The 144,179-nt window shown below is 33.0% G+C and overlaps 1 long non-coding RNA gene across 1 annotated transcript; it reads left to right on the top strand.

Annotated features, from left to right (window-relative positions):
* Window positions 1-47,886: 47,886 nt before the first annotated feature.
* Window positions 47,887-129,295, top strand: LOC141489658 (uncharacterized). The gene is made up of 4 exons (XR_012468963.1): window positions 47,887-48,031; window positions 68,858-69,224; window positions 76,250-76,307; window positions 129,080-129,295. It is a non-coding gene; the product is annotated as an uncharacterized LOC141489658 (long non-coding RNA).
* Window positions 129,296-144,179: the final 14,884 nt, after the last annotated feature.

The following is a 144,179-nucleotide window of genomic DNA, read 5'->3' as shown; positions in this document are numbered from 1 at the left end:
AAGGTTCTGTAGTCAGGATTATACAGCATCTGGTAGCATCTGCATTAAGGGCTCAAAGGAGTTGGAATATGATATTCCGGAAGTCCAAAGAGCTTGGTTTACAACTGAGAATCAACTACCCAGAATAACTGAACAGCCTCTTTCAGGGAAAAAGATGGATTTTCAATGAAACAAGGGACTTTCAAACTTTCCTATTGAAACAACCAAAACTGAACAGAATGTTTGATCTCCAAGTACAGGACTCTGGTGAACCATGGGGGGCGGGGTGGATGAGAAGGACTAACTATCAGGAACTTAATGATATTGAACTGTTTATATTCCTGCATGAGAAGATGATATTGATAAATCATATAAATTTTCTCATTTATATGAGCTGTTAGCAGGAGCATATATAGACAGGACACAGGAAGGAGCTGAATATAATGGCATAATATAGGAAAGAGATGGAGTCAATGAGTGATAAAAGAAAGTATTGGGAGTAAGGAAAGGAGATGAAGAAGCCAAGAAATTTCACATAAGAGTCAAGAAAAAGCTTTGTCAATGGAGTGGAAAGGGGGAAGGTAAGGGGGAATGAGTGAGGCTTCATTCTCATCAGAAATGGCTTAGAAAGGAAATAGCATACACACTTAACAGGTGAGGCATTCTATCGTACCCTAGAGAAAATGAGTTGGGCTGGGATAAGGTGGAATGGGGGAAGAGAAGGGGGGAATAGGTGATAGAAGAGAGGGAATATTGAGGGAGAGGGTACTCAGGTACAACACACTTTTGGACAGGGCCAGGATGAAAGGAGAGAGAAAATAGAATCAATTAGTGTGGGGAGGAATAGAGTGGAGGTACAGCTAGTAATAGCAACCCTGGGAAAAAATATTGAAGCAACGTCTCTGGTGAACTTATGATTAAAGAAAGCAACTCACCCCAGAAACTCTCTCTCTCTCTCTCTCTCTGTCTCTCTCCTTGAGGTTTCTCATCTTCTTGGGGGGAGGGGGGTTTATGTTACTCTTATAACAACATTATTGTAATAATAGTAATAATAAATTAAAATCCACTTCCAAAAATAACTTCCAAGAAATATGATCTTTAAGAGTAACTAGGTGGTGCAGTGGATAGAGCACCAGCACTGGAATCAGCTTGTACCTGAGTTCAAATCCAGACTCAGACACTAAATAATTGCCTAGTTGTATGACCTTGGGCAAGTCACTTCACCCCATTGCCTTTCAAAAACAAAAAACAAACCACAAAAAGGAATGTGACCTTTATTAGAAGTCCTAGTTGTGAAGATTGTGTCTCAGCTTTCTTTTTTCCTTCTAATTTTGGCAGGATTGATTTTATTATTTCAAAAACATCAAAATTTAATATCATCAAAATCACTCATTTTCAAGTTGATAACATACTCTGTTTCTTATTTGGTCATTAATTTTCCCCCTTTCAAAAATTTGATGTGAGTACTTCTTGGTGTCTCCCTTTATGTCTAAATCCTGTACCAATTTTGACTTATTTTGGTATAGGGGTGAGATGCAGGCCTATGCTTAGTTTTTACCATATTATTTTCCAGGTTTTCCAACAATTTCTGTCAAATAGTGAGTTCTTATCCAGAAGCTAATGTCTTTGTGTTTGTCAAACAGTAGATTACTGTATTTATTTCCTACTGTTTTTTTGAACCTATCCTAAACCAGTGATCCATTACTCTATTTATTAACTAGTACTAGGCAGTTTTGATGATTGCCACATTATAGTCTAGTTTTAAAACTGGTAGAGCTAAGTTATCTTCCTTTACAGTTTTTTATCAGTCCCCTTGCTATTCTTGATCTTTTGTTTCTCCAGATGAATTTTGTTATTTTTTTCTAGCTCAATAAATTAGTTATTTGGTAGTTTTATTGGTATGGTACTGAACTTAAGTTGGGGAGAATTGTCATTTTCATTATATTGTCTTGACTTAACCATAAGCATTTGATATTTTCCAGTTGTGTAGATCTAACCTTATTGCAGTTAGATGTGTTGTAATAATTGTGATGATAATGTTTCTGGATATGTCTTGGGAGGTAGATTCCCAAATTTTAATGTTGTCTATAGTTAATTTAAATGGATTTTATCTTCCTATCTCTTGGTCTTGGGCTTTGTTATTTATACATATATATATATATATATATATATATATATCTCAATGCTGGTGATTTATGTGGGTTTATTTTCTATCCTGCTATTTTGCTGAATTTGTTAATTGTTTCAAGGAGCATTTTAGATGAATTTTGGTTCTCTAAGTATACCTCATTGCTAATTCTGATTCCTTCAATTTTTTTTTACTAGTGTTAACATGTCTAATACTATCTTGAATAGTTATGGTGATAATGGATAGTCTTGTATCACTCTTGATTTTACTGGAAAATGCTCTGAGTTTATTCCCATTATTTACAATATTTTTGCTGGTTTTAAATAGATTCAATTTATTATTTTAAAGAAACTCCATTTATTCCAAAATTTTCTGGTATTTTTAATAGGAATAGAAGTTAATATTTTATCAAAGGCTTTTTCAGTATCTATTGCAATGATTATATGATTTCTGTAGGTTTTGCTGTTGATATGTTCAATTATGTTCAATGTTTTTCTAATACTGAACCATCCTTACCTACCTGATATATAATTACTATCTGAACATTGTATATCATCCTTAGAATAACTTGCTGTAGTCTCATTGCTAAAATTTTATTTAATATTTTTGCATCAATATTCATTAGAGAGATTGGTTTATAATTTTTCTTTGTCTATTTTAGTTCTTCCTGATTCAGGTATCAGAACCATGTTGATGTCATGAAAGGAGTTTGGCAGAATTCCTTTCTCTCCTATTTTTAAAATAGTTTATGTAGAATAGGAATTAATTGTTCCTTAAATGTTCGGTAGAATTCACTTAGGAATCCATCTGGACATGGAGACCTTTTTTTTTAGGGAATTTATTGATTTTTTCTTCAATTTCTTTTTCTGAAAAGGGGTTATTTAAGTAATTTATTTCCTCTATTGTTATTCTGGATAGTTAGAAGTTTTGTAAATATTCATCCATTTCATGCACGTTATCCAATGTAATGGCATACAGTTCAGCAAAGTGATCCTGAATTATTTCTTTAATTTCCTTCATATTGGTGGTGAATTCACCATTTTCTTTTTTGATGCAGATAATTTGGTTATCTTCTTTCCTTTTATCAGAATAATCAAAAAGTTGTCTGTTTCATTGACTTTTTCATAAAACCAACTGTTTTATTTATGAGTTCAATTGTTTTATCACTTTTAATTTTATTCATTTCTACCTTGATTTTCAGAATTTCTAATTTGGTATTTAATTGGTGATATTCAGTTTGTTCTTTTTCCTAGAGTTTTTAGCTGCATACCCAATTCACTGATTTCTTCTTTCTCTATTTTATTCATATAGGCATTTAGAGATATAAAGTTTCCCCTCAAAACTGCCTTGGTTGCAGCCTATAAATTTTGTTATGATGTCTCATTATCATCATTTTCTTGGATATAATTATTGATTGTTTCTGTTATTTGCTGTTTGATCTGCCCATTGTTTAAGATAGTTATTTAATTTCCAATTAGTTCTTGGTTTGTTCTTCCATGATACTTTATTGAATATAATTTTTATTGAATCATGGTCTGAGAAATGTATATTTATTATTAATGCCTTTCTGCATTTGATTAAAAGGTTTTTGTGTCCTAGTACATGGTAAATTGCAGTGATGGTGCCACGTACTGACAATAAATGTTATATTCTTTTCTCTCCCCTTTAAATTTTCTCCAGAGATCTATCATTTCCAAGTTTTCTAAGATTCCATTCACCTTAACTTCATTCTTTTTTATTTTGTATTTAGATTTATCTAGTTCTGAGAGAGGGAGATTGAGGCCTCCCATTATTAAAGTTTTGTTGTGTATGTCTCATTTTTAATACACTCAGCTTTTTCCCTAGAAATTTGAAAGTCTTACCATTAGGTGCATACATGTTTAGTAATGATATGGCTTCATTACCTGTGGTGCCCTTTAAGATGTACTTTCCTTCCTTATCTATTTTAATGAAATTTATTTTTCTTTTACTTTATCTGAGATTAGAATCGCTACCCCAGACTTTTGGGGAGGGGTTTGGTCTTTTCAAGGCAATGGGGTTAAGTGATTTGCCTGTGGTGACACAACTAGGTAATCATTAAGTTCCTGAGGCTGGATTTGAACTCAGGTGCTCCTGACTCCAAGGCCAATGCTCTACCCACTGTGCAACCTAGCTGCCCAAACCCCAGCATTTTTACTTCCTCTGAGGCATAATATATTTTGCTCCAATCTTTTACCTTTACCGTATTAGTATCTCTCTTTTTCAAGAGTGTTTCCTTTACACAACATATTGTAGGCTTGTGGTTTTTAATCCATTCTGCTGTCTTCTTCCATTTTATAGGACACTTCATCCCATTCACATTTACAGTAAAGATTATTATTTATGTATTTCTCTCTATCCATGCTATCTTTCTTAATTTACATTTTTCTCTTTTCTTTTATTCCACCTCACCAAAATTTTACTACCTGTCCACTTTGACTTTTCTTTCAAAAATTTAACTTTCAGTTTATTTTCACTTATACCTTCACCTTTGCTTTTATCAGTCCCTTCTTCCCTTATCTTTTCCTTTCCCAATCTCCCCCTTACCTGTAGGTTAGTAAGATTTTTAAATCGAAGTGAGAATGCATCTTCCTCCCTCTGGGCCAAATCTACTGAATAGAATTTCCTAAGCTTTCACATTCTCCCTTTTTTCTTTCTAATATTATAAATCTTTGTCCCTCCCTCTTCCCTTGGTTTTATTTATTGCTCTAATGCTACTAATCAAGTATCATCAGTTGCAGTTTGATTACCATGAGAAGTTGTTTGCTTGTTAATCAGAATTTACTCAAATTGTATCAAAGCATAACTATAATCATTGTTACCTTACCCCCCTTTCCAAGTATCTTTCAAGTACACACAATCTTCCTCAAGATCCAATGTATCATCCAAAGCCATATCATTTCTTGAACTATTTGTGCCCTCACCACCAGGCCTATTTTCTCTGACACATTTTCCCCCCTCCACATCTCCCTTCCAGAATCCAAGTACTTAACCCCTTGTTAAGTGAAGCATAGGTTAAGTCAAACCCTAATCTTATTAACTGCAAGAATGTTACAGATCTGTAAGTACTGGGAGGCTCAGGATGTTTTACCTGAGAACTTTACAAATGATTGAAAGCAACAGAGATTCTGGCTCTGGTCCTTGGAGTTTATGATGCTTAGAGGGCTCTAAGTACTGGGAGACTCTGAAGGTCTCATCTGAGAACTTTACAAATGATTGTAAGTTATAGATTCACTGACTCATGTTCTCAAATTTATGATGCCCTCATTAGATGAGGTTCTAAGCATAGTAGAATTAAAGTGGGTCAAAGGAAAATGAGATACTTAAATTAAAAGTTAACACTCCTGCTTTTCATTTGGCCTTTTTTTTCAAATAAAGTAATGTTATATTGGACCTCTTCATTGAAGACCCAATTATAACCATATCTTTTTGATTCATTCTCTTCAATTTTTTTCCTATGCTTTAATTATGCTAAGAGAAGTAAAGCTTTAAAGAATTAGCTGTGCTATATCTTCTCTTTTAGGATTGTATACAATTTTATGGTCTTGGCCAACATTTGTTTTGTTTTGTTTTTTCTTTCCCCTTTTCATTGACATTTTTTATGCACCTCTTGAGTCCTGTGTTTTTTAATTGAATTCTCTGTTCAGTTCTGTATTTTGTGTCAGGAAATTTTGAAAGTCCTCTGTTTCTTTGAACATTGATATTTTTCCCTGACAGTATATGATAAATTTTGCAGGTTAATACACTTTGGGTTGTAGTTCCAAGTCCTTTGCGCTCCAAAACATGCTATTCCAGTTCTTCTGATCCTTCAGTGTTGAGACTCATAGGCTCTGTGTGAGTCTAATTGTGTTTCCTTTGTATTTGTATTGTTTTCTTTTTGCCACATGCAATATTCTCTCCTTTATTTGAGCTCTTAGACTCCTTGGAGTTTTTATCCTTGGGTCTCTTTCTAGAGAGGTTTTAGGGATTCTTTCAATAATTATGTTGTGATCTTGTTCTATTAGATTTGCACAGTTTTCTTCCATAATTTCCTGCATGATGTTTTCAAGGTTCTTTTTTTGATCCATGCTTTCTAGTAGTCTGATGATTCATAGATTATCTCTTCTGGATCTATTTTCCAGATCATTTGTTTTCCCTTAAAGGTACTTTATATTTTGTTTAATTTTTTTCAGCCTTTTTATTTTGCTTGATGGAATCTTATAGTCTTGTAGATTCATTGTTTTCTATTTGTCCAATTCTAATTTTTATGGCTTAATTTTCTTCAATTAGCTTCTGTGTTTCCTTTTCCAATTGGTTATTTTTACTTTTAACAAAGTTGATTTCTTTGGTCAATTTTTCATAATTTTCCTGCATGACTATCATTTCTTTTTTCCATTTTTCTTCTTTCTCTCTTCTTTGGTTTTTAAATTCCTTTTTAAGCTCTTTGATAATCTTTTGTATTTTAGTTCAATGTATAGACTATTTTGATACTTCCTCTGTGAGTGGTATTTTCACTGCCTTCTTCTTCAGACATGGCATTGTCATCATCTTTGTCTTCAAAGTAGTTTTCTATAGTGATTTCTCCTTTAGCTTTTTTGCTCAACTTTGTTGTCTGCTCCTGGGGTATAGGCTGTGTAGATCCAAGTTTTTTTGTTGTTGTTTTTTCCTGGGGCTGTGGGTCTGATGCCTGACTTGTCATTGGCCAAATACTGCCTTTGCAGTCCAGGTCTTGCCTTTGCAGATTTTTTCCCTCCGTTATATCCATGTTTGGACTTAACATTGATTTGTTCCTGTCTTAGTCCTGTCTTTTGCCCTGGTATTCTCAGGGTTCAGACTTTGTTTTGGGTTTGGATCATCCCTACTGGCTTGCCATTTAGCTGCCAATACCTCTGCCATTATTAAGTTTTTGGGTCCTGGGTTGCATTATGGTTAAAAGCCTCTCGCTTCTTTTCCTGCTTTCCTGCCTCATGGACTTTACTTACCCTGTTCCCCCATAGAGACAGATCTTCACTGAAGATCCTCCACAATGTCTACAGTTGAAAACCACTTTTCTTTCTCTTGGTGGGATCTCTAGTGTGAATGTTAGAGTAGGGGCTTCATTTATCTTTGGTAGAGAAAAAATCTGGGAGGATGCAAGCTTCATACTGCCATCTTGGTTCCTAGGATTTTTCCTGAAGTTCTTGCTTAGCAAACTTCATATTGACCATTCCTCAGCCCTTTGCAAAACTGCTTCATCTCTCATAAAAATGATCATATTCAAGATAAGAATATTCATTAGAATTCTGGCAAGAGTTTTACAGCATTAACTAAGGGAGAAGTCTCCTGTGATTGTAACAGGGCAATCTATTTCATTTATCCTCAAAGAGGTAGACAATAGAGACATCTTGTAACTTCCAGGGGAATACCAACAACCTTGCAAATAGCATTTGACATTTTTATGATTAATTGACTCCTTGTCTTATAAATTTCAGTTGTATAGAAAAAACCATAAGTGCTTTACCAAACAAGTGGAGCCAAATGGCATTCTAAAGCTCTTCAGTTGGTACTTAAACTAAGGAGAGATTGGCTTTAACCAAGGAATACTGTCAGTGTCTTTTGCATTTGCTGATTTTGATTTGTTGAAAACATTAAGGAAGTGTTCAGCCCATCTCCAATGAGATGAGGTTCTATTGATTTGTCTTGAAAATTATTCTTTTTTGCAGATCTAATGCCACTTCTTATTAGGACATACAGAAAAGATTACTTGTATGATTTATTTACAATGATTTGAACTTGGACATGAAGATCATGTTTCTCTGGATGCTCCTTTTGTTAGAACTTCTCATATTGAAGTGTTTGGATAAGAACCTTATGTTCTTTTTTCCCTTTCTTCCTCTTTTGCTATGGATTGAAGGACATCTGGTTTTCCTAGCTATCAATATAATATATTTCAACAGTCATATATTCACATAAAAGAAAGGAATGGGGTAAGTTGTTATCTCAAGCCTGCCTACCCTTGGGTCTGCAATTGTGGCACTGGTACACCAGCATGCCTTTTATAAAGGGTATGAAAATATGTTAATGTATGGGAGGCTTTCTCTTTATTCATATTGCACTATACTTGTTTTAGCTTCAGTATGGAGATATTTAAGACATCCACAGGGTCATGATCCATAGACTTAGCGAGTCTTGCTTTATCTATGGAAATAGATGATGAGAAATGTGTCCTAGACTCTAATGTCTGTAGTTATACCCCTAAGTGTTTTTTTTTTAAATTCTAATGATCTAAGTCTTCTTAAATTTTTGATTTACTAAAGTACTGTACTTGGCTATTTGCAGTGTTTTCAAACTAAGTGCTTCTGTTTTGTGTTCTTAATTTTAAATTCTTGGTACAATAGAAGCTGCAAATGTGTGCCAATTTATCTATGAAAATGTAGTTTTGTATTCTGATGAAATCTAGATTAAAATGAACTTTAAAGTTATTTTATAAAAAAACAAAAAGAAAAGTATTCTTTTTTCTTTTCTTTTTGAAAATACCATTTTATTTTTCACAATTACATTTCAAGACAATTTCTTGCATCCATTTTACAATGGTTTTTAAATTGTTTCCCCTCTCTCCCCCTCTCACCTTCCCTCTTCTGAAAATGTTAGGTACTTTGATATAGTTAATTCATATGCTATAATAGAAACCATATTTCCATATTAGTCACGATTTTGAAAAAATAAACAAATCAAAAGGAAAAATGAAAAAAAGAATAAAGTTGAAAATGTTCAATCTGCATTCAGAGTCTAGAACTTCTTTATTTGGATGTGGTTAAGCTTTTCCTTTGTGATTCCTTTGTATGTTTCTTAGATCATGGAGCTGCTGAAATGATTTGAGTAATTACAAGGTGATCATCATCACATTGATACCTTCAGATTGTATGATTTTGCTGGTTTCACTCATTTCAGTTTTTTATCAGTTCACATGAGTGAGTTTTTCCAAGTTTTTCTTAAATCTGACTATTCATAATTATTTATTGCACAATAGTATTGCTTGGCATTCATATATCACAACTTGCTCATTTCCCAATTGATGAACATTCCCTCAGAATATTGCCACCATGAAAAGGACTGCTATAAATATTTTTGCTTGCCTCAATTGACAAATAGTCAAAGGATATGCAAAGGCAATTTACAGATGAGGAGATCAAGGCAATCCATAGTCATTTGAAAAATTGGTCTAAATCATTATTTATTAGAGAAATGCAAATTAAAGCTTCTCTGAGGTACCACCTCACACCTCTCAGACTGGCCAATATGACTAAAAAGGATAATGTTCATTGTTGGAAGGGTTGTGGGGAAATCTGGGACACTATTACATTGTTGGTGGAGCTGTGAATTCATCCAAACTTTCTGGAGAGCAATTTGGAACTATGCCCAAAGGGCAACAAAATGTGCATACCCTTTGATCCACCAATACCACTACTGGGTCTATACCCTGAAGAGATGATGAAAAAGGGTAAAAACATCACTTGTACAAAAATATTCATAGCAGCCCTATTTGTGGTGGCAAAGAATTGGAAATCAAGTAAATGTCCTTCAATTGGGGAATGGCTTAACAAACTGTGGTGTATATTGTTCTATTAGAAAATAGGAGGGATGGGAATTCAAGGATGGAAGGATTTGCATGAACTGATGCTGAGCGAGATGAGCAGAACCAGAAAAACACTGTACACCCTAACAACAACATGGGACTGATGATAAACCTTGATGGACTCACACATTCCATCAGTGCAACAATCAGGGACAATTTGGCACTGTCTGCAATGGAGAATACTAACTGTATCCAGAGAAAGAACTGTGGAGTTTGAACAAAGACCAATGACTATTACCTTTAATTTAGAAAAATACTGATATCTTACTGTTTGATCTTGATATGTCTTATACTTTATGTTTCTTCCTTAAAGACATGATTTCTATCTCATCACATTCAAGTTGGATCAATGTATATCATAGAAACAATATAAAGAATGGCAAATTGCCTTCTCTGGGGGAGTGGGGGAGGGAAGTAAGATTAGGGGGAAAATTATAAAACTCACAATAAATAAAGTTTTTAAGTACAAATAAATAAATAAATAAATGTTTTTGGACATGAAGGTCCTTTCTACATTTTTATGATATCTATGAGATACAAACCTAGTAATGGTATTGCTGAATCAAAGGGCATGTACAGTTTAGTTTTCCCTTTGGGCATAGTTCCTTGCTCTCCAGAATGGTTGTATCACTTCATAACTCCAACAACATTAGCATTAGTGTTGCAGTTTTCTCCACATCCTATACATCATTTATCCTTTTTCTTTTCTTTGAAATAGTAATCATTTTGATAGGGGTAAGATGGGACTTTATAATTATTTTAATGCTCATTTCTCTGATCAAAAGTGAGTTGGAGCATTTCTTCATATGCCTATAAATAACTTTTCTTTATCTAAAAACTACCTGTTCATATCCTTTGACCACTGCAAAATTATTTGTATTCTTATACATTTAATGCAATCTCTAGTTATTTGATAAATGGCTTATCAGTCACACTTTCTACAAAGATTATTTCCTAACTTTTTGCTTTCCTTCTGATCTTGATTACATTGATTTTGTTTGTAAAAAAAATTTTTTATTATAATATTGTCAATATCATCTGATCTTCTTTTCATGCTGTTCACTATACTTGTTTGGCTGTAAATTTTCCTTCTCCCAAAAGATCTGACAGGTAGACTATTCTTTCACTTTCTATTTTGCTTACTGTGTCATCCTTTAAGTCTAAATCTGTACCTTGGTATACAGTTTGAGATGCTGATCTATATCTAATTTGCTTTGTGTTGTTTTATGTTTTTTTCAATAGTTTTGATCAAATAGTGAGTTCTTATCCCAAATATTAGGCTCTTTGAGGTTATCAAACTTTAGGGTATTATTGTCATTGACTACTGTGTACCAATCTATTATTTGTTCCACCCCTCTATTTCTTAGCCAGTACCAGATAATGTTGCTGATTATTACTCTATAATTTGAGAATTAGTATTGCTAGGTCACTTATTTTTCATTATTTCCATAGGTATTTTTGATATTTTGTTCTTCCTTATGAATATTGTTGTTTTTCCCAGTTCTATAGAATGACTTTTTGATTGTTTTAGTTGCACAGCACTGAATAAATAAATTAGTTTGGCAGAATTGTCATTTTTATTATATTGGCTTAGCCTGCTCATGAGCAATTGATATTTTTCCATTTGGTTATATCTTATTTTATTTGTATGGAATGTGTTTTGCAATGTGTTTGTTTCCTGTGCTTTCTCGGTTTTTCTTAGAAGGTTGACTCCTAAGTACTTTTAAAATTTATTTTGCAATTATTTCAAATAATTTTACCTATAATTTCCTTTTTCTATCTCTTGTTGTTATATTTTGGTCATATAAACAAATGTAATAATTTATGTGGGATTATCTTATATTCTTCAACTTTGTTAAATGATTAACTATTTCAAGGAGGTGCTTCTTTAGGGTTCTCTAAGTATTCTGTCATACCATCTGCAAAGCATGATAACTTTATTTCTTCAAGAAGAAGAAAAAAAGAAACCGAACTGTTCTCTGTTTTTCAATTTCTTTTTTATTTTTCATTGCTGTATTTAACATTTGTATTAAGATATTAAATAATGAGGGTGATAACTTACATGCTTTAAAACAGTAATTTATCTTTGATCTCGGACATAAGGCATGAGATGTTGGACCATGCCTTGTTTCTGACATACAATTTTCTAGTTTTCCCAGAACTTTTTGTCAAATATTGATTTCTTAATCCAGAAATATTTAGGTTTATCAAATAGTAGATTATCGATTATTTACTACTATGTCTTATCTGATCTTATTGGGTAAATTTCTAGCTTGATCCCATTACCAATAATGCTTCCTGATGGTTTTATAAATATATTCCTTATTATTTTAAAAATCCAATGCTCATTAGTGCTTTTAAAAGGTATGGGAGCTCTTTTTTCTTAAAAGCTTTTTTTAGCACTGAAATAATTATGATTTCTATTGTTATTGATATAGTCAATTATATTAATCATTGTCCTAATAATTGAAAAAAAACCCCTGCATTCTTGTATAAATCCAAACCTGTTCATAATGTATGATCTTTGTGAAATGTTGCTATAATCACCTTGCTAGTATCATGTTCAAATTTCTTCATCAAAATTGATAAGGAAATTGCTCTATAACTTTCTTTCTTTTTTCTTTTTTTTGTTCTTAAAAGTTGAAATATCAGCATCTTATTTGGGTTATAAAAAGAATATATTAGGTCTTCTTCAGGTATTTTTTCCAATAGTTTATAAAGAATTGGAATAGGGTGGCTAGGTGGCACAGTGGATAAAGCACCGGCCCTGGAGTCAGGAGTACCTGGGTTCAAATCCGGTCTCAGACACTTAATAATTACCTATATGTGTGGCCTTGGGGAAGCCACTTAACCCCATTTGCCTTGCAAAAAAACAAAATCTAAAAAGAGAATTGGAATACATTTTCCTCTAACATTTTGGTAGTACTCACTCATGAATACAACTAATCCTGGGGATTTTTTTCCTAAGTGGGTCATTAAAGGCATAAAAAATTCACTTTCCAAGATAGGATCATTAGACATTCTATTTCTTATCTATTAATTTAGATAGCTTACATTTTTGTAAATATTAATTTATTTCACTCTGATTATCAGATTTTTGGCATGTAATATATATTAGCTATATAATGCATAAATATAATATCTGTAGTATATCTAATTATCCTCATTGGTGGTGATTTTACCAATTATATTTTCCATACTAGACATTTAGTTTTATTTTAATGAAATTAAGTCATGGTTTATCAATATTATTGAGTTTTTGTTTATTTTTCATAAAAAACATAAAAACAGTTCCTAAATTCATTTATTAATTTTTTCTTTATAACTTATAAATCTCCACTTTGATATTCCAGATTTCAAATTTGGTATTCAGTTAGGGATTTTAAGTTTGGTCTTTTTTTATTTATGTTAGTTTCATGTTCACTTTATTGTTATGCCCTTTTTCTAATTTGTTGGTATAAGAATTTAGACAAATAAATTTTCCTAGAATTACTACTTTGCTTGCATTATAAATTTTGGTATATTATTTCATTGCTGTGTATCTCTTCAAAGAAATAACTGATTGTTTCTATGATTTGCTCTCTGACCCACTTATACTTTAGGATAATATTATTTAGTTTCCAATTAATTTTTACTCTGTCCATTGTCCTTTAATGTATTTTATTTCATTTTTATATAAAAATAATGAATTTAATATTTGATTATGAGGTTTTTATGCCTAAATACTTGGTCAATTTTTGTGTGGTGGTGCCTTGTGCTGCTGAGGGTAAAAAAAGGTATATTCTTTTCAGTTCTCACTCAGTTTTCTCCAGATTTTTCTGAAATTAACCTGTTCAGCAATTTTATATGACTGTAGAAAGTATTAATTTCTTCAACCAAAAACTGTCTCCATATCCTTCAATCATTTATGTAGCAATTTGGGAATCACTTGTATTTCTTATTTAGGCTTTTGCAAGGCAATAGAGTTAAGTGGTTTGCCCAAGACCACACAGCTAAGTAATTATTAAGTGTCCGAGGCTGGATTTGAACTTAGGTACTTCTGTCTCCAGGGTTGATGTTCTATACATTACAACACCTAGTCACCCCACTTTTATTCTTATAAATTTGAACTAATTCTCTTTATATTTGAGAAATGAGATGTTTATCAGTATCACTGGCTAGAAAATTATTTCCCAATTTTCCGCTTTCCTTCTAATCTTGGTTTCATTGGATTTGCTTGTGTAAAACCTTCTTAATTTATTGTAATGAAAATTATCCAGGTCATATTTTCTAATGTTCTCTATCTCTTGTTTGACACCTCCCCAAAGCTCTGTTCCTTAACTCTCCCAATTGGCTTATGGTATCACCTTTTATGTTTAAATTGTGTACCTTTTTGACCTGATCTTGATATAAGGCATGGGATATTGGTCTATGCCTTGTTTCTAGCAAACAATTTTCCAATTTTCCCAGCACTTTTTGTCAAATAGTGATTTCTTATCCCAGAAATCTTTAGTTTTAGCAAACAGTAGATTAAAAATTATTTACTACAATGTCTTGTTTACATAATCTATTCCTCTTACCCCCCCACTCTATTTATTAGTTAGTACCAAAAAATTTTGATGATTGATGTTTTATAGTGTATTTTAGATCAATAATGACTAGACCAATATTTTTGCAAATTATTTCATTAATTTCCATCATAAATATTGGAACTTTTGTGCTTCTAGATAAATTTTGTTTCAGAATTAAGGAAAAACTGTCATTTTTTATTATTTAAACTCAGACTACCCATGAAAAAATTTACATTTTCCCATTGTTTAGATGAGATTTTATTTGTGTGAAAAGTAGTTTGTATTTTTTTTTTGCCCCTATAGTTCCTGAGTTTGTCTTGGTAGGCAGAATTCCAGACATTTTATATTGTTTACAGGCATTTTAAATGGAACAACCCATTTTATCTCTTACTACTGGACTTTGTTGGAAATATGTAAAAATGCTCAGAATTTTTATGGATTTATATTATACCCTCCAACTTGACTAAAATTTTAAAATCGTATCATGTTTTAAATTGATTCTCTAGCATTCTCTTGAACATCATATCATCTGAAAAAGTGATAATTTTGTTTCCTCATTGCCTCTATTAATTCTTTCAATTTCCTTTTCTTATTGTTTAATCTACCATAATTATAATATGCATCTTTGTTTCATCCCTGATCTTGAGAAAATTCCTAGCTTATCCTTATCCCATATACTGTTTGCAAATGCTTTTACTAGATACCACTTATCATTTTAAGGAAAACTCCATTAAATGCTAGGTTTTTTAATGTAGTGTTTAATAGGAATGGGTGCTGTATTTTGTCAAATGTTTTTCATCATTTATTGAGATAATCATTTGATGTTGTTTTTTTTTTTGTTATTGATTTGGTCCTAATATTTAACCATCTCTGCATACCTGGTATAAATCTTACCTAGCCACACAATATTATCCATGTGATAACTTGTTGCAATCTCTTTGCTAATATTTTATTTAAAAGTTTTGCATCAATATTCATTAGGGAAATTGGCCTAATATTCTTTCTCTGTTTTGCCTCTTTCTGTTTCAGATATCTGCACCTTCTTGGTTTTTGAGAAATAAAGAAGTTTATCTCATAAAAGGAATTTGTCAGAACTCTTTCATGTATTTTTTCAAATAACATATAGAAATACAATTAATTGTTCCTTAAATTTCTGGTGGAATTTACTTGTAAATCTATCTGGCCCAAGTGATTTTGTTTTTCTTTATGAGTTCATTGATGGTTTGCTCAAATTTTATTTCTAAAATTCATTTGTTTAAGCATAACATTCTTTTGTTTTTCTGGGTGACTTATGTTTTTGTAAAATTCATCCAATTCTCTTAGAATGACAGATTTAAATGTAATATTTATTGGAATATACTTGGACAAAAAACTCTAATATATTACTTTAATTTCTTCCTCGTTGTTGGAATCTTTTCATTTTTGATACTGGAAATTTAGTTTGCTTCCTTTTTTAAAATCAAAATAATTCAAAGTTTATATATTTTATTTTTTCAAAAAGTAATTTGTACTCTTATTTACTAGTTCAATAGCTTGTTTATTTTCAATTTAATTACTTCTTTAATATTTAGCATTTTTATTTTTGTATTCAATTGGGATATTTAAATTTATTCTTTTTCTAGGGCTTTTATTTGCCTTCCCTATTCATTGACCTTTTCTTTGTCTTATTCATATAAGCCTTAAGAGCTATAAAATTTTCCTTAAGAAATGCTTTGATTGCATCCAGTAAGTTTCAGTATGTTGTCTCATTATTGTCATTTTCTTGGATGAAGTAATTGACTGCTCCATGATTTGATGTTTGACCCTTTTATTCTTTAGGATTAAATTATTTATTCCAATTATTTTTAATCTATCATTCCATGACTTTTAATTATGCCTAGTTTTTATTCCATAATTATCTGAAAAGGATGCATTTAATATTTCTGATTTTCTGCATTTGATTTTGAGATTTGGGGGACTTAAAACATGGCCAATTATTATGAAGTTGCCAGTAACCACTCAGAAAAAAGCATATTGTCTTCTATTACCATTCAACTTTCTCCAGAGTTATATCATATTTAACTTTTCTTATTTACTTTATTTATTTGTGGTTATATTTATCTGGTTCTAAAAAGGATTTGAGGTCCTATATAAATTTATTGTTCTGTATCTTCCTGTAATTCACCTAATATTTCTTCTAAGAATTGGGATGCTCTATCACTTGGTGCATATTGATTTAGTTTTTATATTATTTACTTGTCCTTGGTTCCTTTTAGAAAGTTGTAGTTTCCTTCCTTATCCCTTTAAATGAGATAAATATTTGCTTTTATTTATCTGAGATAAGGATTACTATTTCTGTTTTTTCCCTTCAAATGAAGTGTAACATATTCTGCTATAGCTTTTGCCTTTATTTTACTTCAAATGTGTTTTGAGGTAAATATTAGAAAAATGATATAATATATATGCATCAACTTTTAAAATTGAAGACAATCAGCTTTGATATTCATTTAAACTCCATAGCTACTTTCCCAGATATGGATGTTGTGCTCCATCATAACTCTTTAAAAATTGTCCTTGATTATTGTACTGCTGAAATGAAAATGTCCATCATGGTTAAATATTTCTTCATGATGTTATAAGTGTGTATAATGTTGGTCTGGTTCTGCTAAGTTCACTCCACATCAATTCATGCAAGTCTTTCCAAGATTTTCTGAAATCCCATCCCTCAATCCCATTTCTTAAAGAACAATAGTGTTTCACAAAATATGAATACCACAATTTGTTCAGCCATTCTCCAACTGATGAGTATCCCCTAAAATTCTAATTATTTCCACTACAAAAATTGATCCTATAAATATTTTTGTACAATTAGGATTTACCCTTTTTTATCATCTTTTCAGGAGATAGAAAGATAGATAGATAGATAGATAGATAGACAGACAGACAGACAGATACTATAGTGATATTGCTGGATCAAAAGTATGAACAATTTTATTGCCCTTTGGGCATAATTCCAAATTGCTCTTTAATAAAGTTGAATCATTTCATAACTCCATTAACAATTTGTTAGTGTCGGGGCGGCCAGGTAGTGCAGTGGGGGCAGTTAGGTGGCGCAGTAGATAAAGCACTGGCCCTGGAGTCAGGAGTACCTAGGTTCAAGACACTTAATCCTATTTGCCTTGCAAAAACAAAAAAAAAAAACAAACAAAAAAAACCCAATTCATTAGTGTCTCAGTTTTCCCACATCCACTCCAACATTCATTATTTTCCTTTCTAGTCACTTTGACCAATCTTATACGTGTGAGATAGTATCACAGGATGTTTTAATTTACATTTCTCTAATCAATAATAATTTAGAGCAATTTATTATATGAATAAAGATAACTTTGACTTCTTCATATAAGAATTACCTTTCCATATCCTTTGAACATTTATCCATTGGGCAATGACTCAGTTCTCTGTATATTTTATAAGTGAATACTTTGTCAGAAAGACTAGCTGTAAAAGTAATTTCCCAATTTAATACATTCCTTTTAATCTTGGTTGTAGGAGTAGTGGCTTTGTTTGTGTTAAAACTTTTAATATAATGTAATCAAAATTATCCAGTTTGTTTTTTTTGTAAGGTTCTCTATCTCTTCTTTTGTTATAAACTGCTGTCCTTCCATATAACTGACAGGTTAACTATTTCCTCTTCTCCAAAATGGGTTATAATGTTAAATTTTACATCTGAATCCTGTATCCATTTCAACCTTATCTTGGTTTAGCATGTGAGATATTGATCTATGCCTAGTTTCTGCCATACTATCTTCCAGTTTTTCTTAGCAGTTATTATCAAAGAATGAGTTCTTATCCTAAAAGCTGGAATATTTAGGTTTATCAAACATCAGACTATTATAGTCATTTTTTCTTGTTTCTTTTGTAACTAATCTATTCCACTCTATTTCTTTGCCAGAAACAAAAATTTTGATGACTGATTCTTTATAATACAATTTAAGATTTGTATGTCTAGGCCATCTTACTTTGCAATTTTAAAATAACTCTCTTGATATTCTTTACCTTTTCTTCCTTCATATGAATTTAGTTACTGTTTTTTCTAGCTCATTAAAATAAATTTTTGGAAGTTTCATTGGTATGGCACTGAAAAAGTTATTTAAGTAGAATTATATTTTTTTCTTATATTAGTTGAGCCTATTCATGATCAACTAACATTTGCCCAGTTATTTAGATCTGATATTTTATTGTGAGAAGGGTTTTACAGCTGTCTTCACATAATTTTTTAAGACTACCTTGGAAGGTAGACTCCAAAATATTCTATGTTGTTTGTAATTATTTTAAATGAGATTTCTCTTTCTGTGTCTTGCTGCTGTATCCTCATAGCAATGTATAGAAATTCTGTGACTATATATGATCATAAAGAAGTGCTCCAAATCATTATTGACTAGAGAAATGCAAATTAAAATAACAATAATGTATTATCTCACACCTATTAGATTAGTCCAGATGATAAAAAGGGAAGATAATCAATGTTGGAGAAGTTGTGGGAGGACTAGGATATTCATGCATTACTAGGGGAGTTGTGATCAGTTCCAAACTTTCTAGAGACTAATATGGAACTATGCCCAAAGAGCAATAAAACTACCCAGCGATTCCAATTCTAGGACTATATACTGAAGAAATTTTTAAAATAAAATGGGAAAAGTCCTACATGTTCCAAAATATTCGTAGCAGCTCTTTATGAGGTGGCAAAGAATTGGAAATTGAGGGGATACCCATCAATTGGGGTATGGCTAAATAAGTTATGATATGTGAATACTATGGAATATTATTGTTCTAAAAGAAATCATAAATGGTCTGACTCTAGAGAAGCATGGAGTGACTTACGGGATCAGATGCTGAGCAAAAGGAGTAGAACCAAGATAGACCAATGTACACATAAACAACGTTATGAGCTGAACTACCTTGATGGAAACAACTCCATTTGACAGTCCAGAAACCTTGGACAACTGAATTTGACTGGTTATGGACTATATTATCCGGATCCAGGGGAAGAAAAACAAAACAAAACAAAACAAACATGCAGATTAAAAAGCAACTCTGTCAAATCTGATGAACACTGTGTAAAAAATATCTCTCTTTCCCTCAATCCTCATTACTCATGCCAAAAATTACTAATGTGTAAATATACTTAACAAAATATATATATGTTAAATGCTAACCTATTTCCTGCTGAGAGGTAGGGCTTGGGAAGGGAGGGTGGAGGGAAATTTTGTAACTTGGAAATATGCATGTACAAATGGATTAAAATAAATATTTTTTTTAAAAATTGCATATTTATTATTAGGAAAATTGTTTATAATTTCTTTCTCTGTTTTAACTCTTCCTAGTTTAGGTAGCAGGACAAAATTAGTGTCATAGAAGGAATTTGGCAGAATTCCTTGCTAACCTAAGTTTTTTTTCAAATTTTATATATTGTATTGGAATTTCCTTGAATGTTTGGTTAGAATTCACTTGTGCATCCATGTGACCCTGGAAATTTTTTCATAGGGAGTTCATTGATTTTCATAGGGAGTTCATTTTATTTTTCCAAAATGAGAATGTTTAAGTATTTAATTTCTTCTTTTAAACTGTGCAGTTTATACTTTTGAAAATATTCAGTTTTTCTTAGACTGTCAAATTTATTGGCATACAGAAGGGCAAAATAATTCCAAATTATTATTCTAATTTCCTCTTCTCTGTTAGTGAATTCACCTTTTTAATTTTTAATATTAGTAACTTCATTTTCTTCTTTTGTTTTTTAATCAAATTAACCAATGTTTATCTATTTTATTGAGTTCATTTTTCATTAAAATCATCTCTTGGTTTATTTATGAGTTTAATAGTTGTCTTGCTTTCAATTTTATTAATTTCATCTTTAATTTCCAGTATTCCCATTGTTATTTGATCAGGAATTTTAATCTTTTTTTCCTCTAAGTTTTTAATTGCATGCTCAGTTCATTAATCTCTTTATTATATTCAAGTACCACTTAGAGATAAATTTCATAAACTTTGATATATTCTCTTTTATTGACATTGTTTTGCATCAAATTATTAACTCTTTCTATGATTTGCTTTTTGATCCACTCATTATTTATTTTGTTAATACAATATTCTATTTATTTCTGGTTTTACACATTTCTACAAGTTCTGTTGTAAAGGTGAACATAATTCCTCCACACAAAGATAGAGAAACCTCAAGAAAAATTGAAAGAAAAAAAGTCTTCTTCATTAGCTCTACTGTTGGGGTGGTTGTAGTCTTTATCATAAGCTCATTAGAGAAGGTGCTTGAATATTTTTTCCACAGTTAAAATTGCTACCTATGTTTCCCTCCATCCTGTTCCTTCCCACCCCCATTTATTCTATTCTCTCTCTCCTTTTACCCTGTTCCTCTTCAAAAGTGTATTGTAACTGACTACCCTCTTCTATGTTCTTTCTTTTATTACAACACCTATACCCCTCCCCTCTCACTGTCCTATTTCTTCCATCCCTTTCCATTTCCCCTTCTTTTCCTATAATACAAGATAGATTTCTATATCCTAATTAAGTGTGTATGCTATTTCCTCTCTGAGTCACTTTCTTTTATTTTAGGTTTTTGCAAGGCAAATGGGGTTAAGTGGCTTGCCCAGGGCCACACAGCTAGGTAATTATTAAGTGTCTGAGACCAGATTTGAACCCAGGTACTCCTGACTCCAAGGTCGGTGCTTTATCCACTACGCCACCTAGCCACCCCTCTGAGTCACTTTCAATGAGAATGAAGGCTCACTCATCCCCCCCTTTCCTTTCTCCCTTCCACTTCATTTCAAAAACTTTTTCTTCACTCTTTTCTGTGAAATATCTTAACCAGTTCTAACTCTCCTTTTCCTTTCTCCAAGTACATTCCTTTTTTCTCCCATTACCTCCATCTTTATAATAAATTATACCTTCATATCAGCTCCCTCTTGTGCCTTATCTTGATATGCTCCTTTTAACTGCCCTAATAAATGTTCATATGAGTTATCAGTATCATGTTCCTATGCAAGAACACTGGCAGTTCAACATCATTAAAACCCTCCTAATCTACCTTTCCCATCCACCTTTTCTATACTTCACCTGAGTCCTGGACTTGAAGATCAAACTTTCTATTCAGCTCTGATCATTCCAGAAGGAAAGTCTGAAAGTCCCATATTTCATTAAATGTCCATCTTTACCCCTGAAAGAGTAAATACAATTCTGCTGTGTAGTTGATTCTTAGTCATAATCTAAGCACTTTTGCCTTTTGGAATATCATATTACATACTCTATAAGCCTTTAATGTAGATGCTACTAAATCCTATGTAATCCTGATTGCAACTCCATGATATTTGAAATTGTTTCTTTCTGGCTACTTGTAATAATTTCTCCTTGACTTGGAGTTCTGTAATTTTGTTATGATATTGCTGGAAGTTTTCATTTTGGGATCCCTTTCTGGAGGTGATCAATAGATTTCCTCAACTTCTATTTTACCTTCTGCTTCTAGGATATGAGGGCAGTTTTACAAAAAAATTATTTGAAAAATAAAGTCTTGCAGCTTTTTTTATCATGACATTTAGATAGTCCAATAATATTTAAATTATCTTTTCCAGATCTGTTTTCCAGGTCAGTTGTTTTTCCAATCAGATATTTCACATTTTCTTCTAGTTTTTTATTCTTTTGATTTTGTTTTATTGTTTCTTGATTTCTCATGAAGTCATCAGTTCGCCTTAATCCATTCTATAGTCAAAGGAATTATTTTCTTCACAGAGCTTTTTTTATCTCCTTTACCATCTGGCCAATTCTTCTTTTTAATACATTCTCTTTGTTGACCTTTTGGATGATTTTTCCCATTTGATCTAAACTGGTTTTTAAGATGCTATTTTCTTTAGTATATTTTTTGTATTTCCTTCAGCAAGCTGCTAATTTGGCTTTGAAGATTTTCCTGTATCACTTTTATTTTCCTTACCAATTTTCCTCTACCTCCATTCCTTGATTTTCAAAATCCTTTTGAGCTCTTTCTAAGTCTGAGACCAATTCCTTTGTTTCTTGGAGGCTTTGGATAAAGAAGCTTTGACTTTTTCATCTTCTGAATGTGTATTTTGATCCTCCAGGTAACCAAAGCAATTGTCTATGGTCAGATTCTTTTTCTTCTGTTGTTTGCTCATTTCTCCAGCCTTCAACGCTTTATTAAGGCATGACTCTGCTTCCAGGGTGGAGGATTAACTTTCCCAAACATTTGGGGATGGTTTTCAGCTATTTGTTAGGATATCCCTCCCCCCTACCCCGGAGACCTCAATTCCTTCAGGGTCTTATTAGAAACTCTTACTGCTCTCCAGGCCTGTTGTACTCTGGTCTATGGATGAACCAAAAATTGCTTCTGCCTTGAACTGTACAAAGGTCCCTGCTACGGCAGTATGGGGCCCTAGACTGCAACCTGGATCTGTGAATGGGCAAAGCAACAAAATCCTGCCCCAGGAATATCCTGAAGTCTTTTCTGACCAGTTTACTATCCTTAGACTCAGTTCTCTGAAAGCAGCTACTAGGTGAAATCCCTAGGCATTCTCTGACTGCTACTCTGACCTGGGCTCTGTGCTTGTGCTGGTGTATCACACTTTTACCCCTGACCTTCCAAGTTGTCCTTGGCAACCCCAGGGTGGGATACCTGGAAACTCCCCTGTTATCATGGATTCAGGAGCCTCGGGGACCAGGTATCCTGAAGATTGTTCCTGGATGACTAGAACATGTTCACTCCTGTGCAACCTTGGCTAACCTGTGGCCCTTTCCAACCTTCATGGAACATACCCTTCTCACAAATCTTCCAAGTTATCTTGGGCTGTGAAATTGTTGTCATTCAAGAATTTGGTTAGAGACAAAATTTAAAGGCATTTGGAGTGGTCTGGGGAAGAACTTCTGGGATTTCCAATCTTCACTCTGCCATCTTGGTTTCGACTCCCAATCCACTCATTCTTTTATAATTAGGTTATTTAGTTTCAAATTAGTTTGAGGTCTATCTCACTGTGATTCTTTATTGCACATGATTATTATTGCTTCATGATTTGAAAAGGATTTATTTACTATTTCTACCTTTCTTCTTTTTGTTATGAGTTTTTTATGCCCTAATATATGGTCAATTTTTGGTAGGTGCCATATGCCACAGAGCAAAGGTATACTCCTTTCTATCCCCATTTAACCTTCTCCAGAGGTCTATCATATCTTAAGTTTTTTAACATTCTATTCACCTCTTTAACTTCTTGTTTATTTTATTGTTAGAATTATCTAATTCTGATAGAGGGAGGTTAAATTCCCCCCTCCCCACCATAGAGATTTTGCTGTCTATGTCTTCCTGCAACATATTTAGCTTCTCCTCTAAGAATTGGAATGCTATACTGCTTGGTGCATACATGTTAAGTATTGAAATTATTACATTGTCTATGGTAACGTTTAGGAGGATATAGTTTCCTTTCTTATCCCTTTGAATGAGATTTAGTTTTGTAATTTCTTTGTCTGACATAAGGAATTACAATCCTCTTTTTTTCCACTTTAGCTAAAGCATAATATACCCTGTTCTTGGCTTTGACCTTTACTCTGTGATTATCTCTCTGATTCAAATGGATAAGCATCTTGTGGAATATGGTTTTGAATCCATTCTGCTCTCTGCTTCTGTTTTATGGAGGAGGTAATCTCATTCACATTCACAGTTATCATTATTAACGTTTTTACTACTCTCCATGCTACCTCCTCTCTGTATTTTTCTCCTCCTTTCAGCTATCCCTACTCCCCAGTGTTTTCCTACTTAGCATCTCCTTGTGCTCCCCCTTTTCATTCACCACTCTCCCTTTTCTTTCCCCTTTACATTTCCCCTTCTTTCATCCCTCACTTCTATCAGTTCTTCCTTCTCTCCCTCACCCCCTTTCCCCTCTTAATACTTGAAAGGTATGATAAATTTCTAAATCCAACTGAATGTGAATCTGATGAGAGTAAGATTCAAGTAGTTCACACCTCTACCCTTCATTTCTTCTAATGCAATAGGTCCCTTGCACCTCTACATGTATAATTTACCCTATTCTACCTTCACCCTTTTCCTGTTTCTTTACATGCACATATCCTTTCTAGTGTCCTATGTTTTTTAAATCATTCCATCAAAGTCATGGACACAATTTGAGTCTAAGTATAATCCTATCTAATAGAGTTACAATTCCCAATATAAATGAGAAGCTTCTTCCTAGGTAATGATGTAACCAATTTAATCTTATAGGTTAGCAGACTGTTTCTTCCCCCCATTCACCCCTTTGTATATCCTTTCTGTATCTCTTGAATTTCTTGTTTGAAGTTCAAAGTTTCTCTTCTACTCTGGTTTTTTCATATAGAAAGTTTGAAAGTTGCCTATTCCATCAAATGTCCATCTTTTCCCCCTGAAAGAGAAGGCCCAGTTGTTCCAAATAGTTGATTTTTGACTATAATCCAAGCTCCCTTCCTCTCCAGAATATTATATTCCAATGCCTTCAATCCTTTAATATTGATGCAGACAGTTCCTTTGTAATTCTGACAGAGATTCCTTGATATTTTAATTTGCTTCTTTGGCACTACTTGCAGGACTTTCTCTTTTCTGATAATACCGGAGTTTGGCCAGAATATTAGTGTTTTCACTTTGAGATCTCATTCAGGAAATAATCAATAGATTCTTTCAATGATTATTTTGTCCTTTGGTTCTAGGATTTCAGGGCTATTCTCCTTAATTAAATCCTAAAGAATGGAATGCAAGATTTTCAAGAATTCCTATGATTCTTAAATTGCTTCTCCTAGATCTATTTCCCATGTCAGTTGTATAACCAATGAGATATTTTACATTTTCTTCTATTTTTCCATTAAAATATTTTTAGTTTTTTTTTTTTTCCAAGGCAAAAGGGGTTAAGTGGCTTGCCCAAGGCCAAACAGCTAGGTAATTATTAGTGTTTGAGACACGATTTGAACCCAGGTACTCCTGACTCCAGGGCTGGTGCTTTATCCACTATGCCACCTAGCTGCCCCTTGTTAAAAAAATTTTTAACAGATTCTTGTTATCTCATGAAGTCATCCGCTTCCACTAGATTTGCATCTCCTCTTCCATTTGGTCAATTCTATTTTTAAAGGAATTATTATCTTTTCCCCCCATTTATACAATTGGGTTTTGAAGGAATTATTTTCTTTTTGGATTTCTCCAATTGTATTTTGAAAGGATTTTTCTTCTGTCATTTTTTTTGCTGTAAGATGTTAATTTTCTCTTGCATAGTGTTAATTTTCTCCTGCATTTCTTTTCCTAATTTTTCCATTTTATTTTTAAACTCCTTTCTGATCTCTTCTAAGAAGTCTTTCTGGATTGTAGATCAATTCATATTGTTCTCTGAACTTTCATATAGAGTACCCTTTCTATCCTCCTTTTCTGAGCCAATATCCTTATATCCAAGGTAACATTCAATAGATGGGGTTTGCACTGGCTTTTCATCTTTGGGGGATTTGTTAGCTTTCCTTAGGGTCTTGTTTTGGGGGTGAGGCTCATTGATAGATTTGTGTTGAGTACCTCGTTGACCTTGCTTATTGGAGTTAGGAACTCCTGGGGATTACTCAGTGGATTAACATGTAAGGAACTCCAGAAGCTTTCTCTGGATTATCAGGGGGAGATGTCATCTACCCACTCCCTATTCTTGGTGATGGATCTGACCCAGACCTTTAGGCCTAGAAAAGCCAACGTTTCTGTTTGCATAGTCAGGACTTGGCAAGTCCACCACCCATACCAGGATCTTTGGGAAAGGTGACACTACATGGGGATGTTTCAGTATTTGTACCAGGAACTGCCAGACCCTCCTATGGGAACTCTAGGGTCTTGAGGTTTGGGCTATCCAGATCAGTCACACTGGCTGAATGGGTACCCTGGGTAGCATGATTGGAGCTCTCCAAATCGACCCACTTTGTACACTGCAAAGACTTGAGTGCCCCCAACTGAGGTTCTCAGGTTAGTGCCCTGCTTCAACCTGTAGTTCCTGAGATGGATCTCTGATCTTTGCCCTGGGCACACCAAGATTCACCCAGTGACAGACCTTGCTGAAAGATGTTTCACTTTGTTTTGTTCCAAAATTTGTTGAGAAGTTTGATTCATTTTGGTTCTGAAGAAAAGCCAGGAATACTTAAAACAGTTCCTGGTTTCTCTCCATCATCTTGCCTAGAAGAGTTGATTTTATGTTATTTTTGAGGAAACTGGAGACTCTCAGGCACCTTCCTCATTTCTCTTTGTCATTTTGAATCTACTTCCTCCACTAGTCTTTATTGTATCTTTATTTTTTTCCCTCATCTTGCTTAGATAAATTCTGTAATAAGAAATTTTGGAAAGAGAAGTAATAATGAATTGATTTCTATGATTCACAAAATAACCTATCCATGCCATTTCTTTTTTTTTTAGGTTTTTGCAAGGCAAATGGGGTTAAGTGGCTTGCCCAAGGCCACACAGCTAGGTAGTTATTAAGTGTCTGAGACTGGATTTGAACCCAGGTACTCCTGACTCCAGGGCTGGTGCTTTATCCACTGCACCATCTAGCTGCCCCCATCCTTGCCATTTCACATTATCTAACTCACATTTTTCATATCAAATGTATTGAAGTTAGGACTCTTAATCGTGGGTCTGTAAGGTGGCTTCAGTAAACATTCCTCATTCTCTGAGGAGTACCTGATGAAACCACGTACTTTCAAAATTACAACAGTATAGCAGCTGCCATGGATGCCTGGGAGGCCTGAAAGACAGATGTCCAACTCAATAGATATAAGATCTAGGGACTTGCAAAAAAGGGGTAGTGCCAGATTGGCTGGAATGATGGAGCATAAGGGTAGATAGGGTTTTGTTGGCAACAAAGTCTAAAGATGACCATCAAATTGAGGATAACATGTTATGTTTCTTTTTCCTCTGAAATCACATAACACTTGGCAACAGTACATAGATAGTTCCTCTTTAATACCACTACTCAACAGCATTCCCAGATGAATTCATTATTAATATGCCTTTAATAATTCATGCTTTCTTGTCTAAAATCTGTTACATTTTTAGGCAATTACTCAACTGACATCATTAAAATATTTAGTCTAAAAGGGAAGGAAGTCAAATCAATTGTATCCAATGTATGGGATCAAGGACATGTATTATGTGTAAAATATCTACATAAAATATGCCACATATACATTAAGTAATATACTGAATTCATAATTGAATAAACATAAACTTTAAATTCATAACTGGATAAACATGAAGTTTAAAGAAATGCACAGGAGGCAATGGGAAATGAGACAACTTAACTGGAGAGCCATAAATAACCTACATGTTCTTATTTCACCATGCTTGATTAGATAGGTGTTAAGCATCATTAACCATTTGCCTTGTGGAATCTATACCAAACCCTTCATTAATTTTCTTTAAAAAGACCTTCGACCACGAAGTTGATCTTCATTTTCCTGTCCATTCTCTGTATTGGAGATGATGGACCAACAAGTAATAAATGAAATCAGGGAATGGATTGGGGGCAAGAAAATTGGTGCTTATAAAAGTTTTCTCAAAGTGATAAAAAATTGATTCATGGATTTCTTTCCAAACAGGTGTGATGGTAAAGGATAGTAAAGCATGGTCATAAGTCACCAAGTCATGGAAGAGAGAGATGGTTACCCTTTTATGTCCCAATATAACCAAAGCAATATCCAGGAAAGTTCTAGTAATAGTTTTCAAAATAAAGAAATATATTGAACTTAATTTTTATGTGAAAAATTGGAATCTACAAAGAAGAATCTGATTAGGCCTTTGATTTTGGATAACTAGGTTGTACAATGGATACTAGTAAGGCCTTGGAGTAAGGTAGATAGGAGTTCAAATATGACCTTAGACACTTGATTCTTATCAGATATGTTACCTTGGGCAAGTCACTTAACTCTGCTTTCCTAGCATCCAGGCCCACTTCCAGTTGTCCTGATTCTTATCTGGCCACTGGATCCAGATGACTCTAGAGAAGAAAGTGAGGACAGCAACCCCTCACTCAAAATTAATGTGAGTCTCATTATGATTGAAGTAAATTGCTTTCACCTTTTTTTATATAATTTCCTTAGGCCTTTCTTATGCAATACAATATTTTAGAATCATAGCATTTTATACTATGAGAAGTCATTATAGATTATCTGGTTAATTTTTCTAATTTTGTAGATGAGTAAAATGAACTAGGAGAAAAGACATTTTTCCTTTTTTCCTCTCTTCCTACCTTTCTCTCTTTGCTTTCTTTTTTCCTTCCTTCCTTCATTTTTATCCTACTTTTTTCTTTTGCTCCTATTTATCATCCTCCTCCTCCTTTTCATATTGCTCCTCCTTCTCTTTCTCTTCCTCATTTTCCTCCTCCTGCTCCTCCTTTTCCATATTCTTCTTTATTCCCCCTCTTCTTATTCATCTTTCTATCGTAGCTGCTATTTCTTCACCCTGAGTGGCCATGTTATTAATTGGATTGTTTATGCTGACAGTTCTTAGTTGACCATACCACATTACTTTGTCAATCATTATTCATATGATACTAATTACTTTCTAAAGATACCTATTAAAATTTTGACAAAGAAGCAGAAATTATTGCATATTATAAAGGTTGAGAGGAAGTAAAATAAAAAGAACAGAGTACAAGAGGAAAATAAGAGAAAGGGAAAAAAAGGATTTGAGGAGTCAAAGATAGTCAGAGAAGTATGTGCAAGATTTTTCCAGAGGGAATGTAGTATAAGTAATATACCTTAAAAGCCATTGTTTCCTAATGCTCCCCAAATTACAGTAATTCTTATGTTCTTGATGTAGGTTTCAAGCAAAAGACTTGGGAAGTGATTGAACAGACTTTTTCTTGCTGTGTTTTGAAGAAAAAATATGTAAGACTCCTTGAAATTACTCTTCATGATTGGATTTTGAAGCTCAATAAATTCAATCAACTAATTTAGGAAAAGGGAAAAACCAGGAAAGAAGGAAAAAAGAAGGAAGGAAGGAAGGAAGGAAGGAAGGAAGGAAGGAAGGAAGGAAGGAAGGAAGGAAGGAAAGAAGGGGAAGAAAAGGACAAACCAAAAAGTTCCCAGCCTTTTCCATAAATATCAAGGGAACTGGTGTAACTTGGATAATTGTTTCTATTAACCAAAAGGGGAAAAAATTTTAACCAAGTCTGATAATTTAATGATAGTTGCAGATAAGATAATATACAACTGTGCCATAAACTAATAACCTCTGTTTTTTCCTATGGAAACTAAGCCTGAATTCATGACTTTAAATGCTTTTTCCTTTTTTCATCAAGGAAGGAAAAAGAAGCAGCTCAGAGAAGAGAATGCTGTCTTTTAAGTGGTTCTTGTAGACCTGCTTGCAAGAAGGAAGAATAAGTATATAAATATGGAAGACTGAGTCCTGTTGTGTACAATGGACATATTTAAAGCCACATGATGCTTCTGATTCTATTACAACAGTACAAATGATCAATGTACTTTCAGTATCTAACATTCCAGTGCCAGATCAAAAGAAAGGTTATTAATTTTCTCAATTTTTCTCTGATATCTGTCAGAAGTACAAATTTTAATATTATATTATGGTTTAATTAAATATTCTTCCAAATATTTCTCAAACAATATATTAAATATATGTTCTCTGGCAATTCAAATTTTGGCCATCTAATGACAACTGGATTTGTTAGAGTAGAAGGGGAGAAACATGGCAATCTTACTAATAAATTAGCATTAATATCACATATTCATAGCCAAAAGATTGAACTTGAATGCCTTTTCCCAAATTCTTAATTTACCAATGATATTAGCACTAATTTCATTGCACAATGAAGTCTAGATTGAAACATTTATTAATAGGTCATTCTGAGAGATACATAGACTGGTTTTAATTCCTACTTCTGACATCTTCTATCTTTGTAATCATGGGCAAGTTGTTTGTCTCAGTGTTCCTTTTTTTCAAGTTTCCAAAGCTCTGCTCCTTCATATGTCATATCCTTTTAGTTTAATTTTAAGATTGAATCCTGGAAATTGGTTACGACTAATGTCACCCTCATATTCTTCAGGGTTTTCCATTCTGGGGATATCCTTTGAAAAGTATTTGTCTATACTATAAAGTAGCAGTAATCAAAACTGCCTGGTACTGGTTAGGAAAAGAGTAATGGATCAGTGGATTAGTATAGGTTTAAAAGAAACTGCAGTAAATGACTACAGCAATCTACTGTTAGTTAAACCTAAAGACATCAGCTTCAGGGATTAGGATTCCCTATTTGACAAAAATTGTTGGGGAAATTGAAAATATTTTGACAAAAACTGGGCAAAGACCCATATCTCATACCCTATAGCAAAATAAGATCAAAATGGGTATAGGATTTAGACATAAAGGTAACACCATAAATTAACAGACCAAGAAATTATCTATCAGATCTATGGAAAAAGGATAAATTTATGACTAAACAAGAATTAGAGTACATTATAAACTCAAAATTAATGATTTTGGCTATATAAAATGAAAAAAATTTTTCACTGTAGAATCAATGCTGCCAAAATTATATGGAGAGCAGAAAGTTGGGACACAATCTTCACAACTAGGAGTTCTGATCAAAGTCTCATTTCTAAAATGTATAGAGAATTGCACCAAATTTATAAGGTTACTAGTCATTCCCCAATTGATAAATGACCAAAGGATATGAATAGACAGTTTTCAAATGAAGAAATCAAAGCTAAATATAATTGTATGAAAAAATGTTCCAAATCACTATTGATTAGAGAAATGAAAATTAAAACAACAGTGAGGTATCACTTCACACCTCTCAGATTGGCCAAGATGAGAAAAAGGGAAAAGATCAATGCTGGAGAAGTTATGGAAAGATTGGGACATTGATGCATTGCTGGTGGAGTTGTGAAAGGATCCAACCATTCTAGAGAGCAATATGGAACTATGCCCAAAGAGCAATAAAACTGTTCACACCCTTTGACTGAGCAATTCCAATTCTAGGACTGTATCTTGAAGAAATTATAAAAAATTGGAAAAGTCCTACATGTTCTAAAATATTTGTAGCAGCTATTTATATAGTGGCAGAGAACTGAAATTGAGGGGATGCCCATCAATTAGGGAATGGCTAAACAAGTTATGGTACATGAATACTATGGAATATTATTATTCTATAAGAAACTATAAATGGTCATTATTTAGAGAAGCATGGAATGACTTACAGGATCTGAGGCTCAGCAAAGGGAGCAGAACCAAGAGAACGATGTACACATTAACAATAACATTGTGAGATGAACAATCTTGATGGAAGCCACTCTTCTCAGCAGTTCAGTGAGCGAGGACATTTGTGTTAGACTGGCTGTACACTATGTCATCCCCATCCAGAGGAAGAAAAACAAATCAAAAAACAAAGCCAAAAAAAAAAAATCCAACCCTTCAGAATCTGAAGAATACTTTTTTAAAAATTATATCTTTTCCTTAATCCTAATTTCTCATACCAAAAATGACTAATCTGTAAACATGTATACCAAAGATATGTATGTACAATGCTACAAAGCCAGTCTAACACAATTGTTCTAGTTCACTGAACTGCTGAGCAGAGCTGCTTCCATCAAGGTTGTTCAACTCACAATGTTATTGTTAATGTGTACATCCTTCTCTTGGCTCTGCTCCCTTTGCTAATCTGAAGAAAACTTTTTAAAAATTATATTTTATGTAGCTCTTTCCCTTAATCCTAGTTTCTCATACCAAAAAAAAGACTAATCTGTAAACATGTTTATCAACAATATGTATGTTAATATAATCCTAAAATTAAACTAAAAAGATATGACATATGAAAGAGCTTTGGAAACTTGAAAAATAAAAGGAACACTGAGACAAATAACTTGCCCATGATTACAAAGACAGAATATGTCAGAAGTAGTATCTCTCAGAATGACCTTTTAATAAATGTTTCAATCTTGACTTCATTGTGAAATGAAGTTAGTGCTAATATCATTGGAAAATTAAAAATTTGGGGAAAGGCATTAAAGTTAGCTTGTGGAGGAGGGTAGAAGGAACTTAAAAATATACATGTGCATATGGATGAAAAAATACATTTGCCATGATTCTTGGAACTTGTTGGGATATCTATTACTTGAATACTTTGGATAGTACACTAATTAATTGATAAAGTCTAGAGAGAAAAGTAAAAGAATAAATTAATTAAAGGAATGAATAAAGATTTAACTGGTCCTTAATCAATGAATCATTGACTCCTAGAAAAATTAAATCAAATTGAAGAATTTAAAAATTGACATAGGTTAAATCCTAATCTTTTCTATTCGAAGGTTGGTCACTGATCATGTAGATTCTTGTGTGTAGATACTCAACATCCTTTTTACAGTCACAGTTAAATTTTCTTTGGTATGCATAAAAACTGCTTCACAGATAAACTAACCTTCTAGATGATAATGGACATATATGTACCACAATGTGATCCTTATAATTCATTCAATCAGTGTAAACATAGATCTATAGACTTGCAGATCTGAAAGGAATATCAGGTATCATCCTTATTCTTCTCTATAATAGATTTCCAACTATGGATGTATATCCATGTTTAAAGATATCCAGTTAATTGGAACTCTCTACTTTTTGAAGTGGTCCTTTATATATTTGGACAGACCTAAACTGATTCAATCATTGTAAAGGGTAATTGTCAACCATTTCCAAAGGGCAATACAAATATAAATATATTAAATCTTCCAAATGAGGGGTAAATAAATGGTGGTAGGGAGAAAATTTAAGCTCAGATTTTTTAAAAATGTTACAATTGTTTTGAGATGTAATTAAGATAAAAAGTTCATAAACACATTTAAAGATAAATATAATTTGATGCCATTAATATTTGTTAAACAGTTTTATAAAGCTCTCTACTGTTGCTGGAGAAAATAAATGTATCTACTCTCTAGGCACTTTTACTCCATGCAAAGCATTGAATATGTATATTACAAAATCTGAATGTACTTAAGTACTTCAGAAATACTTCAGAAGATAAAATACAAAGAAGTGTGTTTCTCCCAATGAATCAAAGATGCTCCACTGAAGAGAAACAATGCATATCTTGTCTTGATGGAAGAAATTTATCCCAATGAATTTTCACCTGGAGAATTTCGACCCACTGCTCTAGGATGTTAAGATCTTTCTAGAATTCTAATATCATAAATTTCAAGGTAAAACAAAGTCAAATCAATGGACATATATTAAACATGTAACTGTGCTTGATATTGTGATAAGTACTAGGAATACAAGGGGGGGGGAGTCCCATCCCTCAAGAAAATATATGTTTAAGTGGAAGGACCTTCAAAATCAGCTAATCTGAACCTATTATTCTAAAGATGAGAAAAGAGGGGTTGTAATTAACCTTGTTAAGTGACTTGCAGAAGTCTACCCAGAGCAAGTAAGAAAGATTGAAATCAAACTCTGTTCCTTTGCCTCCAAAGGCATTCTATTTCCTCTATGGTATAACTGCCTTTTTTAAACCAATTATTGGGTTGCTCTTAGGATTGCATTCTTCTGAAAATTATAATCAAAGGATTATGGGGCTAACAATATAGATGTGAAAGGGATCTTAAATTCCATCTAGTCCAATCCCCTTATTTTATAGATGATTGAATTATTGTCCTGTGAAATTAAGCAACTAATCTGTCAACACATAGACCTTGGGATTCAAATCAAGCCATGGAATTTAAGTCAAAATTATGTGATTTCAATTCACAGTACTAAACTTCTTCCTTTTGAGAATCTGATTCTCTTATCAATTATATTTGTAATTTTTTCAAACTGAAAACTTCATAAACATGAATTTTCTAAAGCAAAAAACATCAACCAATGTTTAAAGTGACTGTTGAAAACTTCTGATCTCATGTACATTTTGGGGGTAAAAAAATAGAATTTCAAGAAGAAATTCCCCAAATAATATCAATATTAGTAGTAGAAAGCAGAAGAAGAGTTCATGGTAAAATTTACATCATCCCTTGATTACTCATTGGGCATGGCCTTACCTTTAGACTCCACCATGCCACCCCATTTTCTGTTTAGTCCAGTCACTTTTCATGGCACTAAATTTAGGAGCCCACAAAAGAAAATGGAATGAAGATAAAGTTATGGATGTAATATATACAGGAATCTATGTGTGTGGGATGCATACAGCATTACAACCTTTATTGACCTGGCAGAGACATCAGACACAGTTTCCATAATGTCCCAAAGGGACAATGAACACCAAATGAAACTTTCTTATCATCCACTCTGCCAACATCTCTATGATGACAATAAAGCACAGTGTCTTTGGATATAAACTCTGGCAGTCTTTTACTTTCTTCAATTACTACAAACTTAGTCTCCTGTCTGAGCCTTCAAAACAGATCCTTGACTTAAACACCCATAATTAAAAATTCTGGCCTCTTACTTTCTAGATAATTCAACTGAAGTGTCTTTCATCTTCCCTTCACTTTCATCACTGTCATTACGAAAACCTACTTTACCACCAAGATCTTCAGCTTGGAATAATAATAATCATATTATCAAAAGTGCCATAGCTTCCTTATCTTTCCTTTATCGCTTATAACTTTCATACATATGCTTTAATGATTAGAATAGATGGGCTCTCTCCTCCCAAGGCCAAGTGTCACTTTTATTCCTATATTCTATATTTGATTTTCCCCACTCATTTACTTCTTTTACATCTTTAATGTCTTCCTAATTACTTATTCTTTCCCTGAGGACAAAAAGAATACCCAAGACTCTCAGATTCATTCCTTTGGTAAACTAGTCTACTCATGAAGAGTGTGATACTCCAAAGAAACTCTCATATACCTTTCCTTAAATCTTATTCCAGAAGATGGAGCCAAGATGGTGTATTGAAGGTAGGTAATCCCACAAGCTCTCTCCCAGATCACTCTAAATGCCTTAAAATTATGACTGTAACCAAATTCTAGAGTTGTGGAATTCACAGAAAGGGTGAGTGAAACAATTGTCCAGTCCAACACAACATGAAATATCTGTGGGAAGGATCTTTTCCACCAGGGTTGGAAAGGGTCATGGAGTAGCCTGGATTTGTCACTCTGGATTGAACCAAGTCTAGCCTTCCAGGAACAGTCTGTGGGGTGTTTGGGTTCCTAGGGGCATGTGAGTTGTTGGTAACTAGGGTGGTTTCCAGACCTCTTGGCCAGCAATTGCCAAGGACAATTTCAAAGGTCCAAGGGAAAACTCTACCACACCAGAATGAGCATGGAATCCAGGCCAGAGCAGGACTCAGTGCAGCCTCAGCCTGGAAACCAGAAGTAGGCCTGGGGAGCACCCAGCAGCTCATTCTGGAGTGCTCAGCTTACAGATAGTAAGAGAATTTGGAGAGAATACAAAGGTATCCCTTGGGCAGGACTCTGTTCTTTTGCCCATATTCAGATCCAGGTCATTGTCTTGTGCCCCATACTTCTATGGCAGAGCAAGGGATCCTCTTCACATTACCAGGGCAGAAAGGAGTGCTTGTGGTCCTCCACAGACCACAGCACAGGCCAGGAGAGCAGTCAGTCTCTCATAAGAACTAGAAAGAATTGAGGTCTATGGAGGGGAAGTGTCCACAAAACCCTCAAATACTCTTCCTTCCCTCTTCACAATCCTCCCCTCTCCATGAGAAGACAAGAAATTTGATATATATATATTAGTTAGGTAAACATTTACATAATAATCATGTTGCAAGAGAAATCATAGACCACTCACAAGAAAAAATCTCAAGAAATGAAAAGTTTTAAAAGTATGTTTCAATCTATATTCAGATAGCATAAATTCTTTCTTTGGCAATGACAGCTATTTTTCATCATAAATGCTTCAGCCTTGTCTTGGAACATTATATTGCTGACAATAATTTAATAATTTACAATTAATCATTTTAACAATAATGCTATTATTGTGTACACAGTACATTTCACTTTGCATTGCTGACTCATGTAAGTTTTCCAGCTTATTCTGAGACCATTTTGCTCATCATTTCTCATAGTAAAATAGTATTCCTCTATAATTGGATACCACAGTTTGTTCAGTCATTTCTCAGATTATGGGCGTCCCCTCAATTTTCAATTCTTTGCCACAAAAATAATTTTTATAATTTTTTTTATTTTTATGTTGTTTTCTTCTTTGTTTTTACCTCTTGGAATGCAAACCTGGTAGGGATATTCCTAGGATCAAGGATACATTATTTTAAGTAAGCTTAAAAGATGACTGCCTAGAACCAAAATGTAATGTAGAAGTGGAAAAAATCCATTGGTCACCTCTTGAAAGAAATTCTAAAATGAAAACTCCCAGACACTTAATGGCTAATATACAGATCTTTGAGGTTAACAAAAATGCAAATGAAAAGAAAGTACTGAGGAGTTATAGTCAAAGTAACACAGTTTAACAATCAACAATTTTATAGGAGCAGATAGCTTGGAATACCATATTTCATAATGTAAAGAATATAGGTTTACTCTAATACAACAAAATTGAGTATAATCTTAAAAGAGGAAAAAATATAAGTTTAATGAAATAGAGAATCTACAAACATTTCTGATGCAAAGAAAAGAACTGTGGAAAAACACTGGCATTTAAACAAGGGACACATAAATAGATAAACATAGATGGACAATGATAAAAGAATAGATAAGGATAAACATTTTTATATATGTGGCTACTCTGAACTGCATCATTTTAAGGATTCACAAAGGTAGTACAATTAGACAACCCTGGTAGTGGTTCTATTAAATTCTTATGTTTTTAACTAGATAATGGAAAAATAGAGAAGAGAAAATCCTGGGGGAGGGAGAAAGCAAGGAAGAAAAGGAAAATTAGAGAAATTTATCTTCTATAACCAGCTTACAAAATAGACATCCATATATGAATATTGAGAGGATGAGAGTTGACACATTTAAACATCCTTCTCATATGAACATACTGATAAAAAATAAAGCATACATATGAAAGTTGAATATTGAAATATATTTTACACACATAAATAAGAAGGCAAAAATATGAAAGAAAATTTCAAAGGACATTAGATCAATGAAGTATTTATTTAAGGAAAACAATATTTATGAATATACAGAAATATTTACATTTCTTTTATTGTTTTAATTGAAGGGAATAATCTGATCTTTGTTTAACCTCCACAGTTCTTTTTCTGGATATAGATGATATTCTTCATCACAGATACCCTAAAATTGTCCCTGATTATTCCTGATTGAATGAGCAAGTGCATGAAGGTTGATCATCATTGCTGTGTTCCTGTTAGGGTGTATAATGTTCTTCTGGTTCTTCTCATCTTGCTCAGCATTAATTCATGCAAGTTTTATTCCAAACTTCTCAAGAAATCCCATCCATCCTGATTTCCAATAGAACAATAGTGTTCCATAACATACATATACCACAATTTGTTTAGCCATTTCGCATTTGAAGGATAGCCTTGATTTATAATTCTTTGCCACCACAAACAGAGGTGCCATGACTATTTTTGAAGAAGTGATATTTTTTATCCTTTTTTCATGATCTCTTCAGGGTATAGACTAATAGTAATATTCCTGGATCAAAGGGTAAGTAAATTTTTTAGTGCCTTTTAGCCATTATTCCAACTTGCTCTCCAGAAAGGTTGGATCAGTTCATAGCTCCAAAAGCAATGCATTAGTGTCCCAGATTTCCCACATACCTTCAACATTTATCATTGTCCTTGCTGGTTATATTAGCCAATCTGAGAGGTATGAGGTGGTACATCAGAGATGCCTTAATTTCCATTTCTCCAATCAGTAATGAATTAGAGCAATTTTTCATATGATTATAGATAGCTTTGATTTCCTCATCTGCAAATTGCCTTTGCATATCCTTTGACCATTTATCAATTGGGGAATGGCTTGTTTTTTTATAAATTTGACTCAGTTCCCTATATATATATATATATATATATATATATATATTTTAGAAATGCATCCTTTGTCAGAAACATAAATTATAAAAATTGTTTCCCAATATAATACATTTCTTTAGATCTTGGTTACAGTGGTTTTGTATGTACAAAAGCTTTTTAATTTCATGTAAGCAAAATTATCCAGTTTGTTTTTTTAATGATATTTTCTATCTCTTCCTTGGTCACAAACTGCTCCCCTTTCCATAATCTGACAGATAAACTATTCCTGCTTCTCTTAATTTGTTTATAATCTTGTTTTTTTATGTCTAAATCTTGTGCCTGTTTTGACCTTATCTTGTTATAGGGTATACGATCTTTCTCTAATCCAAGTTTCTGCCTTACAATCTTCCAATTTTCCCAATTGTTTTTATCCAAGAGCAAGTTGCTATCCAAGAAGCTAGACTTTGGGTTTATCAAATAGTAGATTACTATTATCATTTCCTATTTGCATTTAGTCTATTCCACTCATCCACTAATCTATCTCTTAGCCAGTACCAAGAAATTTTAATGACTGATTTTTTATAATATAATTTTAGATCTAGTAAGGGTAAGCTATTTTGTGTTGCACTTTTTCATTAAATCCCTTGATATTCTTGACACTTTTTCCTCCATATTAAATTGAGTTACAATTATGTCTAGCTCATTAAAGTAATTTTTTGAAGTTTGATTGTTATGGCACTAAATAAGTAGTTCAAATTCAGTACAATTGTCATTTTAATTATATTTACTCAATCTATCCATGAGCCATTGATATTTGCCCACTTATTTAAATCTGATTTTATTTGTTTGACAAGTGTTTTATAATTGTTTTCATAGAGTTTCTGAGTCTGCCTTGACTTGTAAACTCTCAAGTATTTTATGTTTTCTGTTGTTATTTTAAATGGGATTTCTCTTTCTAGCTCTTGCTGCTGTATCTTGCTAGTAAAATATAGAAATACTGAGGATTTGTGTGGATTTATTTTATATCCCATGACTTTGCTAAAGGTCTAATTCTTTCTAGTAGTTTTTTTAGAGTTCTTTAGGCATACCATCATGCCATCTGCAAAGAGTGAGAGTTTTATTTCTTCCTTCCCAATTCTATTTACTTTAATTACTTTTTTTCTTCTCTTATTGCTGAAGCTAACATTTAGTATAATATTGAACAGTAGTGGTGATAACAGGCATTTTTGTTTTACCCCTGATCTTTATGGGAATGCTTCTAGCTTATTCCCATTGCATATAATGCTTGTTGTTGGATTCAGACAGCTAATGCTTGTCATTCTATGGAACAATCCATTAATTTCTATGTTCTCTAGTGTTTTTAGTTGGAATGGGTACTATATGTTTGTCAAAGGCTTTTTTCAGTATCTTTGAGATAATCATATGATTTCTGTTAGGCTTGTTACTGATTTAGTCAATTGTACTGACAGTTTTCCTAATATCGAACCAACCATGCATCCTGGAATAAATCCTGCTTGGTCTTAATGTATTTTTCCTAGTGATAAATTTCTGTAATTGCTTTGCTAATATTTTATTTGAGATTTTTGCATCCATATTCATTAGGGAAATTGCTCTAGAATTTTCTTTCTCTGTTTTGACTCATACTGGTTTGGATAGCAGCACCATCTTGGTGTCAAAGAAATAATTAGGCAGAAAGAATCACTTACTGTTACAGAGTTTATATAGAATTGGATCCAATTGTTCCTTAAATGTTTAATAGAATTTTACCTGTGAATACATATGGCCTGGAGTTTTGTTTTTTTTTTCCTTAGGGAGTTCATTTTATTAAATTTAATAATTTTATTTATTTGCTTGTTATTTATTAATTTATTTGTTTGCTTATTAAATTTCTTTTTCTGAATTAGGGCTATTTAGGAATTTAATTTCCTCTCCATTTAACCTGGATAATTTATATTTTTGTAAATATTCATCATTTCACTTAGATTTAATTTCCTCCTCATTGGTAATGAGTTCACTTTTTTCATTTTTGATACTAGTAATTTAGTTTTCTTCTTCTTTATCTGATTAACCAAAGGTTTATCTATTTTATTTATAAAACCAACTCTTAGTTCTATTTAGTAGTTCAATAGCTTTCTTTCTTTCTATTTTATAAATTTCTCTGTTAATTTTTAGAATTTTTAATTTGGTATTTGAGTGTTTCTAAATTGTTCTTTCTCTATAGTTGCATGCTTAGTTCATTGATTTCCTCTTTTTCTGTTTTATTCATGAAAGCATTTAGAGGTATAATATATCCCCTAATCACTGCTCCCAAAAAGTTTTGTTATGTTGTCTTGTTAATGACATTGTTTAGGAAGAAATCATTAATTCTATCTATAATTGGTTGTTGGAAACATTCATTCTTTTTTTAGTGTTTGCAAGGCAATGGAGTTAAATGAATTGCCCACAATCATACAAGCTAGTTAATTATTGAGTGTCTGAGGCTGGATTTGAACTCAAGTCCTCCTAAGTTACAGCGCCAGTTCTCTATCCACTATGCCACCTAGTTGTGTCTTCCATTCACTCTTTAAAATGAGGTTATTTAATCTTCAATTAGTTTCAGATCCATCTCTCTATGGACTATTATTGCATGGGATTTTTATCACATTAGGGTCTGAAAAGGAAGCATTCAATATTTCTGCTTTTCTGCATTTATTTATGAGGTTTGTATGCCCTAGTACATGGACAATTTTGGGGGTGAAGCCATGCACAGCAGAAAAAAAAAAGATATATATTCCTTTCTGTTTATGCCAAATCCATTTTCTCCAAAGATTCATTATGTCTAGGTTTTCGAACATTCTATTTACCTCCTTAACTTCTTTCTTGTTTATGTTATGGTTAGATTTACTTAATTCTGAGGAAGGGAGCTTGAGGTCTCCCACCAGAAGAATTTTGCTGTCTGTAGCTTCCTGTAACTTATTTGGCTTCTCCTCTAAGAATTTGTATACTCTACCATTTGATGCATACATATTTAGTATTGAAATTGGCTTCATTGTCTATGGTACCTTTTAGGAGGATATTATTTCCTTATCTCTTTTAATGAGATCTATTTTTGTAGTTGCTGTGTTTCAGATAAAGATTGCTCTCCTTGGGGGCGGCTAGGTGGTGTAGTGGATAAAGCACAGGCCTTGGAGTCAGGAGTACCTGGGTTCAAATCCAGCCTCAGACACTTAATAATTACCTAGCTGTGTGGCCTTGGGCAAGCCACTTAACCCCATTTGCCTTGCAAAAAATCACACACGCAAAAAAACCTAAAAAAAAAAAGATTGCTCTCCTTGACTTTTTCACTTCAACTGAAGCATAATATATTCTGCTCCAACCTTTTACCTTTACTTTGTATGTATCTCTCTGCTTCAAATGAGCTTCTTATAAGCAGCATATTAATCCACTGTGTTATCACTTACTTTTCATGGGAGAGTCCATTCCATTCACATTCAAAGTAAAAATCACTATCTTTATTGCCTTCCATGCTATTGTCCTTGGTTTTATTTTTCCACTTTTTTCACCTTGTCCTTATTTCCCAGTGTTTTGCTTCTGAATACCATTTACTTCAGTGTGTTTGCCTCCTTATATCCAACTCTCCCCTGTTTTCCTCTTTTCCTTTACCTCTTCTTCCTTCCCTTCCTTCTCAGTTCCTTTTTTCCTCCCTCCTTCCCCTTTCCCCCTCATTTGAAAATTGTGATGTTTCTAAGTTGATTGTGTGTGTGTGTGTGTGTGTGTGTGTGTGTGTGTGTGTGCAAATCTGATGAGAGTAAGATTCAGGTGTTTCTTATTTCCTCCTTTCTTACACTCATTGCAATAGGTTCTTTAAATGTCTTCATTTGTTGTAATTTATCCCTTTCAGTTTCATCAATTCTCCCTACTCTTTACTGTACCCCCTTTTTGAGGAGATATTATTTTTAAATCATTCTATATACCTTATATCCCCCACTCATGGGCAACTCATGAGTATCCATTACTTGTGGTTAAGTATATTCTCTCTAATAGAGTTGTAATTCTCAAGAGTTATGAGAAATTTCCTCCCATGTGGGGATGTAGCCAGATTCATTTTATTGGATAGCAGTTTTTTTCTTTACTCTTATTTTACCTTTCCATGTATTTCTTGAGTCTCATGTTTGAAGTTCAAATTTTCTATTTAACTCTGGGTTTTATATCATGAAAAGTTGAATCTCCTAGTTCATTAAACGTCCATCTTTTTTCTCTGGAAGAGAAGGCTTGGTTTTGCCAGATAGTGAATTCTTGGCTGCATTCCAAACTCCTTTGCCCTTCAAAATATCATATTCCAGGTCCTTCAATCTCTTGATGTTGATGCAGCCAGGGCCTCTGCTATCCTTACTGTGGCTTCTTGGTATTTAAATTGTTTCTTTCTGGGTGCTTGCAGGATTTTCTCTTTTATTTGATTGTTCTAGAGTTTGGCCACAATATTTCTTTTATATATTTTGATTTGGGGATCCCTTTCAGGAGGGGATTGTTGTATTCTTTCAATAATTATTTTGCCCTGTAGTTCCATGCTTTCAGGGCAATTCTCCTCCACCATATCCTGGAATATGGACTTCAGGCTTTTTATCTCCTCAATGTTTTCAGGAAGCCCAATGATTTTTTAATTGTCTCTTGGATCTATTCGACAGGTCAGTTGTTTTGTGAGTGAGGTATTTAACATTTATCTTCTATTTTTTGAGGCTCTTTTGCTTTGTTTAACAGACTCTTGTTATTTCATGAAGTCATTAGCTTCCACAGGTTCCAGTCATTTTTTAGAGAAGAATTTTCTTCATTTATCTTTTGAAAGTACTTTTCCAATTGGCCAATTATCTTTTGGAAGGAGTTTTCTATTTGCCTAAATATGATTTTGAGAGAGTCATTTTCTTTTTGCATGTATCCAATTGATTTTTCATTTTCTTCTTAGAAGAGAAGTTTCTCTTGCAAAGTGTTAATTTTCTCTTTTGTTTCTTTTCCCAATTTTTCTAATTGATTTTTAAATTACTTCCTAATCTCTTCTACAAAGTCTTTCTGGGCTGTAGATCAATTCATATTCTCCTCTGAAGTTCTATTTCTCTCTGACTTAGGATCCTTAGCTTCAAGATATCATTCAGTGCACCACTGCTTTCCACTGGCCTTTCTTTATTTTCCTTAGGATGTTGTGTTGGGATAGGGGCTAGTTCACAGACTTTTGGTCTTTGAGGCTTTGCTCATTAGGCTTTGCAATTTCAAGTAGGCCAGCCATTAGGGGATGGTAGATGCTTTGTCTGGAGTGTCTGTGACCTTGATTAGTGGCCCACTCCCTAGGTCTGGGAGTTGGGGGCCAGGGTTGTCCAGCATGATCTGGGTTATCCTCAAATGATGTGAGCTGGACCTTCAATCAGCACCGGGGGAGATCTGCCAGCCCTCACATGCACCTTGAGGGTAACAGGCTGTAACTGTGTTCTGGGAAGAGTCACTCTCTCCCACAGAAATGGTGTGGGGGAGGGGACTCAGCTAGAGAATGGGGATTTCAAATGAAACATGGGGTATCATGGCCCTGGTCTTCCAGAGCCACTGAACTGACTGTATTGATGTCCAGTTGCTATGTTGGCGCTCTCCCACCCCACACAGCAAATGCTTCTGCAGTGGATCTCTCCCTGTTGGCCACACACATAGCAAAGTCTTCTGGTGCTGTTCTCAGATTAATTCTGGGCCTAATCCCACTGCCCCTGTGCTGACTCTCTGCCCATGGCTTACCCATGTTCCCCTCAGATAGACCTTCTTGGTAGATGTTCTTCTCTGTTCTGCTCTGGGTTCTGTGGATCCAAATTCTGTTAAGAGACTTGGTTCATGTTAGTTCAAGGGGAAAGCCAGGAGAGTTTAAGATAGTGCCTGTCTTCTCTCCACCATCTTGTCCAGAAGTAATACTTTTCTTTGTGAGATAGCAAAGAATGACAATTACAGGGGATGGTCCTAAATGGATGAAAAGATCATGGCATAAAAATGTAAAAATATTCTAAATATAGTTCACTACTTTTGTGTTCTATTATCAGGGGAAAAATGACTAATCATGATTTCAGAAGACTAATGATGAAATATACAAACATATCTCCCAGTAGAGAGGTGAAGAAATCAGAATGCAGAATGAAAAATGTTTTTTTTGGGGGGGTGCATGGCCAATGTGTGAATTTATTTTGATCAACTCTATATGTTTGTAATGGATTTTCCCCCCCTTGGTTTCTCTTTTAATGTAATGGGAGAATGTAGAAAGGTAAAAATATTGATTTTAACTGATTATTTTTTGAGAAACTGAAAAATAGTCATCAGTGAAGGAGAATCAAGAAATAATGGTGTCACACAAAACTCATTGCTGAGATCATTTCAGAAAGTGGTCAACAAAGTTTATATAGCAAAGAAATCAAGGAGGTTAAGAAATAAGTAAAGATTAATTAATGTGGCAATTAGGAAATTACTGCTTCTTTGGAGAGGAAAATTTCATTTCATTGTGGAACTTCAGTTTCAGATTAAAATGAGAAAAATTAGGCCATAAAGAACAATTAGAGTAAATATATATAATATATGTATTAATAAATATATATTTAATATGAGTTTGACTCAGAAAGGAAGAGGAAAGAAATGATCATAGTTTAGGAAATAGTAAGTTCTGGTGAAGAATAGGAGAGATGAAGATTGCATAGTAAGGTAGAGACTCATTAGAGAGAGAGAGCTCTCCAGAACTGCCCTCCAAACAACTTAAAATAATTCTTAAAATAGCATTCTGAAATAGCAGGCCCCTAAAACAAGTGGGGGAGAGAGAGAGAGAGAGAGAGAGAGAGAGAGAGAGAGAGAGAGAGAGATCAGAATGGTAGTAATTGACCATAGTAATCCAATGTTTGACACAAAAACTCACTATTTAAAAAGAAATTTCTGGGAAAACTTGAAATCAGATTGTTAGATACAAGGGTACAGAACAATATCTCACACCATATACCAATATAAGGTCAAAATAGGTGCATGATTTAGACATAAAAGGTGATATCATAGACAAATTAGGGAACATGTAATCTCTTGCATTACAGATTTATAAGACAAAAGAAAATGACAGGAGAAACAGAGCATTGTAACAAACAAAATGTATAATTCTGTTTACATTATATTAAAAAAAAAACTTCTACAACATCTAAACCAATATAACCAAGTTCAGAATAAAAGTTGAAAACCTGAAGTGGAATTTATAGCAAGTTTCCCTTGATTAAGTTTTCATTTCTTAAAAATATTGAGAATTGAGTCAGATTTGTAAGAATCCAAATCATTTCCAGATGAAGAAATCAAAGCTATCCTTGAGTCATTTGAAAAGAAACAAAACACAAAATCACTATTAGAGAAATTGTATTAGAGACCTGTAAATTAAAATAAATTTGAAGTACTGCCTCATCAGTTTGGAAAAAAGGAAAGTGACTTATATTGGAGGAGATATGGGAAATCAGGTCACAGATGAACTATGGAGGAGTTGTAAACTGATACATTCATTCTGGAGTATACTTTGTAATGATGCCCAAAGGCCATTAAATGTGCAATTACCTCTTGACCCAGCAATATCCCTACTGGGTCAATATCACAAAGAGAAATATAAAAAGAAAAGGACTTATAATCAGAAAAAATATTTATAGCAGTTGTTTTTGTAATGGCAAAGAACTGGAAATTGAGGAGATGCTCATCAATTGAGTATCTATTAAAAGTTGTATATGATTGTGAGGAAATACTATTATGCTATAAAAAATGATCCAAGATAGTTCTGAAGGACTTATGAATAAAAATTCTATCTGCTTCTAGAGAAAGGACTGATGAAGTCTGAATGGAGATTGAAGTATACTTTTTTAAAACACAAGTTTTTGAGTTTTTATTTATCTATTTTCATCCATATACACATGAATATTTTTAAGTTACAAAATTTCCTTCCACCCTCAATTCCCACCCCTCTCCTCTCAGCAGGGAATAGTCAGGATAGCATTTTACATACATATTTTGATAAACATATTTACAAATTGGTAATTTTGGGCATGAGGAATTAGGATTAAGGGAAAGAGATACATAAGAGATAGTTTTTATAAAGTGTTCATCAGATTTGGAAGGGTTGCTTTTTTCTCAGTGTGCTTTGTTTTGTTTTGTTTTTCCTCCTCTGGATGGGGATAATATAGTCCATAGTCAAATACAGTTGTCCTAGCTCTCTGGTCTGATGATAGGGAGGGATTTTTGTGTCTTTTCTATTCCAAACAGACTAATATTGAAATATATTTTACATGACCAAAAATACATAATTTTTTTCAAATTACTTGCCTTCTAAAAGAGGAATGAATTTGAAACTAGAAATTTGAAAAATATGTTAACATTTTTAACATATATTTTACTTAGAAAAATATATACATATAAATAAACATACATATTGTGGGGAAAAAATGAAAATTTTTTAAAGGAAGTAGTGGAATTTGATCAAGACTCAGTTTATGATATTTTTGAACCATTAAAAAGAAATACATTATTATATTTCACTGTTGCAATATGTTAATAAATGGATTATTTTTATTTTTCTATTAAATTAATTTATTTAATTTCACATTATTGTAAAAGTGAACACAATCTCCCCTCAGCCAAGGAAAGATGGAGAAAACTTAAGAAAAAATAAAGTGAGATCAAACACAGTCTATGTTCAGATACCATCAGCTGTCTCTGATATATACCACAATCTTTATCTCAAGTCCATTAAAGAAGCTGCTTCAATATTTTCCCCTCATAATTGCTTCCTAGCAGTATTTTACTTCCATGCTATTCCTCCCCTCCCTCATTTATTCTATTCTCTATCTACTTTCACCCTGTCCCTCCTCAAAAGTGTGCTGTATCTGACTACCTTCTCCCTTGATCTTGCCTCTCTTCTATCACCTACAGCTCCCCCCCTTCCCCCATTCCCTTTCTCTAATCCTTTTCCTCTCCTTTTTTCCTCTATGGTAAAATAGATTTCCATACCCTATTGAGTATATATGTTATTTCCTCTCTGAGTCAATTTCATGAGAATGAAGACTCACTCAGTATCCCTCACCTTCCCCTTTCCAATCCATTGCTTTGGATACAGAAAATTTGACCTTTTCTTCTGAGAGTGTAGTTTAATCCTCCACAGGACTGAAGTAATTGTCTGTAGTCAGGTGTTTTTTTTGTTTTGTTTTGTGTTTTTTCTCTCAATTGCTTATTTCCCCAGTATATGACTTGACTTTCAGGTGGGACTCTGCTTTCCACCTTTGTTAAGGTGGGACTCTGCTTCTAGGGTGGAAGAAACACTGTCCCAAACTCTTGAGGGTTTTAGCAGCTGTTTTCAGGATTACTGACCAGAGACCTCAATTCCTCCAAGGTCTTATGGAGGGTTATGGCCTCTCTCCAGGCCTGTTCTCTGGTCTGTGGATGACTAGAGACATTCCTGACTGTCCTAGAACAATGAAGAGAGTCCACTTATGGCAGGAAAGTTCCTTTTCCTGAAATTCATGCCCCAGACTGCTACCTGGTTCTGAGTATGAGAAGAACAACAGAATCCTGCCTCAAGGATAACCAATAGACCTCTGCAATCTCTGTGACCCTTCCCCCCCCAATCCTCTTAGGTTGAGAACTCTGCAAGCAGCTCCCTGGTGACAGACTGGGTCTGTGCTGAAGCCTGCACTGGTCTGTGCTTCACTCTCACTCTGATGAGGAAGTTTTCCAGCTAACCTTCTCAATTGTCCTTATGAATCTTTGGGCTGAGAAGTCTGGAAAGTGACATTGCTGCCAAGGAACTAGGCATCCCCAGGAAACCCAGGTACCCCCAATAATCTGTTCCTGGATTGCTGTAGCCAATTTTCCCTGAAATAACTAGCAATAACTTGTAATCTCTTTGCTAAAATTTTATTTAAGATCTTTGAATCAATGTTCATTAGGGAAATTGGTCAATTTTTTCTTTGTTCTAATTTTCTTTGTCAGTTTTGGTTTTTCCTTATTTAGGCATCAGTGCCATATTGGTGTCATAAAAGGAATTGGATAGAATTTCTTTTCCTTTATTAAAATAGTTTATGTAGAATTGGAATTATTGTTCCTTAATTTTGTAAATTTACTTATAAATCCAGCTGGAACTGGAAACTTTTTCTTGGGGATTGTTTTGAATTTTTTTTCTTGATTTTTTTCCTAAAATGCAGTTATAAAACTTATTCCAGAGTTATTAAAATGCTTTTTACTAAGACATCTTAATAAATGGCAAACCTCTCTCTTAAGGGGAGAGGGGGTGAGGGATCGTGGAAATGTTAGGTCTTCTATGCAGTTTGAAAGACTTCATTCCTGCCCCCTCATTCCAAACATTGTCTGAGATTACAAATTTTATTGTTACATTCATCCCCATATATTTTTCCCTTCCCTGCTCATTATACTAATAAGCAAGAATAGCTGCCTTCTTGACCATGTGCAAAGGAGAAGGACACAGACCCTAGGTTAATTTAGAACTAGGTGGGGCAGACCTGGCATAATCTCAGGTTTTTGATAAGGTGAGGCTGTCTTTTGTCTTAACTGACACACCTGCCTATAGGCAACAATACAGGCAGACCCCAGTTTTGTAATGGAAACTAACAATTCTTTCACATTCTTGTGGAACCCAATCACCCCCATAGTCCTCACAATTTAAGTATTTTATTTCCTCTTCTGTTAATCTAGGTAGTTTTTTCTTTTTATAAATACTCAGCCATTTCACTCAGGTTTTCAAATGTATTGGGATACATTTAGGTAAAATAACTCTGAATTATCTCTTTAATTTCTTCCTAACTGGTGGTTATTCACCCTTTTCATTTTTGATACTTCTAATTTGGTTTCTTCCTTCTTTTTTTTTTAAATCAGATTAACCAAAAGTTTATCAATTTTATTGTTTATTTCTATAAACTCTTAGTTATGTTTATTAGGTCAATGTTGTCTTGCCTCCAAATTTATTAATTTAGCCTTTGATTTTCAGAATTTCTAAGTTACTATTTTATTGGGGATATTTAATTTGTTCTTTCCTAGCTTTTTTAGTTGGACATCCAATTCATTGATCTCTTTATCTATTTTATTCTTCTAAGTATTTAGAGAAATAAAACTTCCCCTGAAAACTGGTTTAGTTGCCTCCCACAAATTTTGGTATGATGACTCATTGTTATCATTTTCTTTGATGAAATTATCAATTATTTCTATAATTTGTTGTTTGAGCCATTAGTTCTTTAAAACTAAATCACTTAGTTTCCAATTAATTATTAGCTTATCTTTCTGCAACAATTAATACTGATAATTTTATTACATCATGATCTGCATTTATTATTTCTGCCATTTTGCATTTGATTGTTAGGTTTTTATGCCCTAATAGATGGTCAGTTTTGTAGAAGTGCCATATACTGCAGAGGAAAAAGTATATTATTTTCCTTGCCCATTCAATTTTCTACAGAGGTCTATCATATCTAAGTTTTCTAAGACTTTATTCACCTTCTTAACTTCCTTCTTGTTAAGATTGATCTAGTTTTGAGAGAGGGAGACTGAGGTCTCCCATTATTATAGTTTTGCTATCTATATCTCCTTATAATTCATTCAGTTTCTTCTCTAAGAATTTACATACCATACCATTAGGTGCATATATGTTTAATAATGACATAACTTCATTGCCTATGGTATGTTTTAAGAAGATGTAGTTTCAGGGTGGCTAGGTGGCACAATGGATAGAGCACTAGCCCTGGAGTCAGGAGGACCTGAGTTCAAATCCAGCCTCAGACACTTAATAATTACCTAGCTGTGTGGCCTTGGGCAAGCCACTTAACCCCCTTGTCTTGCAAAAACTAAAAAAAAAAAAAAGAATTGAATCAAGAAGATATAGTTTCTTCTTTATCACTTTAATGAGGTCTAATTTTTTCCCTTTGTTTTGTCTGAAATCAGGATCCCTACTCCTGATTCTTTTTCACTTCTGAAGCAACATAATTTATTTTGCTCTAGGCTTTTGTCTATCCCCTGGGTGTATCTCTCTGTTTCAAATGCATTTTTTGTAAACAAAATATTGTAGAATTCTGATTTTTAATCCATTCTACAATCTGCTTCTTTTTTATGAGAAGTCATTCCATTTACATTAACAGTTAAGATTACTAACCCTATATGTATTTCCCTCCATGCTGTGTTTCCCTGTTTATACCTTTCCCTTTTCTTTCATCTTATTCCTCCTCACTAATGTTTTGCTCCTTTTCCCTTTTAAGTTTTCTGTTAAATTTTAACTGTGAATTTACTATCACCTGTACTGGCAACTACCCTTTTATCAATCCCTCCTTCCCTTTTCTTTCCCTCCCCCTCACCATTTCCCTGTAGCATAGGATATTTTAAACTCAGTTAGAGATGTGTTTTTTCTCTCTGGGTTAAATCTATTAAGTAGGATTTACTTATTTTTCACACCTTCTCTCCTTTCCTCTACTATAATAGATCTTTGTGCCTCTTCCCCTGGTGTTATTTACCAGCTAATGCCTAGTCTTCTTCTATAGTGATGCTTTTATATGTTTATTGTTTTTACCCTGTCTTGTGCTTCCATCTTTTTTGTTAAAATATGCTTCTTTTATCTAACCTGATAGAAATGCTATCCTCAAAGATTTATTGCTTGATGAGCATTTTGCCTCACAGTGACTTCTTCTGTCTCATTAGAAATATGCTTCTCAAAAGTCATGAATTGCATCTAACTTTATTACTTTACCTTCTTTACAAGTACCCTCCATTTACACACAATCCTCATGAGCCATAGCATCATGCAAAACCAAATCATTTCATAAACTATTTATTCTCCTCCCCCCCCAAGCACACTCCCTCCAATTGAAGCTAAGCAAAATTTTTACATGATATTCTCATTTCCAGTCCCTCTACGTATATTCTTTGCTTCCATCTCTATAGTGTTCCAAATTTCACCATACAGCCTTCTCCAACCAAAGTATAGGGTACATTCTCTCCACTGTCCCTTTAGAACCTCAAGCATGGTACTTAAACCTTGTTAACTAAAGTATGGATTAAGATAAGAGCACTTTATCCTTAATCCTTCTAAGTGGGTTCCCAATCTCTGCCTCTATGATACTACCAAGTTCTTATTATCTAGTAATTTAAAGTCACTTCTGATTTAGTTAAGTATAGAGTTTCTAAGAACTCTGGTATGGAGGTCTCTCTTAGGAACTTTACAATTGATTATAAGATATAGGAGACACTGGCACAGAACCTTCCAACATTGGTTACCCTTCATAGAGAAAGCTGAAGGCTTTCAATATTCTCTATGAACAATGTAGAATTAAAGTAGCTCAAAGGAAATGTGAGACACATAAGTTTAGAATAAACACCCCAACTTTTCATGTGGATTATTTATGCTCAACATGTGGTAGAGCATTCTGAACTTGTTTTAGTCTGATCACTCACAATTGGAAGTATTGTAATTTGTTTCAAACATAGTGATGCCATTTTGGTCTTCCATAGAAGGACAAGAACCAGCCATACCCACATTCTCTAAGTATAATCTCTTCAACTATCGTCAACCCTTTCTCTATTCTAAGAGAAATATAATTCTTAAGAATTACAGGTATTATCTTACATTGTAGGGTTGTATACAATTTAATATTCTTGACTTTATTTTGTTCTCTTTCCATTGACTTTTTTATGTATCTCTTCAGTATTGTTTTTTTAATGGAATTCTCTGTTCAGTTCTGCTCTTTTTTTAATAAGGAATTTTGGAAGTCCTCTATTTCATTGAATATTCATCTTTTGCCCTGACAGAATATGCTGAATTTTGAAAAATAGTAAATTTTTTATTGTAATCCAAGGTTATTTGCCCCCTGAAAATACTGTACTCCATACCCTTTGCTCCTTTAATGTTGAAATTGATAAATCCTGTGTAATTTTGATTATCCTTCCTCTGTATTTAAATTGCTTCTTTTTGACTGTTTGTAGTGTTTCTTCCTTTATTTGAGAATTCTGGAATTTGACTATGATAGTTCTTGGAGTTTTTTTTTTTTAACAAGAGTTTGATTATTGAAAAGTTTCTTTGTGAGTCCTTTATTTATCCAATAAATCATTAAATTATTTATTTCTTAGTATTTATTTCCAGATATGCTGAGATTAGTATTCAAACTTATTAAAGGGAGGGACCATCTTGTTTTATAGACTGATACGTCCAGCATTTAAAGCAGGGTTTGGCACATACTAATTCCTTCATAAATATTTTTTCCATTCACACAAGAATTAGTGAATGATACTCTTATTTCTGTGCTATGAAACCAGAGTTTTCTTGGGATATATTTTGCCTCTCAAACTACTCAAATTAGCTAATCTTGGAATATAACAACATCTGATTTTCAAATCACTGAACCTCTCTCTTTTTTTAATTTGACAATATATATGATCTTTTTTCATAATTTTTAAAGATTTTATTTGCATTTTTAGTTTTACAATTTTTCTCCCAATCTTACTCCCCCACCCCGGAAAGCAATCTGTCAGTCTTTATTTTGTTTCCATGTTGTACATTGATCCAAATCGAGTGTTATGAGGGAGAAATCATATCCTTAAGGAAGAAACAAAAAGTATAAGAGGTAACAAGATCAGACAATAAGATATCTTTTTGTCTAAATTAAAGGGAATGGTATTTAAAATTTGTTCAAATTCCACAGCTCTTTATCTGGATACAGATTGTATTCTCCATTGCAGACAGCCCCAAATATTCCCTGGTTGTTGGACTGATGGAACTAGCAAGTCCATCAACGTTGAACACCACACCCAAGTTGCTGGTAGTGTGAACAGTGTTTTTATGGTTCTGCTCATCTCACTCTGCAAATCCCTCCAGGCTTCCCTGAATTCCCATCCCTCCTTGTTTCTCATAGAACAATAGTGTTCCATGACATACATATACCACAATTTGCTAAGCCATTCCCCAATTGAAGGACATTTACTTGATTTCAAATTCTTTGCCACCACAAACAGGGCTGCTATGAATATTTTTGTACAAGTGATGTTTTTACCCCTTTTCATCATCTCTACAGGGTATAGACCCAGTAGTGGTATTGCTGGATCAAAAGGTATGCTCACTTTTGTTGTTCTTTGGGCGTAGTTCCAAATTTCTCTCCAGAAAGGTTGGATGAGTTCACAGCTCCACCAACAGTGTAATAGTGTCCCAGATTTCCCACACCCCTTTCAACAATGATCATTATCCTCTCTAGTCATATTGGACAGTCTGAGAGGTGTGAGGTGGTACCTGAGAGAAGCTTTGATTTGTATTTCTCTAACAATTAATGATTTAGAGCAAATTTTCATATGGCCATGGATTACTTTGATCTCCTCATCTGTAAATTGCCTTTGCATATCCTTTGACCATTTGTCTATTGGGGAATGATTTTTTTAAATATGACTCAGTTCTCTGTATATTTTAGAAATGAATCCTTTGTCAGAATCATTAGTTGTAAAGATTTTTTCCCAATTTACAACATTTCTTTTGATCTTGGTTACAGTGGTATTATTTGTGCCAAAGTTTTTTAATTTAATGTAATCAAAATCATCTAGTTTGTGTTTAGTGATGTTCTCCAGCTCTTCCTTAGTCATAAACTGTTCCCCTTTCCATAGATCTGACAGGTAAACTAGTCTTTGATCTTCTAATTTGCTTATAGTATTTTTTTTTATGTCTACATCCTATAACCATTTGGATTTTATCTTGGTAAAGTGTGTTAGGTGTTGCTCTGGTCTAAGTTTCTTCCATACTAACTTCCAATTTTCCTAGCAGTTTTTTATCAAAGAAAGAGTTTTTATCCCAATAGCTGGATTCTTTGGGTTTATCAAACAGCAGATTACTATAATTGTCTCCTGCTTTTGCACCTAGTCTATTCCACTGGTCAACCCAGTCTATTTTGTAGCCAATACCAAACCATTTTGATGTCTGATGTTTTATAATATAATTTTAGATCAGGTAGGGTTAAGCCCCCTTCTTTTGCACTTTTTTTTCATTAAATTCCTTGAAATTCTTGACTTTTTATTTTTCTGTATGAATTTACTTACAACTTTTTCTAACTCATTCAAGTAATTTTTTTGAATTTTGATTGGTAGGGCACTAAACAGGTAGTTTAATTTTGGTAGAATTGTCATTTTTATTATATTAGCTCTACCTATCCATGAGCAGTTGATATTTGCCCAGTTTTTAAAATCTGATTTAATTTGTATGAGAAGTTTTTTATAATCATTTTCAAAAAGTTTCTGAGTCTGTCTTGGCAAATAGACTCCCAGGTATTTTATATTGTCTAATGTTACTTTGAATGGGAATTGCTCTTTCTAGCTCTTCCCGCTGTAGCTTGCTAGTCATATATAGAAAAATTGAGGATTTATGAGGGTTTATTTTATATCCTGCACCTTTGCTAAAATTACTAATTGTTTCCAGTAGTTTTTTAGATGATTTCTGGAGATTCTCTAGGTATACCATCATGTCATCTGCAAAGAGTGAGAGTTTTGTCTCTTCCTTCCCAATTCTAATTGCTTAAATACCTTTTTCTTCTCTAATTGCTGAAGCTAAAATTTCTACTACGATACTGAAAAGTAGTGGTGATAATGGGCAACCGTGTTTCACCCCTGAACTTATTGGGAATGCCTCTAGCCTCTCCCCATTGAATATAATTCTTTTTTATAGTTTCACATAGGCAATGCTAATTATTCTAAGGAACAGTCCATTTATTCCTACACTGTCTACTGTTTTTAGTAGGAATGGATACTGTATTTTGTCAAGAGCTTTTTCAGCATTTATTGATATGATCATATAATTTCTGATAGGCTTGTTGTTTATATAATTGAGTATACTAACAGTTTCCTAATACTGAACCAACCCTGCATTCCTGGAATAAATCCTACTCAATCATAATGTATTATCCCAGTGATAACTTGATGTAATCATTTTGCTAAGATTTTATTTTAAGATTTTTGCATCTATATTCATTAGGAAGATAGGTCTAAAATTTTCTTTCTCTATTTTACCTCTTCCTTGTTTAGGTATCAGCATCATATTGATTTCATAGAAAGAGTTAGGCAGAGTTCCATTTTTCCCTATTTTTCCAAAGATTTTATATAGAATTGGAAACAATTGTTCCTTAAAAGTTTGGTAGAATTCACTTGTGAATCCATCAGGCCCTGGAGATTTTTTTCTTAGGAAGTTCAATTATGGCTTGTTGAATTTCTTTTTCTGCTATACGGTTGTTTAGGTATTTAATCTCCTCTTTATTTAACCTGGGCAACTTATATTTTTGAAAATATTCATCCATTTCACTTAGATTATCAAATTTATTGGCATAGAGTTGGGCAAAATAATTTTGAATTATTACTTTAAATTCCTCCTCATTGGTGGAGAGTTCATCTTTTTCATTCATGATACTAGCAATTTGGTATTCTTCTTTCTTTTTTTTAATCAAATTGACCAAAATTTTATCAATTTTATTGGTTTTTTCATAAAACCAACTTTTGGTTTTATTTTATTAATTTAATAGTTTTTTTGATTTTGCTTTTATTAATTTCTCCTTTAATTTTTAGAATTTTATAATTTGGTATTTAATTGGGGATTTTTGATTTGTTCTTTCACTAAATTTTTTAGTTGCATGTTTAGTTCATTGATTTCCTCTTTCTCTAATTTATTCATGTAAGCATTTAAAGATATATAATATATCCCCTGACAACCACTTTGAGTGAATCCCATAGGTTTTGGTATGTTCTTTCATTATTGTCATTATCTAGGATAAAATGATTAATTCTTTCTATAAATTTTTTAGTTCACTCATTCTTTAAAATGAGGTTATTCAGTTTCCTATTGGTTCTGGGTCTATATCTCCTTGTCCCAATATTGCATATGACTTTTATTGCATTGTGATCTGAGAAAGATGTATGTACTATTTCTGCCTTTCCCCAGTTGATTATTAAGTTTTTATTCCTAGCACATGGTCAATTTTTGTAAAAGTTCCATGTACTGCAGAGAAAAAGGTATATTCCTTTCAATCCCCATTCTATTTCCTCCATAAGTCTACCATATCTAGTTTTTCTAAGAATATATTTACCTCCTTAACTTCTTTCTTGTTTATGATTTGATTTATCTAGATCTGAGAATGGGAGTTTGAGATCTCCCACTAGTAAAGTTTTGCTGTCTATGTCTTCCTGTAGTTTTTTTTCAGTTTCTCCTCTAAGAATTTGGTTGTTATCCCATTGGGTGTACATATATTCAGTATTGAAATAACTTTATTGTCCATGGTACCTTTTAGGAGGAGAAAGTTTCCTTCCTTATCTCTTAATGCTATCTATTTTTGCTGCTGCTTTGTCTGAGATAAGGATAGCTACCCCTTCTTTTTCACTTCAGCTGAAGCAAATTATATTTTGCTCCAACCATTTACTTTTACTCTATATGTATCGCTCTGCTTCAAATGAGTTTCTTGTAAGCAGCATATTATAGGATTCTTGTTTTTAATCTACTCTGGTATTTGCTTATGTTTTAAGGGAGAGTTCATCCCATTCACATTCTAACTTATGATTACTTATTCTTTATTGCTCTCCATGCTATCTTCCCTCTGTTTGTATTTTCCTCCCTCCGTCCTTTATCCATATTCCCTAATATTTTGTTTCTGAATATCACCCCCTCCACTTTCTTTCCCCTTTCCTTTTTTCCCTTTTCACTTCCCTTCATTTTGATAGTTCTTCTTTTTCCCCACTCCCTCTCCCTTTCTCCATCCCCCTCCCTTTTTAGTACTTGAAAGTTTAGATATTTTTTAAGTAAACTAATTATATGTATGTTGACTTTAAGCCATGTCTGATGAGAAGAGGATTCAGGTGTTTTTCATCTCCTCCCTTCTTCCTCTCTATTACCATAGGTATTTTGTACCTCTTAGTGTAATGGGATTTACCCCGTTCAATCCCCTCCTTCCTTCTGTCTCCTTCCTGTCCCCCTTTTTAAGAAGGTAGTGTTTTTTAGATCATTCTATCTGAGTTATAGAAAATTCTGAGTATCTGTCACTTCTAGCTAAGTACATTCTATTTAATAGAGTTAAAATTCTTGAGAATTATTAGGCTATTTCTCCCAAGTGGGGTTAAAGCCAGTTACATTCCATCTGATAGAAATCTCATGGACAGGTCATGAATGTCCATCACTTCTAGTTAGGTATAGTCTCTCTGTTAGAGTTACAATTCTCAAGATTTATGAGAATCTTTTTCCCTATGCCAGAATACAGCCAGTTTCAACTTATTGTATAGCAGCTTTTTTTTCTTTTACTGCCCCCCCTTTTTTTTACCTTTTTATGTGTCTCTTGAACCTCCCGTTTGATGTCCAAAATTTTCTACTTAGCTCTGGTCTTTTCATCAGGAATTTTTGGAATTGTTCCATTTCATTAAATGTCTATCTTCTTCCCTGGAAGAGAAGTCTAAGCTTTGTGGGATACCGAATTCTTGACTGCATTCCAAGCTCCCTTGCTCTTCAAAATATCTCGTTCCAGGCCCTTCCATCCCTTAATGTTGATGCAGCCAGGTCGTGTGTAATCCTTACTTTGACTCCTTGATATTTAAATTGTTTCTTTCTAGCTGCTTGCAGGATTTTCTCATTTATCTGATAGTTCTCAAATTTGGCCACATTTCTTGCTGTTTTCATTTTAGGATCTTTTTCTGGAGGGGATCAATGTATTCTTTCAATAACTACTTTGCCCTCTGGTTCGATGATATCAGGGCAATTTTCCATCACTAGATCCTGTAATATTATGTCCAGGCTTTTGTTCTCTTCAATGTTTTCAGGAAGGTTCATTAATTCTCAGGTTGCCCCTCCTCAACCTATTCTCAAGGTCAGTGGTTTTGCTGATGAGGCATTTTACATTTTTCTTGTATTTTATAATTTTGAGATTTTGTTTAACTGGCTCTTGCTGTCTCATGAAATCATTACTTTCTGCAGACTCCATTCTTTTTTTTTAGGGAGGGGTTTTCTTCATTAACCTTTTGCAACTCTTTTTCCAATTGATCAATCAATTCTACTTTTGAAAGAGCTTCCTTTTGACCAATTGAGGTTTTGAGAGAATTATTTTCTTTTTGCATTTGCCCAATTGAGGATCTGAGAGAATTATTCTCATTTTCTATTTGACCATTTGATGGTGTATGAGATTTACTCTCATTTTGTATTTGTGCAATTCAGCATCTGAGAGATTTATTCTCATTTTGTGTTTGTCCAATTGTATTTTTAAGGGTTTGTTTTCTGGTTGCAAGGTATTAATTGTCTCTCCCAAATTTCCCTGTTGATTTTTTAAACTCCTTCCTTATTTCTTCAAGGAAGACTTTCTGTGCTGAAGACCAGATAATTTTCTACTAAGAGTTTCTAAGGTCTCTCTGAGTTAGGGTCTTTTCCTTCCAAAAATTTTTCTATGGATCCACCTTTCTGCTGACCCTTCTTCATTTTGCTAAGACCTTGAGTTGGGGAGGGGCTGGTTCGCAGGGGCTTGGGATGGCTAGATGCTTTGCTCACTGAGTGCAATTTCTCTGTCTGGCCAGTAGGAGGTGCTTGTTGCTTTTTCTGTAGTGTCTGTGACCTTGACTGTGGTCTTCTCCCTTTGCCTGAAGGTTGCCATTGAAGCTATTGTATCCTTTTGCCTTCAATCAATGGTGGACTTTACCCTGGGGTGAGGTCATTCTTCTCCCTATTATCAGCTGGGCTGTTTCTTCTGCTCACACACCTGTGCATGAGGCAGAAGTAGTCTGGTATTGTTTGTCTAGGAAGAGGCCTCAGCAGCAATGGAAGTGTGAACTCAGAGTTCCTCAGACCAGAGGAGCCCAGGGATGATATCTACAGCTCTACTGCACTGGAACTCTCCCCCCAGCCCTGTTGGCAAACTCCAGAGGGTCAGCTCCAACACCAGAGCCTCGGCTCCCTAGTTCACTCAAGCCCCCATGGTCTAGCCCCACCTCTGATCCAGCAGGTCCATCTCTCAGTCCCTTAGACTCCCCAGCTCCAATTCACCCACTTATCTGGCTGATCTGGGGTTAATCTGACCTCTGCGCCCAGACTAACCTGCCCCGATTTGCCCAAGGCTGCTGTGAGAGACAAATCCTGAGATAGACGTTCTTTCTTCTGGCTTTTCTTTCTGGATTTTGTGGGTTGGATTTCTGTTAAGAGGTTTGTTTCATAATATAGATAGGGAAAAATCAGGTGACTTTAGAATTGTGCCTGTCTTTTCTCTGCAGTCTTGGCCAGAAGTCACTGAACCTCTTCTTCAGCCTCAAGATCCAGGTGATTTTTAATCTCCTCACCATTGATAAACAGTTGATCAAATTATCCTCTATTTTGGAGCAATATTTCCATTATCACAAGACACATAAACAGGAAAATTAGGTCTCCCTCTCTCATTGCTTCCAAATTTTCAAACTAAAATTCCAGGTAGTCCTAAATGAATATTACTGCCTGAATATCATAAACTCCAGCTTGCTATTTTCTATTACTATATTCCCAGACCTTGAAGATGACCATCCCATATATCTCCTTGTTACTTCAGTAACCTGCAATTCACAGAATCATTATATTAGAGCTAACAGCAGCCTTAAAGGTCAACTACCTTAAGATTCAAAAGATGTAATTGGCAGATCTGTTGACCTCACTGAGGTCCTCTAATTCATTATGAAATTTTCCTAACAATGTTGCTGTTAGCTAGGAAATATATGAGGCCAATATGGAATACAAAAGGCCTTCTTGGATATAAACTTGGCTCTCTACTTGACCTTCTGAAAACACTAGACCATCCATGTCTGCTAAGTAGTCCTTTTCTGATCTCCATATTATGTCTTTTTGAATAATTTCATTCATTTAACTCTTCATAATCCCATTTGTGGTTTTTCTTGGCAAGGATATTGGAAAGGTTTGCCATTTCCTTCTCCAAGTCATTTTACTGATGAGTAACTGAAGCAAACAGGGTCTAAGAACTTTCCCAGCTGGTAAGTATCTTAGCCTAAGTTTAAGATTCAGGTCCTCCTGACTGTCATTCTTTGCACTAAACCATTTAGCTGCTCCTTCTCCAATAGAAGAAAGAAGAAAGAAGAAGAAGAAGAAGAAGAAGAAGAAGAAGAAGAAGAAGAAGACGAAGACGAAGAAGTAGAAGATGAAAGAAAGAAAGAAAGAAAGAAAGAGAAGAAAGAAAGAAAGAAAGAGAAGAAAGAGAAGAAGAAAGAGGAAGCAACATGGTATAGGGTGAAGGATATTGTCTTTAGAATTGGAGGACTTGGGGCTGCTAGGTTGCTCAGTGGATACAGCACCAGCCCTGGAATCAGGAGTACCTGAATTCAAATCCGGCCCCAGACACTTAATAATTACCTAGCTGTGTGGCCTTGGACAAGCCACTTAACCCCATTGCCTTGCCAAAAAACAAAAGGGATCTGAAGACTTGAGTTCAGTTCCCCACTCTGTTGTTTATTTCTGGTGTCAACTTGTATAACTAATATAACCTCTCTAGGCTTTATTTTATTGATTTATTAAATGGAAGCAGATAGACTGATATACCACCTGAAATAGCCTTCTAATTTATAAGTCTAAGAATTAAAGTCAAGAACTCTTAACTTGGAGTACATAGATAAATCAGTGAATTGGTTTTTAAAAGGGTTATGACTGAGATTTAAAAAAATCTTATTTTCACCTAACACTGATTTTCTTTGTAATCCTATACATTTAAAAACATTAATTTGAGATCAAGGTCTTTAAACTACAGTAGAACACCAAAAGAATCTATGATATGTAAAAGGATTTAAAACTCCTCAAGTAGATATCTTCCTCCTCACAGCTCTCTTCTGTCCTATACGGGAAAGTAGAAGCTTTAGTGTTTCTTGAGAAGTCATTGAAACCCCAAGTTACCCCTGATGTTTTAGTATCTTTAGAATATGATAGAGAAAAGATAATAGTGATTTATTTGTTTGCAAGTATAATATAAGGAATATATTTATATCTATCTATAGGTATAAGCATGTATATGTATAGCTATATATATAGAAAGTATGTATATGTATACATTTATGTGCATATGGTCACGTGTGTATATTATATATGTGTGTAAGTGTGCATATCAGAGAGATAGAATAGAAAACCATTCCACCTCATTTCAGTATTCACCATGATATATGAGGTGAAGTTCTCTTTTGTGAACTTCAGATAAGTAATATCTAATGTTGAATTAATCTTACTGTGGTCAAATTCCTATTTCAGGTGAATTAATACCCATCTCTCACCTTCAATTATAATGCAAGGACAGAAGAACAAAGAAGGTAAAGGAGATGGAGAAAAAAACACTACAAATTTTTACTTTCTTGAGGGTCTTCCCAAAAAAACACACCCCACCATTAGAATACACAAACTAGTCACGAAAACAAAGATTTTATGTTAACTAGCAATCAGCAGTTCTGCCCTTTCCTAAGTACTGAAGACCCCTTGGATCATTTTCACCTACCATAATGAAATCAATATATCTAACAACATATAAAATTATTTCCCCCCTTTCTCTGTACATGCTAAAATTTCTTAAGGTTATGTAGTTTTGAACTGTGACTGTTCTTTTGATATATGTATTTCACACCCTCTTTAATAATATACAATGATGGTGATATCTAAAATGTGTATTTGCTTATAAGTTTGGGAAACAACCTTAAATAATTTTATTTGGGCTTTTTGAAAATCTTGTAAGACTTTATCCTAAATTTACAGGCGAAAAAAAAATTCCCTGTATTTCAGAATATTTAAGTGAATTATCAATGAAAATTGATTATTCTTCTAAAAGGAAGGAAGTGAACTCCCTGCAATGATAATATTTCCACTTGCTTCTAGATTATGGAGAAAACTAAATTATTACTAAGACAGAAACTTGTGAATAGATATGGAAAGTGAATTGACATGGAAAACTTTCAGAAGGAAATGAGACAAGGATTCTGAAACTCAAGATAATAAGAACCTAGGAAATGCCCTGTGAATGAGTTGGCATTCTGGATGCCATTAGTAAATTATTGTCTGTATAAGTATTAATCAATACAGTGTAGAAGAGAACAGAAAAAATGTGTATATATATTGCAAAGATGAGATTTATTAGGTAGGGTGAATCCTGTTCAATGGATCATGGAATTATAGACTTAAAAATGGAAGGCAAAGATTAATTGTTCAAATTATTTCCTTTAAATCATGAGGTAACTAAGGCCCATACAGGAGCCTTGTCTAGGATTACATAAATAATTGTATCATGTGGAATTTGAACCTTGATCATCTAAATTCAAATCTAGGACTTTTTTTTTTTCCTAAACAAATGAAAGGGAAGGAAATTACATACATTTTGTATTTATCTTTCTGTAGGAATATGAATAAAATAATTTTATTTTCTCCTGGAAATTGGTCAGAAAGCTCATAATTTGCTCCTGTATTTAATTGGTGACATAAAAAAATTCATTAATTTCTCAGCAAGTATTTGTGCCATTTTCTCTGCTTCCTTTTATGAGAGCTAACTCTTAAGTGCAAAAAAGTCTGCTTTTCCTATTTGATCTAGCTTCAGCATCCATCAGGTTCAAGGGAATCAGGGGTTCAATGTGCATCAGTAAAATGCAATTTCATATTCTTTTTTTCTATTTGATTGTGTTTCTGGGACTCACAATAATCTAAACCCAGAAGCTCATTAGAGAATACTGATCCTTATCAGTAGATCTAGTGATGATGACAACAACAGAGGTAGTCAAAGGAGCTATTTGATTTCTTATAAGGTCAGAAAGCATTTCATATCAGCCTCCTGGTACTTGATCCTTTGATGTGTAGATCTGATTACTCACCAGTTTCATATCATTCCCCAAGCAGACAGCTGCCTAATATTATTCATAGTTTGGAAAAGGCTCAAAGATCTTTCCAAAAGATGAATTAATTGTCAAAAGAGAAGAATGTCAAAATGGATCCTTCTACCCCTAGTCCTGTTCAGTGGGACATGGATAGGTACTTGGCTTTCAGGCTAAGACAACTTGCCTGCCCCTTGATTATTACAAATATGAGAACTCTTTGTTTGCCTTACATGAAGCAATCTCATCTCCACTATTTCATCTTTCAGCAACATCATCAGCCATGAAGATGTTTAATTTTATCTTTACTCTTCTTTTTTCTGGCCTTCCCTCTATCAGGTAAAAATAGATTTTTTTAATATTTACTACAGGAATGATAAAAAAGGTTGCACTTGAAAAATGAGGCAATTGGATGAAGAGCCAAGAAGACCTGAGTGTTGGTCCAGAACCTTTCACTTCCATGATCTTTGAACCAATTGTTTAGTATTGCTATATCTTAGTTTCCACATCTGTAAGATGATGATAATTATTATTATCCTTTCTATTTAATAGGTTTATTAAAAGGAAATAATTAAGTGATAAGGGTAAGGCAACTTAAAACGCATAGTGTTATAAAATATCTAGTTATAATAATCATTACTAATAATTCTCTTACTCTGGGAGAATGTCAGCTCATTGCAGAAATTATTTTTATTTAATCTTAAGAAATTGTTTTATTGATTAGTTAAACATTGACATGGCTTATCATTTTATTATAAATATGTTAAACATGTTTATAATATGCAACCACAGTTATAAAATGACTAGTGCTTTTTATTTTGCTTCATAGTTTTTACATCTGCTGATGTGTAGGAATGAGGGTTCAAAACGTTGAATCTTTAATAGATGCCTTGCCTATAAACCAGTTCTGCTCAGAGCACTAACCAATAGATACCAACTTTAGGTCAGTGTTCATTTTTTCTACCTTAATATAGATGAGAGTTAATCAAATAGGTTCAGGGAATTCTTTTCGAGGCACAAAGAATATATGCCTCACTTACCCTGGATCAAAGGAACTTACACTGTACAAGATCATGATACATAATAGCTCACTATCTAGAACTTGTAAATGCTTTACTCTAAAACAAATTTCCTATTACTATAAGACACTCAAGAAACTTTCAGCTCACTAAAGAACTCAGAGTAAAGAAAGAGAAGGATACATATGAAATCCATAGTAAGGAATAGACAGGGGGTCCTTGCTGTTTCTTGTGATCAAATGTTTTCCTACCCTAATGCCTAGATAGGTGGAGTTACTCCACCTACATTTTAAACAACTTTTGGAGGTTTCAACTGTGTGTGTCTATTCACCTATGTATTAAACCAAGTTTTATGAATGCTTTATGAAATAGCAGTATAGTATATCAAATAACAATTTACTTGCAGCATCAATATTCTACCTTTTTCCTTAAGGTACAAGGACATTTGATGGAACTTGTTTTTCATACAAATGTTCCCATGGTACCATCTCTGTAATGGCTTTAGTATTTATAGTTTAGATGAGCACAGGTGGGATACAAGCCAAAGACAGTTGGCAGTTGGTAACTTAGCACATAGACAATATTCTTTGTTGAAGAGAATACCACCATTTCCAAATGGCATACAAATAAAATGGTTCCTTGGAAAGCGCAAATGTCTTTTACAGGAGAACACTGGGTTTAAATACTGGGTCAACCATTCACTTGAGTAAATTTGGATTAGTAATTTAATTTCACTGCACCTTATATGTCTTATCTGTAAAATGAGGTTAAATATGATTTGTAACAGCTACCTTAAATGGGTTATTGTGAGGAAATAACTGTGCAAACTTGGAAAATATCTTTACATGAGTGTTGTGATAATAATGATGAGGCATATTTCTTTCTCTTAGTGAGTTTACATTCTACTGGGATAGAAATATATATTTATATATAAAGGAAAAATCAAAAATTATGTGTGGAGAGGGAGAACATTAAAAATTGAAGGATCAGAAAGGTTTTCCTGAAGAGGTTGAACTATGAAAAAAAAATTGATGATTCTAAGAAATTAAAAGCAGAAAGGAATGTATTCAGGACATTAATTTGTACAAGACAAGGTATTAATTTGTGAAAAAGAAACAGAAGTAAAGGTTAGCAAATCAAGATTAAGGAGTCAAAAGTAGCCCAGTTTTTTCCCAGAATAAAGAGTATATGAAGAGGAATAATGTACTCTGAATTCATAGTCTAGAATCATATTAAAGGAGTTTAGGTACTAATATGAAGAGTATCTATTTTATTCTAAAGGCATTAGGGGGCCAATGAGAATATTTGAACAGAGAAGTGACATTTAGGAAAATTAATTTTTAAGTTGTGCAGGGAAAAAGCATTGGAGATGGACAAGAAATAAGATATTTATAAGAAGATCTTTATTGTTTTTTAGGTTTTTGCAAGGCAAATGGGGTTAAGTGGCTTGCCCAAAGCCACACAGCTAGGTAATTATTAAATGTCTGAGGCCAGATTTGAACGCAGGGACTCCTGACTCCAGGGCCAGTGCTCTATCCACTGCATCACCTAGCCACTCCAAGAAGCTCTTTTAATAGTTGAAAGAGAAGGAATTAGACTCTTACCTTTGATAGTAGCCATATGAGAAATAAATGGGACAAATTTGAGACATAATGTACAGGTATAATAGACCAAATTTAGCATCTGATTGATTATTAGAGCTAAGGGAGAATAAAAAAATTGAATAACATGTTGAAGTTGTAGACCTTGTGACTTATGGGATAGAGGGATCTTTAACAGAAATTTGGAAATTAGGGGGCAGCTAGGTGATGCAGTGGATAGAGCACGGGCCCTGAAGTCAGGAGTCCCTGCGTTCAAATCTGGCCTCAGACACTTAATAATTACCTAGCTGTGTGGCCTTGGGCAAGCCACTTAACCCCATTTGCCTTGCAAAAAAAAAAAAACTAAAAAAAAAGAAATTTGGAAATTAGGGAGAGGAGTAGATTTAATTGGAGAAAACAAATTGCTTTAGAATTATTGACTTTGAGATTCTCAATTAATATACAGGGTCATGTGATTTGATATAAAACTGAAGTTCATAAGAGAGATCAGAGGTAATTACTGACTGTTCAGTCTTATTCAATTATAGCAATATCCTCATTTCCTCTCAGGACCCAAATAAAGTATTTCAGAGTCTCTTAATTTCTGTAGCACTGCAAGACATCCAAAAAACTAGGATAACGTTATTTAAAAAATAAAGATCTGGTATGCCATTCTGTCATCATTCTTACATACTTATTTTCTCAATAAATTTCAAAAAAATTGAATTCACTTATTTTCTGCCATAGTAGCTAGGAATTTGAACTGATAGTGCAGAATATTTAAATTTAAATTGTCCCCTAGGTACTTACAACCAATGTGACCCTGAGCTAGTCCCTTAGTTGCTCTGATCCTCCATTTCTTTTTCTATCAAATGGAATGATAGCACTTTCCTCAAAGGTTTGAGGTGAGGAATAAATAAAACAATTTTAAGTTATTTGCAAACTTCAAAATGTTATATAAATATTACTTATCATTATCACCAGCACCACCACAACAACCATTACCACCATCCTTGTCCCCATTCTTTCAATTGACCTTTTCATATCCTTTCAAAATATGGTTAAATATTTTATATACCATCTAATATATACAATCTATTCCAATGATGAACAGTCCATAGAAAGCTTTTGGTACTCCATTTGAGTCTAATTCTATTGACTCAGTTTCACATCTCACTTGATATTTCCTTGTAATCCAGAAATCTTATCCCTTTGTTTGCCTTTCTAATTAGGTCACATACCATTTTTTGAGATAATAAATTCAAGTCCAACTGATGATTTAATTTCTCATGAATACCTCTCTTAGATTTCCTAGAAGACCAGATTCTCCTAATTGAAAAGGGGAGCAAAACTAGTTAAAATTATTAAGATTTTAGCAGCAATTATCTATACTGCTATAGCAACGCCATGGTGATTGTTAAGTGTTAACTGTTGTTAAATAGTTCACAATAGAGTTTTATCTAATCTCTCTTCCTCTATCAATGGTGTTCAAATTCAAAATCTCTTAGCCAGAGTATTGCATGTAGCACTCTAGACCAATATAAGTTTGAATTTTTTTAAATACTATCTCCATTGGATTGAAGTGGCATTTGTGAGGAGAGTGTATAATCTATGAGATACAACAATAACTGTCAAGATTTCAAAAGAATGACTAGAAAGAATAGAATGTTGACAGCAACCCAAGCAACATATTTATATACAATGATAACAATATTAGCAAAGAACATTATATATATTATATCTATAATATATATATGTATATAGTGATTCATTTGATTTTCACTATCCACATTTTAAAGGTGAAGAAACTAGGGCTGAGAGAGATTAAATGACTTGTCCAAGGGTACACAGTTGTTGAGTGTTCAAGAGAGGATTTAAACTCCTCTGAGTTTAGATGATTCTAAGTCATTTTCCTGATATCAAGTTCAGAATTAACCATTTCACAGCATAGATACCTATCCAAATATTATATATGATATATATATATATATAATTGTGCACATATATGATAAAGAAAATAAATTCTTCTGTATGTACATATATGATAAAGAAAGTAAATTTTGAGCAAGGAGAAAGAATGGAGTAACTATGGGTATTCCATCAAAAATACAATTTGAACTAAAAAAATTGAATCATTTCTATCATTTTTAAAGTAAATTTGTGAGTTGTGATGGAAATAAGGAGGAATCAAGGGACAGAGGTCAACAATTAAGATGCATAGGGTTTCATATCTTGGCTTTAGTTTATAAATAATGAGGAGATCCATGAAAGGGCAGAAACTGTGGTGATAATAAATATGGCATTCTAATAATAGGAATAAAGTTGATTTAGTCATAAATAAAAACAAGGATGAATTTCATTGAGTAAACCTTGTTTGAAGATATTTTGTTCCTTTTAAAAATTCATTTGAAAACTGATAAAAAGGCTATAGGAGTAGCATGTAACAATTGCTTAACTATATGAGTAGAAGTTACAATGCACATAATTTTACTTGTTGAGTAAGTTTCTGTTTAGAAATACATATAAATACACATAGTCCTGCACATTTACATATACACTTATGGAAACATAGGGAAAATTGAAGAAGAATGGAATTTTCTTTCCTTATGAGTTTGAAAAAATCAGATCCTTCATGATTGAAGCAAGTTTAATAGACTAGCAATGATCTGTGATTTATTTTCACATAGATTAATAAAGAACTCCATATTTTGATACAGACTTGTATAGGCACATTTGCTTATTTTAGGTCATAAGTGCACAAAGAATTGAAAGACATAGTATACCTACATGTTATAATTTAATTAAAAAGGGGCTTAACTTAAGATTAAGCTCTAGGAAAAGTAAAAGAAAATAACCTCTATAAGATACACATTCACACTACTCATTGTGGCAATGATATTTTTTAAAATATGTAAATATTTACATACTTTTATATGTAAACCTACATATTTATATACATGTAAATATAGTTATATTTAAACATACCCATAAATATATTTATTTGTATGTAATGTATAAATATACATATTTTACAAATGTACATGTAAATATGTGAATATTTTACACATATATATAAAACAGTATGTGTTCATTTTATGTGTGACATATGTTTCTAAAATGCATAGATTTTACTCCTCGTTTCAACAATGATAAGTAAACTAAATATCTATAAGTGGTCAGTAATCAAAATTTCTTTTTTTTTCTTTAAAGCCAGATGCAGCTTGGATGATAGTGTTCTGGATACCTCTACCTGCTGGAAAGTCCTTGGCCATTGTAGAGTAATGCGTCAAGAAGATGAAATGCAAGTTGGCTCATGCCCTGCCCCTAAAAAGATGTGCTGCATATGTCAACCAATAACTGGAGATGATTGAAAGAAGAATTCTCTTGACAAAGGACAAACATGATCACTGGCTTCCTGCAGACAAGAAGTTGTTGGAGCCCTCTCAAGTAGAAGCCCAGAAATAAAGATGAAAATAATACCTAAATTGCCATCTGATTGCATATTTCTTCATAATTATGTAAAAGATAAGAGTCAAATATCTTCATAACTTTACCATACTTGGCCATTTTATGTCAGGTGGGTATGTAAAGGGAAACAAGTCAGATTTTTTTCAGTTTACTTATCTTTTTCTCCATCAGTACTCAGAATTGCATTTGTCCTCAGGTTCAGGTTATATTTTGTTGTTATACCACTTTGTGCATATATGTTTAATAATGATATTACTTCTTTGCATGTGGCGCCTCTTTTTTTTGTTTGTTTTTTGTTTTTAAGGCAAATGGTGTTAAGTGGCTTGCCCAAGGCCACACAGCTAGGTAATTATTAAGTGTCTGAGACCAGATTTGAACCCAGGTACTCCTGACTCCAAGGCTGGTGCTTTATCCACTACGACGGACACCTAGCCACCCCCATGTGGTGCCTCTTAAGAAGTTATTGTTTCCTTCCTTAGGCCTTTTAACTAGGTCTCGTTTTACTTTTACTTTGTCTGATATCAGGTTTGCTACTCCTGCTTTCTTTTACTTCAGCTGAAGCATAATATATTTTGCTCTAGACTTTTACCTTTATTCTGTATGTTTCTCACTACTTCAAATGTGAGTCTTGAAAATAAATTATTGTAGGATTCTGCTTTCTAATCCTTTCTGATATCTTCTTCCTTTTTATGGGAAAATTCATCCCATTCACATTTATAGTTATGATTACCAATTCTATATTTCCTTCCATGGTCTCTTTTCCCATTTAAACTTTCTATTTCTTTCTCCCCACCCCCTTATCCTTCTTCACCAATGTGTTGCTCTCTGTCTCTTTTAACTTTTCAATTTTCAATTTAATTTTATTTTAACTTACTTTTTCTTCCTTTTTATCATTCCCTTCTTCCCTTTTCTTTCTGTTTTCACCCCTACATCTCTATAAGGTTGGACATATTTTTAAACTCAGTTGGAAATGCATGTTATTCCCAATTTGAGTCAAAATCTTTTGAGAGTAGATTTATTCATTATTCACACAAACCCCCTTTTTCCCACTATTATAGGTTTTTGTGCCTTTTCATGTGTTGTTACTTATTCTCTAATGCTTAGTCTTGTCCTAGTATAATCCTTTTCAAATCTTTATTGTTTAACCCTGTCTTTACCTATAATCCCTCAGTCAATTTATGCTCCTTTTATTTGGCCAGATAGAAGTTCATTTCTCAAGGGCTGACGCATTAATTGATAAGCATCATATCTCATAGAAGAACTATCCCCTCTTCTGTACCATTAAAAATATACTTCTTAACAGTCATAATTAACATCAAATTATTATCAGTTTATATCATACTCCTCACTTTTCAAATACACTCTATGGACATGTAGTCCTCATGAGCTAAAGTATCATGTAATCCAAAATAATTTCTGGAAGCATTTATTCCACACCCCGTCCAAATACATTCCCTAGAATTGTAGCAAAAGTTGCAAGTAAAACAATATTGATTAATGATATACTGATGACCATTCCCTCTAAGTACACACTCTCTCTCTCTCTCTCTCTCTCTCTCTCTCTCCCTCTCCAACTATAGCACTACAATCCTCATTAACTAAAGTACTGGCTACACTCTCTTCTCCATTTATCCCTAGAATACTACAACTTTTGTTAGCTAAAGTATGGAATAAGACAATGTCACTTCATGATCTATTTATGTCCAGCCCTTCTAAGTACACATTCTTCCTATGTTTCTATTGTACTATAATCCTGGTTAACTAAAGGATATACTAAAGTAAGATCACTTCATCATTTAATTATGTACAGACTTTCTAAGTACTCTCCCCTCCCACCCCCATTGCCAATAAAAAATACCACACTCATTATCAACACTACTTCATGACTCATTTATGCCCATATAATCTAAATACAATGCCAAGCCTCAAAATAAAAAAAAAAAATTCCTGGCATTTTTTTTTGATCAAAGCTTTTGGGTAGAACAGTAATTTGTAAATTATCTCTCCTGAATCTGTTTTCCAGGACATTTGATTTTCCTAATAGGTACTTGACATTTTCATCTATTTTTTTCATCCTTTTTTTTAATTGGTTGCAGTCTTGGTGTCCCATATAGTCATTAGTTTTCATTTGGCCAAATTTGATTTTTACAGTTTTAGCTTCTTCAATTAACTTTTGTGTTTCCTTTTGGTTAATTTTATTTTGTGGTGATTTGCATTCTTTTTTCCAGTTGGTCATTTTTACTTTTTTTTTTTTTTTAGTTTTTGCAAGGCAATGCGGTTAAGTGGCTAGCCCAAGGCCACACAGCTAGGTAATTATTAAGTGTCTGAGGTCGGATTTGAATTCAGGCACTCCCGACTCCAGGGCCAGTGCTCTATCCACTGAACCACCTAGCTGCCGCAGTCATTTTTACTTTTGAAGGAGTTGATTTCTTCAAGTCAATTTTTCATAATTCTTCTACATGGCTCTCATTTATTTCCCCAAATTTCATTTTATCTTCTTTGGTTTTTAAAATCCTTTTTGAATTCTTCCATGAGGTTTTGGATTTGACGCCAATTCATAAACTTATTTACGACAATACACATTACATATTACTTCTTTTGAGATGGCATATTTATCATTTTTCTCTGAATAGTAGGTATCTATGATTAGTGCTCTTCCTATACAACCCTACCCCCCATTTTGATAGTTGAGCTCTGATCCTGGATTACAAGAAGTATAATCACAAGAATTTTGTCCTGTGGCAAGGATTTAATCCCTGACTGATCATTTGTCAATGTATTTTCTATGCACCCCAGGTACTGCTTACACAGAGGTTTGTTTCTACCCTTTGAGTCCATGCTTTGCCTAAGCAATGGTTTGTTCCTAATCCAGTTCTTTCTGCTGCCCTAGCATTCCCAAGACTCAGATTTTATCTTCTGATCTGGTTTTGGGACCCTCCCTGCTTGCCTGGTATCCCTGACTTGCTGAGCTGGGACCTGAGCTATGCTGTGCCTAAAGGCCTGGTTTCTTTCCTGCTCTCCTGCTTGTGCTCAGTTATATTTCCCCTTTACCCCCCCCCCAAAATACACCTATACTAAAGATACTCTATGATATTATAAGTTGAGAACTTTTTTCTTTCTTTTTTTTTGATGGGATCTGTAGCTTTAAGTCTGTCTAGAGGTTTCATTTAGTGTTATATTGGTAAAAGCTCCTGGTGCAAGCTAGCTTTGCGTTATCATCTTGGCTCTACCCACAGAACATTCAATTGGAAAATATCTAGAAAAATAAACAAAGTATATTAAAAAAAGAAAAATAATATGTGCTTGAGGGTCAGTATGTACTAAAGAAAAAAGGCAGACCATGGTGTGCCTTATAAGAGGAACAACAAAAAATTGGTTTAATTCAAAAGTACATTGTATTAAGCTCAAATGATATAAAATCAGACTTCAAAAGAGAGTTTGTAATCAGAGCCTGAAGGATTCAATTCCAAACACAAGAATTTTTCATTTCATTCTAGAGGCAAAAAGGACATTTTACATCTTCTTGATCATAGGAATAACTTCATAAGAACTGCATTTTAGGAAATCCAAAACTATGAGGAATATGAATTTGCAAAGGAAAAGACAATTGAGGGAAAGAATTATGGGGTTATTATCATTATATAGGTGAAATATAATGAAAGCCTTTAAGGGCATTTTGGTGATGTGTTCAGAGAGAATTGAAAAGATGTTGGGAAAGTATCATTCAAAAATGACACAGATTAGATAATGAGAAAAGAAAGTTAAAATTCAAGGACAATCAGAAGTTTTCAACTTGGATGGTATGGCCCTTGAAAGAAACAAAAGAAAATTAATGGAGAATTTTAAAGAGAAATATATAATTGTGTTTAGCAAATTGTGAGTGTGATTTGTCTACTTTGGGAGTTCACTGTCAAACATAGAGAGATTAATATTAATAAGGAGCAAAATAATCAATTATTAAATGTCTATTATGTACCTGGCAGTTTGGTAAGCACTTTGCAAATATGAGCTCATTCTTCCAACAAATCTGGAGATTTATATTATCCCACTCCTATTATTATTATTATTATTATTATTATTATTACTCCTATTTTATAGGTAAGAAAATGGAAGCAAACATATGTTAAGTGAAGTGTCAAGTTTTAGAGCTTGTAATTGTTTGAAATCACTGAATTCAGGTCTTCCTTTTCTTGGTCCATAAGTTTAATCATTAGACCATTTAAGTGTGACAGACATTAGCAGTGAATTTATAGAAGATAGCTTTAAAGGACAGGTTTCAAAGGGTTAAGAAGTAGATGTGATAAAATATAGCTCATTTCAATACTTTAAAAACTGTCTTTTAAGACCTGTATCTTCAAAGGAGGAGAGACACAGAATGCAGGATTAACAGGCTTTGTTATTATTTATATTATATACAATTTATATGAATTTTAAATTTGTTTTATTTTTAATTTATGGAAGAAAAGTATTTATATAATATAATATAACTAATATAATTAAATAATATAGTATAATATTATATAGTACGGTACAGTACAGTACGGTACAATACGATACGATACGATATGATACGATACGATACGTACGATACGATACGATACGATACGATACGATACGATACGATACGATACGATACGATACGATACGTACGATACGATACGATACGATACGATACGATACTATACTATACTATACTATACTATACTATACTATAATATAATATAATATAGTATGATTGCATATGAAACTGCAAATCTACTATGTATAACTTGATATTTTCAAAATTTCATTTATTTTCATCAATATGCACATGAATATTTTTAAGTTACAAAATTTCCTTCTACTCTCCCTTCCTAACCCCTCCCCTCAATGGTGAACAGTCAGGTTAACAGTGTTCATGCATATTTTGATGCACTTTTACAGATTAGTAATTTTTAGTATGAAGGATTAGGATTAAGGGAAAGAGATGCATAAGAGATAATTTTTATAAAGTGTTCATTAGATTCTGAAGAATTGGTTTTTGGTTGCTGCTTCCCTCAAGGTTGTTCATCTCACAGTGTTGTTTTAGATGTGTATATTGTTTTCTTGGTTCTACTAACATCGCTAAGCATCAGCTCCTGTAAGTCATTCCATGCTTCTCTAGAGTTCAACCATTGAACAACAATAGTATTCCATATTGGAACTTAACTATTGTTGCTCAATTGGAATTTAACTATTGTTGTTCAATTATGTTCAGTGAAATAAACAACAATAGTATTCCATAGTATTCATGTTCCATAACTTGTTTAGCCATTCCCCAATTGATGGGCATCCCCTCAATTTCTAATTCTTTGTCACTACAAAAAGAACTGCTATAAATATTTGGGAACATTTAGAATTTTTCCCTTTTTTCTGCAATTTCTTCTGAACAGTTTTATCGCTCTTTGAGCATAGTTCCATATTGCTCTCCAGAAATGTTGGATCCATTCACAACTCCACAAGTAATGTATCATTGGCCCAATCTTCAAACAACCTCTTCAAAACTGATCATTTTCCCCTTTTTCTCATCTTGACCAATCTGATAGGTATGAGATGATAGTGATACCTTATTGCTGTTTTAATTTGCATTTATCTAATTAATAATGATTTGTAGCATTTTTTCTTTTTTTATATAAAAGATTTTATTTTGACTTTTACGATTTTCCCCCTAAACTCAATTCTCCCCCCCCCCCACAGAAGGCAGTCTGTTAGTCTGTACTTTGTTTCCATGGTATACATTGTTCTAAGCTGAATGTGATGAGAGAGAAATCATATCATTAAGGAAGAAAAATAAAATATAAGAAATAGCAAAATTACATAAGATGGCAGTTTTTTTTTTAAATTAAAGTTAATAGTCTTTGATCTTTGTTCAAACTCCACAATTCTTTCTCTTGATACAGATTGCATTCTCCATCACAGATACCCCAATATTGTGCCTGATTGTTGCACAGATAGAATGAGCAAATCTATTAAGTTTGGTCATCATCCCCATCTTGCTATTAGGCTATATAATTTTCTTCTGGTTCTGCTAATCATGCTCAGCATCAGTTCATACAAATCCTTCCAGGCTTCCCTGAATTCCCATCCATCCTTGCTTTCTAATCAAATAATAGTTTTCCATGACATACATATACCACAATTTATTAAGCCATTCCCCAATTGATGGACATATACTTGATTTCCAATTCTTTGCCACGACAAGCAGGGCTGCTATGAATATTTTTGAACAAATGATATTTACCCTTTTTTCTTAGTCTTGTCAGGATATAGACCCAGTATTGGTACTGCTTGATACAGCGATATGCACATTTTGTTGCCCCTTGGACAAAATTCCACATTGGAGCATTTTTCCACATGATTATATATATATATATAGCTATGATTTCTTCATTTGAAAACTGTCTGTTCATATCCTTTGACCATTCATTACTTGGGAAATGACTTGTGATCTCCTAAATTTGATGCAATTCTCTATATAATTTACAAATGAGACCTTTTTCAGAACTCCTTGTGAAGATTATTTCCCAACTTTCTTCTTTCTTCGTATTTTTAAATAGTTTATGTGGAATATGGATTAATTTTTCCTTAAATGTTTGGTAGAATTCACTTGTAAATCCATCTGGACATGGAGACATTTTCTTAGGGAGTTGATTGATGATTTCTTTTTCCTAAAATGGGGTTAGTTAAGTAATTTATTTCCTCTTCTGTTAATCTGTTCAGTTTGTATTTTTTTAAATATTCATCCATTTCATTCAGATTATCCAATTTTTTGTTATACCATTTTGAAAGAAGCTCAGAATTATCTCTTTAATTTCCTCCTTTTGGGTGGTTAGTTCACCCTTTTCATTTTTGATAATGGTAATTTGGTTATCATCTTTCCTTTTTTTATTCAGTTTGACTAAATGTTTGTCTATTTTATTGACTTTTTCATAACACCAACCCTTAGTTTTATTTCTAAGATCAATGGTTTTCTTTCTTTCAATTTTATTAAATCTCTACCTTGGTGTCCTGAATTTCTAATTTGATATTTAATCAGTGATGTCTAATTTTTTTTCTATCTCTTTTAGTTGCATACCCAATTCATTGATCTCCTCTTTCTCTATTTTATTCATACAGGCATTTAGAGAATAAAATTTCCCCTCAAAACTACTTTGGCTGCATCCCACAAACTTTGGTATGTTGTTTCACTATTGTCATTTTCTTGGATATAATTATTAATTTCTTCTATTATTAGTTGTTTGATCCATCCAATATTTAAGAAAAAGATTTAATTTTCAATTAGTTCTTGGTTTATCTTTCCATGACTCTTTATTATGTGAAATTTTTATTGTGTCATGGTCTGAGAAGTGTGTGTATTTATTATTTATGCCTTTCTGAATTTGATTTTAAGATTTTTGTGCCCTAGTACATGGTTAGTTTTTGTGGTGGTGCCATGTCCTCCTGAGAAAAAAGGTATACTCTTTTCTATTCCCATTAGCTTTTCTCCAGAGGTCTATCATAGCTAAATTTTCCAAGATTTCATTCATTTTCTTAACTTCCTTCTTGTTTATTTTATTGTTAGATTTATCTAGTTCTTAGAGAGGGAGGTTGAGGTCCCCCATTATTAAAGTTTTCCAGTCTATGTCTCCTTGTAATTTGCTTAACTTTTCCTCTAGGATTTTGGATGCTATGCCATTAGGTACATACATGTTTAATAATGCTACAGCTTCATTACCTGTGGTGCTTTGAAGAATATGTGGTTTCCATCCTTATCCCTTTTAATGAGACCTATATTTGCTTTTGCTTTATCTGAGATTAGGATGGTTATTCCTGATTTTTTTTAACTTCAGCTGAAACATAGTATATTTTGCTCTATCCTTTTACCTTTACCCTGTGAGTATTTATCTGTATTTCTTGTAATGTATTTCATGGAAACAATTTATTGTAAGATTCTGTTTTTTAATCCATTCTCCCATGTGCTTCCATTTAATGGGACAGTTCATCCCATTCATGTTTACATATAAGATTACTAATTCTGTATTTTCCTCCATACTATCTTTCCCTTTTGAATTTTTACCTTTTTTTCCCCACTTATTCCTCCTCATCAAAGATTTCACCATTTCCCATTTATCTTTTCTTTTAAAATTTTACTTTCAGCTTATTTTCACTTATACCTTCACCTTCTTTTTTATCAGTCCCTGCTTCCCTTACCTTTCTCTTCCCCTTCCCCTGCCCTCCCCACTCCCCTCTAGAGAAGGATAGATTTTTAAACCCAAGTGGGAATGTATCTTGTTCTCTGGGCCAATTCTATTGAATAGAATTTACTCCCTTCTTTCCCACTAAAATTATAAATCTTATGCCTCTTCACCTGGTACTATTAATCAAGTATCATTAATCATAGCTTAATCAAATTATTAATCAATTGATAAATTGATTATTTGATAAACTCAAAGTGTTAACAAAGTACCATCACAGACTGATTGCCTGATTGCTTGTCTGGATCCAGGTAACCATGATGGTGTGGTGCTGGTTGATGGTTTGATAAGCAGCATTGCTTCAAAGTCATTAAGTACCTTCCCTTCTTCTGTTTCATTGGAAGTCACTGCTAAAGAGTCCTGAATTACATCAACTTATAATCATTTTTTCTTTGCCCCTTTTTCAAGTACTCTCCATAGACACACAATTCTCATGAGTCAAAGTATCATCCAAATTCTAATAATTTCATAAACTATTTGTACCCTTCCTCCCAAACTTATTTTTTCTCACACTTTACCCCCCTCCCCACTGAGGATAATTTTACTCTTGTTAAATGAAGTACAGATTAACTGAAACCCTGATTTAATTAACTATAAGAATCTTAAAGGGATCTAAATACTGAGAGACTCTGAAGCTCTCACTTGAGAACTTCACAAATGATATTGTAAAGTATGGTACATATTGACTCAGGACTGTACAGTTTATGATACTCTCTTCCAAGAAAATGCTAAGCTTGATCAGCACAGCAGAATTAAAGTGAATCAAAGGATACTGAGACACTTAAGTTTAGAGTTAACACTCTTGTTTTTCATGAATTTTTGTCTCATAGTGTTGTCAACTTTGACATCTTTAGTAGCAATATAAGACCCAACTATACCCATATCCTCTAACTCCAATCTCTTTAATTATATTTGACTCTTTACTTATCCTAAGAGAAGTAAAATTTCCAAAATTTAGAAGTGTATCTTCCCTTTTAGGGTTTTATACAATTTGATGGTCTTGACTAACATTTTTTTTTGTTTTGTTTTGTTTTTTCCTTCCCCTTTTCATTCACCTTTTTAATGAACCTTGAGTTATGCATTTGGCAATTAAATTCTTTGTTCAATTCTGGTCTTTGAGTCAAGAAAGTTGGTAAATCCTCTATTTTGCTGAACACCCATCTTTTCCCCTGACAATATATGCTGAATTTTGTAAGGAAGTAAATTCTTGGCTGTAATCCCAAGTCCTTTGCCCTCCAATTTTATGGTATTCCAGGTCCTCTAGAGCTTCAGTGTTTAGGCTGTTTGGTTGTGTTGAAGTCTGTGTTTTCTTTATATTTAAATTGTTTCTTTTTTCTGTTTGCAGCATTTTCTACTTTATTTGAGAGTTCTGGAATTTGATGAAAATAGCCCTTGGAGTTTTTATCCTGGGGTCTCTTTCTAGAGGCATTCTGTGTATTCTGTGAATGGTTACAGTGTCTTCTTGTTCTGGCACATTTGGACAGTTTTCCCTGTTAATTTCCTGCATGTTGTTTTCCAGGTTCTTTTCTTTTGATCTAGGCTTTCTAGTTGGCCAATGATTTGTGGATTATCACTCTAGATCTATTTTCCAGGTCATTCATTTTCCTATAAAGGTACTTTATGTTTTCTTCAGTTTTTTCAACCTTTTAAATTCTTTGATGGAATCTTGTAGTCTCATAGATTCATTGGTTTCTATTTGTTCAATTTTAATATTTGGGATTTTATTTTTTTCAATTACATTTTTTGTTTCTTTTTAAAGGTTTGAATTCTCTGGTCAATTTTCCATAATTTTCCTGCATGAATTTCTATTCTTTTTTTGCCATTTTTCTTCTTTCTCTCTTCTTTGGACATTAAATTCTTTTTTATGCTCTTCTATGAACTTGGATTTGAATCCAGTTCATAACTATTTTGAGTCTTCCCCGTGAGTGATTTTTCACTGTTTTCTTATTCAGATCTAGCATAGTTATCATCTTTATTTGCAAAGTAATTTTCCATAGGGATTTCTCTTTTGGATTTTTTGCTCACCATTGTTGTTTTAGCTCTGGTCCTGGGTTATAGAGTGTATAGATCCAAACTTTTCTTTTGTTTATTTTGTTTTTACTGGGACAGGAGTCTGATTTCTGGCTTATCATGGCCAAGATATTGTCTATGCAGCCCAGATATTGCCCTTGCACAGGTTTATTTCCTCCTTTGTGTTCAGGTCCTGACTTAGCAGTGTTTTGTTCCCAACCCAGTCCTGTCTTTTACCATGATGTTCCCAGGGTTCAGACTTTTTGGGGGTTGGAATCCTTCCAGTTGGTTTGCTATCAAGCTACTGCAACTTCTGCTGTTGTCAAACTGTCAATACACTGTGTCTAAAAGCCTTCCACTGGCTTTCCTGCTTTTCTGCCTCTTGGACTCTACTTCCCCTTTTCCTCCAGAGACAGACCTTCACTGAAGATCTTCCATGATGTCTACTATTGGAAACTTCTTTGGATCTTCTCTTTCTTTTTGTGGGATTTGAGCTGAAATGTCAATTCAGGGTCTTCATTTATCTTTGATAGGGAAAAAGTTCCAGGAGCAGGACAGCTTCCCAGCACCATCTTTGCTCTGCCCAGAAAGTTAAAAAGACCATTCTCTTGTTGAACAAAGCCACATAGTAGCTTTTCAGATCTCACCTTCTGATAGTAGAATGTATAAAAACCTAGTTTCAAGATTCCATTTTGGGGGAATGGTTCTTTACACAGTCGCCTCCTCCCCATGCAAACTTGCATAGTCAATGAACTGAAAGAAATATTATTAAATATGCATGACAAAAAATGTGTATGACAGCCTAATTACTAAATGTGTAAGACAAAAAATGTGTATGGCAGCCTAATATTGTTTTGCTCTTTCTTGAGGCCAAACTCTGGAGGGTCACACATGTTTAATTTAATTTTTATTTTTAAAGTCAAACTCATGGAGGTTCTTAGGTTCAAACAAGGAAGAATTAAATGTGGCATTAAAAGTAGAGTTGAGATTGTTATTTAGTTTTGTTTGAGTTTTTATAACTATAGATTTTCTTGCCAAAGATGGTGGAGTGGTTTACCAATTCTCTTTCCAGCTTTATGAAGGCAGGGGTTATGTGCCTTAATATGGGTTACAGAGCTAATGTTTCTCAGATCAGATTTGAATTTTGTTTTTTCAGATTCCAGGCCCAATGCTTTATTAATTGTGCTATCTAGCTTCCCCAAACTATTTGGGCCTAGAAAACATTACTTTATTGCAGTTTCATTCCATGAAGTTTTTTTTTTTCATTTAATAGTATATGAAAGAGAAGAGAAGATTTTGGCTCTAATATAAGACTGAGAAAACATAAGTAATTGATGGAACATGGGGGAAGAGCTTTTAAGGTCAGGGGTTCAATTTTGATGTTGAACTTATTAAAAATTGGACCAAGATTTTTAAGGAAAAAATAATACCAGGAAAAAAATACCAGATGGAGGTATTAGAAAAGCAGAGAGAGGAGCAGCTAGATGGCACAGTAGATAGAGCACCGGCCCTGGAGTCAGGAGTACCTGAGTTCAAATCCGGCCTCAGACACTTAATAATTACATAGCTGTATGGCCTTGGGCAAGCCACTTAACCCCACTTCCTTGAAAAATCTAAAAAAAAGCAGAGAGAGACATAATGGATGGAAATCATAGTTAGACTGTATGATGAAGCTGATAGGAATAGCTGTAGATTCAAGAATAAGGGGATGAGATGCAAGAGAAGACTTTAAAAGTTCTGTGTGATGACATCAAACAATTTTTGGAGATGGTAGGATAAAACCTCTAACCATCCCTAGGTGTAAGAGAGGTAGAATAAATACCTTGGGGAAGCCTTCAAGGCTAATGAAGGTACTGGATAATTTGAGGGGACCTTAGTGTGCCTACTAACATGCTTTTGTTTGCAGGGAGGTATTGTTTATAAAATGAAGAATGAGCTCCAGATACTGAACATTTTAGGAAAGAATGGGAAAATCAGATCTGGTTGCTAACTCTCAGTAGGATATAGAAAGGATGATATTGATAGAAAATCGAAAAGGGAAGAGATGTTGCTGAGTGATGACAAGAGTATCAGAAAGTGAAATCATGAAGAAAGGTGAACACCAACCCTTACTTTTATTTCTATTTATTAATGAGCCATGAGAAGATATATCAAATTCTGGAGAAAATGCCCTGGAATTCAAGTTCTGAAGAGATAGATTTCCCTGAGAATAAGGAGATCCAAAAATATGAGAGAAATGGATTTAATTATTTTAAGTGCAACTTCTGACCAAGGGTACAATGTCAGAGCTTATAAATTGAGATAAGAATACAGGAATAGGGCTCAGAAGCATATGGATTGAAGAAGACTGGAAATAAGAAAAAGAAGTGTTCATTTGGGTATTGTATTTTGAATTACAAGAATACAGAGAAGATAAGAAAAAAATGCTTTTTACATATGTTTTTGCTATTATTGCTTTTTGTCCTTCATTTTTTTTTTGCAAGACAATTAGGGTTAAATGGCTTGCCCAAGGCCACACAGCTAGGTAATTATTAAGTGTCTGAGACTGGATTTGAACCCAGGTACTCCTTACTCCAAGGCCGGTGCTTTATCCACTATGCCACCTAGCCACCCCTGTCCTTCATTTTCTAAGAAGACCATGGCACCAGGAAGGTGATGACATGGCATACCCATGAATTGGATTTGAGTGAGGGGAGTGGTACTATGTACTGTGCTCAGTGACCAGCTTCAATTTTTTCCTCCAGAGCCAACTAGGTCTAGTGACCAGATATAATCAGTGACTGGAAACAGGCTGGATATGAGACAATCAAGTTTATGTGACTTGCCCAAGGTCAAGAAAATTGCAAGTGTCTGAGGCTGGATTTGAACTCCCATCCTCCTGACTTGAAAGCCAGTGTTCTATCCACTGTACCACTAGTTCCACTTTCTTGCTAGATTGTAAGTAATAAATGATCATAACTGAACAATGATTGCTCAATCATGAGTTCCAGTTAGGATGTTTATTTGATGTCCCCCCAGTTGTGAGTATGGATAGGAATTTTAAAACTCTGTAATTGAGACTCTCAGGATTGCCAGATAGAAAGGAATCTCATATATAAACTCTTGATAGATGTGTGCAGGGCTAAAGCATGCTTGATAGTGAACAAAGGCAGCTCTTTCTCAGGTAAGAACTCAGATGCTGGTACAGCATTTAGGTGGTGCAGTGGATACAGCACTGACCTTGGATTCAGAAGGACGGGAGTTTGAATTCAGTCTCAGACAATTGCCACTTGCTAGCTGTGTAATCTTTGGAAAGTCACTTAGTGCTGATTGCCCTGCATCCATGGGTGTCTCCATTTGTCCTGATTTATATCTGACCACTGGATCCAGATGACTCTGGAGGAGAAAGTGAGGCTGGTGAATTAACACAGCCCTGCCTCACTCAAATCCAATTCATATCCTTGTTATTGAATCACCTCTCTGATGTTGTGGTCTTCTTTGAAAATGAAGAACAAGCATTATTCTTAGAAAATGGTTGAGGTTTTGCTGATAAGTTGTTTTAGAGCATAAGAAAACATGCATGACACATGTAACCTCAGTAAAATCTCAAGTACTCAATCTTCCTCAATCAAGGTATTTTCACTAGAGTTCATGCATTCATGAGTTTGGCTGATTCTCCTGTCTCTTGACTTTAAGACAGGTTATTTGAAGATTAACTTTTTTTTCTATTTTAAAAAACTATTTTTTGGTTTTGCAAATAAGTGGAGTTAAATGACTTACCCAAGGTCATACAGTTAAATAAGTATTAAGTGTCTGAGACTGAATTTGAACTCCTGACCCCAGGGTTGAATTCAGATCCTCCTTACTCCAGACTCTATAACTGCACCGCTAGCTGCCCCTGGAGATTAACTTTTGAAAAAAAAAAGAACAGATATTTCTAAAAACCTCAGCGTTCAAGGAGGATACTGGTTTTAACTAGGAGTTTTTTCCTCACTGATTGGAGTGCTTTCTCTGAGAAATTCTACATCTTAAATATTATATTGACATCTGTCCATTCTCAGTTCACTGCCTTGTAGTTTGACTCTGTTATCTTTAGTTTTCTAGAATAGCATAATATAGACATATGGAGGGGGGAGGGGGGGATAGGGTTATAAGGAGGGTGGATTGGTGGAATTGATTGCACAGCTCTTAAAACTTTTTCTAGGACTATGTTAAGGAAATAACAGACAATGTTGGAATTATCTTTTGAAAAATGTGTAATTACACAGACCACTTACCTAAAGAATTTGGATGAAGGATCAAATTGAATGTTTGCATAAAGCCTCATGAGACATGATACTGTGGAGGTTCCCTGGGATAAGACAACTTCACATCTTTTCCTCCCCACTCTCCTCTCCTTTCCTTCAACTCCTACTTTGCTACCATTATTAAACTATTTTTTCTGATAAGGTGAAAAAGCAACTCTAAGTAATTTATTAGGCAAGAGGGCTAAGTCTCAAACTATACTGTCTTTAAACTTCTGATTGAATTGGCAAAACTCCCTGGTCACTTAAGGGCATAAAAGGTCAGGCCATGTCTGTTGGGGTCCTTCAGACTAGGACACCTGAGCACAGGTGAGTCACTACACTCTGCCCAGTTTGGGAGTGAGATATTACTATCTATCAGAACTAAGTTCATTAGTATCCTTATTGAAAACCCTTGTTATGCGATGACTAAATCAAAGTCCATTTCTTAATAGTTAAATAATGAAAAATGTAAGAGTGCTTCAAATCAATGTTTTTTTTTCATTTTTAATTATATGTTAAAGAGATTCATTAATATGAAGTGATTCAAGATAAATTTCTTGTAAATATTGATACTTCCTAAGAAATATCAAAAGTCCAACCATTCTGTGACTGAACGCAGATGTGAATATCACTGATAATACATTTAGATTTTTTCTAGTCATATAGTGAATCCAAGAAAAAAATTTCTGATATAGATTTAGTTTTAGTTTTACAATATAACCCTTGGGTTAATAGGACCTTTAGCTATCTCCTGACATACAGCACATACAACAATAATAGCCTTAGAAGACTATACCATTTTGATCTGGTGTGTTGTTCAAATTGTGGGTGCTAAAAAGCTGAAAGATTGTCAGGAAATTGGCCATCCTGACAGTCACTCATCTAGACTCAAAAAATTTTGAGGAAAACAGGTTATTCCTCTCATTGACTAAGCGAGATGAAACAAATCATGGGTTACCAAGAAAACATACATGTTCTTGGTAGTGGTCTATGGCATGCTATCCTTTCTTCCTCCTTTCCTTTTCCCATTCATGATTACTTAGTCTTTTGTAGATACTTGCACTAAATTTTTTTAATTCTATTTTGTATTTGTTTGCAAAACAAGTAGTCAGCAAGCCTCACTGTATTGCTATTAAAAAAAAAGAATTCCTCTAATAGCTATGCATTATGCAGAGATTATCTTTCCATTGTTGATTAGGTATATATTTATTGATATTTAATTGAGTAGTTTGATATCATTTTAGTTGATTTTATAATGATTATGAAAATGGAATATACCATTGTTTTTCAATTTGTCTCTAATAATTGACATTTTTCATTGATTCATTTAAAATGAATTTTTATTGAAAATGTTCAATTTAACCATTTTTTGTACTTCAGCATGAAATGAGTTTTTTTTTAAAGTAGATGCTGTTGGATGATTATTAAAAACTCATCAGCTTTCTTGTATTATTTCCTAAGTTATGATATGTTTTTAATATATGTTTAATATGCAACAAAATTAAGTTATCTTCATCAATCTTGTATGCAAGGTCAATTGTTTTGATTCCTACAAATTTTTATCTTTTAAATTATCTAATATTAATAGTTAACAGTTATGTGTCTTTCCATTTCCTTATTTTCTTTGGGGAAGAAATGAACTATTTTTTTTCTTTTCTAATCTTTTTATTCCAAATATTCTGTTCCCTCTTTATCTCCTAATTTTTGTCTTTTTGGAAGAGATTCTATATTATTGGTATTTTTCCATACTCTGCAATTTTTTTTGGCACTTTTTAAATTCTTAATTAAGAATTATAAATTTTAAATACCTAAATTAATTGATTGCACAATTTATTTTTAAATGATTTTTATTTCTATTTGGAATCAATCTTTTTTTTTATATTCTCTTTTCATGATTCCTGTGCCATATTCAGGATTTTTTCCTTTAGTCAGGTTGTATTATTTCACATTCCTTATTATAAGTTTTGTTTAACATTTATTTTGTCTTATAGCTTCTACTCAATTTTAGTAATTTTTAGATAGGATAAGAACTTACAGCATACTGGATAGGAATAGAAAGAAAAATCCCTGTTTCTTAGCTGTATATGGTAGCCTCACAAAAACTGACCATTTATTAGGATATAAAAACTGCACAGAGAAATGCAAAAAGAAGAAATATTAAATTCACTTTTTTAAGACCTTTTGCAATATATATATATATATATATATATATATATATATATATCATAAAGGACTATGGAAACATAGATAAAAATTTTAGAATTAAACAATCTAATGCTAAAAGTTATTGAATTATTGAATCAATAAACTATAAACAATAAATATTACAATATGACCACATACTTGAATTTGCAGGTTGTCACCAACATAGTACTTAATGGGAAAATTCATACCTCTAAATGTTTCCTTTTTTTTACATCAATTGACTTTATTTTATGTTTTGTGTAACCATTAGCTTCTATTTGCCCCATTCTATTTTTCAAATAATTATTTTCTTCAGTCAGTTTTTTGTACCTTGGCTCAGTTTGTTCAGTTCTGTTTTTTAAGGAAGTATTTTCATCCATCTAGCTTTGTATCTATTCAATTTTGACAGTTTTTTGCATGGGTCAAGGAAGAGAAGACCTTCAGAAATGTTTTCTACCTCTTTTTGCATATGTTTAAATATTTTATGGTCTTACTTTATTCAATATCTTTGTGCCTCTTCCAGTTATTTATTTTTTAAGGTAATTATGGTTAAGAGGTTCATACACCTAGGGAAGCTGAATTTGAACTCAAATACTCCTGACTCCAGAACTATTGCATCATCCGCTGTACCACATAGTTGCCCCTTTTCACTGTTTGTTAAAAATTTTGTTTGAAATTCTCTTCTTTCTTTTCTTAGTATTTTTCTACTTCTCATTTAGTTTTAAATTTTTTAATTTTTTTCATAAGTTCTTGTTGGTTTAGGCTTTATTTGTAACTTTATTGACATTAACTTCTTCTAAATTTGTGTCTTGATATATCATATCAACCTGGTAGCTTTTTATGATTCAGGTCCCCTTTTGTTTTGCTATTTATTCATTTTTCCTGTTTCTTCATTTTGAACTTTTTTTGTTACAGTTGGGTTCTGCTCAACTTTGGCACTGTGCTGTGTTTTAGCCGCATTTTTTTCAGCTGCTGTTTTCAGATGGAGATCTGGGAATTTAAAAGTTTCTGGTGCTTCCAAGGTGGTATCATCTGGAAGAGGTATGATAAGTGTGATCCTGTTGTGTTCTGGTAACATTTTGATTCAGCAAATACACTTGATTTCTGTGTGTATATATATATATATATATATATTCCTTTCTTCTCTGGAATCACAATGGAGAAATGAGTATGGGAAATAGCATGCTGCCAGACTTCTGTCCAAGATGGCAGAGAGAAGACAGACACAGTTTGAAAATATCCTGATCTTCCGCCATATATGATATAAAAAAACCCTCTTAACAGAAATATGATCAACAAAAACCAGAAAGAAAAGCCAGGGGAAAGACCATTTACCTCAGGATTTGTCTATGGAATCCCGAATGAGTCAGGTTACAGAGGACTAGCTCTGCCTGGAGCACTGGATTGGTGAGAGCCTGGGAGCCTAGATTAGCCACAGATTAGCCTGATTAGCTGTGGGGCTGGAGCCCAGGAGCCTGAGGGCCCAAGAACCAGACTAGGTTGATCAGCAGCAAGGCTACAGCCTGGCTGACCACAGGGGCTTGGGTCAACTAGCAAGCACATGCATTGGTGTTGGCTCTGACCTTCCAGAGCTTGCTGGTAGGGCTACAGGGAGAGTTCTGGTGTGGGAGATCTGCTGACATCATCCCTGGGCTCCTCTGGTCAGGAGGAATTCAGAATCCATGGCTCCATTTCAACTGAAGCCTCTTTCCAAAACAAACACAATTACAGACTACCTCTGCCGCAGGCTAAGGCCAACTAGCAGAACCACCTCAACAGACAGTAGGGAGAGTGATGACCTCACGGCAGGGTATAGCCCACTATTGATCAAAGACAAAAGTATTTAACAGCTTCAATCACTCCCTCCAGGCCAAGGGAGAGGGTCTCAATCTAGTTCACAGTCACTCCAGAGAAAGCAACCAGCACCCCCTACTGGCCATCTGGAGACATTACACTCAGTGAGTAAAGACACTAGGGAACCCAACACCAAACCTCTGTGAACCAACCCCTCCCCAACTCAAGGTCTTAGTAAAATGAAGAAAGGCCAGTGAAAAGGGGGGGCATAGAAAACTTCTTGGAAGGAAAAGACCCTAATTCAGAGAGACCTATAACCTCTAAGAATATTATCTGGTCTCCAGCACAGAAAGATTTCCTTGAAGAAATAAGAAAGGCATTTAAAAACAAATTGGAAAATTTGGGAAAAGAAACACAAGAGAAGATTAACACCTTGCAACAATCAAACAAATCACTGGAAAATACAACTGAACAATGAAAAAATGAGACTAATTCTCTCAGATCCTCAATTGGATGATGCAAAAAGAAAATAATTTTCTGAAAAACCTCAATTGGTCAAATGGAAAACTCTTTCAAAAATAGAACTGACCAATTGGAGCAGAAATTGCAAAAGGTAAATGAAGAAAATTCTTCTCTAGAAAAAGCATGGAGTCTGTAGAAACTAATGATGTCATGAGACAGAAAAAGCCTGTTAAACAAAATTAAAAAATAGACAAAAATAGAAGAATATATAAATTCCTCATTCAGCAAAACCAATGACATTGAGAATAGATCAAGGAAGGACAACGTGAGAATTACAGGTCTTCCTGAAAACATTGAAGAGAAAAAAAAACCTTAATATTGCAGTATTTAGTGATGGAAAATTGCCCTGATATCATGCAATCAGAAGGCAAAGTAGTTATTGAAAGAATACATTGCTCACCTCTAGAAAGAGATCCTAAAATGAAAACACCAAGGAATGCTCTGGACAAAATGCAGAAATATCAGATAAAAGAGAAATTCCTACAAGCAGCCAGAAAGAACTGCATCAATGTTAAGGGATCGAAGGGCCTGGAATGAGATATTCCACAGAGCAACAGAGCTTGTAATGCAATGAAAAATCTACTATCTGGCAAAAATGATGCCTTCTCTTTAAGGTAGAAAAGATGAAAATTTAACAAAATTAAAGACTTCCAATAATTCCTGAAGGAAAAACTGGAGCTAAATAGAAAACTCAGACATCAAACAGAAGGTTCACATGAAAAGGTAAAAAAAAAAACCTACTATACAATAAGATGAAACTGTATCCCAGCATGGGAAAAAGAGTCTCATAACTCTTAAGAATTACAACTCTAGGGAGTTGCTAGGTGGCACAGTGGATAGAGCACCGGCCCTGGAGTCAGGAATACCTGGGTTCAAATCTGACCTCAGACACTTAATAATTACCTAGTTGTGTGGCCTTGGGCAAGCCACTTAACCCCATTGCCTTGTAAAAAAAAGAATTGTAACTCAATCAGAGAGAATATACTTAGTCAGAAATGATGGGTATTTGTGACTTATCCATGAGACTGCTCCCCAATGGCATGAAACTGTCTATAACCCTAATTGGGAAAAAGACTCTAATAACTCTCAAGAATTTAACTCTATTAAAGAGAATATATTTAGCCAGAAGTGATGGTTACTCAGGATTTTGTATGACACACGTAGAATGTTTTAAAAACACTTCCTCCTTAAAAAAGGAGACAGGAGACAGGAGGAATGAAGGGACGTAATAGGGTAAATCTTATTACATTAAAAGTTACAAAAGTCCTATGGTAATAGAGGGGAAGAAGGGAGGAGATGAGAAACACCTGAATCTTCCTCTCATCAGACTTTGCTTAAAGTTAAATCACACACACACACACACACAAACACAGAGTTAACTTAAAAAACAATTTACCTTTCAAGTATTAAAAGGGGAAAAGGGGAGGAAGGACAGAGATAGTAAGGGGAAGAAAATGGAAACTAACAGAAGGAGGGAAAGGGAAAAGGGAAAAAAAGGGAAAGGGGAAAGAAAGAGGAGGTGGTGGATATAGGAGGGCAAACACACTGCAGGGGGTGGTATTCAGAAATAAAATACTGGGAAATAAGGATGAAGGGGAAAAAGAGGGAAAATACAAACAGAGGGAAGATGGCATGGGGGGCAATAAAGAGTTAGAAATTATAGCTTTGAATGTGAATGGGAGGAACTCTCCCTTAAAATATATATGAATCGCAGAACGGTTTAAAAACTAGAATCCTACAATAAGCTGCTTACAAGAAACTCATTTGAAGCAGAGAGATACATGTAAAGGTAAAAGGTTGGAGCAAAATATATTTTGCTTCAGCTGAAGTCAAAAAACAGGGGTAGCAATCCTTATCTCAGACAAAGGACCTGCAAACATAGATAGCATTAAAAGAACTAAAGATGGAAACTATATCCTCCTAAAAGGTACCATAGAAAATAAAATGATTTAAATACAGTATATGTATGTTAGAAAATAAAATAATTTAAATACAGTATATGTATGTACCCAATAGGATAGCATCCAAATTCTTAGAGAAGAGGCTGAAAGAACTACAGGAAGACATAGACAGCAAAATCTCCTGCTCTCAGATTTAAATAAATCAATTCATAATATAAACAAGAATGAAGTTAAGGAGGTAAAAAGATTGTCAGAAACCCTAGATGTGTTATACATATGGTAGAAAATGAATGGGGATACAAAGGAACATACCTTTTTCTCTGCAGTACATGAAGCATACAGAAAAATTGATCATGTACTAGAGAATAAAAAACCTAATAATAAATTGCAGAAAGACAGAAATAGAGAATACATCTTTCTCAGTTCACAATGCAATAAAAATCATATGCAATATTGGGCCAGGGAGATATAGACCCAGAACCAATTGGAAAAAGAATAATCTCATCTTAAAGAATGAATGGATCAAACAGCAAATTATAGAAAGAATTAATTATTTTATCCTAAATAATGACAATAATGTAACAACATACCAAAACCTATGGGATTCACTCAAAATGACTGTCAGGCGATATATTATATCTTTAAATGCTTACATGAATAAATTAGAGAAAGTGGGAATCAATGAACTAAATATGCAACTAAAATAATTAAAGAAAGAAAAAATTAAAAAGCCCCAACTAAATAGCAAATTAGAAATTCTAAGTAATTAGTGAAATCAAAAGCAAAAATAAATTACTGAACTAATAAATAAAACCAAGAGTTGGTTTTATGAAAAAAACAATAAAATTGATAAACCTCTGGTCAATTTCATTAAAAAAAGAAAGAAGAAAATGAACTTGCTAGTATCATAAATGAAAAAGGTGAACTCACCACCAAAGAGGAGGAAATTAAAGTAATAATGTGGAATTATTTTGCCCAACTATATGCCAAAAACTTGGACAATCTAAGTGAAATGGACAAATATTTACAAATATATATGTTGCCCAGGTTAAATGAAGAGGAATTTAAATACCTAGACAACCCTAACTCAGAAAAAGAAATTCAACAGGCCATCTTTGAAGTCCCTAAGGAAAAATATCCAGGGTGTGAGGGATTCACAAGTGAATTCTATCAAACATTTAAGGAACGGTTGGTTGCAGTTCTATATAAACTTTTTGGAAAAATAGGGGAAGACAGAACTCTGCCTAACTCTTTTTATGAAACCAATATGGTGCTGATACCTAAACCAGGAAGAGTTAAAACAGAGAAAGAAAATTATAGACCTATCTCCCTGATGAATATAGATGCAAAAATCTTAAATAAAATCTTAGCAAAACGATTACAACAAGTTATCACTAGGATAATACATTATGATCAAGCAGGATTTATTGCAGGAATGCAGGATTGGTTCAATATTAGGAAAACTGCTAGTATACTCAATTATATAAACAACAAACCTATCAGATATTATATGATCATATCAATGGATGCTGAAAAAGCATTTTGACAAAATATTAGAGAGTGTAAGAATAAATGTACTATTCCTTAGAATAATTAGCAGTATCTAGCTGAAACCATCAACAAACATTATATCCAATGGGGAGAGGCTAGAGGCATTCCCAAAAAGATCAGGGGGTGAAACAGTGATACCCATTATCACCACAACTATTCAATATCGTATTAGAAATGCTAGCTTCAAAATAATAGAAGAAAAAGAAATTGAAGGAATTGGAATTGAGAAGGAAGAAAGAAAACTCTCACTCTTTGCAGATGACATGATGGTATACCTAGAGAATCCCATGAAATCATCCAAAAAACTACTCAAAACAATAAGCAATTTTAGCAAACTTACAGGATATAAAATAAACACTCATAAATCCTCAGCTTTTCTATATATGATTAGCACGATACAGCAGGAAGAGCTAAAAAGAGCAATTCCATTCAAAAGTAAACTTGGACAATAAAAATACCTGGGAGTCTATTTTCCAAGTCTATTTGCAAAGTCAAATTTAAAGAAAGGAAGACTCAGAATCATTTTGAAGACAATTATAAAACACTTCTCACACAATTTTTATCAGTTTTAAAGAACTAGGCAAACATCACCTGCTCATGGACAGGTTGACCTAATATAATAAAAATGACAATTCTACCAAAACTAAACTGCCTGCTTAGTGCCCTACCAATCAAAATTCTAAAATATTACTTTAATCAATTAGAAAAAGTTGTAAGTAAATTCAAAAGGTGGCTTAGCCATACCTAATCTAAAATTATATTATAAAGCATCAGTCATCAAAACTGTCTGGTATTGGCTTAGAAACATAGTAGTGGACCAGTGGAATAGATGAGGTGCAACAGCAGGAAATGATTATAGTAATCCACTGTTTGATAAACCCAAAGAGTCTAACTGTTGGGATAAAAACTCTCTCTTCGATAAAAATTGCTGGGAAAATTGGATGTTAGTATGGAAGAAACCTAGATTAGACCAACACCTCACATCCTATACCAAAATAAGTTCCAAGTGGATACAGGATTTAAACATAAAAACTAATATTATAAGCAAACTAGAAGATCAAAGAGTAGTTTACCTGTCATATCTATGGAAAAGGAAACAGTTTATGTCCAAGGAAGAGTTTGAGAACATCATTAAAACAAACTAGATGATTTTGATTACATTAAATTCAAAAGCTTTTGCACAGGAAAAAAACACTGTAACTAAGATCAAAAGAAATGTAGTAAACTGGGAAACAATCTTTACAACTAATGTTTCTGACAAAGGATTCATTTCTAAAATATACAGAGAACTGAGTCAAATTTTAAAAAGTCATTCACCAATTGACAGGCAGTCAAAGGATATGCAAAGGCAATTTACAGATGAGGAGATCAAAACAATCCATAGTCACATGAAAAATTGCTCTAAATCATTACTTATTAGAGAAATCCAAATTAAAGTTTCTCTGAGATACCACCTCACACCTCTCAGACTGGACAATATGACCAGAAAGGAAAATGATCATTGTTGGAAGGATTGTGGGGAATCTGGGACACTATTACATTGTTGGTGGGACTATGAACTCATCCAACTTTTCTGGAGAGCAATTTGGAACTGTGCCCAAAGGGCAACAAGATGTGCATACACTTTGATCCATCAATAACACTATTGGGTCTACCCTGAAGAGCTGATGAAAAAGAAAAAAAACATCATTTTTACAAAAATATTCATAGCAGCCCTGTTTGTGGTGGAAAAGAATTGGAAATTAAATAAATGTCATTCAATTGGGGAATGGCTTAGTAAACTGTGGTATGTGTATGTCATGGAACACTATTGTTCTATTAGTAACCAGGAGTGATGGGAATTCAGGGAAGCCTGGAGGGATTTGATTGAAGCAATGCTGAGTGAGATGAGCAGAAACAGCAAAACATTGTACACCCTAACAGCAACATGGGAGCGATGATCAACCATGTTGCACTAGCTCATTCCAACAGTGCAACAATGAGGGACAATTTTGGGCTGTCTGCAATGGAGAATACCATCAGTATCCAGAGAAAGAACTGTGGAGTTTAAACAAAAAGCAGTAACTTTTACATTTAATTTAGAATAAAAACTGCTATCTTATTATCTGATCTTGCTGTCTCTTATAATTTATGTTTCTTCCTTAAGGATATGATTTCTCACTCATCACATTCAATTTGGATCAATATATATATATATATATATATATATATATATATATATATATATATACCATGAAAACAATGTAAAGACTGGCAAATACCTTTCTTTGGGGGGGGGGGTTGGGGAAAAATTATAAAACTCAAATAAAATTTTTATAATTAAAACAAAACTGTTTTTTTATCCATTCTTAGCACAGGAATCCTTTGTTATCTCTTTCTGATCAGTTTTCCGATTTCCTTAGTGTTTCTGGACAGAGAGTTACCCAAACTGTTGCTATTGTTATATCTACCAACAGGGCTCACAACCAATGCTGCCACAATGTGTGCTCCAGACTATTTCCCAACATAGTGTAATAGACCTCCTTCGAATCTTCTAAATTCTCTTGGACTGGAAAATGCCTCATCAAGACCTTTAAGGACCTTTGTCACTATAAAATTTGACTTGATCAAAGGTGTTTAAGAGGGGAATGTTGAGAGAACTCATCTATTATACTTCTTCCACTCACCCATGTTAGTTCTGAAACCATATAAGAAATTTCAGATCTCTGAAGTCCTTGTTCATCTTCATTAAACTGGGTAGGGTATATTTGTTGCAGTTGTTTTCAGCTAAATAAATCATTACCTCTTGTTTATAATATATTTAGGCACTATTGTCTATTTCCTAGAATTTTATATTGTTTTTGCCTCTAAAGGCTTCATAATATGTAAATTTCCTAGGCTGTGTTTGGAGGGGAGAAATATGTATTAATCCCATTGCTTGCCTGTCATTCTCAGATTTAGGCTTTCAAAATGCTCCCATTCACAGGGTCATGAAAATTTGATTGGAGAATAAGTAAAAGTTCAATAAGCCAGTATATCTATCTTGTGATAGATTGGGAATGGCTTTAAATGTAAAACATTGATCAAAAAGCTAAAAAGGGTCCAAGAGGCCTGTTTAACCAACTAGACTGTTTAACCAACATAATATCTATTTTACCTATTTGGGAAAAAAGCATCATAGAGGAAAAAGAAATCTACCCAAATCCCTAACATGAATGAAGGAATGAGGGCAGTATTCAAACCCAGGTTACCTGATTTGCAATCTAGTGCTATTTCCATTATATGTTCTCAATTCATTTATTGTAGAAGAATATGTAAACCAATACCAAAGTGAGAGAAACAAAATCCATATTCCAATTTATCCCCTAATTCTAAACATAAGATTAGGTTAGTGAGTAGTCCCTGTTCTATTTCCATCTAAATTTTTAGGAATATAAAGATGAATAAATTAAAAAGTAATTATCAACACCATCAGCATCAGCATCAGTAACAATGGTAGTAATGGTGGCAGCTGAACAAGAGCAGGAACAGCAGCAATAGCAGAGGTAGTAATAACATTTATAGGGGACAAGGAAAAAAGATTTCCTAGGCAACTACTATGAGTCGTGAACTGAGCCAAATACTTTGAAAATATTATTCCACATTTAATAAAAATTCTAGGAAATGATGTATTAATTACATTTAAAAGTTAAAGAAACAGAAGACTACAGGGAAGATATAAAGATTTTTTTTTTGCAAGGCAAATGGTGTTGAGTGGCTTGCCCAAGGCCACACAGGTAGGTTAAGTGTCTGAGACCGGATTTGAACCTAGGTACTCCTGCCTCCAAGGCCAGTGTTTTATCCACTATACCACCTAGCCACCCCTAGATATAAAGATTCTAAAGCTATATTCTACTGACTGAGCTAAACAGGTTCCTATGCTGGTCTTGTAGGCAATTAGATGGTACAGTGGGTATAGCTCTGGCCTTAAAGTCAGGAGGACCTGAGTTCAAATCCCAACCGGACACTTCCTAGCTGTGCAACCTTGGGCAAATCACTTAACTCTGATTGCCTCACATACAGGGCCATCTCCAGTCATCCTGATCAATATCTGGCCTTTGAACCCAGATGACTCCAGAGAAGAAAGTGAGGCTGGTACCCCTCATAACACTACTTCACTCAAATCCAATGTACATGCCTAGCCTTGTATCACCTCCCTGATGTTATGATCTTCAAGAACAAAGGATAAAAATCATCATTCTAAACTCATACAATTAGTTAATGTTTTAAAATTGGACATATGCCTACCTAAATTAGTCTATAGCTCACTTTCATGTATCTGGGCTTTTATTAGCTGTAGTTGTAGGCAGTCCTTAGACAAGGATGAGCATATTTTAGATGAAAACAGTATATAAAACAGAAAGACCTGAGTCTTTATGCAGCAATCATTTTTTTTCACTTATAATTATAATCAGACATCAAGAAACAATCAGGGCCTGGACTCGAACCAAATGCCTTTGATCCATACTCCCATGCTTATTTTCTAGGAAGTTCCTGAGTCATCTTTAGCTTATCTCAATAAACTTCAGGGCAAAATTAGAGGCTATGAATTGACTCTAGGGGTCATAGGCCCTATTCTCAAAACTTGCATTTCCAATTATACCCACTCCAGGCTCAAGCTGATCTTAAGAATTCAACACCTGACTAGTCATACTCTAAATGAGTTTGTACTGTTCCAGATTGCTCAACTTAAGAGTCAGTAATATTATGGCTCTCTCCACATTTTAAGTTTGATGTCAGAACCTCAAATTCTGTGGCAGGGCTTCTGAACGGAACATGTTATTTTCAACAGTCTGGTCAATGAAGCAAGATGCTTTGATATTCCTTTTAATAACACCAAAAATTATTTCTTTATTTGGGAGTCTTTCATTATTAGATACTCACTATTTTGTCAGTTAAAAATCACTTTTTTATCACCTTCATTTTGAAATCTCAAATGCCTTTAGTAATAGATTGATAGAAAGCTAAAGAAAGGAAGATATAGTTCTATCCATAATTTCTATCCACTATTTCTACTTCTACTACTGCTAGTTAACATTTAAATTAGAGTTTTTTTAAGTTTTTAAAACATTTCATAAAAACATATATCTATTATAATATAAATATTATATATCTATATATTATATTTTATTAACTTTAGAGTTTCAATAGCCTTGAAGATCATGTAACCAAATGCCCTAATGTTATTGATATAAAATAAAAAACAGTATTCAAAAGATTTATCCAAAGATACAACAGCAGACTTGGGTTCTAAAAATTCAGGGCCTTTTGCTTGACTTCAAGCCCCCTCTTATTCAAGTGCACATTAGACAAACTATTAGCCCAGAGCACAAAAGTTCAGGAAACTATGTCTAATCCTTTCTCTGCAGTGAGTCACTCATTGTTCCTCACTGTTAAAATGAGGGAAATTTTGATGAATACTTTCTCCCACTTTGCCCCAACTGAAAATTGATGTTTTTGTTTAATTTAGTTTAATTTTTGTTTTATTCAGTTTTGTTTAATTTTGTTTAATTCAGTTTAATAATTATGGAAATTCTAAATTCTAAATATTTTCTCAGTGAGATTAAGATGCATTTATAAAATTTACCAGTGTCAAGAGGGCTTCTAAAATTTTATAATACAATCATCAATGTAAGTGAAACTTAATTTATGAATTTTGTCAATTTAAGAAAAATTAGAACATTTGAAGTTGCGCTTTATTAAAAAAATAAACATTTATAAAGTTAATGCTAGAGGTCAGTACTGTGCTGAGTATCCCTACCTTCAAGGAGATTTATGGAAAAGGTAATATGTACATGCAAGAGGTAGAAGGAACAAGAATTTACAAAATCCTAAGAAAACACTGTGCTAAATTCTTTACTAATATTTTTTACTTGAACTAAACAAACCTTTTAGCGTGTATTCTTTTCTTATCCATTTATTCCAGTTTAGAAAGTATAGGAAGTCAAAGATTGCAATTTTCCCAGTGTCACATAGTTATTGAGGTCAGCTTTGATCAGATCTTCCTGACCAGATCAAGTTCCCTATCTACTGTGTCAACTGGATGACAAATACATAGATAGATAGATAGATAGATAGATAGATAGATAGATAGATACAGATATAGATAGTTATCAGATGAATAAATATGTACATATATACATTTGTATCTATGCATATATACATTCATACATAAATATACATAGTTAAGTGGCATAGTGCCAAGACTGAAGTTAGAAAAACTAATCTTCTTATGTGCAAAATTGGCCTCAGATATTTCTTAGCTGCATGATACTGGGCAAGTCATTTGACTCTTTCTGCCTAAATTCTCATCAGTAAAATAAACTGGAGAAGGAAATGGCAAAACATTCCAGTATCATTGCTAAGAAAACACCAAATGGGATTAAGAATAGTCATATTATATATATGCATAAACATGTATTATATAATATCATATTTAGTGTGATGCATATATATGTGTGTGCATTTAGGTGTTTACTTTATTAAATGGTATCCAAACACAGAATATTTTTTTTGTTATAGGCACAAAATTTTACAACACCTAACTTGACAAACTTAAATGTTGTATGATGTACAGGGTTTTTTAAATTTTTCCCATGTATTATAACAACCTTTGACAATATTGTAAAATCTAAGGACCCTTGTTGGGGAAAAAATTTTAAATGTTTAAAATAAATTACATATAATAAACAGAGAAATCCATTATATAGACACATTAACATGTTGTTATTGTTGTTGATTTAAGTGCAAAATTTCCAGGATAAAAAACCCTTATGCAATATATAGTGGAGTTATGATTACTTTTGGATCAAAATATATTGCTTCAAGTTCTGCTTTTGCCACATACTTGTTATGTGAATATAGCAATTCATAATCTGTTAGTATTTTAAGGAATACTGTAAGACTGAAAGTTTTAAATAATTTGCCAACATACATTTTTGAAGGACACTTTCACATCTCTATATGGTGGAAATTAAAAAGTTGAAATCTACTGCTGCTGCTACTACTACAACTACTACTACTACTACTACTGCTACTGCTACTACTACTACTACCACTACCACTACGACTACAATACAATTAGCATTTATTAAGCACCTCTATGGTACTATAATGAAGTACTATAATGAAAGATAAAACAACAATAACCCCAAAACAATCCTGTCTTTAAGGAAGTTATGGTCTGAAAAAAGGGAGACAATATTCAAACATCTACCAATAAGCAAGGTATATATATATATATATATATATATATATATATATATATATATATATATATATATATATAGAGAGAGAGAGAGAGAGAGAGAGATCTATAGATAGATATAGATATAGATAGATAGGAAAAATTGGGAAAAAATTAGAAGTACAGTGTAACATTAAAAACGTTTATGAAAGGCTTCACGCAGAAGGTGAAATTTTTGCTGGGAGGGACCTGAATGAAATTAGGGAAACCATAATGGAAAGAAGAGCAACAGAATTCTGGGCATTGACAGTGAAGATAGATGAAATTATGAAACAGAGTGTCATCTTCAAGGTCCATTACAGAGGCTAGCGTTGATGGACTGAAGACTTATTCTAACGGTTTTTATGTATTAGGACTAGGGGGAGTTTCAAGGAAGAATATTGAAACCCTGTGAAAGGGAGAACTTCCTAATAATGAAAACTAACCGAAATAAAAAAAAAGAAAGAAAGAAAACAGAAACAGAAAAAGACTCTTTTAGGAGTCTCCTTTAGGAGTTTCCACTCAATAGAGGAGTTTCAGCCGATAATAGAGGCTCCCTTATGAATGTTTTTGTAGAGTCAATTTCAGTTACAGGATTAGATTACCACTATGATTGTTTCATTCAGTCAAAAAGCATTTATTAAACACCATTATATACCCAAAACTGTGAAGACAAAGGAATGTTTAAAAAATAAAAACCCATACACAATCACACCAGCTCCCACTCTTTCATAAATACATATAAATTATGAATAACTATTTATGTATCTGTATAAATGTCATATATATATATATATATATATAAAACAATCCAGGAGGGAAGGTACTAAGATTAAGAAAGACTGGGTTAGGCTTGTTGGAAAAAAAGAAATCTGTCCAGCAACCATACAAAGCAGATACTATAGTATACTACACTATGCTGTTGGCTTTTGTACAATTTATTTTTTCATCTATAAGATGCTTTCCCAGTTAGAATGCAGTCATTTTGAAGTCATTGGAACATGTTTGCCATTCTTAAATCCCCTGAACATATACTCCATATATGTTTGTTTGGGACAGATGAGTGATGTACTGGATAGAGCACCAACCTGGAGTCATGTGGCATTGAGTTCAAATCTGACCTCAGACACTTGACACTTACTAGCTATATAATCTTGGCAAATCACTTAACCCTGATTGACCTATTCAGGACCATCTCCAGTCATCTTGAATCATACCTGGCAATCAGAGCAGATGGTTCTGGAGGAGACAGTGAGGCTTGTGCCTTTACACAGCATCCTCTTGTTCAAATCCAATTCACTTGTTTATCTATCACCTCCCTGTTATCATGGTCTTCTCTGATAATGCAAGACAAAAAACATAATCATCATCATATGTTTGTTTTTAAGGAGATAATGCATTTTAGAATACATTTAGGTAGAGTGGAACAATATAGAGAGCTCTAATTATAGAACAGATTCAAGAAACATTGTTCCCCTTTGGTTCTGTGATTTATTTATGTCTTTTTAATTGTTTTGATACCAAGAAAAAGGGGCCGAAATATAAATTTCTCAGCCCCTGGGATTCATTGTGTCTTCATCCATATTGTACTTCTTTATACAACAAAACTCCATCCTGGACATTTTCTATATATACACTCAATTCACCTAACAACTTACATGAATTTAATTATCATCTATATGCAGGTAACTCACAGATTCCCAATTCCAATCTTTGACTTTCTTCTGTCTCATGTAAACATTAGATATTAGCTCCTATTAAATATTTCTAAAGGGAAGCCCTATACAAATATAAAAGTCAGAACTTCTAGCTTTTCCCTAAAACCCATTCTTCTTCTGAATGTGACCTATGAAAACTTTCAATTGAAACTCCATTTTCTAGATTTAGAAGTTCTGAGTTACTCTTTTCTATTTTTTCTAAATCATGATGTTAAAACTTTTTGTCTTGTTCTTCTGAGAGACCTCAGGTTGTCTCTATTAGATGTTGATTTTTCATATCCAAGTATGCTTTGCATGCTTAGTGAAAATATTGCCTTTTCAAATAATTACTGTTTGCTTTTCTTCTTTTAAATTGTCTTCACTTCGTATCTGCATTCTCAGTCCATTGTTCTCTCTTTCGTTTCTTTGGCCAGAATTACCATTACAGTTTCCAGGATATTTTTTATCCTGCTCATTTTTGTTGTAAAAAACATACATTTTTCTTTAAAATATCCCATTTCTCTCTTAAATCACCTAGAATAATCTTCTGTGGTTCCATGTTCTCCTTAAATTAATAATGCCTTTGTTCATGTGTTGGGTGGTTTTTATTTGTTTTGCAGTATTTATTCATACTCATTTACTCTATCTTGAGCTAAATTTCTTTCTGATATTAATGCTTCCCCTTTTGATTTATCTGCTTATTTTCAAGGATGTTAAAGGATATTTTTACATGAAATATCTGTTAATTTCAGTTCCCACCCCTTTATTTTCCCCCTCTTGTATCAAATTCCTGCCTTCTGATGATGGTTTAGTTGAGGTTTCAATTTTTGGTTTACTCTATATCACTTCAGTCTCCTATCATTCTTATCAGTTCAAGGTCCATCAGAACAAGATTCTCCACCAAGCTGATTTTTTTTTGGTGTGGGGAGAGAGAACAGAATTGGTTTCAATTGGATGTAAAGCTCTTTTCATGAGGTTAAGTGAAAGGCTGCACACACAGGATGACATAAACACAGTGATCTGTTTCTGTGTCTTCTTTCCCCTCCTTCTGTTTCTGACTTATACTCAATTCCTTATTGTTCTCCTGGGATCTCTCTTCCCCTCCAATCCTTCCTCCACATAACTGCCCAAGTGATTTTTTTCCTCCAAAAACATGGGTATTCTTATGACACACCTCTTTTGATAAACAATGATTTAGTTAAATCTTGGAAAGCATGTTAACTGTTCTATCTGTCATATGAAAATTTGACAACCTGGCACATTTACTATCTTTGCAGTCATTATTTACCTATAAACACTCCACATTTCAGTGAAAATTTTTGATGTTGCTCAAATCTCCTTTGACACTGTCATCATTTTAATGCAAGCCTTCATCATCTAGAGTCCTGGATGGTCTATTGTAGTAGACTATTCATGTGTATGACTATTTCAAGGCTCTCTCCATTCCAATCAATCCTCAATCACTAAAATTATTTTCTTATAAGCACAGGTCCCTTGATTTAAAACCCCTGCTCAGTAAAATCCAGGGACACCCTCTGTCAACTACAGGATCAAATACAAAATGCTCCATTATCCATTCAAAGTCCTTTGTAACCTATATCCTAGTCATCTTAAACCTTACTTTCCAACACGTACACTTCATGACACTGTAACACTGATACCCTGTGTGGTCCATCAAAAAATAGTTCTCTATTGATTATTGATGTTTTCTTTATCTGTCTTCCATAGCTGAAAGTCTTTCCCTTTTCAAATCTATCTATTCATATATTTGGTTTCTTGGAAGTTCTAATTAAAATTCCATCTTTTGCTAAAAGCCTTTTCAAAACCCACTTAATTCTACTGTCTTTCTTTCCTCTGCTAATTAATTTTCCACCTTCTGAATAAATCCCTTCCTTACAGAATTCTTGAACTTCTTTTTCTCACTCCCCCCCCCATTATTTTATATTTATTTTGTCTCTAGCTTACAAATACTTTGACATGTATATACTTTCTCCTTTGGCAAAAGATAAATCCTTAACAGTAGGGATATCTTTTTATCCATGGTTCCTAACACAGTATCAAGCACATTATAATTCCTTAATAAGTGATTGCTGATTGATTATTTGATGGAATCCTCAGTGATCCATAGTCTCTTGCAAAACTGTGAAACTGAAAAGCATATTATGTTGGGAATGATTTTGGTCTGTCACATTGTCTGATTAAGGGGGTAGCAAATTTTATTTTCTGCCCCAGGCATTGCTGAACAGAATGTGAGTCAATTTTTGATATAAGTGACTGGCTCAATTCATAACACTACAGGGTAGAGATAAAAAAGTTTGTACTTTTGCCTTCCTCGTATAAAGAATTTCAATCTGCTCTCTGGGCTGGCTGACTTTCTTGGACAACACTTTCAGTCATGAAGATAATTTTGTTTCTATTTGTTTTAGTTTTGTTTTTGGCCCCAGTTCCACTAGGTAAAACAACAATTATAATGGGTATATTGGTGATGTGAAACATGAGAAGGGTAGAGAGACAAACCATGAGGATGTTTTCAGATTATAAATTCTGGGAAAAAAAGAAATTATGTAGCAGTAAAGTGGCTTTAGTATGCTTCTCTAGGAGTAAGAAAAGGAGTCAAAGGGTTGAGATTTTGCAAAGGATTAAATTATAAGGCATTTGGGGGTATTGTGGAAAAGAAATTCATGAGCTCTATTTAATGAATTAGTGGTATAGAATGCTAGTCAACTGAATTTAGGAAATACATTAAGAAACATGATTTAAAGTAGATTACACAAAAAACCCAAAGAAGTTTGGATATAAGAAAGCATATTAGTTGGTCACTGGTATTGATATTGACCTAAGTGGGTCATTCAATCCATTTTGCAAAATATGGTTTTCAAAATGTACTTGAAAGCCCTGATATTGTCCATACTTATAACATTTTCTAATTTAAAGATTGGTTACTTCATAAGCACCCACTTAAGATTGCATACAAGGATGTTGACTAGTACTGTACCTTCAAACCTTCTCATGTAGAGATTATGAATCATTCCTTTGAAAATTTAGTTCTCTTTGCTGTGAAAGAACTTCCCTAGAAGCAAGGAATCTAAAAGTCAGTCCATAGATCACAGATCGCAGAATGAGAGCCAGCCAGAATGAGAAAGAATCTGAAAATACATTTAGTCTAACTCTCAAAGATTAAGTATCACCTCTACATATTCTATAACTACATATTTAATAATTATTCAGGGTTTGACAAAAGAAATTTAGTTAGAGGTAAAAACTCTTGAGGCACTTTTTTCCAAAAGTTGGTGTGATGTGTAGTCCAAAAACTGTCCACAAGATGTAACTTTGAAGAACCCCACTAAAAGGTCTAAATGGGATGCATAAGATTTCCAGAGGAAGCAAACTATAGTCAAAAGAGAATTGAATCTGGGGTCTGAAGACCTAGAATTATTCTGTTTCTTCTACTGACTTCCTGTGTAGCTTTGGGTAAATCATTTTTTTTTCACTCCCTAAGACTCAGTTATCTTTTTTTAACCTATAAAATTGAGTACATATATCTACAGAAATTTGGACAACTATATCACTTTTGCTGGTCACTGAAATTGAGATTGGTCTAAATTAAAATTGTTACAAAAATGGAATGAGGGGCGGCTAGGTGGTGCAGTGGATAAAGCACCAGCCCTGGAGTCAGGAGTACCTGGGTTCAAATCTTGTCTCAGACACTTAATAATTACCTAGCTGTGTGGCTTTGGGCAAGCCACTTAGCCCCATTTGCCTTGCAAAAACCTAAAAAAATGGAAGGAGATAATGTGGGGTATGGTAAAATGCTATTTAAATATTATTTATGCAGTATTATTTTAGACCTATTAGAGTTGAAGCAAAATTGTTATTGATATGTACATGTATACACACCTTTACACACACACACACACACACACATACACAAAATTAAAAAAAATCTTTAAAAAATCCTGTGATTCTCTGATCAAGAGGACTGCAGGCTTAAAGTTGGTTTCTTATCCTCTTCCTCAGGACAGTTAGTTTAGGTGTTGCAAAATAAGACTGAACTACAAAGCAAGATTATATGTAGGAATTGTTCATTAATTAGGTCCCAGGATTGTTTTTATTGGAGAATATAAAAATAAAAGTAGGTAGAGAGACAGAGATTAGAGTGTCCAGTTTTAGTTTAGACATATCCATAGGGGACAATGACCTAAGTACTTGGATATCTTTATGGTCCCATAATTAAACTTCCTTCTTTTCAAAAGACAAAAAAAAATGTATTTTTCAATACTAAAAATGCATAAACAGAAACAAAAATAAGTTTGGTTCTTATATGAACACTACCAGGATCTTTTTTAATGCAAAGAAATAAAGAGCACTCTTTATTTAGTATACAAAAAAGTTACTTTTGCTTATCTTAACCTTCTTTTACATGTTTCCCTCATGTCACTAATTCTTGAAATCTACTTCACATAAAGGCCTTCTTGACATTTCAGAAACCCAAGAGAATTTGTATGTGTGTGTTGTTATATCTGAAAGCTACAGAATTTGAAACATCAGTTTGTGCATAATTATGAATATTTATACAATGAGATCCATATTATCTAGAGATATATTATTTATTTCCCAATGCCATTAGGGGGGAAAATAGCCAAGTTATCATTCTTTCTCAAATTATGCTATTCTTTTCCTGATGCAGATGCTTGACAGCTGTCATCTCTTGTTATTTGTAAATTCCAATTAAGCTGACACTCATCCTGCATGTAGGATAGAATAATTTGAAGATGCACTGCAAGTTGCTGAGATAATTTTTCCCATTAGCATCAAAGACAATAAATAACTTCTTTCTAGATGTTATAAATAGGCATTCACTGCTTATGTGCATGCTGGAGCATTGCAGTAACATGAACCACTGTGGTGTGATTCATCATGACTTCTGGTCAAGAGGACTTAGTTATCAGAAATAATGAAGGGACTTTGTTACAATTTATTCTTACATATATTGTGATCTTACTTGCATTAAGTCTTTAATAGAATAAAGTCTTACAATTTCTTTCTGAGGAAAAAAATAGTATTATACCCGGCTCCACATGTAAAATGAATTATCCTCAACAGGGACCCAGTTTCTCGGAAACAGACCCTGAAGACCAGTACTTTAAATAGGCATTCTGGCACTTGGGGATGGTAGATTCTTAGAAAGAAAAGATTACTTTGTTGGTTCACTTTGAATCCTCATCTTCCTTCCTACTACTGACTCATAGTGGCTAGATTTCATATGATAGAGTTACAAGAACAAGATAAAGATCTAATATCTAATATCTTCTTTACTCAAGATAAAAATTACACCTTAATATCAATCTATAAATATTTGTTAAGCAGCTATGTATTATGCTAAGCACTGGGAGTTAATAATTCATCCTTGACATGAGTATTTGAAACTTTACTGTCATTTCTTTTAATATGCAGATGCTCTGAGAAGCAGTAACACATGATGCCTGAGACTATCTTTGCAGGAATACTTTCTCAGCTCAAGTTACTCTCTGATGAAAGAGGGGCAATAAGATGAAAATTCCAATAGTAGGTGATGATTTCTAGAAGAGCAGAAGAACAACCTAATATGATACTCTTGTCATGAGGATTCAAGACATGATACTGGTTAGTAGTCAGAGTTCATCTCTGGGCACACATACTGATTACAAATTCTCAAAGTCATACTACTTATTGTAGAATACAAAGTATTATAGTACAAAGAGCACATGTGAACTGGAAATCAGTCATTGTGGGTTTGAGTCCTGACTTTAACATTACATAAATGTAAAATTTTCATAATTTTGCTTTTCTCTCTGTCATTTTCATTCCTCATGTATATAAAATGAAATAATTAAACTAGAAGTTCTCTAAGATACATTATTACCCCTTTTTTAATTTATTTTTATTAAAGATATTATTTGAGTTTTACAATTCCCCCCCCCCCAATCTTACTTCCCTCCCCTACCCCACCCCCCGCCCATGGAAAGCAATCTGTCAGTCTTTACTTCGTTTCCATGTTGTACCTTGATCCAAATTGGGTGTGATGAGAGAGAAATCATATCCTTAAAGAAGAAACAAGAAGTCTAAGAGGTAACAAGATCATACAATATGATATCTGTTTTTTCTAAATTAAAGGGAATAGTCCTTGAACTTTGTTCAAACTCCACAGCTCCTTACCTGGATACAGATGGCAATCTCCTTTGCAGACAGCCCAAAATTGTTCCCGATTGTTGCACTGATGGAATAAGCGAATCCTTCAAGGTTGATCATCACCCCCATGTTGCTGTTAGGATTTATAGTGTTTTTATGGTTCTGCTCATCTCACTCAGCATCAGTTCATGCAAATCCCTCCAGGCTTCCCTGAAATCCTATCCCTCCTGGTTTCTAATAGAGCAATAGTGTTCCATGACATACATATACCACAGTTTGCTAAGCCATTCCCCAATTGAAGGACATTTACTTGATTTCCAATTCTTTGCCACCACAAACAGGGCTGCTATAAATATTTTTGTACAAGTAATGTTTTTACCCTTTTTCATCATTTCTTCAGGATATATAACTAGTAGTGGTATTTCTGGGTCAAAGGGTATGCAGATTTTTGCTGCCCTTTGGGCTTAGTTCCAAATAGCTCTCTAAAAGGGTTGGTTGAGTTCACAGATCCACCAACAGTGTAATAGTGTCCCAGATTTCCCACAACCCTTCCAACAATGGTCATTATCCTTTCTGGTCATATTGGCCAATCTGAGAGGTGTGAGGTGGAACCTCAGAGAAGCTTTAATTTGCATTTCTCTAATAATTAATGATTTAGAGAATTTTTTCATATGGCTATGGATTGTTTTGATCTCCTCCTCTGTAAATTGCCTTTGCATATCCTTTGACCATTTGTCAATTGGGGAATGGCTTTTTGTTTTAACAATATGACTCAGTTCTCTGTATATTTTAGAAATGAGTCCTTTGTCAGAATCATTAGTTGTAAAGGTTGTTTCCCAATTTACTACATTTCTTTTTATCTTGGTTACAGTGGTTTTATCTGTGCAAAAGCTTTTTAATTTAATGTAATCAAAATCATCTAATTGGGTTCTGGTGATGGTCTCCAACTCTTCCTTAGTCATAAACTACTTCCCTTTCCATAGATCTGACAGGTAAACTAGTTCTTGATCTTCTAACTTTCTTATAGCATTGTCTATTATATCTCAATCCTGTAACCATTTGGATCTTATCTTGGTAAAGAGTGTTAGGTGTTGGTCTAATCTAAGTTTCTTCCATAATAACTTCCAATTATCCCAGCAATTTTTATCAAAGAGGGAGTTTGTATCCCAATGGCTGGACTCTTTGGGTTTATCAAACAGAAGATTACTATAATCATCTCCTGCTTTTACACCTAGTATGTTCCACTGGTCCACCACTCTATTTCTTAGCCAATACCAAACAGTTTTGATGACTGATGCTTTATAATATAATTTTAGACCAGGTAGGGCTAAACCACCTTTTTTTCACTTTTTTTCATTAAATTCCTGGAAATTCTTGACTTTTTATTTTTCTGTATGAATTTACTTAAAATTTTTTCTAACTCAAAGTAATTTTTTGGAATTTTGATTAGTAGGGCACTAAACAGATAGTTTAGTTTTGGTAGAATTGTCATTTTTATTATATTATCTCTACCTATCCATGAGCAGTTGATATTTGCCCAGTTATTTAAATCTGATTTAATTTGTGTGAGAAGTATTTTATAATTGTTTTCAAAAAGATTCTGAGTCTTGTCTTGGCAAATAGACTCCCAAGTATTTTATATTGTCTGAGCTTACTTCCTGCTGTATCTTGCTAGACATATATAGAAAAGTTGAGGATTTATGAGGGTTTATTTTATAACCTGCAATATTGATAAAATTGCTAATTGTTTCCAGTGGTGTTTTGGTTGGTTTCTTGGGATTCTCTAAGTAGACCATCATGTGATCTGCAAAAAGTGATAGTTTTGTCTCTTCCTTCCCAATTCTAATTCCTTCAATTTCTTTTTCTTCTCTAATTGCTGATGCTAACATTTCTAATACAATATTGAATAGTAGTGGTGATAATGGGCACCCTTGTTTCAACCCTGATCTTATTGGGAATGCCTCTAGCCTCTTCCCATTGAATATAATGCTTGTTGATGGTTTCAGGTAGATACTGCTAATTATCCCATGCTGGGATATAGCCAGTTTCAACTTACTGGATAGCAGGGTTTTTTTTTTCCCTTTTACCTCCCTACCCCCTTTTTCCCCCTACCATTTCATGTGTCTCTTGATCCTCCTGTTTGATGTCCATATTTTCTGTTTAGCTCTGGTCTTTTCATCAGGAATTTTTGGAATTCTTCCATTTCCTTAAATGTCCATGTTTTTCCCTGGAAGATAAGTCTCAGCTTTGCAGGAAAGTAGATTCTTGTCTGCATTCCAAGCTCCCTTGCTCTTCCAAATAGCTCCTTCCAGGCCCTTTGATCCCTTAATGTTGATGCAGCCAGATCCTGCAAGATCCTTACTGTGGCTCTTTGATATGTAAATTGTTTCTTTCTGGCTGCTTGCAGGATTTTCTTTTATCTGATAGTTCTGGAACTGGGCCACAACATTCCTTGGTGTTTTCATTTTAGGATCTTTTTCTGGAGGGGATCAATATATTCTTTCAATAACTACTTTGCCTTCTGGTTCCATGGTATCAAAGCAGTTTTGCATCACTAGATCCTGTAATATGAAGTCCAGGCTTTTTTTCTCTTCAATGTTCTCAGGAAGTCCTATAATTCTCAGGTTGCCCCTCCTCGATCTATTCTTGAGGTCAGTGGTTTTGTTGATGGGGTATTTTACATTTTCTTCTATTTTTTTCTATTTTTTGACTTTGTTTAACTGGATCTTGCTGTCTCATCGAGTCATTAGTTTCTGCAGACTCCATTTTTGCGGGAGGAGAGGAGTTTTCTTCATTAACCTTTTGCAAATCCTTTTCCAATTGGTCAATTCTACTTTTGAAGGAACTTTTCCATTTGAGCAGTTGAGGTTTTGAAAGAATTATTTTCTTTTTGCATTTGCCCAATTGAGGATCTGAGAGAATTATTCTCATTTTGTATTTGTCCAATTGATGTTGTGAGAGATTTGTTCTCATTTTGTATTTGTCCAATTCAGGATTTGAGGGACTTATTTTCCTTTTGTATTTTTCCAATTGTACTTTCTAAGGATTTTTTCTCTTGTTGCAAGGTATTAATTGTTTCTCCCAAATTTTCCAGTTGAGTTTTAAGCTCCTTCCTTATTTCTTCAAGGAAGTCTTACTGTGCTAAAGACCAGATCATATTCTCCTCAGAGGTTCTAGGTCTTTCTAAGTTAGCGTCTTTCCCTTCTAAGGATTTTTCTATGGATCCACCTTTCTTCTGACCCTTCTTCATTTTGCTAAGACCTTGAGTTGGGGAGGGGCTGGTTCACAGAGACTTGAGATCTCTAGAGGCTTTACTCACTGAGTGCAATTTTCTGGCTGGCCAGTAGGAGGTGTTGGTTGCTTTCTCTGGAGTGACTATGATCTTGATCAAGGCCTTCTCCTTTGCTTGAAGAGAGGAGTTGGAGCTATTGAATTCTTTCGCCTTCAATCAATGGTGCTCCTTACCCTGGCCTGAAGTCATTCCTCAGCTGTGCTGGTTCTTCTGCTTACACACCTGTGCCTGAGGCAGAATTAGTCTGCAAATGCTTGCTCTGGGAAGAGGCCTCAGCAGCAATGGAGGCATGGACTCTGAGTTCCTCAGACCAGAGGAGCCCAGGGATGGTGCCTGCAGCTCTCCTGCACTGGAACTCTCCCCCCCCAGCCCTGTCCGCAAGCTCCAAAGCGACAGTACCAACACCAGTGCCTCTGCTCCCTAGTTGACTCAAGCCCCTGCCATCTATCCCCACTGCTGATCCAGCAGGTCCGGTTCTCAGCCACTCAAACTCCTGGCTCCAATTCAGCTGCTAATCTGGCTGATCCGGGGCTGATCCTCCCTCTGAGCCCAGACTCACCAGCCTGAATTTGGCCAAAGCTGCTTCCAAAGACAAATCCTGAGGTAGATGTTCTTTCTCCTGGCTTTTCTGTCTGGGTTTTGTGGGTCCGATTTCTGTTAAGAGGTTTATTTCATATGATAGATGGGGAAAGATCAGGAGACTTTAGAACTGTGCCTGTCTTCTCTCTGCCATGTTGGCCAGATGTCTCTTGATAAATTTTTACTCTTACAGTGTTGGAATAAATATTAAAGAACACATAATTATAAAAGGAAGGTATGAATTGTTTTAATAACCCCATCAAATATTTGAGATGTGATTTAATTGCCTCTCAGTCTTATGTTAGAAGAGAATGTGCACTTAAATTTCTGTTGTTTTTCAAATATATTTTTCTGATCATCATATATATATAAAACCCTGTTCATTATTCCAGCTAATAAAAAATATGAAGTAGTATATTGCTATTAGTAATTCTGAGCAGTATCCCCAAAACATCATGAATCAGGAGAATTCTTCTAGGCCAAGCTATTAAAAAGTTGACATGTATGCAGAAGGGCAGAAGAATATATGATTCTTCCAACTGGTAAAAATACAGTATGGTTCATATATATGTACCACTGATACATTAAAGTTCTTCATCAGTGTCAGCTTGGCAAAGGAAAAACAATGTACATCACTGTTTCCCCATAGACCCCTTGGTTTATTCTAGGTACACAATATAACCTGATTTCACTTGTGTTTTTAAGGGGGAAGAAAAAAATGTTATTTTCTTGGTTGTCCCACTAGCGGAAATGGCTCCAATATTAAGTATTCCTAAAACTTGACATTCTTATTTGCAGGACTGTAAAATGTAAGTTAGGAAGTCAAATAGTCCAATCTATTTTAAAGATGAATAAAATATGAGGAATTAAGAGGTTAAATTACTTGTCTAAGTTCACACACAACACATGTAATAGAATCAGAATCTGAACTTGTGTCTTCAGACTACAAATCCAATGACGTTTTTACTGCAATGTCTTATTCCAACCGGAACCCTACATCAAAAACCATCATCACAGGTCTTAATAGCCATGAGTAGAACATTTGAGATTGATTGTTTCCATATTAGTATTGTCTGGGAGTCAAGAAGTCACTGTTTAATTTTCAGATCATTAGCAAATCAAGGGTATGTGATTCCAGAAAAAAAAAATTTTGCAAGTCAGTCTTAAAGATTTAATAATATATATATATATTAGTTTTATTTGCTTCCAAATCATTCAGTGTAAATGACAAAGAATTTCTAGTAATAACTAATTAAAAATTATATATATATATATATATTTAAACATTTTTCTTGTTTCTTCTTATTTATAAAACAAAAACAAACAAGAAAAAAACTTTGTTGCTGATGTTCTCCTTAATTACTATGTACAGAATCTTCCATATTGTGCTCAAAAATCCTAGGACAAGATCTCCCACCATTATTTTTTAGCAACTTCTGTACTATCTTCGGGGCAACTCTTATGCTAACCACTCTACCATCAGTCCACCCTTCACCAACTACCTCTGTCCTTAGAGTACTTGAGCAATATATCTGACCAAATTCTATCTGCTCCCATCATTCCCAGTAAGAATAATTTTGAATTATAGAATTTAGACATAATAGGCAAATAGAAATAGTTCTGAGGTACTATCGTCTGTCTTCTCTATACTCTTGTCTTACCTAACTAATATTAGTATGTAATGTAGAATTAATGAACATTAGATAAGACCAAAAGAGCAGTACCTTTTGCTCCCTTTATTAGAATGAACTTCCAGATTTAAATTCTTAAGGCTTTGGTTAGATGAATATCAGAAATCTCCTGTTCAAAATTCATACTTTCTCTAAAAAATTAAAAGAATAAAGGAGGAATTTGTCTGAGTTTTTCATTGAGTTCATTCATTGGGATGTTCAAGATCAAAATAAAAAATTATGTCATTGATTTAATCTATATGTCCAACAACAGCATTAGGCTAGTGTGGGAGAGGATTGCAGAGGAAATGTAAAAGAATAGGCTTTGGGCGGCCATAGACCAAATCAAGGAAACCAAGAATTAAGAGCTAAAGGTGATTCAACAGCATATGTAATAGAATGTTACATCAGCTATGACTGAATTGATAAGAGGCAAAGTATCCTGAACAAGGAAGGTAATTAATTATCCCACTAGACTCTGCCCCAATCAAAGTGCAGCCAAAAGAGTGGGTTTGATTAAGGGTGCCACATTTCAAAGAAGAATTCAATTTATATCTTTAATCTCCTTATGATACAAATGTAACAATGGGAGTCTGGGGCTAAAAGGTATGATCTAAACACTATTTTCTTTTTCAGAGCACAATATCAAATTTAAGAATTTTGAAGGTGATTCCTGTTTCTACCAACGATGTATTAGTGACTGTGTTTCTTTGAATTTTCAGCAATAATGAACTTCATTTTTGTCATTTTTGCAAATTTACTGTCTGTAAATTCTGTAAATACTGTCATGGTTTTTTAAAATGTTTATTTATTATTAGTGATTTAGACCAAACTTTAGCATAAATGTTAATAGCTTGTTCTTTTTCATTTTTCTTTTCTAGGATTGCTCTGATTGCTCTCTTTTTAAGAACTGTCTATTAATAATCCTATGATCATATCTATTAGATAATATCTTTTAATCTTCTGTTTTTGTGCTATTTTCACATATTTCCTATTAGCTTGATGTAAGAAACATTGATCTGATTAATAGTATAGAAAAGGAAAATGACAAATATTGGAGGCAATATTGAAAAAATGAGACAATGCATTTTGATGGAGTTATAAACTGATTCTACCACTCTGTAGAGCAATTTGTAACTATGACCAAAGGGCTATGAAATCATGCATACTCTTTTCCTAGCAATGCTACTGATTCAGTCTATATCCCCAGAGAGATGAAAAATGAAAGAAAAAAAGGACATATATGTACAATGATATTTATAGCAACTCTTTTTTTTTGCGGCAAGGATTTGGAAATTGAGAGGATGCCCATCAGTAAAGGAATGATTGAGAAATTTGTGGCATGGGATTATGATGCAATGCTATTCTGCATTTTCAGGATGCTCTCAGAAAAACATGGAAAAACACACATGAACTGATGCAAAGATAAATACACTGGATACAAAGTAATAGATATATGAACAGCTGTGAATGTCATATTTTCTCAACAGTACAGTGATCCAAGATAATTCTGAAGGACTTAAGATGAAGAATGCTATCCATTCCCAGAGAAAGAGCTGACTGGGTCTGAATCCAGTTTGAAATATACTTTTTGTTATTTAAGGTCTGCTACATTGATTTAATTTTTTCCATTTTTACTACAAAAGAGCTTTTTATAATTTAATATAGCTAAATATAATTTTGAGTCCCTGGATTAGTATCTTCCTCTCATTCTTTATTTCAAAAAATTTATCTTAAAAGTATAGACCTATGGTTCTATCAATTAATTTATTTTTTTGTTCTATAAAAATTTCCACTAGTTGTTTGTTACAGAATAGATATTCTGTATATATATATATATATATATATATATATATATATATATATATATATATATATATATGATCTTAGAAACCTTTTTTATTATATTGGCACCACTCCAATATTAATAACTTCATTATTGTCATTTATTTCTTTGAAAACTTTTTTAAAATTATATTTTGTCTTGAGTATACCTGTTTTATGCTTTTTGTAGCTATTTTAAAAGATTTAAATTTTTAAAAATATGATTTTTCTTGGACTTCCTAATGATGATATAATTCAGGATTTTGTGTATTTATTTTGTATCTTAGTACTTTAAAGAATAAATTGTTTCAAATAGTTTCTTTTCTAAGTCTCTAAGGTTTTCCACCTAAATCATGCCTTAGGCTGCAAAAAAGACATTTGTTTCTTTTCTTTACCCATATATTTGCCTTGAATTTCTTTGTCTTTGTTTGATACATTATTAACATTTCAATGTAGGAAAGCTCCTGAAATTGTGATTTTATTGGGTTCAGATGGAATATAATAGATTTTGATCTACCCCCTTATTTAAACCCTTTGTGAATCTTTCTCTTTCAATTGTATTTTTTGCTTTTATCTTAAATAACTCCCTTTCCCACTCCCATCCTTTGGCTTTCACTGAGATCTGCCTCCTTTGAGAAAACTCAGTTTGCCCTTCATAACAATGGCTGTGCTTTAACTCATCTCTCCCCCTAACTCAAGACTCACTGGTCCAGGTAAGGGAGTAGCAGTACTCCTTTCTCCTGATTTCCATTTGTATGTTTTCTAATAACCTCTCCTCATTTAGATTCCTTCATTTTATATTTACAAACCAAAATTCCAGTAGCTTTTGCCTGCTAATACCCAAGACACTTCCTCATTTTGCTAGATCTTAGTACATATTTCTGTTCTCCCAAACTTCTGCACTTATAGTATGGAAATTTCACATGCATTTTGATACTTATTCTAACAACCTAAACTTTGAATTCTTCAGTTTGCACATTTTCTATATAACCTACTCCTTTATATTACCTTAATCGCATGTAAAAATATTCATATCCTTGAACTTAGTATCACCTATAGACACTCCACCTCTATACTTAAAAAGTGTGAAAATCCTTTATATGATCAAAATCTATTTTCATTCTACCATTTCCTCTGCCTTGCAACTTGAAGCCTAGTTCTTTGTTAATACTATGACTTCTAACTCCTTGATCCTCCTACTCCTACTCACACTTGTACTGATTATATTCTCCACTTTTCCCTAGATTGAACCCTTGGTGAACCAGTTCACCACAATTCTCTCCCGTTCTATAGAGTCCCTTCTCCTTTGTTTATATCACCTATTATTACCCTACTAAACCTGACCTTTGGATAAAATTCCCTATCCATTGCTTTTGTTCTTATACATATACTACTACAAGAAAGCAGAAAAAAATTATAAAATCATGCTGACTGAATTCTCTAAAAATTTATGTTATATAATCTCAACTGGGTCCTCATTGTTGGTAGACAATACTCTCAGTTCTCCTCTTTAATATCAACTCAACCCTATGGCTTTTCCAAATGTATCATTTCTCTTCAACCATCCCATGACTCATCCTTCTTCTGCCCTGTGGGTCGAGAATTTTGATTCATATTTTACTTTTTAAAAAATGACTTTAAGCAAAGTGACCAGAGGCTCTCTCTTCTTCTTTCTCATATCATACAGATGACTTTTGCCACTAATTGCTCCTTCATCCTTATTTCACATGAAGAGGTGGTCAAAGTCTCAAAGTTAACTCCTCTATGTGCACAAGTCATGCCATTTATATCATATTTTTAAATAGATTATTTCCTCCATTGTTATTATCTTGCATATTTCATTATCTCTATCTACTTAATAATTCTCAATTGCCTATAAACATGCCCATTTCCCCAAAACCTCTCCTTTGATCTATCCATTCCTGCTAAACATCAACCACATCTCTCCTTTCTCTTATGGTTAAATTCTTTGAGAAGGTTGCCTAATATAGGTGCTTCCATTTTCTTTCTTATCACTTTTTTTCTTACCTCCTTAAAATTTGGATTCTGATTTCATCATTCACTGAAACTGCTCTCCTCAAAGTTACTAGCAATCTCTTGATTGCCAAATACAGTTGCCTTTTCTCATTATTCATACTTCTTGACTTCTATGCAGCTTGAATTAAATTCTTTTCTCTATATATTTTCATGATGCTATTCTCTCCTGGTTCATCTGCTTATCTGACCACAACTTCTCAATTGTATTTCCTATAATTTCCATCACAATCATAATTGTCAACCATGAGGGACCCACTGGACTCTGTATTGAAACTTCTTTTTTTCCTTTGTACTACTTAATTTATCAATTTGATCAGTTCTCGTGGTTTCAATGGTCATCTCATGGTTGATGATTGTGGGACATAAATCCTGCCCTAAGGTCTTTGTTGAGCTCCAGTCTTGCATCTCTAGTTGCTATTAAACTTATTGAAGTGGATATCCTATAGACAACTGAGATTATTAAACAACTTAAATGTCCAAAACTAAACTCTATCTCCCCCCCCCAAAAAAATAATACCCCCTTCTAAACTTCACCTCATTATTATAAAGGTCACATCTCCTAAATCTGGGCACTTTATTAGGTTGTCCCCCATTCAAAGAATATTATATCATCTTATTTCTCCCCTGGATTCCCTGAATTTCTTGAATCCAAAATAAACTATTTTCATCTAGAGGGTGCCTTTCTCAAACACTTTTCATTTCTTTTTCTTCATTCTGTTGATTATTTCCAATTTATTTTGCATATAACTTCTTTGCACAATGCTACTTGCATTTTATCTTAGCCATCATGCGAGTTTCTTAAAGGAGGAGATTATGATTGATCCTGTTTTGTATTCCTAGTATTTAGTAAAGTGCCTGGGACATACTAGATTATCAATAAATGTTAATTGACTTTTTGTATACAATATATTATTAGATTTTGTTTTCTAATCAATTTATTTTAATAAATTTTATTAGTGAATTCATCATAGTCATCATATTTAGATATATAATCATTAATTTTATAATGCTGCATATCCATGCATGTATACATCTGTGCGTATACACACATATGCATACACAATCATACACATATATAAACATATGCATATGCATGCATATCCAATATACATGCACATATACATAGGCACATGTATTTCTTTTTTGCTTCCTATAAGCAATATGCTATGTTTGATTCAATATATTTCTGTTCCCTGGTTACCTATCTTCATTTTTGCTGCTCAGACCACAACTAAGAATCTTACTGCTTCTTATATTCTTTCTTCAAGCTTCATGATCTGAGTTTTTTAAGTTTCTATATTACTAATCCCTCCCTGAATCCACTCTACTTCTTATTCTTCCACTTCTCCATTTCCACCTCTTTTCATATAAAGAGAAAGGCATTTCTATGCTGTGTGAACATGCATTACAACTCTTGGAGGTGTAACTTGTGACTTGGACCTGGATCCACAAGAAAATGAAATTCAAGTACTTCCTGTCTCCTGATAATATAACTTCCCCACCCTGACTCCTTTAATATATTAGTTTTCCCCTCCTTTTCCTTTCTGCTTTAAGATGATTAAACTATAAAATAACAACTTCCAGGTCACTGATCTTATTCAATTTCCTTTATATTTTATTTAGACATTAGGGTAATGAATGTAAATATGTCATTCATTTTAGTTCTTTTTATTGCTTATTCATATTTTTCATTATCTGTATTACAAAATTGCTTCTCAGCTCTAATCTTTTATTCAGGAATATTTGGATGGAACTTCTTTCATTAAAATTCTGTTGTTCCCTTATGTTATAATATTCAGTTTCTCTTGGTGAGCTTTAAAATCATTTCTTTTTCCCCCCAATATTTTATTTTATATTTTTCAGTATTTTGGGTCATATTTCTTATTTCTTCTGTTATTGAATCAATAAATTTTAATTAATTGATACTAATTCTTTTTTTAGGTTTTTTTTTCAAGACAAATGGGGTTAAGTGGCTTGCCCAAGGCCACACAGCTAGGTAATTATTAAATGTCTGAGACCGGATTTGAACTCATGTACTCCTGACTCCAGGGCCGGTGTCCTATCCACTGCGCCACCTAGCCACCCCTGATACTAATTCTTAAAGATAATTAGTGTGGTCAAAGTTAATTAGGGAAAGATTTTGTAAGTCCTACAAAAAGCTGTTAATTTTCAACCTATGCCAGAAGATATGTCTAAATATATTAATGTAATTACAATGTTTGAGTCTTTTTTAATTTTAGCATTGTGAAATATGTTTATTAGTTTCTTATATTTAACCATCCTTGAATTTGTAGAATAAATACAATTATATCATAGAGATTAAAAAAAAACTTCAAGCAGTCATTTGCAAGAAATTGTGATCAATATTTACTAGTGATTCTTTGTAATTCTTAATATTTGCTTTATTTATTCCTGATTTAAATAGTAGGAATATATCTCAAAATGAATTTCATAAAAATATTTCTTAATATTCAAAATAATTTGTGTAACATGAATTTTATGAAGGACTTGGTAGTATTCATCTATAATTCTATCTGAACCAGAACCCCTCCTCTTAGCATATTATTCCTTTATTATGTAATTTTAATTTCTCATATTGAATTAAATTCTCTCTTAATATTCAATATACTCACTGTTTTTTGGTAATTACCTAATTGCTGTGAATTCAAATCTTCTTGCAATATTTTTCTTTTTATCTATATATCTAAGTGAATTCAAATTTTATTGTAATATGACCCTTTATATCAATCATGTATCTATTTTGATCTTCTCTAGGTAAATATAAGATATTGCCCAAGTTTATGCTCAAATTCTGCCATTCTGCTTTCCATTTTCCTTTTCAGTTTCCTTTGCTTTTCTTCAGTTTTTGTTCTTCCAAATGAGGTTTGTTATTATTTTTTCTATAAATAATGAAATAAATATTTGGTAATTTAATTGAGATAGCATTGAATATATAAATTAATTAAATTAATTATCATGTTTTATTACATTGGTCTAATTTACCCATGAACAATTGTTATGCCCTCCTAGATATTTATAGATGATTTTTCGTTTTAAAAGTTTTTTTAATTTGTTAATTATTCCTGTTTTTTGTGTCAGGTATACTGTTGAGAATAATTTCAAAAATGGGTATTTCTTAAAATTCTTCTTGCAGGACTATGTTGGTAATTTATAGGAATACTGATGATTTATATAGATATGTTTTTTAATTGGTTTTGCAAGGCAATGGGGTTAATGATTCTCCCAAGATCACACAGCTAGGTAATAATGAAGTTTCTGAGATCAAATTTGAATTCAGGTCCTCCGGACTCCAGGCCCAGTGCTTTAAGCAATGCAACACCTAGCTGTCCCTTGTGGATTGGTTTTTATTCTGTATAAGTATAAATAGTTTCAACTAACTTTTCAGTTGAAACTCTAGGATTTTCCAAATATATCACCCTATCATCTATAAAAAGGGGGATTTGTTTTACTTCATACCCTATATGAATCTATTTTTCTTCTCTTATTGCTACTAGTAGTATGCTTAATATAATATTGAAAAGAATTGGTATCAGTGAGCATCCTAGTTTCATATCTGTGAAGTCTACTAGCAGATTCCAATTACCAATAAGGCTTCCTGATGATTTAAGATAAATACTTTTTATCAATTTAAGGGAAAATCAACTTATACCTATACTTCCAAGTTTTATTTTTTAATTAGTGCTACACTTTGAGAATAATAAGGATGCTGTTCTTCTGAATATATTGGTATAGTTTTAAATTTTTATTATAGTATAATCAGTTATGATAATTGTTTTTCTTAAGTTGAACCATCTTTGCATTCCTAGACAAAATCTATAATTTTAGGCAATATGTTAGGAGTGAGATGTGATTTCAAACTTATTTTCATTTGCATTTATCCAATAAATAATGTTTTAGAGTATTTTTCATATGACTAATAGTTGATTTCTTCATTGAAAAATTATCTGTTAGTGTCCTTTGACCATTTATCAATTGTGGAATGAATCATATTCTTATAAAAATAAGAAAGTTATCTCTGTATTTGAAATAGGAGGCATTTATTTGAGAATAAATAAATTTTACCCCAATTTTCTGCTTTCCTTATAAACTTGATTACACAGGGGTTTTTTATAAAAAACTATTTGTAATTTAAGGTAATCAAAATTATCCACTTTTCATCTAACAGTGATTTCTTGTTTCTGCATAAGTTCTTCAGATAATAATATGTTCCATGTTCTTTTACTCTTCTTTTGAAAGCTCCTTTGCTATCTAGGAAATGTATATATTTTGAATTTATCTTGTTATATAGTCTAAGATGTTGTTCTATGCCTGATTTCTGCTAGATTGCTTTCTCATTTTCCCAACTTTTTAAATAACAAATAGTGAATTATAATTCTCAAAACTTCGCAAACATGAGGTTTTTATTGTCATTTACTACTGCGTGCTCTATGTCTATGATCTACATTTCTAATTTTCATCCAGTACCAGATGGTTTTGATAATTACTGTCTTCCGATATAATTTAGGTCTAATAGTGCTAAACATCTTCCCTTTATATTTTTCATGAATTTCTTTGATATTCTTGACCTTATGTTCTTCAAAATGAATTTTATTAATTTTTCTATCTCAATAACTTGGGTTTTTTTGATAATTTAATTTGATAGATAATGAATAAGTAGATTAGTCTTAGGTAAAATTGTCATTTTTATTATTTTGGCTCTGCCCTCCCATGAACACTTAATATTTCTCTGATAATTTAAACCTGTTATTATTTATATAAATTGCTATTTTATATTTATGTAGTTTGTGGCCTTGTCTTGATTGGTATAAATCAAACTATTTGATATTGGGTATAGATATTTTAAATGAAATATCTTTTACAATCTCGTTTGGCAGTTTGTTCATGAAATATAGAGATATTTATGATTTAAATAAAGTTATCCTGATACTCTGACAAAATTACTATTTAAGCTAGATAATTTTGATTACATCAAATTAAAAACCAAGATCAAAAGAAATGTAGTAAATTGGGCAACAATTTTACAACTGGTATTTCTGACAAAGGACATATTTCTAAAATATATAGAGAACTGAGTCAAATTTTAAAAAAAAGTCATTCCCCATTTGACAAGGGATATGCAAAGGCAATTTAAAGAAGAGTGAATCAAAACTATTCTAGTCATATAAAAATTTCTCTAAATCATTACTTATTAGAGAAATGGAAATTAAAGCATTTTTGAGGTACCACTTTACATCTCTGAGACTGGCCAATATGAGAAGAAAGGACAATGATCAATATTAGAAGAGATATGGGAATTCTGGGACACTAATACATTATTGGTGGAGCTGTGAAATCATCCAACTTTTGTGGAGAGCAATTTGGAATTATGCCAAAAGGGCAAGAAAACTGTGCATACCTTTGATCCAGCAATACCACTACTGGGTCTCTACCCTGAAGACATGATGAAAAAGGGTAAAAACATCACTTGTACAAAAATATTCATAGCAGCCCTGTTTGTGGTGGCAAAGAACTGGAAATTGAGTGAGTGTTCATCAGTTGGGGAATGGTTGAACAAACAGTGGTATGTATTCGTATGTTGTAGAACACTATTGTTCTATAAGAAACTAGGAGGGATGGAAATTCAAGGAAGCCTAGAAGGATTTGCATGAACTGGTATTGAGTGAGATGAGCAGAACCAGAAGAACACTGATGATAGATCACAATGGATTTGCTTGTTCTATCACTGCAACAATCAAGCACAATTTGGGGGCATCTATGTTGGAAAATATCATCTGTAACAAGACAAAGAATTGTGGAGTTTGAACAAAGAGCAAAGACTATTATCTTTAATTTAAAAAAAACATTATCTTATTATGTAACTTTGCTATCTCTTATACTTTATTTTTTTTCTTAAGGATATGATTTCTCTCTCATCACATTCAACTTAGATCAATGTATACCATGGAAACAATGTAAAGAGTAACAGACTAAATTCTGTGGGGGTTGGGGGTAGGGAAGCGAGATTAGGGGAAAATTTGTATAGTTCAAAAATAACTAAATAAATTAAATAAACCAAACCCAAATTTACTAATTACTTTTTAATTTGGATTTCTAAGATTTTCCAAGGATATCATCATACCATCTACAAAAAGAGATTTATTATCTCATTGCTTATTTTGAGACCTTCAGTTTATTTCTCCTGTTTTTTCCTATTGCTAGCATTTTTAATACAATAAAGAATAAAAATGACAATAATAGACATCATTTTTTCACTTCTAATCTTAATGGGATGGCTAGTACCTTATTTCCATTACAGATAATACTAGCTGATGTTTTATATAGTTAATATTTATCATTTTAAGAAAAGTTTTTTATTTCTATTTTTATTTCTATTCTCAAGTATAGAAAAATAGGATAGTATTATATTTTTAAAACCTTTTCCTGTATCTATTGATATGGTTTTTATTTTATTATTGACACAATGAGTTATATAGTTTCTTACTTGACTATACTATATAATCTTTAAGAAATGCTGTTGTAGGGGTGGATAGGTGGTGCAGTGGATAGAGCACCGACCCTGGAGGCAGGAGGACCTGAGTTCAAATCCAGCTTCAGACACTTAATAATTACCTAGCTGTGTGGCCTTGAGCAAGCCACTTAACCCCATTTGCCTTGCAAAAACCTAAAAAAAAATTTTCAGATGCATTTATTCTCACAAATTTTTCTTCTTTATGAGCATAGTCAGTGGCTCTTCTGTTCTTTTGGTATCTTTTTACACTTATGTTATATCATAAACATCTTTGCAGATTTATTTCCAGATTTTCCTTGTTATTAGTTATATTATAATATCTCATTGCATCAGATTTTTTGCAGTATCTGTATCTTAAAATGTAATTATTTTCACCTCTAATATTTTCAATGAAATTCAGCAATTTCCCAAATAATTAATAATTTTTAATTCTTGTTTTTAAAAATGTCTATTTATATCATCTATTTATGATCATTTATTCTTTTTTTAACATGGAGTTTTCTAAGGTTATTTTATTTATTTTTTCAAATTATATGCAAAGATAGTTTTCAATTTTATCTTTTGGTAGGTTTTGGAATTCCACATTTTTACTTCATACTCTTTTCACTTTTAAACATGTGTAAAATAAACCATGAGGAATAAAGAAAAACATAAAATAAGCTTTAATATAGGAAAATAGAATGCATTCATATTCCATAGCTTTTTCCTCTGATGGAGTTGACATTTTTCATCACAAATCTTTTAAAATTGTTCTTGATCAATAAAATGCTAGAGCTAAGTCCATCATAGTTGATTGTCACATAATAAAGTTGTTAATATGTATAATGTTCTTCTAGTTCTGCTCACTTATCTCTGCATCCAGTTCATGCAAGTCTTTTCTGTCTATTCTGAAGTTCATCCATATGATTTCTTGGAAAACAGTAGTACTTCCACACATTCATATACCACATTTTTTCCGCTATTTTCCAATTTTGGGCATCCCCTCAATTTTCAATGCTTTGTCACTACAAAAATGGTTGCTATAAATATTTTTTACATGTGGGTCTTTCCTCCTTTTTCATGATCTTCTTGGGATACAGGTCCTAGTAATGGTATTGCTAGATCATAGTTGTATTGACCTTTGGTCATAATATGACGTTGGTAATAATTCTAAATTGTTCTCTACAAGAGTTGGATAAGTTCATCATTGAATTTAACATCTCTTTAAATTTGGCAATCATGGATGAAATTGACAACCTATATTTCCAAGTACATTTGTCATTTATTTAATATTTTCTTGCTTTATTTTTTTCTAAGTCCACCATTTTATTTGTTCTTCAGTTATTTATTTAATCATTTCCTTACTCCTCATTATTGAACAACTAAAAATTTCCTAACAAAAATACACAGTCTAGCAAATCCAATTATTATAGTGTGTCTAAAATGAATTTCCAATTCTTTCTTTTAAATCCATATTCTTTCTAGCAGGAAGTGTATTGAATGCTTGGACATTGATTGGTTCACTGGATTACAGTGGATCAATACATTGATCATTGTTCTAATAACATTCAAAAAATTTTCATCATAGTTTTATACTCACTAATATTTTTCTTAGTTTTATTTAACATCATTCTGTATCAGTTCATGGAGGTTTTCCTAGTTCTCTCTGAAACTGTCCATTTTATTATTTCTTATGACGTAATTATGTTTGTACTGTGTTCTCAAAGAAGACCATAACATCAGGCAGGTAAAACCATGACAAGTGCATGAACTGAATTTTAGTGAGTGCGGCTATGATAAACTGCCAGGGAGGCATCTAGATCCAGTAGTCAGATATGAATCAGGATGTCCAGAGATGGCTCTGGATGGAAGGAAATCAGGGTTAAGTGACTTGACCAATGTCATAGCTAGTAAATATTAAGTGTCTGAGGTCAGATTAAAATTCCTGTCCTCCTGACTCCAAAGTCAGTGCTCTATCCAGTGTACCCCCAACAGTACAATATAATTCTAATAAATAAACATACTTTGTTTTGATATTCCTCCAAAGTTGGATACTTTCTTTATTTTATTTGTTGAAGCTACAAAAAGTACTTATAAATATTTTTGTATATTTATGGGTTTTCTTCATTTTTATTCTCATTTTAAGGTATATTCATAGTAGAAAAATGGGTGAAAGAAGAAATTTTAATATATTTTTCAGATGGTTCCATATTGTTTTAAAAACTGACTGTAATAAATCTCAGTTCCAAAGAATATTCAATTAATTAAAGGAATTAGAAAGACCAATTTCCCCAAACTTATGCTCACACATGTAAATTTTCTTGGCAACTCCACCAGGCTGATAGGCATGAGTGGGAGTCCCTTCCATTTGTTTTTCCTTGATTGATGCCATTCCAAAGCCTTTAAATAAGGTTGTTAATATCTTGGATTTCATTCTTTGAAAACTTTTTTTTTATGTACTTTGAAAATTTTTGTATTTAAACATTTTAATATCAAAGATAATTTCATACCAAATAGCTGTTATAAGATTTGATTTTCTCTTTGGTAACATGATACAATTTCTTGTCAGTGTTCTATAATACTTGATAAATATATATAATTCCTTCTTTGACTGGTACACTTTTCTTTATAGTTTAATAATAGTCTGTGGAGTTATGGTCTTTTACATTTTCTTTCTTCTGGCTTTTTTAAGTGTCTCTGTACATACTAAATATTTTCCTACTCAGTATATCATCTTGAGGATTTTGTTTGTCTCCAGTGTTGTAAATTATCTTTTGTTTTGTCCTTCGTCATTCAATTCTCTTTAATTTCTACAAAGATCCTTAAACTTAATTGAGCTCTAATCCTCAAGTTGAGATAGATGAAGATAGGGTCCTAGGCCATATTCATAAATAGAATATTTTCATATAAAGTAAATATATACACATATACATATACATACATACATATATATATATATATATACATATATATATATATATATATATATATATATATATATATATAACAGGCTAACAAAGATGGTAAAAATACGAACAAATGCCATAATAATGAAGAATCTTTATATACCAATATTCCAAGCAGGGAAATGAAAATAATCATATGAATACAATTCTAATATGAAATGGCATCTCTCTCTCTCCATATATACATATATATATGTGCATGAATAAAATATATATAAATAAGTACAAATAATATTCATTTATAAATTAAATATAATTAAATATTTATAAATAATTATGTACATAAAATATAAATTACATATAAATATATAAATTATATAATCCTTTATATATGTATAAAGGTTAAAATTTATTTTGTGTATATTCAGACAGAATTAATATTAATGGCTTTTCATCAAGAAAAATTTCCTAACAATTAGAATTTCCTAAGAGTGAAGTGGAATACTTTAATAGTTAGTGGATTTCCTATTATGTTCACAGGAAGGCTTAATGCCCTTTTGTAAGAATGTTGTGGAATGTGCTGCTCACAGCTATGTATTTAACTAGAAAAAAAGAGGAGGTTCCCCTCCTCCAGTTTTATCATACTAATATCAGATAGATTCCTAAAAATAATAATTATTCACATTTGTAGAATAATTACGGATTTTATTTTCATAATAATGATGAAGACTCTAGACAACTTCTCACACAGCAAATGTGAGAAGAGAACAAAATTTGTGATTTCTCTTTTCCAGACGAGGAAACTGGTTTTCCAAAATATTAAATTAGTGTTCATAGGTCAAAGGATGGCAATTATATAATACATTCAAGTTTATATATATTTTGTATGAATTATTTCATTTGATCCTAATAGTAGCCCTAGGAGGTAAGTAATATTATTGTCCTGATTTTTTAGTTGGTAAAACTGAGAATAAGATAAAAAAAGAAAAATTATTTTTGGTTGTATGTTTAGCCAGGGTCTATAGTGCAATGTGAAATATTTTTTTCTGACTTCATTTAATGTGTCATGCCATTTTTCAAAGTATCAGAATTGGAACAAAAATTTCAATTTCTTGACTCTATTGCTACTGCTCTGACCACATTATTCTTGCTTTCTATAGAGTGTGAATGCTGACTTCACAAGAAAATAATCATGGTTATTGCTATAATCCTAATGAAAAACTGGCACAAAATTCTTAAAAGGGTTAACAAATCTTTTGGATTTTACAGTAGTGGTACAAAGAGTTTATGCTAAATTTCTTTTAATTATACCTTAAACAAGAGAAATAATCAGTTGATTATGTATTAACTGTATCTTTTCTATCAGAAAAGAAATGTATGAATTTGCATTCTTATAGTTTTCTTTCTGCAGTGCTTTGACATAGCCATAACAATTATTTAATGATTTTGGTGTTTATGTAATAGTTTGATCCAGTTTTGACTAGTTCTAACTAAGTTCAATATATTTGGGCAGGTTTTTTTTTTTAGTCTGACATTAAATTGTTTCAAACAAAACAGATAAATTCTACAATTAAGTGCAAACTAATTATCAATGATGGTATGAAGCATACCATGAAAGAGTAGAACCCATATTACTTCTCACTGTAGTATTAGTACTTCATTTTCCATTTATCTTAAAGTTTTTTCATCTGGTTGATTTTCAGGGGAACTGGTTGACAACACTGGTTGACTACTCAGTTTAGTTTTATGAGAGTGAATTGAGAATGGCAATGGTAATAGAGAAGAAATTCATATCTAAACAGTTATTTTTGTTTAAAAATGGTTAGTTACTGTACATATTTTTCAAAGCAGAAAATACAATTGAATTATAAATGCATTTATAATTCAATATAGTACTAATATATATATATATTCATATCTATATTTATTTCTATATCCCTATCTCTATCTACATCTACATCTACATCTATATCTATATCTATATCTATATCTATATCTATATCTATATCTATATCTATATCTATATCTATATCTATATATTGGAAAAGTATTTCATATGTAGCTAGTTTAGGGGACTGAAATAATTGCATTTTTTAAATAAAAGACTTTCCATCTGCAGCAAGAAAGTATAAAACTCCTCACTTTTTCTACCATATACTTTTATGAGTGAACTTTTTATTTTTATTTTATTTTTATTTTAAATGAAGATATGCAAATAACTGTTTCAGAAGCATGTGGTTTTGACAATGTTTGGTATGTTTCCAAATATTGATAATTTTGCCCAATAGTTCACCATGAAAATTAGATTTATAAATTTATAAGTATTACCTCTCTTTCAAGCTGCATCTTTTTTCATTATGTCATCTAAAACTAAACTTGATAATTCCAAAGATCATTAGGGGAAAAAAGGAGAAAAATCTATATATTCTAAAATATTAATAGGAGCCATCTTTGTGGTGGCAAAAAAATGAAAATTGCAGGAATGCTCATTAATTATGGAATGGTTGAACTAGTTGTGATATATAATTATGATGAAAATGATGATATATATCATTTATATATCATATTTGATATATAATTATGATGAAATGCTATTGTGCTGCAAGAAATGATGAACTCAATTATTTTAGAAAAATAAGAAAGGACATACATTAAATAATGAAGAGAGAGAACTGAGCAGAACCAAGAGAATATTATATTCAGTAATAACAATATTGTTTTAAGAATGACATTGAGCAAATAAGTTATTTCATCTATTATAAAACCCACATTAACCATAAAGGACTTATCATGAAATCGCTTTGTCTGAAGAAAAAAACTAACAGATGTATAGAATCATTTTATACATCTATATGTACATGCGTGTGCATAAATGCATACCCATTTCTGTTTAAAGTTAACCATCTATAGAAGGAAGAAAGAGAAAATTTTAAATATACATGGTAATTTTCTTGTATATTTAAAAGTAGCTAAAAGTTTTGCATAGTAGATTTTTCAGTTTATTATTCAATAACCTTTTTTATGTTATTATACTGTTATAAATTGTTTTCTATAAATAAAAAATTAAAATGTCATTTATATTTGACAATACTTAAAATGAAATTTAATATGAAATCTTTTAGATAACAGTAATATAATTTTATTGAATAAATTCTAAATATTATACAATTTGTAATAAAACAATATATACTTCATACTTTGATATATAATATTTAAATAATTTTGTAGAATGAAAGTTAAAAATATAATGATATTTCAATTTGGATTTGGATTTTGGGACAAAATTAGATGTATTTTCTTAATTAATCAATATAAAGAATATTAAGAAATGTATATTGTTAATATTAGACCTAGATCCACACAAGAAATTTTTGTTGCTGCTATTTGTTGTTGTTGAAATGGTTAGTGCAACAAAAATTGTTTGGAAATATTGGTCTAGGTAATTCCTTCAAACCCTGAAGCTCAATTATTCCCTAAATTTATAGCCCCGCATACTTCATAATGATATTGATAACATTGACAACTGACTTATTTTTATTTTAATTTTCTTTCTCTTTGCAGCTGATCACAACTTAAAGTAGACTTATGGATGCTTTCACAGTGATGACATCTGCAGATTCAAGTGTTTCCCCGATGAGTGGCTTCATGGTGACTGTGTATATGCTAATCATGTATGTGTTGGTCAAAAATAATAATAAAGGTATCAGTGAAAGAAATAATCAAAACAGAGGGAAAATGAATTGAAAGGAATAACTATATCATTCCCTGTTCTTTCCTTGGATGCTGGGTTTTTTAATGTACAATAACACACTGAGTGAAATTATATCATCTAACAAATCCTGTCCTTTGTATATTTGTTTATGAATTAATAAAAGTATACATAAAGAGTTAGTTGCCCTCACTTGCTATCTCAGTGACCAGAGAGTCAGTTGCTGTCACATGCTTTTACAATAATCAAACTGGAAAAAGAAAATGGATACTATTTGGGTATTTACTAGAAAGAGCTTCTGTCTTTTGAAACCAAATATCTACTACTGCTATAATGTAATTCTGCCCCTTTTAAATGATAAGGGATAGAATTCATGTTCTTTGAGTTCACTTCTTATTTTAGATCTATGATTCTGTGGTCAAAAAAGAATAGCTGTATGTAAAGGCAAGAGGCAATGCTTCAAATATGGAAAGAAGAAAGTCAATTTAATAGTCACAAACATTTGTGATATTGAGAGAATTCAGAGGCAAATATATATGAGATCACTATCACAAAAATCTGTTTTAGAGTCCAAGCTCCATACCTTTCTGTTTTTGTGCCCTTGGAAAAACATTTAACTACTAAGAATTTCAGTCAACTTCCAAAAATTTATATACTAAGGTAAAGATGGGTTTTAATCTGCTTAAAGGGAGTTCACTGAAAAACTGAAATATCTCATATATAATAATATTGAAGGAATTTTCACTTTGACAATTTGCCCATATTTATAGAACTAATCAATGTTAGAAGTAGGATTTTTAAGCCATAACCTTTTATTACTCCTGATTCGGTATTCTATTCACCAAGAACACGTTTTCTGTTGTGTAGGAAATGGTTTATTAAGTTTAATTTCATGAGTTGGGTAAAAATATTAGGTCAGGATGAGATGGGGAAAGGTAGCAATGTATTTCTTCATTTTTCATCAGAGTCTCTGGTATTCATAGAAAAGATGCTTTCTCATTCTTGAGTTCTCATTTAGGAGCAGCATTTTTAACATACCATTAGATAATAATGTTTGGTGTAGTTTCATAAAACAAGAAAGATGAAAATCACTAGAGTTAGTATGGAAGTATAAAGAAGAACTAACTTAAAAGTCAGAAGTCCTGTATTTAAAAGAAAATTTTAACACTATACCTTGAGAAAGGAAATTTTGATTCATCCATTTCTCCTTTATTTCAGTAGAAGGAAAAAAAGGAAAAGTCAGATAGAAAGGTCAGACAGAAGGAATAAAAGAAAAAGCAAGCTATCATGCTCAGACTAGTAGATATGCAGAGACTGGAAAAATTGGGGTAAAGAAAATTGCAACCACCCAAATTGTACATTTGCTGTCTTGAATAAAATTGAACTATCAGAGAAATTTCTCTATTTCGGACTGGTACTAGGAACCATGAGTTAACATTCTTATAGTTGTCTCTATAAACCCATAGAGCCACTAAGAACTTTGTACCACTTAATTTGCCATTTTTGGTCTGTAATTTCCTCAGTTTATTTATGTGCACAATTTAATTTCTATAAGCAAGATATTGACAGTGGATGACTATGAGCTAATGACATTCCACATGTCATTTTAGGAGAAAAATAAAACTGGAAAAAATGAATAAAAGATTGTTACTAAAATGGTTCAAAATAAGGAGGAAGAGAATACTTCTAAATTATATATATATATATATATATTAATTATATGAAGAAGGAAAGAGAAGAAGAAAAACAGAACCTATGAGAGATAAATAGAATGGGAGAACAATTAAACTTTAATTTAATTCAAAGAAATTGGCATAGGTTGTCAAATAGAATCAGAGAAGACAGTTATTGATACTAACCAAATATCATAATATTATAAACAAAAATAAGGCAAAGTACAAAGTACTGAATCAAAATAGAAAATTTTCTATTTTTGTTTAAATAGAAAATCAATACAATAGAAATAAGTGGCAAATTTAAAAAGTCTGACAATCATAACTTGAAATGTAAATGGATTAAACAATAAAATAAAGGAAAGAACAATATAATACATTAAAAAAAACACAATAATCAGTTGTTTACAAGTGCAATGGGGTTTTGCATATTCCTACATTATAAATATGGTGGTAAGAGCAGTGGTTTCCTTGTGGGAGATTTCCTATACTTTCCTATTTCAAGTTTGACAACAATCTTTTTTTCTTTCATTGGCAGTATAGCTGTAACAGGATGCTTCTTTGAAATTACTGAACTGGGAAAGTATTTTGCTTATGTATTTTTGTCTGGTTATGTCTCTCTCTGTAAATTATAGAGTGGAACTGAAGTTTATTAAATGTAGCTGGGAGAGGATTGCAACAATCAGGCATGCACGTTAAGACAACTACTAAATGAGTTAAAGATGAATAGGCTCAGGAAGAAACTTTTAGTAGAATATCCATTGCATTCAATGACCTATGAGATTGCAGTGAGATTTAACATAGTGTCTATATTACCTGATTTATGTCTAAGGGACAGATAAAAACCACTTTTATGATATAAATATAATAGATTTTGAGGTTAAATGGATTCAAATATGGACATTCACATCTACTTATGAATAGCATACAAACAGAATTCATAATTTATATATCTTATTATGTTTTATAAATGCCCATATTTTATGCCATCAATGTTTTCCATAGCACATAGAAATTTTTTTCATACTAAACTTTTGTTAAATCACTTAAATATGAACACTTTACTTACTGCTAGACATCTATTATATGCCAGATTCCAAATTACTTTAATATAAGTAGTCAAGGGAAAAAAGAAATTGTTACATAAAGCCTAAACAAAAAGGGAAGATTATTCCTGACTAGTTCAATAAGGGGAAAATTCATGGAGGAGACAGCATCGAAATTCTGCCTGAAAAGATGTACTATAAATTTCTAATAAGTTTAAAAATTAGGAGAAGGGTTTTGTCCTTTTGTTCCACAGTCTTAAGCAGACATGAGTTTTTTTCTTTGTTCTTTTTTCTCCTTCCTCCTCAGCTAGATCCTCAAAATAAATGATTCACTTCATATATTATTAGTAGAGACATACTCCAAGGATGTATATTTAGAAAGCAATTCATTGAAGACCTTGATTCTAATCCACAGATTTCCAAGCATCTCTTAAAGCATCAAAAAGAGATCAAGATTGAATGCTATAAATTATAAAGAACTAACAAGTATTGATAAAAAGATTGAAGACATTTGTAAGTCTCTATAACTGTCTTGAAAGAAGTGTGAAGTCTTCAATTGTTGAACACTGTACATTCTTTTTACCTTTTTGATGTACTGATTAAGAATGCTGAATTTTCTCTCATTTTGGTTTTTAATCAATATTACTTGTTATATGAGACAATTCTCTATAAGGGGAAGGGCATGTAATGTTCAGAGAAACTATGTCAACATTAAAAAGACAAATATAAACAAAAAAATTAAATTGAAACAAAATGTTTGACTGTCACTATTACTCTGCACCAAAATCAGTTAGCCTGATATACTTTACTCAACCAAACTCATCTCTATCATTTTGTTTATATTGTTACCATAGAATTTCCTCACTCATAGTAACTTACATTAGCCATTTCAAGTTTAATTTCTTAGGACTATATATTTGGATCTTGAAGGAGACTATAGAATAATCAGATTCCCATCTTACAGTTGATAAAACTAAACCTGAGAAAAGAGAAGTGACTTGCTCAGATCTAAATACCAACTATTTGAGATTCATTGATTGTTCTCTTAAACTGTTTCTTCTTGTTATTCAGTTATTTCAGACATTTTTAGCTCTTTGTGACTTCATTTGATTTTTTTTTGGCAAAAATACTAGAGTGGTTTGTTGTTTTCTTCTCCAGCTCTTATATTACATATGAAGTTTTCTTTGTAAATTCCAGGCTGATGAAGCCTTTTCTGAAATCTCCAGTCTCAGCTGAGCTCTACCTTTGCATAAATTCTCAATCAGTGCCACCTTTAGTCCTCATTTAGCAGTAATTTAATTTTCTATTGCTCATTTTTGTGAATCAGTGTGTTGAATTTAGCAGAAGGAAGGCTGGGGGTCTAAATCCTACCTCAGATCCATGGCAGCATTGTTAGTATAAGCCAATCACTTAATGGCATGAGGTTCAGTCTACTCATTTGCAAATTTTAATTCCTTAACCCACAGGTAGTACTGTTCTAAAGTTTGAATAAAACAATGTATGTAACTTAATAAACATGTCAGTTATTCTAGAAAGTTACTTTTTCATTTGAAAATACACGTTTTGTTTATTCTTTTTTTTTGCAAGGCAATGGGATTAAATGACTTGCCTAAGGTCACACAGTAAGTAACTGTTAAGTATCTGAGGTTGGATTTGAACTCAAGTTCACCTGACTCCAAGTTTGGTGCTCTATTCACTGCACCACTTAGTAGCCCCTTTCTTTTCTATTCAAAGACTGTCCAAAATGCAGCCCACAATGCAATTTTATGTGACCAGCCTATGGGTTTACTAAATGTTTTAGTAAACAAAGCCAAGTTGCCCCAGAGCCCTCACTAAAATGGAAAATCAAAATATATTGTCTATTGTTTCAATCAAAACTTTTAAAAGTAAGTTTGTAGGGGCAGCTAGGTGGAGCAGTGGATAGAGCATAAGCCCTGGAGTCAGGAGTACCTGACTTCAAATCCAGCCTCAGACACTTAATAATTACCTAGCTGTGTGGCTGTGGGCAAGCCACTTAATCCCCATTGCCTTGCAAAACCCTAAAAAGAAAATAAATAAATAATAAATAAACAAACAAATAAATGAATGAATGGATAGATAGATAGATAAATAAATAAGTGGATAAATAAATAGATGAACAAATAAACAACAAACAAATGAATGAATGAACGAATGAACGAACAAACAAATAAATACATACATACATACATACATACATACATAAAAAGTAAGGTTGGACAGCCTGTTTTACTCAACAGAGTTGTCTGACAAAGGTCATGTGGTGATTACAATCTATATTTTGATTGACATTTGAAATTAGCTCTGAATGGAGCTTCTGGACTTTTGTGTGCTTAATATTGTGTATTTCCTGATCTCATTATTACATATTACTTCCAAACTTGTCAGTCATGATCATAAATACCTTCCTTTTTTTTACCTAATTAGGCAAGACTTAATGTCAAATTCACACTGAAGTCTGAATTGTTTCTGAGGTGTTTTATCTCCCCCCCTCAAATTTGAGAGGAGGTCAGAGAGAGGAAGAGAGAGAGGGAGAGAGAGAGAGAGAGAGAGAGAGAGAGAGGGAAACTAAAAAAATACTTTTATACCTTGATAATCTCCATATAACTAGGAAAGAGGGCTACAGAAATACAGAAAGATACTATCTTTTTCTCCTGACTGCTCAATCCTCCTCCTCCTCTATGATTTCAAAGTGATAGTCAAGTGTGAAAAGTTAAATGATCAAAGATTTCAAGTGTAATGTACCTTAGAATCCATCAGCTCTAAGTTCCTGATTTATGGATGAGGAGGTTGAAATTCATGGCTAATAACTAGAACAGTACTATATTTGTATGACATATTTTGTATGCAACTCTGAGGTACTACATCGCAGTTAGAAAATATGACAGTAAAGGAAAATAGTCAATGCTGGAGGGGATGTGGTTTTGAAAATTGAGAACCTAATGTACTATTGGTAGAGTTGTAAACTGATCAAACAATTCTGGCAGTGCAATTTGGAATTATGACCAAATGGTTATAAAACTGTGTATAGACTTTGATCCAGCAATATCACTACTAGGTCTACAACTCAAAGAAATGATATAAAAGGGAAAAGAGTCCATATACATAAATATATTGATAGAAGCTCTTTTTTGTAGTGGCAAGGAATTGAAAATCCAGGGGAAGTCCATTATTAGGGAGTGGATAAAAAAGTTGTGTTATATGAATATGAAAGATATTATTGTTCTATAAGAAAAGATGAGCTGACAGATTTCAGAAAAACCTAGAAAGACTTACATGAATTGATACTAAGTGGAATAGAACTAAGAGAATCTTATACACAGTGACAGCAACATTGTGTGATAACCAATTATGATAGACTTATCTCTCATCAGAGATACTGTTATCAAAGACAATTTTAAAACGTTTGTGACAGAAAATGTCATCCCACATCCAGATGAAGTCATGAAATCTGAATGCAGATCTAAGAATACTATTTCACTTCTTTAAATGTGTTTTTGTTTGTTTGGTTTTCTTTCTTGTGTTTGTTTTTCCTTTTGTTCTCATTCTTTTTTCATGGAATGATTAATATAGAAATGTGTGTAATATGATTGTGCATGTATAACATATTAGGTTACTTACTCAATTAGGGCAGGGAGAGGAAAGGGTAAGAGGGAAAAATCTTTGTAAAAATAAATGTGGAAAACTACAAATCTAATAGGAAAAATAAATTACAAAAGAAAACTAAAAAATAATGAAATAATTAGGAGAGAACAAAAAAAGAGGGGGGGGTAGAAAAGAAATGTTAAAAAAAGAAAAGAGAGATTATCTAGGAAGAGAGTAATCAGTGGTGAGATATAGTGCTACCAAAAAAACCCAAGAAGTATTACCCCGGGAAATATTTGGCAAGTAAAAGTTCAACCAGAATTTAGGAACGGTTTTTTTTCAAATAAAATGAACTAGGACAGATAATTTAGGAAAAAGTGCAAGAAAAGGAAATGGAAGCATTACATTTTTAAAAATTATCAGGGAAAAGGAGAGTGATATTATTTCTATTCAAAAATTCTACAGAGACTCTTTAATACATAGTGAGTAAAGCTGAGGTACTTACCCTAGATACTCTATGATTTGAAGCACTTGGCACTGAATTTTATAAGACAGCCTCTTTCAAATTCTTTCTCCTTAAACCATCTTGTAACCAAACTGGGATATCCCCTGTCTATAAAATATGTTTTGTGCCTTCCTGACACCAATGTTATATTTATATTATTTCCCATACCTGAAATACTTCTCTTGTCCTCTTCATAAGATAGTTTTCTACTTATACTTTAAGGCTGAGACATGAAGACTTCAATGATTTACTCCTGTTGGCAGTAACCTTTCATTGTGGACACCCAGCTATAGTGTACTCACTAATAATTTTGGAATTAAGAAGACAGGGAATTCAAATTCTGTTTCTCACACTAGATGTAAGGCCTTGGACAAGTCAAGTTAATTCTCTGAGTCTCAGTTTTTATAATCTGTAAATTATACTTGTACATATACTTGTATTATCTGCCATAGAAGACTTATGTGAAGTTCAAATACTATAATATTATAAATAGTTTTCAAACCTTAAAATATTATAAAATTGTTCATTGTTATTATTGTTGTGGTAGTTGTAATTTGTTATTATTATACTTCAAGTCGTCTATATCTCTGAAATGCATAGTATAAAAACAATGTTGTGAAGTTTACCTGTGTTTGTATCATATTTACCTACCATTAAAATTGTTGACAAGGATCAGATTGCATCTTATCTCAGTAATGTACTTCTTTCCAATATGCCAGTACTATGTTGACACAAAGTACAACTTAAAAAGTTAGAAGTTTGTTGACTCAATAAATGAATTCCTAAAGTTTTCTTGATTCTGTTTCTCCTGATGTCATGGAATGAACTGACTTTCTAGATATAGGACTGTTATGCTGCCTAGAGCCAAAATAAATTTCCTTGGATTTATGAACTGAAATTTTCTAGAGTGAGTAAAGTAACACGAAAGAAACCTGAAGCATGTCCCTACCCTATTCTTCCTTCATTTAAAAAATAATTTTAATTTCACTTGCTTATTAATGTTATAATTATATTGATGCCACACATTTTGCTTCTCAAATTTCTCTTAGACTATCTTTTTATTAATATTTTCTTCCTTTTAAGCAAACTTCTCTTCTGGATTAGGACAAATCCATTTATTCTGTGGAAAGGGGACTCTTAATCTTGTCCAGAAGTCTTTTATGAATGCTTTATATTTTGAAGACCTGATATCTTGAATCTGCTTGATAAATACAAAATATCAAGATGCAGATTTCCTCCTTCATTTTTGATCTTGTATAGCAAGAAGTTTGCACTCTTTGAGACCTAGTATCCTTATTATCAACCCCACTGCATAGTCTGGCAATGCTTGTCTCTGTGCAAATGTATCCCAATAATAGGACACAATGTTTATTTAATGAAAAATCTTTCAAAACCCATTTTGGATATGCATGGTTGAGCAATTCTGTAAATTTTCTTGAAGTAGATACAGATGTTTAAATCCTTTGATTCACATGATTTGGGTGGTTTCTCATATCAAGTAAATAGCTTGCCATTTGAAGTAAATAGTATACTATTTAATTTAATTGAATGAGGAAGATCTTAAGAAGTCTGTTTTTTATAGCTGAGGAAAACAGCAGTAGGAAAAGTCATGGTCCACAAACTAATTGGAATACAAACATACATGTGTAGAATACACACATATATGTGTGAGTATGTGTATGTGTTCTTATATTGCCAGGATATTGAGAAACTTTCCAGGGGCAGTAGGGTATTATTATTCTCTTTTCTGTCTTGGAGATGTACAAAACAAAACAAAAATAAATAAATAAATAAGGAAAAAGCTGGTTACCTCGGAGGCCACAAAACTAATGCCCAGTAAGCCTCTGGGGAGCTCATTATTGTTGTTATAATTATTTTCTATTGCTCAGATAGATGAAGCTAGTATTAACCAAGTGTGGACATTAGCCAAGTACGTCACAGATATCCACTTTTCTGACAAGAATCCGCCTTAAAGATTGGCATAAATGCATAATAACCTCTACTTTCTTTAGTTGTTTGAGTAATATATGTGGAATTATCCTGAATGCTCAAATAACTAGCTTGATTTTCCCAAAATTTCAATCTCAACATTTACTTTAGCTCCCCTAGAAATGTCACATTCTCATTTACTCTCACCTCTTGTCTTGTAGGAATATTTCTTTCCTATCATCAAATCCACGGACTGCAAAGTTTCATTAGGCATATCTAGCAAGTAGTAGAGGAGTAGAATATCTGCTCTGTTGCTCTGAGTTTGTTAATCTGTTATTATGTCTCTATCCTAATATATCATTCACATGTTTCAGAAATGCCATAAATTATTTAAATTAAGTGAAAAATTTTAAGGAAGAAACATTAAAATGGGATCTAGTGTTGGGGTCCAGCCTCCGTAGGGTCCTTGGAACCTGACAGGAGGGATAGGGTCGGCATAATGAGTTGAGTCAACAAGGGGGTAAAGGCAGAAGCAGGTTGACTGTCAGCTGCTTGGATTTATTTTTATAGTCTCAGAATCATGTATGTTTCAAGCAAGCAAGCTAAGATCATTTCCTTGGTTACAAAAGTGTACAATTTTCATCATCAATCATATAGTTCATATGGTTACAACTTTTAATCATGTGATTATAAGTTTAATTAATAATCATATAGTTAATTGTTTCTTATCCCTACTCAGACCATGATGACCTCAACCTGTCTGTTACCTTATTTATTACTACATTGTATAATTGTTAATACATTTAAACTTTCCATTAATTAAGCAATTCTTTTTAATGGAAAGTTTTTTTTTTATATTTTCTGTGTAAGTAATATTTTTCGATACAATTCCTTAACAATCTATAGTGAGGGTCTTTATGCTTGTCCACCCATCCGTTAACTCTTATAATAACAAATTTTTCTTTCAGGCCTTGTTAGTAGAAACCACAGTTTCTGTGACTTTTTTATTCTTTCCCATGAAACCAAGGCTGCTGGAGTTCACATATCAGTCACTGTACTATTTTCTCACCATCTTTTTCATATATTCCTCTGTATGGTAAAGGGGGCAAAGCTATTAATTTCCCTGGAATTCTATCTGACACATCTTGTATCTGTTTTCCCTGTATATATTCTTACATCTCCTTGGAATTCCCAGTGCTGGGTTTTCCAGAGATTTCATAATGTTGAACCGTTTTGTATGCCTCAGGGAGAGGCAGTCCCATTAAATTTGTTCAGAGTTTACAATCTGTTTTATTCAAGGAATTTTTCTGAAATCCTTCTTTTATAGTCATTCCACTATTATGGTGAGTAAATATTGCAATCGATAATAAACCTATAAATATTGGTATGCATGAAATCCATACATATATTGAAGAAGGAAATGTTGTTCCATCAGGCAGTGTGACTGCCTTGAGTCTTCTTTCTGTGACTGTGTCAAACAGCTTAGAGACCCTGGCTCCCAACAATCTAGATTTATATACCTTATAAGCAAGTGAAAGCTTGCTTATCCTTTTTATTCTATGACTAAATATAGGACTCTCTTGACTAATATTTTATGATTTCAATGGCTGCTCTTAAATATGCAGATAAAAGGGGGATATGAAATACCATTTGTCCCATAATAATTCATCTTTTCTAAACTGTATGTCATCATGAAATAAAGACTACCTTCTCAATTTCATTACTGAATATTAAATTGAAAATCTGATTTGTCAAAATTATAGAGAAGATCATTTTCCATTGCTTTAATGTCCACTTCTTGATGAGTGTGTGTGTTCAATAATAAAATAAAAGTTGGTGGAAATACAAAAAAAAGAGTTTTTATCTCTCACCATCAAATTAAATCAATAGACAAATCAAATTAACAAATGTTAATTAAGTACCTGTTATGTGCAGAATACTTTACTATGTCCTGGAGATACAAAAAGAGCTAAAGACCCTTCCCTCAAGGAGCTTAGTACAAGCAGTACTTAACAGTACAAGTACTGCTAGCTATTGAATGGTAAGAGTGATAATGGGCATCCCTTTTTCACCCCTGATTTTATTGGAAATGCTCCACTCATTACATATAATATTTGTTGATAGTTTTAGATAGATACTATTTATTATTTTAAGGAAAATTAAATTTATTCCTAAACTTTCTAGTGTTTTTAATAGGAATAGATATATTTTATCAGAATCCTTCAGCATCTATTTGGATAACCATATGATTTCTGCAGGTTTTGTTATTGTTATGTTCAATTATGTTGAGTGTTTTACTAATGTTGAAACATCCCTGCCTATCTGGTATAAATCCTACCTGATCATGGTGTATTATGTGAGTAATAACTTGCTGTAGTCTCATTACTAATATTTATTTAATTTTTTTGTATCAATACTCATTAGGGAGATTGATCTATAATTTTCTTTGTTTTGTCTTCCTAATATAGGTATCAGCATCATGTTGGTGTCATAAAAGGAGTTTGGTAGAACTTCTTCCTCTCTTATTTTTAAATAGTTTCTGCAGATTAGAAATTAATTGTTCCTTAAATATTTGGTAGGATTCACTTTTAAATATATCTGAACCTAGAGACATTTTCTTAGGGACTTTATTGACAGTTTCTTCTATTTCTTTTTCTGAAATGGGGTTATTTAAGCAATTTGTTTCCTCTTCTGTTAATCTGGGCATTTTGTATTTTTGTAAATATTCATCCATTTCACTCAGGTTATACAATTTATTGGCAAAGTGGTTATACAATTTATCAGCAAAGTGGTTTCAAATTATCTCTTCAATTTCTTCATTGTTGGTTAGTCCACCCTTTTCATTTTTGAATACTTGTTATTTGATTATCTTCTTTCTATTTTTAATCAGATTAAACAACGGTTTGTCTATTTTATGGACGTTTTCATAAAAGTAACTCTTAGTTGCATTTATGAGATCAGTGGTTTTCTTGCTTTCAATTTTATTGATATCTCCCTTGATTTTCAGAATTTCTCTGTATGTCTTTTCTTTTTTTCTTTTTAACATTTATTTATTTTCATCCATATGCACATGCCTATTTTCAAGTTACAAAATTTCCCTCCACCCTCCCTTCCCACCCCCATCCCCTCAGCAAGGAACAGTCAAGTAACATTTTACACACATATTTTGATAAACATGTTTATAAATTAATAATTTTTAGCATGAGGAATTAGGATTAAGGGAAAGAGATATATAAGATATAATTTTTATAAAGTGTTCATCAGATTTGGAAGGGGTTTTTTCTGCGTGTTTTGTTTTGTTATGTTTTTCTTCCTTTGGGATAATATGGTTCATAACTAGTCAAATACAGTTTTCTTTGCTAACTGCTAAGAAAAGCTGCTTCCATCAATGTTGTTCATCTCACAATGTTATTATTGATATGTTCATTGTTCTCTTGGCTCTGCACCCTTTGCTCAGCATCAGATCCTGTAACACATTCTGTGATTCTCTAATCTGACCCCTTATGGTTTCTTACAGAACAATAGTATTCCATTGTATTCATATACCATAACTTGTTTAACTATTCCCCAATCTATGGGCATCCCCTCAATTTCCAGTTCTTTGCCATTACAAAAAGTACTGCTATGAATCTTTTGGGACATGTAGGACTTTTTCTATTTCTTATAATTTATTCTGGAAACAGACCTAAAATTGGAATTATGAGTCAAAGACTATGAACAGTCTTTGGGCATAGTTCCTTATTGCTCTCCAGAAAAGTTGAATTCATTCACAACTCTATTGTAATACATCAATGTTCCAAACTTCCCATAACTTCTCCAAAACTGATCATCTTCCATTTTTCTCATCTTGGCTTATCTAATAGTTGTGAGATAATACCTCATTGTTGTTTTAATTTGCATTTCTCTAATCAATAATGATTTGGAGAATTTTTATATGATTATAAGTAGCTTTAATTTCATTATTTGAAAATAATTTGACAATTTATCAATTGTGGAATGACTTGTGATCTTACAAATTTGATACAATTCTCTATTTATTTTAGAAATGAGACCTTTGTCAGAACTCCTGATTGTGAAGATTGATTCCCAGCTTTCTATTTTCCTTCTAATTTTGGCAGTATTAATTTTATTAGTACAAAATGATTCATTTTGCAATTTATCATGTGTTCTAATTTTTGTTTGGTCATAAATTTATCCATTTTTCATAGATCAGTTAGATAAAGTATTTTTGGTTTCTTAATTTATCTATAGTATCTCTCTTTATGTCTAAATCCTCTATCCATTTTGACCTTATTTTCATATAGGATATGAGGTGTAGATCTATTCTTAGTTTTTGCCATACTATATTACATTTTTGCCAAAAATTTTGGTCAAATAGTGAGTTCTCATCCAACAAACTAATGTCTTTAGGTTTGTCAAATAATAGATTGCTGAAGTCATTTCCTGCAGTTTCTTTTTAACCTGTCCTATTACACTGATCTTAACCATTACCAGGAAGTTTTGATAACAGCTGCTTTAGAGTATAGTTTTAGATCTGGTGGAACTAGGCCACCTTCTTTACATTTTTTCCCTTCATTTTCCTGGATATTCTTGCTCTTTTGCTTGCTCTGCATGTCTTTTTCACAAGAATGTCTTTGAGAGAGCATTTGAACCTTTAATCTGGTCTGCAGTATGTTTGGAAGTAGGGAAAAAGGGAACATGAACATTAGATTTCCTTGATATCTATTTTCTTATTCTTTATTGTTTTTCACTTATACTTGATTCTATAATCTTTTCACTTGTGCAAAATAAAAACAAAATGAAGTATCTTTTGTAATTTTTTTTTTCTTCTAAGGAAATCTGGGACAATATACTTTATGCTAAGCAAGATGAGAAGATCCAGAAGAACACTGTACACCCTAACAGCAACATGGGAGTGATGATCAACTTTAATGGACTTGCTCATACCAACAGGGCAACAATCAGGAACTATTTTGGAATATCTGTGATGAATAATGTCATCTGTATACTGTGAAAGAATTGTGGAGTTTGAACCAAGAACAAAGACTATTACCTTTAATTAATTTATGAATTTATTTATTTTTGCAAGGAAGTTGGGTTAAGTAGTTTGCCCAAGACCACACAGCTAGGTAATCATTAAATGTCTGAGGCTGGATTTGAACTTAGGTACTCCTGACTCCAGGGCCAGTGCTTTATTCGCTGTGCTACCTAGCCACCCCTATTACCTTTAATTTTTAAAAAATGCTATCTTATTATGTAATTCTGCTATATTTCATACTATATGTTTCTTCCTTAACAATATGATTTCTCTCTCATCACATTCAACTAAGATCAAGGCATACTATGGGAACAACATAAAGACTAACAAACTGCCTTCTGTGGGGAGGTAGTGGGGTGGTAAGCAAGATTGGGGGGAAATGTATAAAAATAAATAAATATATAAATAAAAACCTTTCTAAAAAAGAAGAACTAATTGTCATTTTTTTAAAAAATCTCAAAATCTCTATATACAATGAAATTTTGTCATCATTGGATCCCACCTTAAGGTTTGATAAGGTGCTTTGTTGTATCATTAATATATATTTTTAATTGTAGATGCTTGCTCAGAGAAACTGTTTTCCCACAATATATCACTTTATATCAATTTTTTTTTCATTTTAGCTTGATTTTCCAAAATTTCTGAGCCAAAAATTTAACTCTTTTCATCTTCTTCAGTACACCATTTCACAAATACTTATTCTTTTTCTTCTCCCATTTGTTATGCTTGGAAAATGCTTAATACTATACAATCTCCACAGAACCACTCATCTTATCTCCCACAGCGAATAATAAACTTACTGCCATGTGTTTTATTGTACTTTGCAAAAACTACACAATTGCTATGAGCTATCATATATGTATTTTCAGTTTAAGAGATATGTTCTGAGCCATCTTGTTTTACAATTCTTCCGGGGAAAAATTGGAATTTCTTCTCATCCTTTTTCAGTTTTAGTTTATTCACCTCTATTTTAAGTTTTGAATAAAAGCATTCTATCTCTTCTTTTATATGACCATTACTTTCCATTGCTGTTGACAAATGCTGCTACATGTGGATTTATTTATTCTTGAAATATTGTAAATGCCTAATATAGACTGGAGTTATGTAATTAAGTTCTTTGGAACAATCTAAATGGCCCTGGATTTTATCAAGCCCATA

Source organism: Macrotis lagotis, chromosome 5 (genome assembly GCF_037893015.1).
Source record: "Macrotis lagotis isolate mMagLag1 chromosome 5, bilby.v1.9.chrom.fasta, whole genome shotgun sequence".
Classification (NCBI taxonomy): Eukaryota; Metazoa; Chordata; class Mammalia; order Peramelemorphia; family Peramelidae; genus Macrotis; species Macrotis lagotis.
Note: the sequence above shows the minus strand (reverse complement) of the source record. Positions and strands in the feature narration are given on the sequence as shown.